This window comes from Drosophila willistoni, chromosome 3R, assembly GCF_018902025.1.
Source record: "Drosophila willistoni isolate 14030-0811.24 chromosome 3R, UCI_dwil_1.1, whole genome shotgun sequence".
Lineage (NCBI taxonomy): Eukaryota > Metazoa > Arthropoda > Insecta > Diptera > Drosophilidae > Drosophila > Drosophila willistoni.
This window is the reverse complement of record NC_061086.1, coordinates 19,309,706-19,433,123: the sequence shown is the minus strand read 5'-3', so window position 1 is coordinate 19,433,123 and position 123,418 is coordinate 19,309,706. Positions and strand designations below refer to the sequence as shown.

The following is a 123,418-nucleotide window of genomic DNA, read 5'->3' as shown; positions in this document are numbered from 1 at the left end:
GCTAATTAAAAATGCGACAAGACGCAACAACAACAACAACAACAGCGACGCATATTTATTTGTTTAAAATGGCGTTTAATTATACAAATATTTTGTTGAATGTGCTAGCTGTGGGCTCATATACCTACACACATACATATACGTATGTGATCTATGTGAGTGTGATTTTTTTTGACTGCAAACGACCTTGACCATTAAAACAAAATTTCTGCTCACTAAGCAGCAGCCACGACCACAAAACAAAATAAGCAATAAATCGAAGAGAAGAAAGAAATAAAAGCAGAAAAATAAAACAAACGCAGTCAAACTGGCAAACAGGCAGAGGGAGAGAGAGAGAGAGAGAGAGAGAGACTAACAACCATCAACCATCATCATCATCATCATCACAATGACAATGAAAGAAGTCATACATACAGTAGTAGATAGATATATTTGTATATCTGTATGCATATATATATTGACAATCCAAATGCGTACTATAAGATACTTTTGCAAGTGTATGTTATGTTATTGCATTCCTCTGTTTCTGCCTTCGTCTGCTGGTCTCTAGATATTTTATGGCACCTGTCACGATTTCAGCAACTTTAGCAACAACAAAAAATAATATAAAATTTGCATTCACTTAAGAAATTAGTAAACAACAAATACAAGCATATACACACTCTCAGACACACACACACACACACACATACACGTAGTTAAAGTTATATAAATCGTATTAAACGAAAATATAAAACTAAATATAAATTTTAGCAGCAGATGCTGTTGTAGAACGAGTTTGAAAGCTTTGAGAACCAGTTGCTTTTGCGCGCTTGGCATTTTGAGTTTTTCAATTAATTAATTTAATGATATTTTGTAGAAGAATATTATATACCTCTACACAACAATACACAACATGTATAGGAAACTGAAAAACCAAAATGGCGTTAAAGCCAAGTTAAAAAAACCCCTCAATAAAAACAAAAAAAAAACACTATAAGTGCATTAGAAACAAAACTTGGCAAAAAAAAAACTGCACTTTAGAACTATTCAAAAACTATGCCCCCAGAAAAGTAGAAAACGGAGAAGGAGGAGAAACAGCCAAATGCTGCCATGCCACGCCTTCTTCACATCACGCAAAGTGCTCGACATTTATTCTGGCTGTGTGTGTCCTTGAAATTGCATTGAAACGAAAAACAAGAAAATTACAATGTAGAAAAGAAAAAGGAAAGAACCAAACAAAAAACCACAAATATATATAGTGGAAAATATATATTTATTTTTTAGATTAGAAAATAGGCGACACTAGATGATGATGATGACGAAGCAACAGCCAAGACCACGACGACATGAACGTCATTGATGCACTCAAGCCGAAAATGTGTTAATGATGATGAATGCACAAACAGCTGCAACGAAGGCTTCTCTATAATGAATTTAAATGTGCTTTCCAATCAGAACAAGGACTTTCTATCAGAATCACCAAAAATAAATGACATGATATGCTAACAACATACAATTGCACTAATCAAAACTATGTATATATAGAATTTTATTTTGGCATCTTAAACATTTATAATTCCACGTTAGATCTTGCTATTTTTAAATTATCAATTGAATTGGTCTTTAATTTAGATAGAACCTACTTTCAAGAATATAAAAGAATCAATTAATATTCTGAACCAGATATTCTGAAGTCCTTTACAATAACATTATTCTTCTTTCGTTTAAGATTTACAAATCTTGCTAGATCAAAGTTTAGTTTTAGGTTTAGTTTGATTGATCAATCAGAAAAAGATATTTTTCTGCCGAATTGCGATCACCAAAAAAGAAAAACTTTAAAGTCTTAGAAGTGCATAGTTTACTAGATAGTTCAGTTTGTATAAACATATATCTATGTAAATATGTATACAATAAATTCTTTAAAATATTGAATTGTTTGATTTTAAAACTCTAACTGTTAATAAATCTAACTGTGTAGAGTATTAAATCTTAATAAACTATGTACATTTGATAATAGTTTTGAATAAATCACTTAAATTAAATGATATTTTATTATAAACGAACGTCTTGAATAGAAAACTCTTTCGACTAATAAATTCTTTGAGTATTGAACCATTTTATGAATTATGGAAAATATAGATATGTAATTACATAATTCTGGATATTATTGCTATTGCAAAATATGAAAGGCTTATGGAATTACCAAGAAAGTTCTATAAATAAAACTAGATTATAACAATGTAATAACTTGCTTTCCCTTTGAAACCCTTTACAAATGGAAACGAAGGCAATCGACAAACTTTTTGAGCTAATGACTTTACTAAACTAAACTATTAAATTACATTAGACTAAGTCATTGTATACTTGAATGTGAAGTGATTTTAGTCGCTGTCTTGTAGAATATCACCTCATCATTTCTGTAGTCGACTTTACTCAGCAAAATTCATTGCATATTCAACACCTTTCCGGCATATACTACCTCTATATATATATATACATATTTATATATGTAGTATTCTTCATTATCAAACAAGTTCCAGACATCAGCAAGCAAACAACGAACCAAAAATATTCCATATACTTGGAAAATACATATATGTTTATGTATAACTTTAAAAACTAAATGAAATACTTCATTGTATATAAGCGAAACTTATCTCCTTGTCAGCGGGGCACTTATCACTCGAACGGAGACGACAAATGCGATAAGGTTTCTGTGTTGTTGTTGGTTTTCTTTCCTTTTTTTTTCTCTCCCCTCGATAAGGCTGGGAAACAACAAATAATAATGAAAGGGCAAACCAAAAAATTGAATGTGAAAAGTGAGGAAATGTGGTTGAAACAATTATTTTAGAAGTGATTTTTAACATATGGCAAAGGCAGTACATTTGGTTTTTCTGCGGGCTGGTGACACGCGACTTTTTGAAAAGCCCGCACTTAACAAAGAGGGAGGAAAAGGGGCGGAGAGTTTGTAGATTGGTTGGGGAATAGAAGAGGTTGAATGTCAATTCAAAAGATTTATATAAGTATATTTTGTTGCTGCTCAATTGAAAAGCTTGTTTGTTGCTTGATCAGCATTACTGATATATGTTTATATGTACATATACTTATAGCATTTAAATTCCCCGGGCGCCACAATATAACACATAAACACAAGCGCACACACACACACGAAATACACTCACTCACACACAACAAATAAGTCAAGTGCAGGGCTCTAATAAACCACTTGGCAAGCTCCAAAAACTTCTCATATAACGCACTCACATTTATTTTTTATTTTCTCATATAGAAACTCATATATCATATATATATGTATATGTATATATATATACGCAGAGATTTATGTGTTCAATTTCAACTTTTAAGTTTTAACAATTCTTTGCCAGCGTTTTGCCGAGCAGCAACAGCAACAGAAACGACATCAGTGCGCGAGTATGTGAAAATCAAAAACAACTAAATTCAAAAACTGAAAACAATTAAAAACGAAACGAATTTCGGGCCAAGAAACAAAAAAAAAACAGAATCTACGAGTTTCAAACACTTGCCAGCCACAATCAGAGAGGGAGCGAAAAAGAGAGACAAAAAGAGAGAGAGAGCGAACACTAAATGAAAGAGAGCGCAAGAGAAACAAACTGGCTCTCAAAGACAGAGCCAGAGCAATTGTATCTTGTAGATACTTTATCTACAAACAGGCGAGTGGCCGTCGTTTTTGAGTTTGCAAGTGTTTGCTCAGCCGTTCTGAGGCTCTACCCAACTCACTCTCTTAATCTCTCTCTCTCTCACTCAGTGTGAGTGTTTATATACTGTGTGTGTTATCAGTAAATAGTTTATGTTATATGTACATACACATATACACTACACTTTGCCGCCCATTCGTAATGATTTCTGTATTTCATATTTTTCATTTCACATTCAGACGTTTTGTCGCTGATATGAAAAGCATATAAATATATATATGTACACATATATAGGAAAATCGACAAGAATTGGAGCTACAAGTGTGGACAAGCTATTATTAATAACCCATCATACTCACACACAAAGTGACTTTTGCTTAAAGTCAAGATTCTAGAGTCATTTGTTAGGACATTGTTGGGATATTGTTTGTTTGCTCATTTCTGGCTCAGCTCAGCTGTAACAAATCTGCTGACAAGGGCCTAATGTAAGTATCTCTCTGTGTGTGTGTGTGTGTGTGTTTGTGTCTATCTTTATCTCAACATTTCAACAAATATCATGTGCGATAAATCTTACACATACAGGGACCCAATGACTGACTGACTGACTGGCTGACAGACTGATTGTTAGACATACATACATACATTTATGTAGGCATCCCCTTAAATTGCTGATGACAAAGGCTGATGGCAATTTATCCGCATTGACATTTTGCCTAGTCTCATTAGATTTTGTTTGGCTTGAGAAAAGAAAATACAAACACACACACACACACACACACACTTACTCGTACACACTCTCATATACACTTATAGAATCTCAACTCTCCATGACTAATGTCATTAAATGTTAATATGTAAACAAGGAGTAACTATTTGTATGACTCAGAATCAGTAGGTAGATACTGCACTTGATGATGATGATGATGATGATGATGGAAACAATGATGACTGAATGCACAATGCCAATGATCTAAGTAATCTCACGATGATCCAATGCATTTTGTTTTTTAACTTGCTAAACCAGTCACGAGATTTCAAACGATTATATAGAGGGAACTCTTCTACTGCCCACCATTCCTCCGTCTCTAACCTAGATAGCAGTTCATTTGTCATATAGATAATGCTTTATCGTTCGAAATACAACTGAGAAAAAAAAAACAAACCTGTCAGATATGACAAAACTTGTTTCTGATAAAGTCAATTTCAAGCATTTTGATTTTTAGTTTTGTGACAAGCAAGGGAAACTTTATTCAAATGAAGAGTTTAACAAGAATTACAAGTTTAAAAAATAATAAAATTAAGTTTCAGGGTTTTATTTTTAACTTAAGATTATACTTAATGAAACGATTTTAATAACATTTTATGAATTGAAAAAGAAATGGGAAACTAGAATTGATAAATTTAAGGCATTCTTTTAGTTGTTAGAATGCTTTGTAAGATTTGGCCCAAGTACAAATGGTTTTAACCACATCCTAACTTGGCTTTTTACCATCTTTTTCCACTGGTCTGATTCTTTCCGCAGCTTAAATTTGTATAATTATATTTGTTTACTATTTATAGAACTGGTATACAAAGTCAATTGGAGAATTTAAGCAATTGCCCCAAATGTCTAATTGCAGGATGGTAAATGGTTAATATAACAACAACAATTTGAAAAGGGAATTACAAAAAGAGAGAGAGCAAGAGAGTTGAAATACATAACAACAGCTGGAAATGGGGCAACGCACATATATATGTATATGTACATATATATAGTTAGATTAACAATGAATGGCGCAGAAAATGTGCGCATAACTCGGACAAAAAAGTGTGGGTCAGCAGCAGCAGCAGCACCATTTGATGATAACTAACTGCCCGGGGCAGTAGTAACACAGTGGCCCAAAGTCAGTGAGTTTTATGAAAGCGGAAGGAAGTCAACAACAAAAAAAAAAAAAAACGAAGAAAAAAGCAAAATGAAGGAACAATCGACACACGAAATGCAAATAACACAAAAAAAGGGCACAAATGTCATAAGACTAGAAAGAGAGAGAAGCAGAGATAGAGAGAGAGGGCGAGAGAAAGAGGAGCTTGGTGGAAGGTCTTGGGTTCAAACCTGGCCCCAGGATATAACGCTTTGTTTTCTTCTTTGTTGTGTGTTTTTATGAGCATTAAACGAGTAAAAGGCGAGAAGGTTTTAAAGCAAGGACATGGCATGCAAAATAAACGAAATGAATGTATGAGAAAATGTAAACACTGCGCATACTTAACACAAGTGGCAAGAAACATGAATAAGGATAATGCGAAAAGAAAAAGGCAACGAAATAAGGATAAGCTGCGACCTCATTGACTTTGGCAGCACGTTTCCGGATGAGTTGCTTCGAGTTCATGTGTGTTGCCCTCTCTGTGTGTGTGTGTGTGTCTGTGAGGTTTTGAGTGTCTCCTGACAAATGAATTTCCATCGTGTCCAGCCCCAAAAACCAGGCAAAAAAAAAATATTAAAAAAACACACACACCAAAAAATGAGAAAACTTTAGTCCTTCAATTATTGGTTGAGGTTGTTGTTGTTGTTGTAATTCTTGTTTTTGCTGCCTCGCATGTTACATGAAAAATGAAAGCGAAAATCAATAAACAAGGCACGCGATATGAAAATGCCTGACCCCAAAATAAGGGATGGACGGGGGCTTAGGTCCGTTGGGGGGACAAAACGGAGGTAAAGGGTTTTGTATGCCTCATCCACATCCAAAGATATATACCTATATACATATATATATGTACATATATCTACATAGTATGTAGCTGCATACTTAGCACAAATATTTACATTAGCTGCAAAAGCATCTATGACGAAGTCTGTCTGCTATTTACGGTGGATAAGTGCCAGCCCGTAAGCCAAAAGTGCCCATGAATACGGTTCTATGTGTGTGTGTATGGGTGGATGGGTGGGTGAGCTTGTGGCGCCTGGCTCCCACTTCTCATCCATGTCTCCGCCCATTCTCTAACTTCCTCTTCCGTGGCTCCTCGTGGCGGTTTGCCTTAGTGCGCATAATTTATGCTCATTGCGAGCCACCACCACAGTCATTAAGCATTTGCCATATTTTCAACGGTTATACGTTTTTCTTTTCCTTTTTTTGTAATGCAATCTACGGATATTATAAACTTCCCAGACATCATGTAACTCAAATTTCTTATATTCCAAAATGACAAATTAGTGTAATCCATGTCATGGTTGAGTGTAATTTAACTGATGGATTGATATATAGATCAATTGTAAAAGAAAATTGAAAATTCATCAATTCTAAGTAACTGCAATAAAGTTCTTAAGATTTCGCTTTAATTGTTGTCGAATAGAGTCGACTGATAAGTTCTATATTACCGTTGCTCTCGAGTTGCTTTTTCCCTCTGATGATAAGTCGGGGATAATGAAAAGGCAAATAATGTTTTCAATAAAGGCAATGAAGACTGTATTCTCCGAAACCAAATTTAAGAATTTCCAACGTCTATAGTGGTCCTTAGGGAAATATAAACTATACAACACTATAAACAGCCTTATTAGCTATAATTAAAACTACTTTTACGTTATTAACAAGTTCTATTCCTAGATTTTATGTAGTTTAATGTGATTATTTTTTTTTTCTTATTCAAAACGTTTCGAAAACTTAGTTGCTGGCATCCGAATCTGCTGAGTCTGAAAACAAGAGGGATTAGGTGTTTTAGGAAAACGAACTACTTAAATTTGACCTTAGCACAGGGTATTCAACTAGTCACTCTTTTGAGGTTTGTTAAATCCCACTGTAGCTAGTTAATTTTGCCAACATTGCTACAAGTATTTTGTGTACGCTCCTCCTTTGACATGTTGGCTTGAGAGTTGAGTTAAGTCGAGTAAGCTGCTTTTTTCACCCATTTCCCCCGACCTCACAGTACCAGAGATTTTGGCTTTCATTCTGGTTTCATTGACTCGTCGTTGGGTCTTTTGTTTTTCGTAACACAATGTGTGCAGTGTTGCTGTTGTTTTTGCTTGTTTGTTGTATATATTAGACAAGTATCCACCTAAATTCTGTCAAGTCAACACAACCCACTCACAAACAGTGTGTGTGTTTGTGTGTTGGGAAGAAAGGAGTTCAGGTGGAGCAAGTGCTGAAGGAGGAGAAGGAAGTGTTCGGTTGGTTGTGGAAGCACAGCTGTTCTTTATGTGTTTGCCGCTGTGGTTTGGCTGGCAGCTAAATTATAATTATTAATGAGCACATCATAAAATTATATGAAATTAAATTAGAATTTGTTATTAACGCTGATTATGTGTTGCATAATGGAAAAGATTTTTCATGTTGCGTATACGCAATGTGTGACCAAAAACGAAAAAGAAAAAAAAACGTGTCTAACTATAAAGCCAGAGCCAAAGTGGGCGTAAATATCTATAAATATGAAAGTATATATAGACATTTATATGTACATATAACATATATAGAGGTACATGTGGGTAGGTATCCAACAGAATTCCCAACGCTGCGCTTTTTCTGTTTTTTTTTTTTGATGGAAGTCGAAATGTCTTTTTGTTCTGTTTGGTTCTTACTTCTTTTTTCTGTTGGTTTAGTTCGCTTGTCCATAAATGGGTGAAGGTTAAACCGACGTAATATGGCCAAAAATAAATACAATAACAACAACTATAGAACAACTATGCATCAGCAGCAAAAGCCCAACATTGCCATGAAAAATTGTGCGGTTGGAAAAATTTTTGAAAGAAAAACACAAAATGCGGAAAAGAGAGAGAGAGAGAGAGGGAGAATGAGCGAGAAAAAGAAGAGAATGAATGAAAGATATTCAAGGTAGGAGAAATGTGCAACCAAGAACCAAATGCTGAGCTAAGCTGTGCCAAAAGAGAAACAGAGACAGAGGAAGAGTATTGAATTGAGAGAGCGCAGCATTAAATAAAAGTAGGAGAAGAAACCAAAGGAGAAGGAGAGAGAGGACACCTTATGAAAACAAAATCAAAAGCTCACAATTAGGCCAAACGAAAGAAGAGAAGAGAAGAGCAGAGACATGAGGCAGTCAGCCCAGCAACATCGTCGTCGTCGTCGTCGCCAGGGCAGACAGCCCCAGACCTATGCAAAAGTGTGGGTGGTAACTCTGAAAGAGGGTGTGCGAGTGTGTGTGTGTGTGTTAGTATGCAAATTACTTTGGGGCCAACGAAGCCAAACTGTAGAAACTATGTCGCTGGGTCGTCGCCGCCAACGGTGGGCAGGCATTCGGTTGCTTGACTTGCTGCCAGTATTCAATATGCGTATAAAAGGGGGCGGTGGCGGTGGCGGCGGGCGGTCTGGTTAGGAACAACAAATCGAATTGACATTGTGTTGTGCTGCAGGTGCTCTGACTTACCCAACAGATGGATAGACGGGTGGATGGACTGATGGATGGAGGTGCGTCTATAAATTATCCATAAATGAAACAACAAATAACTTCAGGCAAAGTTAAGGTAAACAAGTGGGCAGGCCCGTCTTGCTTTCCACCTCTTTTGCACTCTGTTAAGGGAAAAACCACAACCTAGCCTAAAACAATAAACTGGGCGTCAGTCAACATTAGTTCTTTTCGCAATGAGGTAGGTACACAAGAAAAACTGGTGAAATTTGGATCATTTCTAAAACAATTTCATTATATTCTTTTTACATTATCAACACACTTTTATTAAACGCAACCCCATCGTCTGTTCATGGCCCATTTTTTTGCGAAATTCAATCTAATCTAATCACATACAACTAAAGCATTTACCTTAATATTTAATAATCAACATGATATAATCAAGTGAACATCAGATAGTATTTATGAAGTAAATAGAAAGCAACCTTTGGATTCCATTTTTAAAGACAATACAATAAACGAATACACTTAAATAGATCACTCGGAGAGTACAAATCCCTTACAAATTTAAGGATAACCAAATAAGAACTCAGACTTTTCAACTGCCCATCGTTACGAGAAAGAAAAAATTATTATTTTTGGTATGATGATATAATGGGTATGAAGATTACTTACTTTACTTCTTCAACTATGAATAAGTCTCCGAAGAATAATTATATAATAACTTCCTATTCTCTTAATGTTTAAGCTACTGAATAGTAAATTCTCAGAGTTTATTCTCTTAATGTGAATAGCATTTCTTTTTGTAAAAATCTCTGCCTTAAAATGTTAGCGTACACAAATTTGTGGCAATTTCCGATTATTACCTTGAAAATTAAATTACATTTACTTTGGCCAAGCGACAATGAAATAAATATTAGCTGGCACATTTTTGCAGAGATTTTAATTAACAAATATATAAGGTATGAGAGTTTAGTGTAAAGACTACAAAGATACTCTGTAATCGTACGGTTTTTATAATAAACTAAATGGTTTAATGGTCTAAACAGAGGACAGTTATTGGCTACTTGGAATGAAAGGATGCTTTGGATTGCACCCAGATTTCTGCTCTATGGGGTCAAATATTAGATGATCTCAATGTACCCTTCCTATCGGTCTATGGGTGCATGGTAGCAAACAAGAAAATTGCCCTAGTTGTCAAAGGCAGGCGCAAGTCGAAGTGGCAGTGGTTGCACTTTGCCAGAGAAACCCCAGAGAGGGAGAGAGACAGAGACAGAAAGCAAGCAAAGCTAGCAATTGCAGGAGAAAGAAGGCAGAAGTGCTGATTGTGTGTTTAGGGGGGGAAGCAGGAAAGTCCAATTTGGCTAGAATCGATGCTGTTGGCTGCCTGGCGACACTGTAATGCAATTTCATTCACATGCCCCTCTGGTTGTCGTTGTCGTTGCCGTTGTCGGCCTCAGGGCATGGCACCCAAAACCAATTGCAAATTTTCTACAGTAGCACATGCAGCCCACCTGACGACTCCCTCCTTACCACTCGCTCTCGTTCTCTCTCTCTCACTCATTCTGCTCATTATTGTTATTATTTTGCTTCTTCTATGTAACCATTTGATTGCTTTTTGCTGTTTCTTTTAAATATTGTTATATGTCTTTACTTACGTATGTATATATTCTTTGTTTCCGTCATAAATATGTACATACATAGATATTCCATTAACAAAAATTCAATTACATAGCAAACCAAAAAAAAGAATCAATAATTAAAAATGCAAGTGAACTTGATTGGAGGCGACTCAAAGTCGATGTGCAATTGTTTTTGTAGCTGCAGCTTACCTCGAATAAAATTCAATTGATGTAGCCAATTAACTGTAAAAAAAACACACACACACAGTAAAAAACTAGAAAACAAGAAGCACTTATTGAATGTGTACTGTGACGAGCGAACACGAACGCGAAGGTCACAATTCAGGGCTTCATCGGCTGATCAGCTGATCGTAAGTTTACCAGGGTTGCACACAAAATGTCTGTTTACCCCGTGGGAAGTTCCACATTCTTATATAATATGTATTTACATGGTTGTGTGTGTGTTTTTTCTCCACCAAAAATTAATTAAGAATATTTAAACTTTGGGTTTTTCTAATTTTTGTTTTTATTTCTCAACGGGTTAAAACTGAAATTGGAGTCGGTTGGCTCTCTCCCATTTCCATTCCCCCGTAACGAAACATCCATAAATGGCAAATAGGTTAACAGCCGTTTCGTGCCTTTTGCACGAAAAAATTTCAGATTTGTGTAGCTTGTTTACATAAAACCTTTTTATTTTTCGCTGGTCTTTACTGCAGTTTGGCACCCAGACTAGTCGACTGGCTGGTGGACCCGGTGGGAACACAAATTTTGTGGGGCAGCAGGCAGGAGGGTTGGCCACTTGACTAAAGATACTTTGTGTATAGCACCCACCCAATTCAGGGTTTTGTTTGCGGTCGCTCGGTGCAGCAGCCGCCGCTGCCACCATCGTACGTAGTTCAGGTACAGTTTAAGTTTAACCCACATACGAAATTGCGCAATTGGTAGGTGAGCAGGGGGGGTTAAGGGGTTGAAGGGGTGGAGCAGAGGTACTCAGTCTGTCATTCAGTCGGTGAATGCAAATGAAACGAAACGACAGACAACTGGACAATTTAATGCCCATTTGCATTTAACAACGAACAGCAACGACAAAAAAAAACTAGAATCAAGTGTCGGGGTTTAGTTTTTTTTTTTTTTTTTTGCAAAATGGATGAACACGAAGGCAACACACAAACAGTAGAGGATGTGGGAGAGAACAACGAGGGGTAAGTAACAGGGACATATAGGGGGCAAAAACAATATTAATATTAACAACAACAAGAATATTGTGCCTGATTTTGATTAGCAAAAGGGGGCCAGAGGGCTAGAAAGAGTGAGAGAGAGAGAGACAGAGAGAGAAAAAGATCGGTGGAATTGATTCCAGTCATTCCATTCAAACACACATACATACATACATACATATGCATAGACTATTTCATTAGATTGTTAAATAGAATTCAGTGGAAATCATTATAGATGCAATTGCACTTTGATTCCCCTATTTCGAATCGTATTGAATTTGAAAACAAAAACAAAAAATTTAACGCAATACTTATTTCTAGTTTAAATTAATATTCACCTTTCTGCAAGGAGTCGTGCATACAGCTGCAATTATTAATTTGAGTGTGGATAGATTATATAGATAAGATCAAGTAACCAACTACATACATATATGTATCTATATACATACATACATATTAATATCAGTATATGTATGTATGTATGTATGTATATAGTGTGATATATGTAAGTTTGGTCTCGTTTAATTAAATTAATTTGTTTTATTTTTTGTTTGTTGATTTTGTAAATTGGATTTTGTTCTTCTATTTTGTTGTTGTTGAACACTTTTGCCAATGTTGCTATTGTTGCAATTGTTGTTGTTGTTGTCACTTGTTATATAAAATATACACACACACACACACACACGTACACATAAACATATACAGAAATTTTTGTTAAATTTCTCGTTTATCTATTTCTTTTGCTTTGCTTATTGCTTTTTATTCTGATTAATTTTATTATTTGAATTTTCTTTACTTTCTTGCTATTTATTTTTTGCTTTTTATTACTTTTTGTTAAATTCGCGTCACGCGCTGCGTCTTAGTGTGCTCGACTCACGTTTGAAAATGTTTTTTTTTTTTAAATTAGCAGCAGCAGCTGAGTCAAAGCTCTCAAAGCTCACCAAATATCTCTGTGTGCCTCTCTCTCTCGCTCTCTGATCAGCCTGCGTGGGAGAGAGATAGAGTGAGAGAGAGTCGTCCTCAAAACTGTGTAAGAGTGTGAGTGTATTCAATTGGCGCGCATTTTGTTTAAATTAATATTAAATTATTCCTTTCAATTATTTTTTTACAAAAACGAAAACTTGGCACAGTTTTGATAATTGTTTCTAAAATTTAATTTCAATTTTCATAAATTGTTCAACACTTTAGCTTTAACATTCTTGCACCCAAACTCCCTCTCTCTTTCAATCTCTTTCGCGCGCGTTCTCTTTTATTCTGTATGTGTCTGTGAGGTCGTATGCGCCCTCTCAAATTGGTGTATTCTCTCGCATTGCTGTGGCTCTATGCATGTATGTGTAGTGGAGGTCTTTTTCTTATTAGGGCACTAGGTTTTCCGATTTTCCGTTACGTTTTTATCAGCTTGCTCTAGGCACTAGGTTTTCCTAACGTTGGAAAATTGCTGCACGTCTCTGTAAACACACACACACACACACGCATTTACACATGGGCAATATGGGAAGAGCGACAGTTTTGGGCCAACATTTCTTGCATTTCCTGTGCAATTGCCAAATAACGAACAAAAAGCTTGGAAAAACGAGGGCTGCAAAATTTACTTGACGACAAATTTGAAAAAAATAATTTGTGACATAATACGAGCATATAGGCCACTGTACCTACAACTTGGAGGAAGTTATGATTTTAAGTAATAATTCTCTACGCCCAAAGTTTGCCTCAAAAGAATTCTTTTAATAATCCTACATTTTCATTTTCTTAAAAAAATTTTTGGAATTTATGGATTCTAAACAAAATAAACTAGTTTTCAAATATCAAATCAATTGGTAAACAACGTCGATTTCAGATTCGACTTACACCAGAATACTAAAAGGTTTACAAATTTAAATTGCAGCCAAAGCACGAATGTATCTAGGACACAACGGAAAATAATTTTCTACAAATCCTTGAAATCATAAAGGAAATCTTTGTACCAACAAACATCTAATCTCGGCACCGGAGCATAATTCAAATGAACACCATTAACTAACCGCTCCAATAATAATATTAAAAATACAAGAACCCAGAATGTAGAAGATGATTTCTGTAGTATGTTCGCCATATGTTTGAGTCACGTTGAATGTGAGATAGAAAGAAAATAACGAAACGAAAGCAGAGAATGAGAAAAATATTTAAATAATATGCAAACAAGCATACATATATGTATTTATGCATGTATGTGTGTAGAAACATATATGTATGTAGATATTTCAATATGTATGTATACAGAGCGTATACGTTATGTGCGTTACGTTTTTATCAGCTTGCACGCTGCTAATCGAATCCAAAGGCAAGAGAGAGAAACAATAGGAAAGAGAGAACCAAGAGTGGGGGAGAGAGTGAGAGAGAGAGAAAAAGCTTTGCTGTTATGTATGTGTGTTAGGTATTGCTGCTGCTGCTTTGACACAGTTTTACATATATGACGTCGTTGATTTTAATTTTTTTTTTTTGATTTTTTTGTTCATTCAAATTCTTTCTTTTTTTACATACATATGTATACGTTATGTATTGTGTGTGTGAGTGTATCTGTGTGTGGTGTTCTTATTCTCGTTCTGTTTATGGATGACATTTGACCATTTGAATGGGATAAGCCAAGTTAAAAAGAAATCATAAAAGAAATATGTTTGTTGATAGCATCTATATCTATACATACATATGTATGTATGCATGTATGTATGTATCTAAATATTTTGTATTTCTATCTCTACCTTTGCCCATGTGCTCAATTCCAATCAGATTTTTGTAACTCTGTTTGATTGATTCCAGTTTGTTGGGATATCTCAATTTGCTGTGTTTTAGCAATTATCTAGCTGGTGTTAATTTAATTTGCTTTTCTTAATTGTTAATTTGTTTGCGTGCATGTTTGTCTGTGTGTGTGTGTTTGTGTAAATGAGTGAATATTTATGTAACCAGCTTGAAGGAAAAAAACGAGCTAGCTACAAAATGAGCGAGTGAACAAAGCACATGCCAAAGGCATAGATACTTTTTGGCATTGAAACAAACGCGTAGTTCACAAAAAAAAAAAACTTAGAAGAACGTAGAACGAAAGAACGTAGAAAAGAAACTAACGCGCAACACACACACACACACACACACACACATATATATATTCACGTAAGCTTAGAGAGAGAGAGGGTGTGAGATACACACACATACGTGCATACTTTCAAAGAATACAGATACAGATACTTGGCCACACTTTAGAATTATTCTTCTGCTACTCCTCCCCCCCAGTATCCCCTGCTCAGCTCTCATCTATGGCAAACGCATGTGTGCTTTTTTTATTTAATTTAATTTAATTTTCCTTTTCTTCTTCAGCCACAACATTAGCAACATTTGACTTTAAAACACTTTTGTTATTTATTCAATTACACTTTGCTTTTGTTTTATAATAATAGTTTAATTTGCTTTACTTTTATTTCTTTTAACAGATTTAACAGATTGTTATTGTTGTTCTTCTTGTTGTTGTTCTTGGTGCTGTTGTTGTTGTTGTTTTTTTTTTTTTTGATTTTATTATTATTATTATTATTGTTGTTGTTGCTGCTGCTGCATAACTCTTTTGCTCCACATAAATGTGGGGGCTAGGAATTGGTTATATATGTATCTCTTTGTATTTACCATAAACATTTAAACGAAACTCACTTGCGACACCGCTTTGACTTGAACTGAACTGAAACTGAACTAAACAAAAAAAAGTATCTGAAACGGAATCTGTGAATCTTGGCCCAGCAGTGAGTGGGTTGTCGCAGCGGCCTCGGCATGCTCTTTGTCTCTTTGGCGCTCTCTTGTGCTCACAGTGGAAGAAAAACAACAAATTCCGATGGTTAGTCAGTGGTTGCACACTCATACACATATACATAAACTGTGTCCATGTTAGTATCTGTGTGAGCGTATCAATGTATCTCAATCTCATTGCGTATTTCAATTTTGCTTTCGTTGCGCATTTCAAATTGGAATTCCAAAAGAGAGGGAGAGATAGAGAGAGAGAGAGAGAGAGGAAATGGTAGAGTGAGCCACACACACAATCCCGCTCTCTCTCTCTCAGAAAGAAAAACAACCACTTTACGCTCAATTTGGATTGAAATGTTGAATTTCCTTTCCATTGTGCATTTTCCAAGCAGCACGCTTCTTCTTAATGGTCAATCCTGGACACGAAATGGCTGAGAAAATTTCAATAGGTCACAAACTATACAAGCTCAAAGCGGCGCTTTGAAAATTATAATTATAACTTATGGAACAAATAAACATAGACAGCTAATGACACTGATAAGCCAATCGAGCATGCAATTTTGTATTCACATTCAAAATCAGTGAATTGTTAGATGATGCATGACAATGCCAATACGGTCAATTAGGATATTCACCACAGAGTTCTAAAACGGAACTTTCGTAATGTATAAGATGTAGGCAAAAAAAACCCATTAATCTGATCATTAAATAATTTCTAAAAATTTTAACCTGTCTTACATTTTTATACCCTTGCAGAGGGTATTATAAAATTGGTCAGATGTTTGTAACGCACAGAAGGAGACGTTTCCGACCCCATAAAGTATATATAGGGTGGTCCATTTAAAAATTGTTATAAAAAAAAAACCGGCGAATATTTTTTAAAGGTTAAACATTTATTTGAAAGGTATATTTATGTCATTTATTTATGAAAAATAATTTCGGTCAAAAGTCCACCACGACTGGCTTGGCAATAGTCCATTCGATTAACCCAATTTTTGAGTACATTTTCGATTGTGTGAGGCTCTATTTCAGCAATAGCTGCATGAATTTCGGTCTTGAGGTCTTGAATTGTTTCTGGATTGTTTGCATAACATTTATCTTTCACTGCTCCCCACAGAAAATAGTCCAATGGCGTCAAATCGCAGCTTCACGAATTGATCCACCAATTGAGTTGTAGGCACATTTTTTTTACCAAACTTTTTTTTTAAAAATTTCGCACTGTTTGAGTAGAAGACTCACCACTTTGGAAATAAGTTTTTAATATTTCCCAACTTTCTTCAAGCGAATAGCGTCCCATTTCGTAAATATCAAACATATAACTAACTATTTATGCCGTCACGGATGACATTTGACGTTTGACTGTCATACAATCCGTGATTCAAATTCCAAACACTAGATGGACCACCCTATATATTCTTGATCAGCATGAGAAGCTGAGTCGATATAGCCATGTCCGTCTGTCCGTCCGTCTGTGCGTATGCGTTTTACTCAGCCGTCTTAAGAGCTATCGGGCTGAAATTTTTTTTCGGGGTTTTTTATTACCCGGGAAATAATAATAGAATAAAGTATGAAATTCATAAGGATCGGACCACTATATCGTATAGGTCTAGAAGAACTATAAGAAACATTTTCATAAAAATCGGAGTATGCTATGAAATTTACATATGTGATAATTGGATAAATATAACACACACGAGGATCCGGGTTCGAATCCCAGGCTAGTGTATGGATGTAGTTTTCGTCTAAGCCGAAAGCCTTAGTTGCCAGTGCTTGTAAAATATAGTTAGGTTGATAGTTTACAACTATATCCTATACTTTAATACAATACAATACAATAACAATAACTGTATTTGTATGCGTGCGTTGCTTTGCTTTGGGAATAAGGGAAGAAAAAGAACAAAACAAAATAGAGAGTAAAATTGTTTTGTTTGTATATTGATGAATTGAGTTGCAGAAAACAAATTTTGAACATGTAAAATTATTATTACCAAGGACTGCAAGGGTATATAAACTTCGGCATAGCCGATGTTAGCTTCTTTGATATTTTTTTTTTCTCAAAAACAAACTTTTATAGTATAGCAATTTTTTAATTTAATTTTAAAAGTTTTTAATGTGGTCTGTGCTTTTTATTATATTGATGGGATTCATTTTTTTAATTCGACTTGATAACATAAAATTCATTATTTACTAACTTTGACATACAGCCGAGTTTAGTTATGTATGCATTATATTAATATCATTTCAAGAAATTCGATTGCGTTTTGCATTTCGTCATTATCTCTAAAGACAGTAAACATAGGTATGTATATATTTATAATTATCATGATATTTAGTTGTATATTGCATTTAAAACTCAAGATTCGGGGAATATCACATACATGATTTGATCAAATAAAATCAAAGGTTGACAAAAATTCAGTTAAGAAGACAAAACTACATATACATACATACATATGTGATTCACATCTTGTCAGGGAAAGTAAAGTGCTTAGTTAATAAAATAAAGTGAGTAAGTCGTCTCGCCGACTTTGGTATACCATGCACCAGATGAAACAAATATTTAAAATTTCGAAGACCAAATGTATATTATCTTCATATCATATGCTATCTCGCTTTCTCCACTAGCCAAAGGCCAACTCCAGCCTTTTGGACCGCCTAATAAAACACTTTTATACATACGTATATTTGGCGTGTTTCCCGTTTTAAATTTGGTAGATCGGTAGAAATCAAATAAGATTTGATGGCTCTAGCTCTTATAGTCTCCGAGATCTATGTGTTTTTACGGACGGACGGATGAACATGGCTAGAGCATCTCGGCTGTTGATGCTGATCAAGAATATATATACTTTAAATGCTCGGAAAAGCTTCCTTCTATCTGTTACATACAATTTGGTAACTTTAATATACCATTTCACCCTATGGGTGCATGGTATAATTATTAAATTAAAATTATTCAAGTCAAGAGATTCATACGTTTCTAATTGTTCCTGCTATTTTTATACGCGTTATTTGCCCAATCAGCTCGACTGATTGTTGGTATTGGCATTGGTAGTTGCCACATAGGCTTCAGTGTCCATGGGACACAGTGCTGGTGCCATCTTAGACTCAATTAGTCCCAGTGTGTCCAGGAAAGTAATAGTGGATCGCTCACAACGAGCTGTGTGAGCCAGCACGAGGCATACATTAAACTAAAAGAAAAATGGTTAAATTAATTTTAAATGGTTTTGTCTAACTTACCTTTTCCGCTTGAGACTCGGAACTGCATTGCACTAGACTTGTGCGATGAAGCACAAAGCCCACTCGTTGCGCCTTGGCCTTGCTCTTACTGAGACGGCGCATCACAACAACATCGAGATCATCGTTAGCAGACATATGATCACTTCCGAATTGACCCTGTGCCCCAGTCCATTCGTTTTCCGCATATATGAATTTATCCAATGGATCCAACAGTGACTGAGATTCCCGATGCGCAGCTTTTGTTAAATAACCCGAGGGATGTGTTTCGGGTAAACGTCCACAAGTATTTGTCTTTTCGAGAACCAAACTATAAATATGTAGCACTGGTTTGTTGTCCAACACTCCTTCCCCCAAGCCGCGTGCGTCATCACTGGCCAGACGTCGATCCTGCATTATTTCCATTTCACCAGACGCTAGCGACGATCCGCCCAGCGGTTGACCCGTTAGTAATGTTAACCGCATATTAGCGTCCTCAATAAACATGGCCGATGGCACCGGATAATAGTTGGCCTGCAGTGGTAGCTTCTCAAAGCGCCGGCGCTTTATCAACTGCAATCCATTAAGATCCGTGTAGAACACATCACCGCTATCGATATGCGTCTGTATTCGCATCACAATTTCCGTATTGTCTAATTCGGCAATGTCTACCAAGTTGCGAATCTCAGGAGCTACACTGCCAGCTCGTAGAATGGTCTGATGTACCACTTGGGGTAAGCCCACACTAACCGACGATTCCAATTTACCCTCGCTCACAAGGACGACGGGGCCAAAAGTCAATAAAGGCGAAGCTGGGCCATTGGGCAGGAATAGATATGCACCAGAATGGTCACCATGTTGTCGAGTTCCGTATTTCAGGAACTTTAGATGTACCGGCACATGCGGACTATCCGGAGTTAGCTGCATTGACTTGAGCACTCCCATCTCGGAGAAAGCCAATGTGGGGCCCCCATTCCCCATTCGGAGAGAGATTTCACGGTGATCAGCGAATTTCACATCGTCCGGATACTGACCCAAACGTATGGATATCGGACTAGTGCGCAGTAAGAGATTCGATGCGTATGACGTGTGCCTATAAAAGAGAAAAATTATTAATTTCAAGCAAGAAACTTGATTTAATTATGATCTTACTCTGGTTTGGAATCAGCCATAGTTAGCAGATAAGTACTCAGACCCATGGGTGGCACGCGGGCCTGAAATATTAAGCGATATTTCGTTGTTGAGCCTTGCGGATGGATTGTCTTGGTAAGTGTATCATGATGCCAGCTCCAAACAGGAGATACTTGAGCTTCAATAGGATTTCCACTCAAATCACTGACGCTAACAAAAGGACTCGATACATAAAAGTCTACCATTTGCTCTCTCCAACGGGGCAGAGTGTTATGAATAACGACATGCTTAGTGGGCAGCTCCTCCCCAAGTATAATGGTAGTTCGACTGTCTTCCACACCTGATCCAGGCCAGCGAGAGTCATCTATGCTAAAGTAGGCAAAGTTATAGTCTGGACTGTAGATGGAGGGCTTAGTTAGTAGCCGATAGACGGCTTGCTGCATCACAAATTGGCAACCTCTAAGAGCCTCAATCAAGCGTTGCTCATAGTCGATTACCACATGGGACTTGGCTGTCCCAGTTATGCCATCATGATGTTGGAATAACGATAAGTCCCGTCGAGCCTGTTGCAACTTTTGATCAAAAACTCCAGAGGCAATCTCATCCCAATGATGCCAGGAATGCAGCATTTCAGCCGAGCGCACATAATGCATAAGCACTCGATCCATTCGCTTATGATATGGTCTAGATGTGAAATAACCACTCCAATAGTTGTCCGTCTTATCAGCATAGGTGAAGAAATCGCCGCTTAGAGAAGGAAATGATTGGTCCTCTTCATGCACTGCCTTAAAGTATTCCTGCAGAGTACTGAACTGGGCTTTGACATGAAAATCTGGATGGGAATTGATGTGCTCAAACAGCTTCTCATAGTTAATGCGCTGAACATCCCATTCGGTGCTCTGTTTGTAGCGAAAATCATCGCCAAGCGGTACCAGCAACATATTGGTACGATAGAGTTCCGCCTTTTTCTTCCACTGATCAACAATCAATTCGGAACGAGAGGCCACATTGTTCTCATCGATAGCACGAGGCGGCACACGCCACGGGCAGTTAAGACCGAAGGCTCCCATACGCTTGAAATCAAATTGACAGCACACTTTGGGATCTGGTCCGCATGTATGTGGTATATCATAAGAGTAGAAAGGCATCATGTGAGTGAAGAGTTCCGTTTGACCAGTGGTGTCCCACAATTGCCTCCAGTGGAATTCCAACTGCTTTGTTTGGGCCAGCTGCTTCTTTACGGAGTAATGTGTACGTTGAATAAGCAAATCCTTTAAGCCGCTCTTTTGTAGTATATATGGCAAACTAGGACTGTGTCCAAATGGATCAATTGCCCAGGAAGATGTGGGTGTGACATTTAAATGTTGACGCAGCCATGTTTGTCCCTCAGTCAGTTGCAGTAATACATTACGCCAATGCGAATTCGCCTCATCGGGCATTACCCAGCCACCAGTGACAAATTCCAATTGGCGATTCTTCACAATTCTGTAGCAAACAAAAAAAGCAAGTGGTATATTAGGTAATTAATTTAAGGATTATGTTAAGGATTATCACTCACGCCTTCATCTGCTCTTTATTATGCTCTCCAAGATCTTCATAGAAACGAGCAAAATATGAAATTTCAGCCCAAATAAATTTCATATCCTGATTCTCGTGCAAATGACGCAAAGCATTGGACAGAATATGCTTGGTATCGTGCTGATAGTAGTCTTCAAACGTCTGTATCCATCCGGGATCGTTGTGTGAATGCGGTACCACGAATACCTGGAGCTGATGATGTGAATTATACTTTAGCGGATCGTATTTGATATTCCAACCCTGCTTCCAAACGCCGCCATCGACATCTTTAAAGGACATTTGGTCGTAAAGCTCAAGCATTTGCACATCCACCTCGGGAACTTGTTGTACCAAATCGATGCATTCTCCAGCATTTAGTGGCGGTTGTTGCCTCTTTGCCTGTTCCTCTGAACCTTTGGCAAGGCGTGCACGTAATCTGCGCATCTCCTGGCCATGTTCCTGCAGATCGTTTTCAAGTTCATGCAATTTATTTTCAAGTGCCGAATAACTTGGTAGCTGAAAAAGCACACAATTTCCATTTATTTATAATTTGTTATGTTCCCCCCCACCCTATTGTCGTGGTTGCTAATTAGTTTACCTTTTTCTGATTTATCGCCGGCACTGCAAAGTTCAGAAACACATAGAGGCTGAGAAACACCAGCAAGCATCCCGAGCTAATTACCAGCGCAAAACGTCGACGTACGCGCAGCATTTCTATTTCAATTGGTCATGGATATGGCGGCTTTAATATAATGTTTTACACCCAAAATCCGATCCTCCGCCGTACGTGTACTTTTTGCATGAAAACAAAATACAGAAATACACCGAAGCAGTGTGACCAGATGCGTGTAGTGCCACAAATGGCAAAACGCGTCTTTTTTTGGCGCGACTGAGTCGAACCAAAGCGCAGCAACGTCGAACCGACTAATCGAACAAATTGGACAACGACGAACCGTTGGGTCTCAGAGGGTAGGGTATTCGTGAGGAGTTTAGACTTTTTGAGGCTTTTTGCTCAAACCAATGTAACGGCAATTCATTTGTTTAAATAGAAAACCAAAGTGATAATAAAAAAAAAATGATTACAGAATATGAGAAGCCTTTAAGTTTCAAACCTGGACATCAGTGCTTATAAGCTACTTGGATGCTGTATACTTGTTTTTATTATTCCTTGTTCGCTAACTTTATCGATTTTACGCCAGCAGCTGAGTCCTTGAGAAGAGTGCGAAAAGCATTGACCACCCACAAGCCCTTTTTGGACAAATACACAGATTAGAAGAGAAAATTGAAAAAGTGCCACATCGTAATAGATGCTAATTGAATCCTATCGGGATACAGTCTTTGAATTTGTTGCTCATTGTGCCATGAAGCGCCAAAACGTTCGGACCCTGTCGCTAGTTGTTTGTACCTTCACTTATCTTCTAATCGGAGCAGCTGTCTTCGATTCTTTGGAATCCACGACAGAAGCCAAGCGATGGGATTTCTTACAAGGTAACGCAAATTACCTTCTCCATAGTCAAAAATTAAAATGGTTAATATTCTTAATTCTAATAGCCGTGAAGAACAACTTCGTAAAGAAATACAATGTTACCGCTGAGGATTTCCGTGTAATGGAGATTGTGATTATTGAAAATAAGCCACATAAAGCTGGACCACAATGGAAATTTGCAGGAGCCTTCTATTTCAGTACAGTAGTGCTGGCTATGATAGGTAAACTAAATACGGAACATCCATAGTTCGTTATTGTTATGGAAATTTGATCACTTATTTTCTCCAGGTTATGGTCACTCCACTCCGGTTACGATACCCGGCAAAGCGTTTTGCATGGGTTATGCCATGGTAGGATTCGTCCTCTTTATATGTGATTTACTTAATTAATCTCTGGCTTTTACTTAGGTGGGTATACCTCTAGGCCTGGTCATGTTCCAGTCGATTGGTGAACGTTTAAATAAATTCGCCTCGGTTATTATACGGCGCGCCAAAAGAGCAAGTGGCGCCCGATGCACTGATGCCACGGAAATGAATCTCATGTTGGCCACTGGAATGTTATCATCGATTATAATAACAACGGGAGCAGCTGTATTCTCGCGCTATGAGGGCTGGAGCTATTTTGATAGTTTCTATTATTGTTTTGTCACATTGACCACCATTGGCTTTGGTGATTATGTGGCCCTGCAAAACGACCAAGCCTTGACTAACAAACCAGGCTATGTGGCGCTCAGTTTGGTCTTCATTCTCTTTGGACTGGCTGTGGTGGCTGCCAGCATTAATTTGCTAGTGCTGCGTTTCATGACCATGTGAGTAGCCACCTGGCTAGCCCTACCATCATTTTGGCTAGACTAAATATTCTCTTTATTATTGCAGGCAAGCCGAGGATGCCAAACGAGATGAGCAGGATGCCCAGAATTTGGCAGGAAATGTTCAACCGGTTACCTTTGATGATGAGTCCACATATAATATGCATGGCAAGCTTCTCGAGAATAACTATACCAATGAGAATGATGAGACGGCATCGTTATGCTCTTGCACCTGCATGGGTGGCACCCGTTGCCTAAACCATGAACAATTTGTCGATCCCGATTTTCAACCCACAGACATAATTGAGAGCACACTTTGCCTAAAGCGTGCATCTGTCTGATATAACGCCTTCTGGTAGTAAGGTGAAATTTTGTATGGACAGCTCAACAAACTAAAAACCAGTAAATTATAAATAACAATCTGTAATCCTGTAGAGAATCAACCACCAGAAGAACTACTCTTTGGTTGTTAGAACAAATTCTTCTTCCCACACTTATACACATACGATATGTAGATTACATATACAATATTTTTTTCTAACTATTTAGAGTCTCCTACAAAAAAAAACCTCATGGGTTCTATATTGAAAATATGTACTAATAATAGTAGAATTGAATAAAAGGACTTTGATTCGCTTTTATGAATTCGGTTAATAATATTTTCAATATTTCTTGAACCAATAGTCGGGTTAAAATCGCCAAAAACCTTTTATGTTAAACATGACTGTTTATTATACTTATCTAAATCAGATATTTACAATTCAATTGTGTATGAATGCTTTTTAACTTACTCTTAAATGATTTCCTTAAACCTAAGAATTGTATAATTAACTGATGTCTATAGTTATCGAAGAATATTAAAGATTATTTGAACATTAAACAATCGACAATGTTAGCCCGCCCTATCTGTCATTTGTTTTTGACTTTAACGAATTGTAAGTTTTTTTTTTCCAAATATTATCAAATCCTAGTAGCCTGGTTTGAAAACTTCCTGAGCTGCCGTTTTCATAGTAGTCAGTCAATCGTCCATATCCAGCTAGTCTACTCCCATATGTATATACGGCAGGTAACGAAAAACTAAAATTATTCGTACAAAAATCAGTAGATTGTTCGGTTGTGCCTCCTAAAAAAAAATAAAAAATAAAAAAAAAAATAAAAAATTTTATCAACAAAAACTATACAAAAAAAAGTTAAAAAAAAACCACTCGAAATTTAACCAGTCCTTGACGGTCCTTAAGCCTTAAACAAAACAAACATGCGCGAAATCGTCCACATTCAGGCTGGCCAGTGCGGAAACCAGATTGGAGGTAAGTTCTGGGAGGTCATCTCGGACGAGCACTGCATCGATGCCACGGGTACGTATTATGGCGACAGTGACTTGCAATTGGAAAGGATCAACGTCTACTACAATGAGGCCACCGGAGCGAAGTATGTGCCACGAGCTATTCTGGTAGATCTGGAACCCGGCACCATGGACTCTGTGCGCTCTGGGGCATTCGGTCAGATCTTCAGGCCCGATAACTTTGTGTTTGGCCAGTCAGGAGCTGGTAACAACTGGGCCAAGGGACATTACACCGAAGGTGCTGAGCTGGTCGACTCTGTGCTGGATGTCGTGCGAAAGGAATCTGAGGGCTGCGATTGCCTGCAGGTATGTTTAAGAGGTGATTCCTTAAAAGGGATTTGCCTCATGTTTCAAATATTTCGCAGGGTTTCCAGCTGACTCACTCGCTGGGAGGCGGTACCGGCTCTGGAATGGGTACTCTGCTGATCTCCAAGATCCGCGAAGAGTATCCCGACCGCATTATGAACACATTCTCTGTGGTCCCTTCACCCAAGGTGTCGGATACCGTGGTCGAGCCCTACAATGCCACATTGAGCGTCCATCAGTTGGTGGAGAATACAGATGAGACGTACTGCATTGACAATGAGGCCCTGTATGACATCTGTTTCCGCACCCTGAAGTTGACCACACCCACGTACGGTGATCTGAACCATTTGGTCTCTGCCACCATGTCGGGAGTGACTACTTGCCTGCGTTTCCCTGGTCAATTGAATGCCGATTTGCGAAAATTGGCCGTCAACATGGTGCCTTTCCCCCGTTTGCATTTCTTTATGCCCGGTTTTGCCCCACTAACATCCCGTGGATCCCAGCAATATCGCGCTCTAACCGTGCCCGAGCTGACCCAACAAATGTTCGATGCCAAGAACATGATGGCCGCCTGTGATCCCCGCCATGGACGTTATCTGACAGTTGCCGCCATTTTCCGTGGCCGCATGTCCATGAAGGAGGTTGACGAACAGATGCTGAACATTCAGAACAAGAATAGCAGTTTCTTTGTGGAATGGATTCCGAATAACTGCAAGACAGCCGTTTGCGATATCCCGCCCAGAGGTTTGAAGATGTCGGCCACCTTCATTGGCAACTCGACGGCCATTCAGGAGCTGTTCAAGCGTGTGTCCGAGCAATTCACTGCCATGTTCCGGCGCAAGGCTTTCTTGCATTGGTACACTGGTGAGGGTATGGATGAAATGGAGTTCACTGAGGCTGAGAGCAACATGAACGATTTGGTATCCGAGTATCAACAATACCAGGAGGCCACCGCCGACGAGGAGGGTGAATTCGATGAAGATGAAGAGGGTGGTGGCGATGAATAATCCCAATACATGACCAACATACACTGACCAAAAATAAGAAAAAAAAAATGGTACAGAGACTACACTGAACATAAAAAGGGATGCATTAGAGGCATCGTCAGAAGAAGAAGAAACGCAACGATCGCACAAATTTTTCGAAATTTGTGAATCATTTTTCAAACACTTGACACAAAGGAGATTTTCTTTTCAATTACAATTTTACTGTCAAAATAAACAAACGTTATTATAGCTGTCAAAAGGTTCAACTGTCAACATTTTTCATAGTCAGATTTTTAGTCAAGCGAGAGAATTCAACGTGACCAGTATGTCCCATCCGACAACTCCTGTAACTTCACGCGGTGTTCATGTGCGTGGACGCAAACGCATAAATTCTCATCCCATTCAAGTATTGCGCATGGAGGATCCTTGGCCTCATTTAATGGAAATGGTGAAAACCGACGGCAGCTCTGCAGACATAGAAGAGATGGAGAAAAAGAACCCAAATATTGGACAAGCTGTGAATGCCAATAACTCTATTGAGAAGCCAACGCAAACTGACTACTCCAAAGGAAGCTCATAGGCAAAGGACTACTACATTCATTTAGTTTATTCTAATTTATTGTGAACGACGCCAAAGAGTACTAGACATTGAGATATAATATTATATATGATGGGGTGGCAAGGGCGGGTAATAAATTGCAATAAATTTCGAGACTAAACATCATCAAAGAGTCCTCTGGGTGGCGGCCCAACAATGCGACGTTCGTGTTCCATTTCATAATCTTGATCAAGTTCATTTGTGCCACGGAATCCTACTTGCATTTGGGTACTCCTGCCAAAGCGTTCGTTTATCTCCTCGGACAGGGAACGAGGCACACCCAGGGCCGATGCAGAAGAGGCCACCGCGGCATAATCATAACCACTTTCGCCATCTCGTAGTAATCCATCGGCTGGTGTCCGACTACTCGTTACGCCACCAGCTCCACTTGTGCGATATTTATTTAAAAAATCATTGCCGCCAGGTGGAATTAAATCCAGGGGTCGTCCGAGATCCCTACGCCTAGCCATGGATTCTTCGGCACGCTGACGTCGACGCTTCTCACGTGCAATCAAATCCTTGCCCTCCTGCACCAATTCGGTGGCAATGGTTTCGTTCTGCAAAAATTGCTGAAAACCCAAGGCATTCAGAGCACGACTACCCAGGCTAAACCAAGTGGCCAAGCAAAAGGCCAGCATGCACATAGGAAAATAGATGTTGAATCCATTGGAAATGATGCCAATAACATCCATATGGCCCATAATTTGGGTGTAATATGTTTCCATAATCCGCTGCAAAGAGATGAACAGACAACATATGAGTTTTCTTGCTAAAGATCGTGCCCATTCATTCAATTGTTCCTACCTTCTGTATTATATGCGAATCCATGTGTATGAGACCCAAGAAATTGAGACACATGGGTGGGGTAAGACGGCACAGCAACATGCCACTAAAGATCAGGCTGTGTTCGTTCGTCTGGTGATGTGGAGCCAAGTAGTAGAGGTTGAGGAAACGTATGCGCAATATCGTCGAATAGGTGCAATAGAAGAAGTAACACAGCACAATCATGGAGAACACTTCGATGGTGAAGAAGTCATAGCTTTCCTTGGCCACATAAATTACATTGGCGAACACAGAGAGCACGGGATGACGGCTAAAGAAGGTCAGCTCGCTCCACACAACCATGGCGGACATGGTTGCCGTTATGACGCACAGCGTCTTAAGGAATGGTGGCTTCAGTAAGCATTCCCAATACCATTCCAAAGTCGGACTATAACAAATCCTCTCCATTGGCGAACGCTGTCGTGTGAATTCCGATTTAAAGCGCCGCTCGGAGGAGTGAATATTTCTAGCTACATCCTCCAAATGGAGTACACGATTCACCTGCACACTCCACAATGCCTCGGTGCGCTGTAGAGTTTGCAACGATTTGATCACTTGCTTGTGTATACGGACCAAAGCCTTTTCCGATGGCAGTATGGTGGAAGTGGTTGAACCCGATCCCATGCCGCTGCCACCAGTACGGGCAAAATTTCGACTTGCACGCTCCTGAAGCTCAATTGGAACTTTACGCAATATTGTCTCCAGACAGGGACGCAACTCATGATTATTGGGCACTGTCCGGCTAATGCACTGAAGCGATTCCAGTATATCATCGACATGCTCCTCGGCCTCAGCTTTGTCTGTACTCAGTTTGGCTGCCTTGAAGTAGGCATACTGCAGTGTGAATCCCGGTTTTGCATTGTTCCACAGCGAACGTGGGACCTCGACCAGAGCATAGCCCAACAATAGGATAAGCAGGAATAGGCCCCAGGTATTTGATGCTGATGACGCAATTGCCTTCAATTTTGGTCCATCCAGGGACTCACCCTTGGCGGCTATATAGATCAAGAGGACACCGCAAATGAAAAGATACGAGCCATAGTATATGGCATTCTCGATTAGTGCGGATTTCAGTTTGCCCTTCACTGTAAAATCTCCGGCCTTTAGATACGATTGCATTAGAGGCATAATCAACCAGGTGAGAAACTGGGAACTCCAGTAAATAATGCGCCACAAATCGGGAAAGACCGATTCAGGTACCATTCCCCATGGCTCCTGACATGGCGCAGGCCTAGGAGGAGCAGGTGTGGCCAATGCAGCACCTTGTGTATTGCTGGTAATGTTATCCACTGCCGGCGCCGGTTTATGTTCTGCCAGGCATTGTCGATATAATGTCTGGAAAGGGAAAAACGGTTACATAAGGTCTTCATGATTTGTGGAATATACTCACCGAGGTGACATCCAGAGGAATGGTGAATACAATCAAAAAGGAGAAACACCAGGCCGTCAGAACGGAAAGTGTCACTAAAATGTGCTGACGTGGTATGTTGCCATAGCGATATAAGGACACGCTGGCAAGGATTAGGGCGGTAATAATGCCAAATGTTAGCAAATACGCCATGGCTACTAATGCTAATCTGTTTTGTGCTTGTGCGTTGTGTTAATTAATACTCTATATATATATATATGTAAAAGCTTAATTTATAACTTTTCTCATACTAAGGACGCCTATGTGGAGGGGGAGGAAGCCTGTTGTTCCTGGCTTGTCGACTTTTCCGGATTATTACGTTTCTTTTGCAACTGGCGCGCTGTCTCACGATGCATTTCCTCCAAACGCTCCAATGCCTGGGTTTTTAACGGCATCAAATGCGGCTTACAGAATATTAGCTCCGTCTTGTGCTCGAAAAACAGTTTTCCCGTTGTGGGTTCAATCAAATCAATTTTCTCATTCACTTTTTTTAACAACTCTCGCTCCACTGTCGTCATTGCATCTGCCACCAGCCACTCGGAATATTCTGCATATGGTTCTCTACGTCGAGTTCTTTGCTTTTTGTTCTTCTTATCCAATTTCAATCGATTCGGCGAGCTTCGTTTGGGGGTGGAGTTGGAGGCGGGTGCAGGGAACTAGCAGCAGAAGGCAGGCCGCCCACACCAAGCGTAAAGTCGAGTAACTATGCGTCACCCGTCACTGGAGTCGACTTGCGATAACGTTTGCTATCACCATAAAATTTTTCAACAAGAGGTTTTTCCAATTATTTACAATTTTTTTTTTTCAAATATTTTGGTCAGTGTGACCAACGCACGACATTAGATAATCGCCAAAATGATTCGATAACTGTTCAACACTGAAAACAGTTTGTGTTTGTGTTTATGTTCTGTTTGGGCTTGAACACTTAATAACTTTCTATTTCCGTAGTTTACAAAATCTATAGCAAAGGCAAAGCCAAATATTGCTTAACAATGGATGTGGATAAAACCCGAAGCTGCGGTGACGGCATGGAACAGCCAGAGCATACGACTCTAAAACAAATAGAGCAAGTCGAACAGGAACAAGAACAGGGTCAGGGTCAGAATAGTGATGTTGTGGCTACAAAGCGACCACAATTGCCACGTAAAGATAGTACAATTATCCAAGAGACCGTCATAACGACTAGAAAGACATCATCCTCATCCCTACCCTTACCTGGTCTGCATACTTTGTACAGGCGTCCGGAAATTGTGGGACGCAGCCTTGCTCCAGTCTTGCCCAAGGGAGAACTAATACAACTTAAACCCAGATTAGTCCCGTCACTACATCAGGAAACCCTACCTGAGCACAAGAAAACGAAACCGCCAAAATTTGTGCCTTACGAACCATACCCGGGAGCTGTTAACCCCATGGATGCATCCTCAGAACATAAATCCATGGCAATGGGACACCATAAAGTGCGAATAAACAAAAACAATCTGGATATAGCTGTGCTGGCGGATCAGGTCTCAACGCTACGCACTCAAGAACTGGACCCAGACTCAACGGACACCAATCAGGAGACAAACAATGAGGAACTGCAGCAGATGCGTCTGGAATTGGAGAATGTACGCAAAGAACGCGATCATTTTCAGGCCCAGTACAAGTTTCAAACCCAAGTCAATAGTGAATTAAAGAGCCTACTTGTCGCATCAGTGGGTGAGGATTTGCAAACACGGGTCAATGTCCTAACCGAGGATAAATTGCAACTGGCCCGTGCTCTGCTCGATACGGCCAACAATCTGACCACCCATACAGAGCAAATAGAATTCCTGGCAGGGCAATGTGAGGTGTGGCGTTCGAAATTTTTGGCCAGCAGTGTTATGGTCGAAGAGCTGGCCCGCTGGAAGGCCGATCTTACCCAAAAGAATCAAATGCTTAACGAGTCCACCAAACAATTGATGCACGCTACGCATCAAATTCGTGAAATTCAACTTGATATGCTAAAGCAATTGAAATTTTTGGCCAAAATACGTTATCTCAATTTGCCAGCTACCGATGTGATTAGTTTAAGTGCAGAAAATCTGAACATATTGCAACGCATGGTACTACACACGGGCGTGGCTGGCATCCCCGAGGAGACGCTTAAATTGTCCAGCGCCAGTACAAGTCCATTATGCGAGGCTGAGAAATACGCTGTGCAGGTGAGAAAGGGAATGACATTAGCAAACATATATCGTAAACATCTTCTTTAACTTTTAGGCCTTGGAATTTATCAGTCAACCGTTAATGGCCACCGATGAAGCTATACGAGCTCTATTTGGTCAAGCCCAGCGGCCTCACTATCATCACCAGCCAATTGAAACTGAGCGACAACTAAATGAGGAATCACAATCGAATTAATGTTAAGAAAAATCCAAGCCAGCAATATTATTTCTTTAAGGACACATTATATAGGACAATTTTTGATATATATATATCTCTGTGAAATACATGTATAAATGCAATATATATTTCAGTTGGATTTTCTCTCAGTGCTATAAAGATCGAGACGCCGTTGACTAAAGACTGGGATCTGTTGACGCACTTGTTTCACCAAATCAAAATCTATGTCAGCGGCCAAAGTCTCTTCAGCTTCGCTGGCACTTTTTAGAACTTTGGCCCAGGGATCAACAATCATGGAATGGCCATAAGCAACATATTCGGCACTGGGATCCCTTGCCGGTGAAGTGGTGACCACATATAACTGATTGTCGTTGGCACGAGATCGTTGCAGCAGCTCCCAGTGCAAGGGTCCTGTGGTCATATTAAACGCAGCCGGATATATAATCATTTCACAGCCCTCGTTCCGATAGAGGCGAGCCATCTCTTCAAAGCGTATGTCATAGCAAATTCCAATGCCAATCCTGTGTCCATCCACATTAATGATGGTAAAGTCATTGCCAGCCGAAAGTGTTTCGGATTCCTTGAAACGGATTCCGCCCTTCACATCAATATCAAATAAATGCATTTTTCGATGTTTTGCCAGCAAATCGCCTGTGGGTGACCAGACAGTGCAGGTGTTATAGATGGCATTGTTCTCACCCAGTTCGGGGATTGTGCCGCCTACAATGTAAATTTGATGTTTCTTGGCCAAACTGGACAATTGTTGGGATGTATAGCCATTTGGAATACTCTCTGAGTACTCGCGAAAGTATTTAGTCCCATAAGGGCAATTGAAGCATTCGGGCAAGGTCACTAGACGGGGCTTATGTTCGGCCACAGCAGCCTCCAGTTTTCCCACAGCATTTTGGACATTTGCAATTTTATCCTTGGATCCTTTCAATTGCAATAAAACCAGACGCATGACTGGAATAAAAACCAAACAATGTATTACGGAACAATATCAAGTTTACCATGAAATATACTATTTGTTCTGCTCATGTCTGTAGTGTAATATAATTTCTTATCTTCAGCTGTTTCAAGTTTTTGTTTGTGGTTTGATAACAATTCGCAACATGGACATCAGAACAAAAGGTAGCGCAAGTTTTGCTCCCCATCTGCGTCATTAAATTGATAAATAAAAGCGAAAAGTTTTTTTTCCTATATAATAAAGAAGAATTCTCAAAAATGGCATGTAATGAATAATCTAGTTTTTAATCCTTTATTTATTTTTTAACCTGTCAACAGGTGTTTTATAATTGTAAATATATATAGGGTCGCTTCTCTTAAATATGGGTAGACTCTCTTAAATATGTTTAACTTTTCCAACAGTCTGGTAAACTTTTGTAGCGCAGCCAACTTCACCCCGCTCTAGAGCAGCGTTGCCACCTTTCTTTTCAATTTTCTCTCCCAAAAGGTGCGCACGTGTTCGTTTAATAAAATTTACCATTTATGCCATAAATAACTGCAATTTGCACTTAAATTTTTCATTAAATTGTTAAACAATGCCGGAGTTATTGACTGAATTGAATTTTTCGACTTTTGCAGCAGCAGCAACACACGAAAATGGTGCAACGTTTGACGCTGAGAAGACGTTTGTCGTACAACACACGCTCCAATAAGAGACGCATGTAAATTATTACCCCCGGTGAAATACTTGGCAGTTTCTTTATCTTTCGCTTTATATTCGCAGTGTACGCACTCCTGGCGGTCGTCTGGTCTACCAGTATGTGAAGAAAAACAAAACTGTGCCCCGTTGCGGTCAGTGCAAGGAGAAGCTAAAGGGCATCACTCCCAGCCGCCCTAGCGAGCGTCCCCGTTTGTCTAAGCGCCACAAGACCGTGTCTCGTACATATGGTGGTGTTTTGTGTCATGGTTGCCTGCGGGAGCGCATTGTTCGCGCCTTCCTCATTGAGGAGCAGAAGATCGTCAAGGCTCTGAAGAGCCAGCGTGAGGCCCTGGTGAAGCCGGTAAAGGCCCCCAAGCCCAAGGTTGAGCCAAAGAAGAAGCCAGTCTCAAAAACCACAAAGCCCGGCGCTGGTGGTAAGGGAGCAGGCAAATCGGCTGGCGGTAAAGGACCAGGTGTAGGTGGCAAGAAACCCGGACAGAAGCCCACAGGTGGAGCCGGCAAACCCAGGAAGTAAACGCTAAACGCATTGCGAATATGAGTTCAAGTTCTAACAAATGATGCAAAAGAATTCAAATAAAACTGTTTTTCCCAAAGGGACTTCGGCTGAATTTATTTTCAATGTGATTTGTTATTATTTGTTCATAGACCATTTAAGGTGGCAACACTATCAGCTGTTTGAGAAATTCTGATTTGCTCCAGTTCCTTAATTGGAACCAGTCATGGATAAACTTTTGCCAGTATTTCAAAATCAAATCACATTTTCTAATTTAAAAAATGACAAAATTCAGATAAAGAAGTCGTACGAATAGTATTTCATTATTTAACTGCAAATATTTATAATTTAAATGTTGACAAACGGTTTCCAGCATTTCAGTCAATGACCGGTTCCGCTTTTTGGAACTAGTCAATTATTGTGTGAAGGGCCGTTTTGCTGCCTTTTGTTTATTATTTATATTATTGTTTATTTTACTTATTAAAAATGTCTCACCACTGCCGCACCTGCAGCGAGATGATCCACAGTAAAACCGCCAAACATCTATTCCAAGAGACGCACAGCATAATGCTACACAGAATTCAAGCCCTAACAGGCCTTTGGGTAACTTTTAACAAGGAGCGACAATTGTCTTAAGGAAGCTGTGACCCATTCCGTTTTATGTTTCTAGATTAGCGAGAATCCAGAGTTCTCAAATCACATTTGCGGGCCGTGTGAAGTGGCACTGCGGGAAGCTATAGATTTTCGGGAGCTCATCATTGAGACGCAAAAGAAGCTACTTACCCAAAGAAAAGAAGTGCACGTCTTTGATGAGGAAGAGCTGGATCCGGAAGACATTGTCGTACACGAAGAAGAGTGTACGATTAGTGAAGATAAACAACCTGTCGTGGAAGCAACCAGCACTTTCTCCCCGTCCACAGACGGCTCTTTAAACTTTGACAATAGCCAGAGCCAGAAAATGCCTCGAATTCAATGGAGTAAGCTTACCGAGAATGAGGTGGTGGCATTTAAGCGAGAACGTCGCAAACGTGATTGCATTTGTGATATGTGTGGTCGGCATTTTTCCTGCCTAAGTAATTTTAAAGTCCATCTTCTACGGCATACTGGAATTAAGAACCATCATTGCTCTCAATGCTCCCAGACATTTTATACTGCCCATTTGTTACGTCGTCACGAAAGGGTCCATGTCTCTGCGAGACCATATCAATGTCATTACTGTAATCTCTCGTTCACCAATACCGGTGGACGTATTCAGCATGAGCGGACGTAAGTAATTCAAAATATTCAACATACCGACAATGAATGTAAGTGCCTTTTTTTTAGTCGTCATACCTTTATTAAGCCCTTCAAGTGCAAGGAATGCGAAAAATCCTTTGTGACCGGCGGCAAACTAAGCACCCACATGCTCAGTCATACGGGAGTTCGATCGTTTCAGTAAGTAACAATTGTTTGGTTTAGTTTTCCGTGACTAAAATCCACTTTTCTCTTGCAGCTGCGACTCTTGCAAAGTGTCCTTTTTGCGACGCTCACATTTAAATGCTCACTATCGCTCAAAAAGTCATACCCAGTGTATAGATAAGCAGGCACTGTTCAATCTGAATGTTGATACTGAGCTGACTACATCATAGTCGTTCTGGACATTAATGCTTTTCCTGGGCATATCTATTTCTAAGCTCCTACAAAATGGCAATTGAGAATATTTTGGGGTTTCCAGATGAGTGCCTGATGATGGTTTTTCGGCATCTTAATATGCGCGATCAATGCAATTTTGCGTATACTTGTTGGCGCTTTCAATGCATCTATCAGATGATCCATAAGAATCATTATCGTCATTTTGTTTGGTATGAGCGTACAAATCGTTGGTCCGAACTGGAGATTCAGTCATTCTTTAAGTTAAATGGTTATAAAATGCAAATGTTATCTCTAACTGACTTTCGGGACCATAATATGGAAAGACTACTAACAGAAGGAACAGAGCAGGGGAAGGCAGAACATGGAGATCAAGAAGAAGGAACGGAGGCGAAATCACAGAACGTGATAAAACCAAGCAAGACCATCTATGTGGCTCACATTTGTGGGTATCTAAAGAATTTGCGCTCGCTTATTTTAACCATTGATCACAATTCGAGGGAAATTATTATTGAGATCTGTCGTCATATGCGTCAATTGCAGGACTTAACCATTTCCATTATAAAGCATCCAAACTATGAGCTTTTAGCCCTCTTGCCTAATCTACGAAATCTAGATATTGAATATTTTGAAATGGAATCCGATGACAAGATTTTTAAGACTCTATCCAAGTTGCGTCCGCATACAATGCAAACTTTGCGTATTGGTACTGAATTGAAGACAAAACAATTGCGATATATTTGCCAATTGAGTAACATAAACATGCTAAACATCTACAATGCCAATAGTGTTGCCCTCGAATATTTGCTAAAAATGAAAAATTTAACCATTTTAAGTCTAACTGATTCCATTCGATTGGACAACATAGATTTCATGCGTCTGCTTTGTGGCCTTAAGACTCTGAGTACCCTGTATGTCAGCTACTGCCAGTGTCTATCCAATGAGTTTGTCTTCTTTGCCATTAAATATCTTGAACAAGAGATGTGCAGCCTGCGGCGTTTACCATTCTGCTTGGAATGCCATCGTTGTGGTGTAGTCGCGGACATAAACCAGTATCCATTGGTTAAATCTGCTCTATCCATCATTCATATCAATTTCGTAAGTTGTAGTAGCAATTTGATATAAATACTAATGTAAATGATAATGATATCTCTTCCCTAAGAAAAACAAACCTTATGACTAGGATTAACTTAATTAATTTACCAGATATATATTTTTAATAAAGACTTGTTGCTATTTAAATTGATAAGAAAAACTTGTGAAAACTATGTAAATAAATTCTTTGTGCAAATATTTTTTAAAAATAGGATTTTCAAAATTATACATAATCCTTTTGTTGCTAACTTGCCTCTTTAGTTTTTCCTTTAAACATTCAATGTCCTAATGTCCTTTTGTTTTAAGCTAATCCCGCACAGCGATGCCAGATTAGAGACCAAATAGAGAAAACTTTTAAAAGGACATCGCAACACATTTCTCCACAATTTCCTTTGTTTTGAATTCACATTTTTTTGGATATTCTGTTTTGTATATATTGAGTTTAGACCAAGCAACAGTTGGAAAGGACATTCCAAGTAGAAAACGAGTGTGTGTCAAATCGAAGCTTTTCGCTTCGAGAGCTTTTTACTAATGTGAGTGTCCTGAGAGTGAATTGGGGTTAGAGGAGGATTAAGCTTCCATGTTTCATTTGATGTATGTAGTTTAGTTTTCCTACCGATTGCGAATACGCAATGGAGTCCAGTCCATTTGATCGAACTAAGTTGTTGGCTTTATTTATAAAAGAATTATAATCCCAGCTAATTTCACACAACAACAACTCAACTTAAAAAGGCCATCAAGAAATCCACGAAAAAAAAGTGATAATTACAATTTAAATTAATTTTAATAATTTGTTCAAAGTAAATGTGCAGCTGTTAGTGTAATTGATATTAAAAAAAAAATTTATAACATTTGTTTAAAAAAAATTAAAGTTGTTAATCAGAAAGAGAGTGAAAGTAAACGCCAAAACTTGGTCAACAATATATTTATTGTCCTGTGAAAAATCGATTTTATTTATCCTGTGCCGTACTGTCATATCCTGAGCTTTCGCTGGTCATTGTCATTGTCGTCGTTTTCGCTTTCAGTGTAACGGTAAAAATAAAGCCCAAAAAAAACCAAACGAATATTTCACCGATATAGTTAATTTTTCTATATAAAAGGAAAGGAAAACAAAAATCAAAGATCTTACGCATGAACAAAGATGATTGTTACCTCTGCTTCTGGCGTGGATAGCACTCCTACATTGGGTATGTATATAGATTATATATATACATATATGTATATAGTAGTTGCTTTCACTTTCAATTTATTGTTTACTGCGTGTTTAGTTGGGGTAGGCGATGAAGGAAGACGAGGAGAAGGAGTTGTAGGGAGTAGGGAGTGAGAATGGGGAGGAGTTGAGAATGGGTGATTGGGTTTTTCCCTATAATTTTCCCCAATTATATTAGACATTTGTCCTTACGTTTAGGTACTGTTGAGGTCACCACTCTATTGGGCGCATTCTTTGGTGTACTTGTCCTACTCTTGCTACTATTCCTGTATATAAGTCGAAAATGTTGTTTCCATCATCGACATGGCATTAATTGTTGTGATGAACGTCATCTGGCTGCAAAATGTGTTCAGAAGATCAGTAAGTACTCACAAGTAGCCATGATCCACCATTGAACTCTAACAAATATATATATTTTCTTCAACTGCAGCAAGAAAACGTCGCTATGAGAACACAAGTTCCGATTCGGAGGAGGATATATTGCGACGTTTACGATGGCATCAGCAGAGCCAACAAAATGACAAATTGGCCGGTTACGGCATGAATAGCAATCAAATCAATCCGTTGACAGCTCACAGTTTCAATTATCATCAACCTGATGCCGACCTGCAAAGAGTCACGGTGACGCGTGACCCTTTGGCCATTGCCGAAAGGGGCAAGGTCGGCATACCGTCATCGCATAGTGAGTGCAGCTCGAATGATTCCATGGAGGCATCTGTCGACAGTCATACAGGTATTCTGACGGGGGAAAGGGAAACCAAAGGTAAATTCAATTTGCTCAATCAACAAACGATACTATATAATATCTATGTTTACTTACATGTAGGTTTTCCCATCACAGCGTTAAGGCAATCATCTTATCCATCTTATCATCGTTCTAAAATTCTTCATACGCAACGTTATCAACAGCATAAGGTTGAGGTTTTGGCGCCAAAACAGGATAAAATACAGGACAACAGGGATCGTGATAATGTAGTAGTTGTGCCAATAACTAATACCCTCAGTAATAACAACAACAACAACAACAACAACAATAACACCTCTACTATAAACAACAACAACAACAACAACACTAATGACGACGTAAGATCATAATGATCCTGTTTATTATCCCCCTTTCGTTTTCACATTTCTTTGTTGTTGTAGGAACCCCTCTTTGATACCAGCGATCTACGCTCCATTAAGTCAGATGATATGCTGGTTAATGATGCCAAGGGTACACCACCCAGAGGACCCATCGAATTGGAGATGTCACTACTGTATGATGCTCCCATGCGAAAGATGACGATTCATGTGATGCAGGCACGCTGCTTACCACCATTGGCCACTGGACAGCAGACGCACACCCAAGTCCGTATGCTGATGCTGCCCAACAAGAAGCAGAAGCATAAAACCAAAATACGCAGCGGTGAGAATCCTCAATATATGGAAAGCTTTCTCCTGCATCGCGTCAATCCGGAGGATGTCAACAACATGGGACTGCGTGTGCGTCTCTATGGTTGTGAGCGACTGCGGAAGGAACGTCTGATAGGCGAGGCATATGTGAGTTTTGCCACAGTTGATCTGGAACTGGAGACCAATCTGTGGCTGCCCCTCGAGCCTCGCAATACTTCATCGGTTTTGGGATCAACCAGCGATTTACTAAGTTTGGCCAGATCAGACAGTGCCGGCTCCACATCCTCCATGCAGCACGGCGGTGTGTCCGAACTGCTGCTGGGACTGAGCTACAACGGAGTCACTGGTCGTCTGAGCGTCGAGATCATCAAGGGCAGTCAATTTCGAAGTCTGTCGCTGAACAAGGCGCCCGATACATATGTGAAATTGTGTATGGTCAGCAGTATTGGCCAGGAGATATCACGGGCAAAGACTTCGATTCGCCGTGGACAGCCCAATCCGCTTTTCAAGGAGACATTCGCCTTTCAGGTGGCCTTGTTCCAGCTTAACGATGTCACTCTAATGATCTCTGTGTATGCCAAAAGGCATATGAAGAAGAACGAGATGGTCGGTTGGTTTAGTTTGGGCCTCAATTCATCGGGGCCAGAGGAAGTGGCCCATTGGGCGGATGTTTGTGAGATGCCGAAAGGTGAGATGTTGGCGCGATGGCATGTCCTGGTGGATTCTTGATTCGAGCAGTTAGGACAGTCTTCTGGACGCAGCAGTAAAGCCCTCAAGAAATTGGGTTTCGCTGCTTCAGCGTTCAAGGACAGGTCCAAAGAGAAGGTTGCCAAAGAGAAGCATTGCTCCGATGACGAAGCCGATCAGTTTCCAGCTGACAATGCGGTGGCAGTCGACATTGAGCCGGGCTTGGAGTTAGACTTTGTCTAAAACTGATAGCCAGCATTTGATGGCTATCTTTGGCCAGTGGTAATTTTGTGATTTGTTTTTTTCTATGGAGCTGCCCCTCTGACTCCGGGGTTATAAATATAAAGAAACAAAAAAAAAAAAAAAGTATTGTAATTTTTCAAAAGATCCGTCACTCATTGCGAGTCCGGACCCTAACCCCCCCTCCCTTATGAAAGGTCTGCGCGGGGGGGTTTGGATAAACAAAATTTGTAATTGGAAAACAATTTGGCACACATTTTTTGTATAAAATGTGAAAAAGAAACACAAAAAAAAAACACGTAACAAAAAAGAACTACTGAAAAATTATTGTAATACTAATTATTATCTTAGAATATCGAAATTTTATACGCAATGGATACAAAGTAACATACTAAACATAAAATACTTATTACTCGAAATTTGAACTTTATAATTGTTTGTGATAATGCATAACTATATATACATACATATATGGTAGAATCGGTGGATCAGGATCAACCAGCAGTTGAGAGAATATCGCAGTGAGTCTCAATGTCGGAATTTTTTGTAAAAAACCTAAAATTTCTGCATCTTATCTATAAACATATATATATATATACTTAACCTAAATGGTTCCAAAACAACAACAACAACAACAACAAAACCAAAACAAAATGTGTCTTCTAAGACAAATTAGCACTTTTTTTATTACAAAATAATTCTTAAATCCAATCCCAAGTGAATAGCAACAATTGTAGCAAATAACTATAAATACTTACATAAATTACATACATACATTAAACGAACGATTGATACACTTGATTAAATATTTTTGATCAAGAGCCATACGCATTGTTCCAGTTTTTGATATGCAGTTAAACGGTAAAGCTATATATATAAACCAGTACCTTAGAATTCAAAACGCACAAAGATCTATTGTACAAGTGACAGACAGACAGAAGAGTTGATATTGATAAAGAATCTGCAGAGAGAACACATGAATCTCTCTAAAGAATAACAAATATTGGATTTGGGTTTGTTAATGTTAAGAATAATACAAACATATAGATATATCTATATATATATATATATATATATATATCAGAACTAGAGCCAGCAAAGGGATTTAGATATGAGGTGAAATGATAAAAGAGAATATCTGGCATTGAATCTAAATAAGTTCAACTTATATACAGAAAAGCTTTAATAAATGTCGGTATTAGTTTTATTTTTTTTTAATTGTACATTCCAATAAAAAATTCAATTTTATTATCAAATACCCCAAAAACAAAAAAAAAAAAAAAAAATGAAAACTATTCAACTATTTGCAATGCTCATGCAAGGACAAAAAACCCTTAAAATTCATTTATATTTATATGTAAATGCGTAGTATTTGTATCTTTTAACAATCTATATGTTTTTTAATATCAAAATATTTTATATTATATATTCACAATTCAAATTGAATGTGTGTGTTTGTTGTTAACGAAAAACAAGAGTCGAAGAAAGAAATTTTAATGAGAAATGAGATGAGATGAAATGGAAGAAACAGAAAAATGAAAAACAAACTGAAGGATACATTACATAATGCATATTTGTCAAGTCGATTTTGTAAGACAACATACTATATTTAGGTATGGAAACTAATTACACACAATTATAATTATTATGATTATTATTCAAAAGCTTCTAAATGTGCGTAAGTGTCTGTGCGTGTGTGTGTCAAGCAAAAAAAAAAAAAACAAGAACAAAAGAAAGTAATATTAATACAATTCAAACAAACAAAACAAAACATTTAACGACACAACACACAGCGAGACGAAGAAAGACTTGCAAATAAATTGCAATGTTTATTTGACAAGTTCTTGTAGAAAAGTAAAACTCCCTCCATTCGATATTTGAGAATTGTGTGCAGTGATTGATTTTTTCCTGGAATACAACTTACAAAACATATTTCTACTTTTCAATTTAAAAACAATTAAATTGTCATTGTTGATTATCAGAATAATAATTTTAATATTACATAATTGCGACTTAAATGAATAAAACGATAATATTAAAAACTAACAATTTACAATAAGATCTCTAACAACTTTTGTTATTTACACTATTATTTTTCCATTGTTGTTTTGGGGTTTTTTAAAACTATTTCTTGCGCTTTCTTCTCATCTTCTTGTAGTTACCCCCATTGTCTTCATCGTCACTATCTTGATATTCCTGAGTTTCTTTGGAGTTATTGCTGTGGCTGGTAATAGCTTGGGCATTCCATTCTTTACGCAACTCACTCAGCATGCCCGGCGTCAAGAGTCCTTGGGCTAGGAGTCTTTCGGTAAGGCGTCCACGTGAGCCACTTGGCAGACGTGGCTCTTTTACGTGAGTGACACGACGCATGCCATAGTTTGGCACTGTGTCACCATCCTGATCGGCCTCTGTGTTCTTAAGTAGACGTGTTATTTGAAATACACCTTGCTGGATGATCTCATCGAGTTCCTTCTGTGCCTCTCGCACGCTGGCTGCCTCTGGGAACAAGTCCATAAAGCGATAGCTTAACCATAGATACAAATCCATTACATCGAATATCGCCTCCAAATGAACCAAATCCAATATGGTTTTTGGCAATTTGAAAGGCCAGCCGCAATTCCTTTTGATGAAATCAAATGTTATTGGCTCATTTCTACTATATTGGCGGGCAATCTTAAGGAACATTGAGCAAACGAAAGGCATCTTTCGGTTAATCGGCGCACAGCAGAAGACATAACGCGCACGGAGAGGCAAAGGCACATGTTGTATCATCTCGGCTAGGAATTTAAAATCATCAATGTTGCACATAAAGTATAAAGAGTCGTCCACTGTGCAAAGGTTGACGAAAATGTCCATTAGATTGCTTAGCGAGGAGTTGGGCAGGTGATAGGCATATAATTCAATTTGATCGGCAGTTGGATGTAAACCAGCTTGTTTCAGGGGTTCTGGTGTTTGGCCTAAAATCCTCTGCAGTGTCGACAGATCATCCGCCTTGAAGGCAGTGACATAGCCATGCTCCCACTGTGTGCGAAAACGGCCAGCACGTCCGGCTATTTGAAGTGCTGCCGACACAGAAATTGTATCAATTTCCCTCTCGCCACGTTCATTTAGTGTCGGCTTGACTAGGGAGTAAAAGATAATTCGGCGTATGCTCCTGCAAAGATTAATAAATTCCATTATTTCACATGCAAGGAATAATCAGAGTCCACTTACAGATTCAAGCCCATACCGATAGCATCGGTGGCTACCATTACTTTGCAGCTATTTTCCGGATCATTAAATTTAGCTGCTTGTGCGAGTTTAGTTCCCGGTGGTAGACCACCATAGATGACAGCCACCTCTTTACCGCTGCAATTGAATTTGAATATTTATTGAGGAAGAGAAGGGGTGGTTAATTGCTGGCTTGACTTACCGTGCCTCGATCTCTCGCGATACAGTATAAATATCGTGTTTACTAAAGCAGACAATGCAATCTCCAGGCCTTACATTATCAAGTGATCCCAATGCAGTGTTCTCAACGGTGAGCTCTGTAAGACGATCATAGCGACGCACTTCGACTGTTTCGCCAGTAGTTTCGCAGATCTTCTCCAGCAATTCTAAGGAGCCAGCCTCGCCACATACATGCACCTCATCGGCAATTAGTCCCAGAAATGCCCGAGTCCAGGCCCAACCACGTTGTGGATCTCGTATCTGTTGTATTTCATCGATGACGGCCACCTCATCTAGGAGAAGCAAAGTTGTAGGTATTTAAAGCCATCAAAAAGGAGAAAAATGCACATACAGGGTGTGTTTACAGATGTCATCTCGACAGTGCAGGCCACATGGCTGGCTGGTGAGTTCTCGCTGATGCCGAATTTACGCTCTTCACCTGTGACTAGATCACATGGTGTACCACGCTCATTCGCTTTGTTGTAAACTTCTGTGGCCAGCAGCTTGAGGGGTCCACAATAGACGCCACTTTTGGCACTTAAATACCGCTCCATGGCATGATACGTCTTGCCAGAGTTTGTGGGTCCAGCGTGGAACACAATTTTGCGGGTAATGGCGCGAGCATTGGTATACCAATTGGCAGGCTGCCGGAGATCTGAGATCTTTTTCAAATCATCCATGCAGTCGAGGTGGGGAAAGACGGTTTTAGCATGCCGCAGGAAGTATGGGAATATATCATCAATGTGACCGGCTCCTTGCATAATGTCGCTAAAGATTATATGCAGATCCACAGGTAGATTCTCAGCCTCAATGCAATAACGACGAAATGACCCAAACGCCTGTTGCTGCAAATAGGCTGCAAAGGTCAGAGGAAATGTTTAAGGGGAAGTTGGCTACCAGAAGTCTATATTTAACTCACAGTCCAATCCATTCTCGCTACACAATGATTTGATCTCACGCCGCTGGGTGAACTTATTTAGAATCTTTAGGATTTCGGACTTCTCCAGCTTGCCTACCAGCTCGGAGCCTACGTCTTCGGAATCGGCGGGGTTAACGTCCACCTGGACGGGCTTAAACAGTGTGGAAACATTGACAACATTCGACTCATGTTTCTTTCGAGAGAGGTGAAACGCCGACCGGTGCAATGCACGCACGTCCGTAATTGTGCCCAATCCCAGCCGTAGACGATGCCAATGCCATTGCTGCACAGTATAGATCAGGCTGATGGATCGCCGCGTGTTTTGCATTGCATTTTAATTGAACAAATTGAAATTAAAAGAAAAACGTGTGTCCTCCGACTCTCTGATATAACAATCCACATTAGAGCTGGCACTATCGATAATTTGCAATGCGACCACTAGCGATAGTTTGCTCAGCACTATTCTACATATGTAAAATGTTACTATCTATCGATACGTTTAATTCGATAATCGATAATTATCGACAATTTGCAAACGAAAACAAAAATGACTCACATCTCAACTACGAATTCGGATCGTTAAACAATATACAAAAATACAAGTTTGTGTACAATTAATTAAAGAGAATCACCCCCACGACATTCACAACAATGGGCTTGTTCGGCAAAACTCCCAGCAAAGATCCGAAAGAACAGGTAATGTAACGGTAACATCGCAGATGTTTTTGCCAGCGCCACAAAATATAAATTATTGTTGTGCTGTTTGTTCTAAATGATGTCACCTCATTTCAACCCGAAAATTAATACGCTTTTGTTTCTCTCTTTCTCTCGTCGTCAACGTTGTCATCATGGTTGTGTAGGTGCAAGAGTGGACGCACAAGATTCGAAAGGAGGGTAACCAGCTTGATAGACAAATACGCAGCATACAACGGGAGGAGGAGAAAGTTAAGAGATCGCTTAAACAGGCGGCTCAGAAAAGTGATCGCGACACCTGCGTCATTCTAGCCAAGGAGATAGTTAATGCCCGCAAGGCCGTCAATCGCATTTACACGACTAAGGCGCACCTCAATTCCGTACAGATGCAAATGAAGAATCAGTTGTGTAAGTGAGAACCCAAGGTAGACTTAATTCCTATTGTCACACAATATTTATCTTTTTAGCTACCTTGCGTGTGGCTGGATCACTGCAAAAGTCCACAGAGGTAATGCAGGCCATGCAGAATCTTGTTAGATATCCAGAATTGGCGGGCATAATGCGGGATATGTCCAAGGAAATGATGAAGGCGGGTATAATCGAAGAGATGTTGGACGAGACAATGGATTCGATTGAGGAGACCGAGGAATTGGAAGAGGAGGCTGCCAAGGAGGTGGACAAAGTGTTATGGGAAATTACGGACGGCAAGTTGGGAGAGGCTCCATTGCCACCAGAGGCTACACCAGCAACTGCATCCACATTGACACCGGCGCGCGTTCCAGTTGCCGAGGCTGTGGCTGACGACGATGATGAGGATGAAGGAGAGGATCTCAAGGAGATGCAAAGTCGACTGGCCTCATTGCGCTCATAAGTATCATGGGATCAAATGGGTGACCCAGTTGTGAAAAGTAAATTTAGGCATGTGATTGTATTCGTAGCACCTAGACCACCCACACCTTTTTCATCAGTTGAAAATTCCCAAAATTCTAAAGCCACCCACACACTCTGCCCTCGATAATTACAAAAAAAAACCAAAATGATCGTCAAAAATCGAATTGGTTCACTTTTCCGCTATTTTTTTTTTGTTTTTCTAGTGTATAAAGTGTTCCAGTTCAAATTGTTTTGAGCTGTGCAGTTGTCTTAACATTAATTTTACAAAAAGTTACATTTTATTTATTGTATAGTTTACTTTGTATATTAAAGTTCGATTTGAGTTACAAAAAAAAGGCATACAAAATAGATCTGGGATCTAAGGTCTGACATTGCGTTCAATGAAATCAAGATAGGCAGCAACTCTTGTATAAACTCCAGGGAAATCCTTAAGGCCACATTGAGTTGGCCCATAGGAAACGATTCCCGTTAAATAATAGTTGGCATAACCGTCATAGTTCTCTTCCAGCACCAAGGGGCCGCCGGAATCACCGCGACAGGAATCAATACCCTCCACACCGCCGGCACAGATTTGAGAGCTTGTCACTATGCGACGCTGACTATTATAGACACGATTACATTCGTTCAATGTCACCGCCTCGATTTCAGCTTTCAATTTAAACTGGGCTGTGGCATTCGTCTCGGTACGACCCCAACCGGCCACCACCATTTTGCGTCCCAAGAAGATTTCATCACGTTGCTTTGCTTGGGTGGGCAGGCACACGGGTGATATGAAATCTGTATAGGTCACAGGATCTCTCAGACGCAGCAAGGCAATATCATTCAATTGATCTCGTGAACTTGCTGAATACTCTGGATGGACTATTTTCTCAATGACTGGATTATCCACATACGGATCATTACAATCATCTCGGCCATTCTTCTCTTTAGTGCAATCGGGATTTGTGCTTGTGTCCCATTCACCAAGACGAACTCCAGTTAGTCGCCAATCCCTGGGGATGGCATTCACACAATGGGCAGCAGTGATTACATAACGATTATTGATCAAGGAACCACCACAATTGTGACCAATTACATTGCCAGCTGATATAAGGGAAACACTCGATTACAATATATGTGTATATATGTGTGTTTGAGGAAAATCCCAATGGAATTTACTTACGCTTTGTGTATTCGATCAAAACCAGCCAGGGGAATTCTCTTTTGCGTGTTGTGACGCCACCAACAATACGATCTCCAAAGTTATCGCCACAATTTGGGGCCTGTGGCAATAGTTTGGAATTAAATGGTTTTGGTCTGGGTGTGGTGGGTGAGGGTGCAGGTGGTTGACCCTGATTGCCCCACACAGGCCCAGACTGAGGCAGCCTCCGACTATTGGCACAGCAAATCTGTAGAATTATTTTGAGTTAGGATCTAAAAGGAATATTTATTATATGTACATACCAGAACTTGACCATTTCTATAGCCACATTGACTATTTTGAAGTAGGGCGCGATTGCTGTTCGAGATTGGCTGCATTTGTACTAGTTCAAAGAGATAATCACATTCCCTTAGATAAATGCATGAACCACTCTGCTCCCCGGGTGTGGTACAATAACCAAAGATTTCTGCATTTGGAATTAGATAAAAGCAAAGATTAGATTTAGACCACAATCAGAGCAGAGTACAGCGACCTTTGTTGCTGCATCCCATTCCACTCCTCTTCACTTCTCCATTAAACAAACAAAACACATACATAGATAGCAAAGCGTTTGGGTCAAGTTCAGTGCTGATAACCCAATTGTTTTGCCTCCCTACCTACCTTGGGCATTATACAGCCATATGTTTTGCACCACTATCAAAATAAAACCAAATTGAAGCTTTAGCTCCATTGTATATACATATATATATATATATATGTGGATGTGTATATACAATATAATTTATTTGTTTGAATTAATTAAGCGCTTGGTCGTGCGCCTGCGTTCGCAAGTCAGAATACAACTGATTGGGAGAGTCGAATATACAACTTGAAAAAAAATAATCGATCGAACTGGACGTTGTCTGGGCTTATCAGCCTCACTGAACCTAACCAGAAGCTGCTCTTTCAAGCTCGTATGCTGTAGAAGAGAGTGAGAGAGAGAGAGAGAGAGAGACTTGATTGCAGGCTAAATAACTAGAAGTTCTTCTTGCCGGTTTTCTTCATCCACATCTACATCTACATGTACATCATTGGCATCGTCAGCATCATCAACGCAATTTCCGCTTGAATGGACCGATGATTTCATTTCTCTTCTACACTTGAGGCTGACAGGTCTTGGCCCGTTTTAATAGCCATCCACTTGAACAGTGCCTGCTGCTGTTGCTGCTGCTGCAACAGACAAGTCGATTGAGTTCAATTTTTTTTCTCTACCCCCCCACCATGTTCGCTCTTTTCGTATATACAAACATACATATAGTCATATATCCGACTCCAATACCCAATAACATATAAATATTTCGGCCCCTAAAAATCATAACGTAAACAATTGTCCCCCTCAAAACCAAAGCGTATGAACGCTAATCCATAAAAATTAACATAAACAATCGAACACTTGAAGTAATAATTGTCCCCCTCAAAACCAAAGCGTATGAACGCTAATCCATAAAAACTAACATAAACAATTGAACACTTGAAATAATAATTGTCCCCCTAACAACCAAAGGCGTGAGAACGCTAACTCAGCACTTAAAATCGGACCAATCAAATCGTCGAAATATCAACCACGCCACCAAAGGGCTCCCAAATTTAGCTATAAATATAACCATAAGACATTTTTGTAGTTAGTTCTAAGTTTTCTTTCAAATAATAAAGTACGTTACTTAACTCACGAAAAATATCTTTTTTTTCCTTATCGAGAAAATCGAATATTTAATTGGCGCAGTCGGTAGGATTGGAAAAAAAAAGTTATTCTATCCGTGTTACATATAGAATCGTTATCCGTGTGTTACATAGAACTGGTGAATAACTATTGTAGTGAACTGTTATTCTATCCGTGCGACGTGTAGAACTGTTATCTGTGCGTTACATAGAATTAGTGAATAATCACTACAAAATAAATTTCCGATCCGACATCAAGAATTTACGGGTAGTGCTCAACAGTGAAAAATATTTTCTGCCAACTGTGCGCGGAAGTATCAACTGTGCGTTGCAACCAAAGAGAAAAATATTTACGCCAACTGTGCGCGAAAATATTAACTGTGTGTTACAACTATTAAATCCAATTGAGGAACAAAAACCGCCAACTTGTGTGCGAACAAAAAACCAAAATCCAAAATAAAACATAACCAAAACCCAGAAAATTAACAAAACAAAACACCACAAAAAACCCAGAAGATCAACAAAACAACACATCACTAAAACCCAGAAAAAAAAAAAACAAAACAACACATCACTAAAACCCAAAAAAAAAAAAAAAACCAAAACAAACCATCACTAAAACACAAAAAAAAAAAAACAAAACAAACCATCACTAAAATCCAGAAAAATCAAAAAATTTAAAAGATATAAAATGGCTGTAGAACTCACAGAAGCCCACCTCAACCAAGCACTGTCTTCATTAAGACAGGTGGCAAATTACGATGGAGCTCCAGAAAATCTGACGTCGTTTATAAGGAGGATCGATTTTATTATGCACCTATATCCAACCAACGATATAAGGCAGCACAACATACTGTTCAGTGCTATTGAGATGCAGCTTACCGGAGAAGCACAACGACTCTCACAAATTGGACAATCTAACACCTGGCCGGAGCTAAGGACACTCCTTATCAACGAACTAAAAACGCAGACCCCCTGTGAGGAACTTTTGCGACGCCTCTACAACACCAGCTACGCAGGAAATCTTCGTAAGTTCGTCACCGAATTAGAAGATAAGTCTTACATTATAACAAACAAATTAAGTCTAGAAAACGACGCGAATAACACCGCGCTCTATACAAACGCGTTAAATAACACCATCAAAGACGTAATAAATAAAAAATTACCCGATAGACTATTCATGACATTAGCTAGATACGATATAACCACAGTCAGTAAATTGAAGCAAGTAGCTCAAAGAGAAGGGTTATACGAAAATAGTATAACAGAAATAAGAAAGTCAAATCAAAGCCAAAATCAGAATCAAAAAGGTGGAAAAACTTTTGTACCCAATAGTACAATTCCGTCTCAAACAAAGCAATCAGATACAATACCAAACCAAAAACTATTCCAAGAATTTCAACAGAAATTAAATATTGACAGGGCTCAAAATCCAATGAATAATCAACAGCAAAACAACTATTCAAAGAATAATGTAGCAAACCAGCCTACAAAAAGGCAAAGAGAAAGTAATAGTGGAATTAGCAAAATGGATACATCCGAAAATTTTCATCAGAATGCCTCGGATCAATCGGAAGAAGAGATAGAGACAAGTCCTTCATCAGAATAATGATGAACAATAAACCTTTGAGATGTGTAGTCGATTCAGGCTCTTCAATCAATATAATGTCCGAAAACTTTTTTAATTTCAAAACCTATTTAGGAGATTCCAAAATTCACATGATTGAAGGAGCAGTAGAACTAAAAGAAATTATTTTCCTTGCACCCAGCAAACTTTGTCCGACAGAACAAAAATTTTATATCCATAAATTTTCAAATAAATACGACATGTTGATAGGCAGAACTTTCCTAAAAGCCTGCAAAGCACAAATAAATTATGAAGAAGAATACGCAAAATTAGGAAACTATACATTTTACTTTAGAGATGTTGAAGAAATAGAAGAAGAACAAAACATAGAAGTTTTGGACCCACCCACAGAAAGGGACCCGGAAACAAATTTTGCGATTGAAAACGAAATAATAGAAAGTAATGAGTATAGACTCGACCATTTAAACAACGAAGAAACTCAAAAATTAAAAAAGGTCTTGTACGAATTCAGTGACATTCAGTATCGCGAAGGTGAAAATTTGACTTTCACGAGTACAATAAAGCACTCTATTCATACAAAACATGAGGACCCAATCTATAAACGACCATACAAATATCCCCAAACATTTGATATGGAAGTCAACAAACAAATAAATGAAATGATTGAACAGGGTATCATTCGTAAATCGAATTCCCCCTACTGTTCACCCATTTGGATCGTCCCAAAAAAGGGAGATGCTTCCAAGAAACAAAAATTCAGATTAGTCATTGACTATCGAAATCTAAATGAAGTCACAATAGACGACAAATTTCCAATTCCAGTCATGGACGAAATTCTCGACAAACTAGGAAAATGCCAATACTTTACCACCATTGATTTAGCTAAGGGATTTCATCAAATTCAAATGGATCCTGAATCTATTGCAAAAACAGCTTTCTCAACTAAACATGGCCATTACGAATACACACGTATGCCATTTGGTCTTAAAAATGCCCCGGCAACATTCCAAAGATGCATGAATAATCTTTTGGAAGACCTTATTTATAAGGATTGCCTTGTTTATCTGGATGACATCATTGTGTACTCCACTTCATTGGAGGAACACATACTATCACTCAGAAAGGTATTTAACAAACTAAGGGAAGCTAATCTTAAACTCCAACTTGACAAATGCGAATTTATGAAAAAGGAAACTGCATTCCTTGGTCATATAATAACAACAGAAGGTATAAAACCTAACCCAGATAAAGTCAAAGCAATTCAAAATTTTCCGATACCCAAAACTCCAAAAGAAATTAAATCATTCTTAGGATTATGCGGATTCTTCAGGAAATTTATACCCAACTTTGCACATATTGCAAAACCTTTAACTCTAGGATTAAAGAAAGGAGCTAAAATAAATATAAACGACCCAAATTATATTTCATCCTTTGAAAAATTAAAATATCTCCTTATGAATGATCCTATACTTGCATATCCCGATTTCAAAAAACCATTTTTCCTAACCACAGATGCCAGCAACATAGCTTTAGGTGCGTTCCTTTCACAGGACCATAGACCTATTTCTTATGGTAGTAGAACACTTAACGAACACGAACTAAATTATTCAGCCATAGAAAAGGAATTACTATCTATTGTATGGGCAACTAAATATTTTAGGCCATACCTTTTCGGTAGAAAGTTCGAGATTCTAAGCGACCATAAGCCTTTAGTATGGCTCAACAATATAAAAGAACCAAATATGAAACTTCAAAGATGGAAAGTAAGACTAAATGAGTTTGATTACAAAATTAAATATTTACCTGGCAAAGAAAATCATGTAGCAGATGCCCTTTCCAGAGTTAAAATAGATGAAAACTTTTTAGGATCAACAGAAAGCACAGCAGCTACAATACATAGTGCTCACGAGGATAATGAAAACTACATTCCAATAGTAGAAAGACCCATTAATTATTACAACAGACAAATAGAATTCATTAGAGGTTCAGAAGACAAAGCAGAAACAACAACTTACTTTTACAAAACAAACATAAAAATAACATACAAAGAAATGACCAATGCTTACGCAAGGGATATAATCATAAGATATCTTTGCAGTAAGAACACTGTACTATATTTTCATAATGAACAAGATTTTCCCATATTCCAACAAGCTTTTATCGAAATAATACAACCAAACGCAAATACAAAAACCTCGAAATCTAGCATTAAGTTAGAGGACCTTCAAACGTTTGCACAATTTAAAGAAATAATCCTAAAACAACATAAAGAACTATTACATCCAGGAATTGAAAAAACGATTAATTTGTTTAAAGAAAAATATTATTTTCCCGATTTTCAAAACCTAATTCAAAACATTATTAATGAATGCTCAGTATGCAATATCGCAAAGACAGAAAATAGAAATACAAAACTAACTTTTGAAATAACACCAGAACTTTTTAATATCAGAGAAAAATACGTCATGGACTTTTACATGATCGACAATTTACAATTCCTCTCATGCATTGACATTTACTCGAAATTTGCAACACTTGTAGAAGTAAAGTCTAGAGATTGGTTAGAAGCCAAGAGAGCAATTATGAAAGTATTTACTGAAATGGGCAAACCGATAGAAATAAAATCAGACAAAGATTCAGCATTTCTGTGTATAGCACTAAAAAATTGGCTACAAGAAGAAAATGTAAAGTTAGAAATCACATCAAGTAAAAACGGCATCTCAGATGTAGAAAGATTCCATAAAACAGTAAATGAAAAACTCAGAATTATAAATAGTGAAAATGACATCGAAGATAAATTACTTAAATTTGAAAAAATTCTCTACGTATACAACCATAAGACGAGACATAAAACAACTAACCGAACACCAGCGGACATTTTTATCTATGCAGGATCCCCCGACTATAATACCCAAACAAGAAAAATACATCAAATAAACAATTTAAACGAAGATAGACACGACTTCGAAATCGACACTAGATTTAAACAAGCACCACTAGTAAAGTCAAAAACGACAAATCCATTCAAAAAGACAGGAGAAATAAATCAGTTAGACGAGAAACATTTTGAAGAAAGAAATAGAGGACAAAAAGTTACACACTACAAATCAAAATTCAAGAAGAAAAAGAAAGTTAATAAAAGCAAATACGACAATTAATTAATTACAGGTCAACAACTCAAGATGACTTTTTTATACATCATGCTATTCTTAACATTAAAATCAACATGCAGTCAATCCATTGACATAAACCCAGTAAAAGCACCAAACGGTTACTTAATATTTAAAACAGGAACCATGGATTTACCGACAAACTTTGAATATCATTATTTAAAAGTGAATTTAACTCTAATAGACATTACATATAATAATTTAATGCAACAAGCACAAGAATTTAAAAACCTAATCCATATTCAATACTTAACAGAAAAACTAAGTAGGGAAATTAATGGAATACACATTGTAAAACGTAACAAACGAGGACTAATTAACGGAATTGGTTCAATATACAAATATCTTTTTGGTACTCTTGATCAGGAAGATAAAGATGAATTAGAAGAAAAAATAAATAATCTTGAAAGCAATAGCGTACAAGCAAACGAACTAAATTACGTAATAGACACTGTTAATAAAGGTTTAGAAGTAATAAACAGCCTCAGGGAAGAAAAAGAAAAAGAAGTAAGATTAGAAGTTCTAATCTTTAATTTTGAGCATTTCACAGAATACATTGAAGACATAGAAATGGGCATGCAGCTCACTAGATTAGGAATTTTTAACCCAAAACTTTTAAAACATAATCACTTAAGTCATGTTAATTCGGAAAAACTATTGAATACAAAAACTTCCACCTGGCTTAAACCAAGTTCAAACGAGATATTTATCATTTCAAACATTCCTCAAGAAGTAATAAAAACCCCTATCTTTGAGATACTTCCTTATCCAGACGAGAATAAAAATATTTTGACAGAAAATTCATACGATAAATACTATTTTAATAACAACACTTTGTTCAATAAAAACACAAAACAAATAGAAACTAACGAATGTATAATAGGCATTTTAAATCAAATCCCAACCACTTGTAAATACACTAAGACATATAAGAATTTTCAAACTAATTACATTGAACCAAACATAATTGTAACATGGAATCTACCAAAAACTAAACTTAATCAAAATTGCGTAAACAACGAATTAATAATAGAAGGCAATAACATAATAAAAATTTACGATTGTGCCTTACAACTAAACGAAATATCAATAATAAACTCATTACTTGACTATAGCCAAAGCATTTATGTAACAAACAATATCACCAGGCTAGAACCTATTTCCTTTATCCAAACAAAAGAGATAATTAATGAACATACGAAATATTATACTGCATTTCAAACTATTACATTAACCACTTTTATACTTACTATAATAAGTTTGATTACATACTTAATCTATAAGTTTAAGGCAATGCCACAAAAATTAATTATTAAGCATTTCCGATCAAATAACAATCGTGGTCCCACAGACATAACCGAAACCCCAATTGTTGAAAAAATCGAGTCCCAAATTATAAACAAAATTGATACTCCAATATTTACAGCTGAGAAAAACCCCTCGCTATATCCCAATGTATCCGCCTGAGGACAGGCTATTTTCTTTAGGATGGGGGAGTCATATATCCGACTCCAATACCCAATAACATATAAATATTTCGGCCCCTAAAAATCATAACGTAAACAATTGTCCCCCTCAAAACCAAAGCGTATGAACGCTAATCCATAAAAATTAACATAAACAATCGAACACTTGAAGTAATAATTGTCCCCCTCAAAACCAAAGCGTATGAACGCTAATCCATAAAAACTAACATAAACAATTGAACACTTGAAATAATAATTGTCCCCCTAACAACCAAAGGCGTGAGAACGCTAACTCAGCACTTAAAATCGGACCAATCAAATCGTCGAAATATCAACCACGCCACCAAAGGGCTCCCAAATTTAGCTATAAATATAACCATAAGACATTTTTGTAGTTAGTTCTAAGTTTTCTTTCAAATAATAAAGTACGTTACTTAACTCACGAAAAATATCTTTTTTTTCCTTATCGAGAAAATCGAATATTTAATTATATGTACCTACTTATTTTCAATTTATTTGATGTACTTGCAGATGCTGTACATACATACATACACACATATATACGTATGCTGTACTTATGTATGTATGTTAATTAAATACATATATATCAGTCTATTTATTATGCACATGTACAAGTGGTTGAATTTATTTAGGATGGCCTGCTGAATGATGACCAGGTTAGAAGTGGGAGTCAGTGCTTGAGTAGTGCTTCAGACCCACCCCATAACCCACCCCACCCACCACCACCAACTTCAGTGGGTATAGAACAAACTTTATTTGTATGTATATTAGTCCCCCTTCTCCACCACTACGCAATGTATGTATGTACCGGAAATAAAATGTTTAATTAAAGTCAACAGGAAACTATGTGCAGTTTTTGTAATTTATATTTAATCCTGATTTCTATGATTACCTTAGTCATTCTGATTTCTTTCTTTAAAAAAAAAAATAATAAGCATTTATATTATGACTCTTTGTATTCTTAAATATAAGAGTCTCTGTTATATACTTGTGATATCAGAGAAAACTCGTTTTATTTTATTAATTCTCTTACAATGAGAATCTACAATGAATCTCAACCGAACATCTCTTTGTATCTCAGGCTAAAAAGCTTATCTCATCTTATTATTTCATCTGTTGTCAAACAAAGTTTCTTGCTTCCTTTAATGACCCAAGCTATCTATTTCATTTTATTGCCAATTTTTAAAACATTGCCATTGGAAACTATATTATTTAATAGTTTATATAGCCAGAAAAATTAAAACTACTTTGTTTCCAGCGTGATTTAAATATCACAAAGTGCAAATTTTAAACTAAACATTTTTGGAATTTATTATGTCAAAGGAAATGTAATGCAAAATTATATATGTACATACATTCATCTTCTTTCAGCTTTTTTTCTTATATTCGGCTTTAATTAAATTATTAAGCATTTAAAAATAAATGCATATAAGTTTTAAACATTTTTAAAAATTTTATACTTTGAAATTTGTAAAAATAAAATTGCGAGTAGAAACTTTGTAAAATTATAGGTAAAAACTAAGTTCCCACATAAGAAATAAGTCCGTCTTTATTATAAATAAGCAAATGGTATAGTCTATACTTTTATATATAATTAAAAAATTAAAACTTACATTCGGCACTTATGTAAGTAAAATAGTTTTTAACTGAAAAAAAGTTAAATATTTTAGTATAAATTTTCTTTAAACGTACATATAATATAGTTTTTTCTTCTATATAAACTATATCCTTACAATAATTAATAAAATAAAGTATTAAAGAAATTGTAATCTCCATACTAACGCTATGCGATGACCAGGAAAATAGAGATTTATTTTTTATAAAATTTATATACTTACTAAAAAAAATCTATAAACAATTGCAATATGTATCCAATAATCATAACTTCAAGGAGACTGCCGCGTACCTCGATATACTCATCCTTTAAAACTAAATTAAAGATAACTCACTATTCTATAATACATATACCGAAATTTCAATAGAAATAATGACTCACCTGTTTAAACTTCTCTATGTTACAGCTCTCAGTACGTTAATGAAGTTTTTATTATAATAACTAAGGTATTCGATTTTTAGGGACTTTTAATTTGCTAATTAAAATATTTATTTTATCTTAAATGCTTTTAATTTGAATTTAAACTGGCTTGGATTTTAATTATTTACATAACAATTATTAGGCAACTATGATAAATATTTTAAGGGGTTCTGTTACTCATAGTAAGAATCTATTCAACATTAAATACTACTTTGTATGAATTAATAGTAAAGAGTTACTTATAGTAACATTTATGTGTTTGTATGGGGATATCCCCAATAACGGTTGGCACTCATTCATTTGGGGCTTTCATCTATGGCCATGTAAACATAATTATTTGGGAATTTCCCCGAAACTTGAACATGGAATACCCCAAAATAAATAAAAATTCAACTCAAATGCTACGATTGTAGCTTGACCAGTCCAAGTCAATGAGGATGGAAGGAAAGAGGGGGGGGGGACTCTGTGAGGTGGTGACTTGGGAACGGTTGTAAGCGGGTGTAAATGAATGCGTAAAGTAAGATGAATGATTTCAATTTGTTACAAGTGCTTTTAACTTTAGATTCAGCAGACGAGAGAATAAGAGAATGGATAAGGATAAGGATGCTTCGAGGGATGCTTCTTGCTGTGGGTTAACTGTATCTCTGTGTGTGTGTGTGTATTTGTGTCTGTGTCTGTGAGTGTGTTTCAGTTTATTTAGTGGCAGTTAGTTTGCTGATTTAATGCCTTTGGCCACTTCAGGAAAGAGTGAACGTCGTCAATTTTACCATTTCATTTGACAATGCATTTCATTAGGGTTTACCTTTAGCTTATACTCGTATTGCTCCGGTCAACATATATTACATTAAAGTGGAATCTTATGTGTGTGAAGGCAAAGAATTGCTCCGCATAACACGTATACGCAATGGTATCCTCCACATTTCTCAGTTACGATGTGGGCATTTGTTTTGGGTTAATAAACACGACTCTTTACACTTGGCTGATTGCAAAGTGCTTTTTGGTGATAATCGAGAACGAGTGTGGCAATGCAAAAAGTAAATCCAACTTGGATGTGAAGGATTCTTGGGGTGGTGATGGTGCGTTTGTATAATTAAAAGCATTCATTGCATTATTTATAAGCCAATGGGCTAAAGGGGTGTGTCTTACCTTTATGAGATGTATCTGTGTGAGTGTGTGCTAAGGTCATGCCGATTAAGCTCCCTTTGGACCTTTGATTGTGGTCGATATACAACTTCGAGGCGATGCTCGCTCTCTCTCTCTTTTACTCTAATCTAAGTGACAGGCGAAAATGAACGCATTAAAATGTCAACGATGTCAATTTAGGAATCAATTGTTCCGAAACACACAGCGATGAACTTTTTTAATTAAACGAAATATGCCAGATACGACTAAGTAGTAAGTACTTTTTGTATTGATTTGCCGGGGCGTGCGTGCCCCGTGACAAGTAAGTTTTTGTGCCATCCCGCATCCCATGGAGTTGAGATGTTTGTGGGGGTTGGGGCACCTTTTAACTTTATTGATATGACGACTGCGTCTTTCTTTTGCAATGCCAACAACAACAACAATAACAACAGCAACAACAATGTCAAGAGAAAAATACACAACCATAGCATAAGGATCACACATCCCATCCCATCCCATTTCATCTCATGACGTTTTGCTATCGCCATCACCATTGCCCCGTAAAGTCCTTAAATTCCAAACACTTTGGAATTTTATCTCTAAACAATGCGGACTGGCAAAATGACAGGCAGCATGAAATGTCAAGGAAGAGTTTTACCAAATTCCAATAAAATCATCACAGCAAAGCCATTGTCTGGTTACGCCTCAGTTGTGTATGTGTGTGTGTGTGTGTCTGTTTGGGTGTAACCAGGATTACATCTAGGTGGAATAAAAGAATTTGTTTGCCATCCTCAAAATATGTAATTTTCAATTTTTCATGTCTTTCTGATCTGTCTCTGTGTGCGTGTGTGTGTGTGTGTGTGTTTTGTCATAAAAATAAAATAAAAAGAAGTAACAAAGTGAAATTGGTTTAGGCATTCTATAAACATAATTTTTATGAAAGACAAAATATTGAATATTTGCCATACTTACTTACTTACTTTCTCTCTTGTTTGTGAACATAAATCTAAATAAATAAATAATGCGCTCTTTTTGTTTTGTCTTTCATAATGCTTTTAAAAACTCTTTATTGGAAATTAACTCGTTTTTTCTATATTAAAATACAATCCAACAGTAAATACAATACAACATATTACAATGCAATACAATAATACAATCCGCAATCCATCATCAATTCGTATTCGACTATGAGTAGTTTTGCGATACTTTTTAGCAGTATTCGAATTCGATAGAACAAGTTTTCATACATAATAAGCTACTATCCTCATTATCGTCTGCATCATCATCGTCGTCAAATGCACGAATATATATATATATATATGTATATATATAATTTAGATGTAATATAACTCGCTAGGTTAATAGTAACCATTACTTCTCTTTATTTTATTATGTCTTTGGATCATTTTTTTTTGTAATTATTAAGATTTTGTTTTTTTATTTTTTTGCTATTATTTCTTTGTCTAGAATTTATTACGGAATAGTCTTGGGTTGCATTTGATTTCGACTTTGTATGTATGTATATATATATATATATATCTGATACATCTGATATATGATATATCAGATAAATACACCTACAATATGAAAAACAAAATGCATTTACTATGCATTTTATAAAAGTAAATAACACTTTTGTTTTTGTTTAAATTTTTCCAAGCTATTGTTCAATTTTTTTTTCGTTTTTATTTAATTGTATATATTGTATAACTAGATTTTATTCGGCTTATGATTTCGTTATTTTTATTTTTTTAAATTTAGATTTCGCTCAACTATCATTAGATTGTGATGTATGTATGTATATTTTTGGTTTGGATGTACATATGTATGTATATATATTTTTGAATCGCAAATTTATGATTGATTAAAGTATAGAAACTTTTAATATATATATAATTTTTTTAATATTTTTTTTTGTTTTTTCATTTTTGGTTTGAATTTTGTTTGTATATATATTTGTTTTCATTTTTGTTTTTTGTTTTTATTTTCTTTATTTTAACCTTTTACTTGATCATATCAATATATGTATATATGCAAGTATAGTTCATAAAACTTTTAACAATAATTTCAGTCGGTCATTTTGGTATGTAAATTATATATACTTAGACTATAAGTTTTTACTTTTTTCTTTCGGTTTTTTTCTTTCTTACGTTTTCACTTTTCAATTTGATGTATTTTTTTTTGTTTTAGTTTCTTCTTTCTTAGGGTTTTATTTCTCATATATTTCATTTTTAGTGTAAAATCATTTAATATTTAAAATTAAGACACGAAATCGTTTTTTAGGTGTAGAGATACATATATGATTGTTTTACTTTTTGGAATGATTGAAGTGAATAATGCTTAAATATATAAGTGTGTATATATATTATACATATACTTTTCAAAATCATTAAACTAATATACAGCTTGAAGGGGGATTGTGAGGAGGGTGAAATTATGCAAATGCAAAATGGTTTTATTTTTGTTTTTTGTTTTTTTTTTTTTTTTGGGTACTGACATACACAATTTGGCGGATGTTCTGAAACCTCACTATCATCTATAAATATTAAAAAGTTAATAGTCAATTAAAGACTCTTACATATCCGCCCGATACGAATCGGACTGGGAAATGGGAAAAATCCATTTATATATATATATATAATATTTCTTGAAAAGGATATGTATACTCGGCTAGCCGTAGGAGAAAAAACAGATTGAATATCCTTTTCTAGGATATTTGAAAGAATTGTTTGAAAGTACAAAAGACTAAAGAACATTTGAGCAGTTTGCTAATAATTCAATATGCAGAAATTTTCTAAACTCAGCAATATGTGTGTGTGTATTAAGGACCTTAAATCTACTATATATTAGACTTCATTTAGAGTCATATTTTTTCATTTGGAATTTCAGGTACTTTTGGAAAATCTTATGAATTATTTTTATTTTGGCAAATAATGAAAACATTTTAAATAATCCTCATTCTACTTGTCCTAAAAACTCCTTTTCCACTACAAATGAATGTATTCGAATGAATCCTATTGCCTGTTTTATGGTTTGGTAGCTGGGTGGGGATAGGTGGTGGGTGGGTGGATGAATGAATGACTTTTTGGTATGCTGGCAAATTGCTATTTATGCTATTCTAATTGCTTTAAACTAATCTCGTTGTCATATTGATCATAAATTTCACACATTTTCTTTTTTTTTGTGATGCATAGATGCTATCATTAAATCGTTGTACATATTAGAGATAAGTAAAGTATATAAAAGTAATCGTAAACCGTATTCATAATTCGTAAGTCGTAAATGTAATTGTAATCGCAAGCGTATTACATGCTTTTATCATGTTTTGTATTTATGTATGTATGTATGTATATATCGGTATGTAACTGTCTTGAGTACAAAAACAAACTAAGTACACATAGTTGCATAATGTGCTCAACTAAATTTGTCTATTATCTTTCATATATTAACTATAAAAGGAAAATATGTATGTACTTATTACTTGTTACATATGTTTGTGTGTGTTTGTGTCTAAGTTTTTTTTATTTTGGGGAAGTTCATGTTCTATAAAGTATATATAATAAGCTAAGTACTCAAGTACAATATATATTTTATGTCCCATTTGAACTAGATTAGAAGACACCTAATAAAAATTGTTATGGATCGTTTGCTTGGGCTGCTAATGTTGCATAATGCAATGTATTTAAGTTTGTTTTTTTTTAAAGGGCACGTTGTAGGATTTTCACTTTATCATATCATATCATATCATATATGTATGTATATATGTATGTATCAATTACAATTTGTTGTGAGGGCAATATTTAATATTTTTTTTTGGTTTTAAACGCATGTAAACCTAGTTCAGACAAAAGTTTTATAGTCACCATAGTCTCGAATTGAACAAGAGAGCTGGCAGATAATGCACATTTTGAAGTTACATGGCACGGCTTCTCGAATCTCGTTCCCCCCGATGCCAGCCATGGAATCGATCCAATCATCCATTTATTCATCTTGTTCCTTATCCATACGGTAAGCACATACATATGTATGTATGTACATACATATATGCAATTATTGATGTACGCTGAAACCGAAACCGAATCATTTTTGTATGGATGGGGATTTCTAAAACTCTCCATCATTTAGATATTTCAAGGTTTTATTCGGTCATCTTGTTTAGAACAAGTTTCTCAATGAGCAATTCTTAAAAGCATCACTGAGACGTTTTTTCAATTTGGCTGAAAATACAAGACAAGAAACAATCAGTTAATATGCACACAACGAACCAAAGAAGAGTTAAAAGAAGAATACAAAAATGAAGAAGAAAATCCTATTAAAAAACTTGCCTACAAAACATGACAAAACTCAAAAAGAAATTAAATTGAAAGATTATAGTTAGAGTTTGGAGTAAAAGTGAAGTTGAGTTAGAGTAGAGAAGTTTGATTAGATGTGTTTTTTTTTCTTTGTCCTTTATCTATACTCAATGACAGGACAAATTCTCCCTAAGGGACTGTTATTTTGCAATTTGCTGTGGTCTCTCTGAAGTAACTCGTTAACTTTTTTCATCCTGTGGCTACGTTTGGTTATGTTGTTGTTGTGGTGTGTGATGAGAGTTATGGACTGAAGTGGATTGAAATAGTTTAGACCATTTACCACCTACCTTTCCTCTTTGGGTAAGTTGATTGGTTTGTTGTAGATTAAAGAAGGTACACACACTGCTTAGAAATAACCTTAATATTCCTTTAAACAGAATATATGTAGTTTATTGTGTATATACTTACAAAATTTACATAAGTTGTCCAAATATGCTGATACACATACACATATACATATATATATGGATAACACTCACCTTTTTAACCTCTTTTTTTTCTTTTGGAAGGCTTAATACTTAGGTTTAGGGGGTGTATGCAAGTAGTTGAGTTAACGTAGCACATTCCATTACACAATTATCATTTTCATTGTAAACACAGTGTATTTAGCAGTAGAAAAAGGAGTAGATTTAGTAGTAGTAGTAGTAGTAGGTATAGAGAGACAGCGTTTAAGTTAGCATCTGGGCCTATATAAAACACACACATATATATCTATGTATATGTCTGGAGAAAGGTAATTTCTTGTGTTGAAGTTTAAGATAAAGAGATGGAAAAAGAGATAGACTTAGGAGGAAAAGACGTAGAAAGAGAGAGATAGAGACAGAGGGAGTTACACATACACACACATATATACATATACATATACGAAAGATAGGTTAGAAAATACATTTAGACTAACAGTCATGCCAAATTAAATTCGCTATATGTATTAGTTAGTTAACAGGCACAGAGACAGACACAGAGAGAGAGATAGAGTTAGAGTTAGAGGGAGATAGAGTCACAGTGTAGCTGAAAGAATGGGATTAGAGGCTGAGCTTTTGAGATTGAATGTGTAAGGGTTTTTGTTTAACAATTAACGGTAATGTTAATGCCAGTTAATTGCTTGCCACCTAAGAATTAAAACCCAATGTATTTGTTGTGTTTTTTCATATATATTTATACATATATATATTGTTTTTTATTATTTTCTTTTTTTTTTTTTTTTGGTTTTGTATTTCTTTTTAATTAAATGTTCAAAGTAACAATATAATTAATCAACTATTAACGCTTTTTCTTTATGGTTTACTTCTTCATCTTTTTCATCATTGTTTTCGTATTTTTTTTTTCTTTTTATTTTTGTTTTTTGTCGTGTATAGAATTGCTTTCACATCTAATAATGACTTGAATGGTTTCATCGTTTTTTTTTTATTCAACATTATTATTTTGTTTTTATTTTTATATATATTTATATATATATATATATATATTGTATATATAATTTGTTCTGTTTTTTTTTTTTTATTTACTTTTGTTTAAATTCATTTCCCTATTAAGTTACACACACATATGTATATGTATATATATACATATACATACATATGTATATGCAGCATATGTATCAATATATATATTTCAAGATAATTCATATTTCATGATCTCCTTTTCTGTATGTGGTGTTCTTTTCGTTTCTGTGATCTCTTTTATCTTTTTTTGTTTCTTTTCTTTTGTAACTTGCTGATATACATATACATACATTATCATAACTACAATATTAACGACAAAAAATATATGTATATATATAATATATATATAAAACGGAAACAAAACAAAAAATCGGCTGAACCAGAAGTTGTAACATTTCTTTAAACATTTATGATTACGTTAAAATCTTTCGTTATGATTGAATAATATGTTTCATTTTTTCTTTTCAAATATTTTTATTCTCATGTTTTTTTATTTTTTTTTATTTAATATAAGTTTTCCTTTTGTTAAACAATTAAAGTGATCTTCAACATCATCGTAATAATAATAATAATAATAAATATATGTTTGTCTTGTCGTGAGAAAAACGCAATAGAGAGAGATTTACTTATATTGGTTTTGAATCTAGTTAAACTTTCGCTATATTGTATAGAAAGCATTGTTTCTTTAGTTGTTTTTTTTTGTTTTCTTTTTTGTTTTGTAGTTACCTTTCAAAAGCTAAAAGTTTCATAGATTTGAATAAGATTCAGTATAGAGAGTAGAATTTAGGAATGTTTGAGTTGTTTTTTTTTCTTCTTTGTAGTACATGTTTCATTTGTTTTTTATTAAGGGGAAATTTAAGGGAAATAAAAGCTAGCTCTATTATGTAGTTTAGTTATATAGATAGAATATAATAGTTGAAGTTCAAGATTGTTGGTTGTCCTTCCATAACGTTCATATATCATCATCACCATCATCATCATCATCATTATCATTATCATAAAAGTCATCATAATTATCGTCTTTCAACATCATTTTCATTCGCTTTTCATATGCGAGCCAAATTAAGGCATTCAATTCGTTCAATCGTTCCAACACTTTGTATGGATCGAAGGAGTATCAAGGAGAGGGCACTAAAGGATTGCTTTGTTAGATTGACAGAGAGAGGCGTGCAAACAAAAAAAAAAAATAGAAAAAGAATCGCCGCCGATAATCGTTTCAAAAAAAAAACAATTTAAACTAATTCACTAACATTTTGAAAAAGTTCAGCGAAGAGTCGAAAAGTGTTTGGGAAAGTTGATTTGATCTGATCTTAAACTGTTGAGAATTATTCGTCTCTCGGGATATATTATTATTACTATATCGATTATCTATCCACACAGTGATTACTGATCTCATAAGATATAGCATTTGTTTTTTAAATATGTGTTTCTTTTTTTTAAACTGTACAAAGAAGGATTTGCATTTGCGTTTTTATTTCTTTTAACATTTACAACACCGTATTGTATTATTTTTGGAATGTGTATCTATGTGTGTGTGTTGATGTGTATTGTATGTGTGTGTTTGTGTGAATGTTAGTTTATAAGCTGTGGTTTAGCCATATACAAATGAATACCACAACGTTTAGAAATTATATAGATGTTTGTTTTTCATGTACGTATATACATAAGTATGTTTTGTTTATATATTTTTTTTTTGTATTCTAGCAATTGTTCTTGTTATTGTTGTTGTAATGTTGTCATGTTTCATTCAAAGAATAGTTTATATATATATATATATATTATACATAGTACATATTGTTTTGTTTTTTGTTGTTGGTAACTCTTTTGTTGTAGATGTAGTTGATGTTGTTCTTGTTCTGGTTGTTGTTGTTGTTGTTAAACTTGTACTGGTTGTTGTTGTTTTCTTGTGCTGTTGTTCTTGTTGATGTTGTAGTTGTTGTTGTTGTTGGTATTGTTGATGATGATATATCTTATAAATCACCGAGAGTTCATGTCTGAGATAGAGATAGAGAAATATATAGAGAGAGATAGAGAGACAGAGAGAGAGAGAGAGCGAGAGACATAGACGACAAACAAAGAGGAGACCAGCAAGTCGTAGTAGTTGTTGTTGATGTTTCGTGTTGTTGTTGTTGTTGTTGTAGTTTATATATATATATATATATTAGTAGTAGTAGTAGTTGTGGCGCAGATTAAAGATTCAAAAAAGTGTTTTCAAATCAAAAGAAGAAAGAGAAAGACACCAGAGAAAGAGAGAGATATAGAGAATGCAGTGTGATTAAAACATTTATTAATATATATATATATATTGATATATATAGAGATATAGGAATAGGTATAGGTATTGTTTTGTTTGTATATATCGAAGTTAGACAGAAATAATTGAAATAAAAAAATAAGGGAAAAGTTTATCTTCGTTGCAAACGAAGTCCAATAATGTCCTTTTCAATTCTGAAATATTACGTATACGTATTAAGTATACGTGCATATATAGAGGCGAGGATAGCAATAGGCAGACAGATAAATATGGTACATCATTATAATTTAATAGACACACGCACACACATATAGACACACACACACACACACACAATACGTGCGATTTATGAGCCGTTCATGTACAAATGGAAATGGAGATCAATTAGTTTTTAAGATTACAATTGAGAAACCTATTAGTTAGTAAATTTGTGTAACTCCTAACACGTTTCAATACAAGCACGGCTCATGCATTGGCATTTTAGAGAATATTGTTGAAAGTTATATACAATTATATATAGGAATATTTATAGACAGAAAGTAGTTGAAAAAACCTTAAGAAATTATATCACTTTTCCTGTTCAAATCAGCGGACAACGAAAGGGTATTAGTAATAGTTTTAGTTGAATTTGGAAAGGGCATTCAATATATTTTTTGTGTTCGTTTATGTATCCGCAATTGGCTTTTTTTTTATTCATGTTTCTGTTTTGCTTTATTTTGCATGCATGTGATCAATATATTTATATATGTATATTATAGATTGAAAGAGTGTATTTCGATTCTGTATTCAATTTTTCATAAATTTTTATTTTATGTGCGCTTATCGGTGAAAAAAATGTATGCTAAATGTATCACAGCAATATGCTCTCGAACTGCCTAGCGTTTCTTATGAACTATTGTCCTTGTCTAAAATGACTATAGCTAAATTTTTAAATATTCTTTGTGTTGTTTGTTTTCGTTTTTGATATCATTTTGTTTAATATTTAATATATATATCTATATAAAAATTGCCCACAGAGTGTAAAACCGTCGCTCATTCAATAACCACAAAACAAAACAAAACAAAAAAAGAGAAGATAAAAGAAGAAACCAAAAAATAAATGAAACTCAAGTATTTGGGCCATGTTTGTGTGTTGTATGTAATATGGGTAAGAAGTTTTGTTCATAGTTTTTGTGTAGTTAGAGGGGGTAAGGTAATATAGGTAGATATAGTAGTATTACTTACATTTCGGAAGCATCGATCAGTGATTTCGCATAGATAAGAATAGAATCTCAATTGTTGTGTGTAAGTGAATTTTGATTGTTGTTCTTGTTGTTGAAGAAGTTTTCATAATTGTTTGTTCGTATTTTTGTTGGTTTTTTTTTTGGCTCAATTAAAAAGTTTAGTTAGTTAGTTTAGTATATATATATATAGAGAAAGAAACAAAATGTAATAGCTGTTAAAGAACATATTGTTATCTTGAGTTTCATAACAATTATAAATTAACTGTGACGAGAGAATGTTTTTTGTTTTGTTTTTTCTTTGTTATCGAGTACCCAGCATTTTTTTTTTTGTATGTATATCAACGGTTATCTGCAGTCAATTTGATTTTCATTTGAGAATATACAATATATAATACGTTTTCTGAACCAAAAACTAAACAAATTTTGTCATCGAAATTACAATATATGTATATGCGCCGATTTAATTCATTATCTCATACCATATCGGTGTATGGGATATTTCAAGTCCAAAAAAGTGATTTCAGCAACATTTTTCTCGACGGTTTGACATGAATCAGGAACCTCCTCCTCTGTCGTACCATTCGCTTGTGGTTAGTTAGTTTTTTTTTGGTTTTTGTTTTTTGGGGTGGGGAGAGGGGGTTTTGAATTAAATGTTATTCAACTAAACAACGTTTATGTATTTTTGTATATTTTTTTTTTTGTGTTTTTTTGTTTTTTTTTTCGTTTTGAGTATATTACATTACCATCGAAGCAAAAGTGATTTGAATATTATTTTTTTGTTTTTTAAAGGCGTTTACTATATTTCGTTTATACATAATTTGGTTTATGTTTTAACTACTTTATTTTAAAATTCAATAGGATTTCACCGTCCTGCTCGCATTTTGTTTTTTCTTTTTGTCAAATATGGGCATTTCATTTTGGATTAGAATTGTTATAATCGAATTTATTGATATAGGATAATGCTCCATATATGTATATATATATTTATTCGATTGATATCGGCCGTAGTTTAACATTTTATCCATAAATTTATTGCTGCCGAATTATGCCGAGTTATATACTGTGTGTGTTACTTTTAATATGGCATGTGGCATATATTATTATGCACTTTTGTATTTAGTTTTAGATCATTATTAGTATTATGTGATTTCTTCTCCGGTATTTCGGTTCCGTGGCATTAACTTAACAGGTCTCAATACTCATATCAACAAATTCAATTTAGAGATGATTGAAATCAGTTGAATATGGGCATAGATTATTATTATAGTATTATTATTTGCATTGATTTAATCTCATTTGCGTTTTGCGTATTATTATTGTTATTATTTTTGGTTGTTGCTGTATTTATTTTTAGTTAGTATTATGATGACTGACTGACTGACATATCACTGCATGACACATTTTCCCTCTATTTGGGTTTTTAGCTCATTTACTTGCGTTTCTATTTGATTTTTCAGTTCTGTAAAAAGAAATTGAGTATGGAAACAGCAATAAATAAGCATATTTTGTAGAGTAGACTACAAATGTTTTATGTATGTCAACTGGTTATGTATATGTATTTATTTGAAAATCAAAATAAAAACCAATAAATGTTAAATAATTTTCTCATGTACAGTCAGTTCAACTGTGGCCATGATTTCAAAATGTGCAATTTGGTGTGTTAGGATCGCGATGTGAACGAATGCATGTGAGTTTCAAGTACAGTAGTAGTTAAGTAGTTAGCATTCGATGCAGTGTAAAGAGTAATTAAGTATTATTCTGTTTTTTCTAAAAATCAAATTCGAACTCAAGCTTACTTTAGAGAACCTAAAATAAAATAAATTAAATGTATTCAAATAGAAACGTTTTTTGTTTTTAATTATCTGGAATTGTTTAAAGTAGAAGTAGAAATAGCAGTAAGAGAGAGAAAGAATATTGTTTGTCAACAATATGGAGAAGTAAGTTAATAGTAGCAGTAGTTAGTGCGAGGGCTGTATTATGTTTAAATTAGCATGGTAATAATAGAGAATTTTATAGGTAAGTGACTCTATGAAATGTAGGATAATCTTTCTGGTAAGAACTATTAAAGTTAATAAAAAAAAACGTTCATAATTTGTTATACCATCTATCTATATAGCGCTCCATATAGAGCTAAGAGCTAAATATTTGGAATGTCTTAAAAAATTTAGAAAAAATACTGCATTTAAGATTTAAGAAAATCATTAATGCTTGTAAAATATAGTTAGGTTGAGAGTTTAGAACTATATCCTACAATTTGATAATAATAAAGAAAATCATTTAGTTTAGATTGGTTTAAAATACACACTGAGTTAGGAACAGACTTAAAGACCTGTTAAAATATAATTCTGTGATTTAGTTCAACTTTATATGGCAAGAAAATTGCTATTTTTTGGTTTTTGGCATATTTCTATATGGTATAGCAACGATTTAATAGGTACGTTTGACAGTTTCAAATTTTAAAAAATTTTTTATAAAAAAAAGTGGTAAAACTGTATTTACTACACACACAGAATTCGGAATATTTTTTTAACAAAAATCACCTTGATGAGTCTGTTTTGAGACTTACTTACTAACTTGATTACTACTTGAAAATGAGTTGCGTATAATTCAAAATAGTTTAATCGTTTTGGATAGAAATATGACTCACAATGATGTCGAAAAAGATTAATAAATCGGGTTGAAAGCAACTCATCAGGAGTCGTGAGTAGGTTACTACTTCATCTCGACAGAGAATTCATTTGATCACAAGCAGGATTCAAAAACGATTCGTAACCGATCATAACTTTTAAAAAATGCTGGGTAGATAGTATCAAATGACAGGAAATGGTTGAAATATTCCTCGTAAAGTATGCCAACTAAATATATAACGTTTGATCTATGATCTATGCTATCAACGATACAACTACGTATCTAATTATAGTTAGATATTTATCATTCAGCCCTCGCTAGCGTAAGTAGAATGAAAGTTAGAAGTCACAGTCACATAGTAAAGTAGGCGTCAACGACAGATGATAGATAGATAGATAAATAGATGATATTCGGTGCAAGAAAAGGAAATACACATACATATGCAGAATATATGCACTATATATATTTTACATACGCTTTCACATAGTGTAAAATACATATACCACATACACACTATTTATTTGAGGAAGAGGAAAGAGTTAGACAAGAGGGAAAAAGTTGTTATATTTGTTTATATTCTGTTTTTGAGGTTTTTTTTTTGGTTTCATATATATTTTTTTGGTTTGTTTGTTTTATGTATTGTTTTTTATTTCAACTGCTTATTAAGTTGAAGTAAATGCAGTTTCTTTTTTTTTGTGTTTTTAAACGTTTTTTTGATGTTGATGTTTTTTTTGTTTACGTTTAAATTAATTTTAATTTTAGGCGTGTTTAGTTTCCAAAATGCAAGCCATAAAATATTCAAATTATAAATGCATAAATAAATGAATATAGCTAATCAATTAGTTGGTGCAGTTGGGTGAGTTGTAATAATGTAAAATTAAATATTAAATTCTTAAAACTAAACTAAAATAAACCCTCCCATTTCTATTACTTTTAAAGAGTCTTTCTTTAGTCGATATTTCGTTTGAGTCTTGAGTGTTTTATTTGAAAGTTTTGTTTAACCAACTTTTATTGGATATTTCTTGATGTTGTTTTGTTTTCTGAATAAGTAAAGATAGTAGTAGTAGAAGGAGAAAGCAGAGATAGTAATTGGAAAATTGTTGTGGTTTGTATTGGTTTCGGTTTGATTAGTTAGTTGGTTGCTTTGTTGTGGTGGAGTTTACATGAATACAAAATGTATTACAATTAGATAACCACACACACACACACACACACTAACGCACACACGCGCACACACAGCAAAGAAGGTAAAACATATTAACGGAATGGACTCACTTACCTTAGTCTAAGCATTTAAAACATACATAATTGGACTTTCGGTTTTCATTTTTGTGTAATTTGTTGTGTGTGTGTGTATGAAACCTAAGTACAATGCGACGATATTTAAATCGTCTTAACAGTTAGTTAGTTACTAAACTAGGTATTTGTACTAACATCAATTATTTCAACTTTAGAAGTAGTAACCCAGACTCAAATACATAAAGGAAATATATATTTACTATATGAAAGTTTGATTTCATCAAAAATATATTAAAAACATAATTAAAGGTGAAAAAATATATACACAAACACACACACACACAATGATATGCATGTGTGCCCATATATATATATATAGAAATTAGATTAAGTAAAATAAATATAAGTTAAGCACTTCTATCACAACTCATACCATAACATAGAAGCCATAGACCCAAGTCCGTCAACACATGCCCATTAACCGCATGCCCATTGGCCAACCCTATTTCATCATCACATGCAATACCCATTGGTCAACCCCACTCAATCGTCACATGCCCATTTGTCGCATGATCGCCAATCTCAAGTAACAGTCCGATCGCTAGGATAAACAATAAGCCTGCACCCCATTTTCCCAGGCCTTAGAAGAATGGTGTCGGGTTCGGTGCATACGCAGAATCACGCCACAAATTTCGGCAATAAACAAAGAATGGTCCTGAACACTTGTGTAAACAAAGAATGGTCCCACGCACTTAAAGTGGACTATTGGACTCAGCCAACGCCGCCGCCTGCGACGACGTCGATTACCCAAGCCTTCATCCAACATAATTGAACCATAGCAAATCAGTCTTGAGCCTAAGTACAAACCAACCGGTAACTTCGCTTAAACTCCGCCGAATTCGCTCACCAAAGTCAGCATCTTTCAGTTATAATATTAACATATTGTATTGTAATAAAAGTGACTTTATAAATAAAAATTCATTTTTTTAACCCGTGAGTGAAGGAAGTGTTTAATTGGCGCCCGAGCAGGGACCCTGCTAAATACAACGTGATCGTGAGTTAGTGAAAGATACCAGTGATTCGTGACCAAAAAACGCGTTAAAGGCCTTTAGAGTCAGTGAAACAAAAACACTATATCGAACTATACCACGAATCAGACAGGGTCATTTTAATCGCTGCGAATTCCTCTAAGACTAGTTCGGAGGAAAACTGAAAACCCAAAAGTGTTTGCCCAGGAGCGTTAGTACCTTCGACGTTGGAAAAGCGAGACCTCCTACAAACCGATCAGTAAAAAGCACCGAGGATGATAGCATTAACGTAAGTTAAGTAAAATAAACTTAAGCAGAAGAAAACCGAAATAAAATTTTTATTGTGAAAACACAGTGGGTGAAAAAATTTTGTGAATCAATATCAAGAAGCTAAAAAAATTTTTTTTATATAAAATCCTTAATTAAATTTTTTTTCCCACTCGAAAAAGAAAAACAAAATAATGAAAAATTAAGAAAGAAAATAATTAATAAGTAATATAAAAAAAAAAAAGTAGAGAAAATAATTTTGAAATTTTGGAAAAAATATTTTTATAAAAGATAACCACATAATATTGAAAATTTTGTATAATACCACAAGCCATTTCCATCCACGATTAGCGGACATACCGCTATATTTCTATCAATCCAAGATTAGCGGACATACCGCTATATTTTTATCAATATAAGCAAAAAATTTAATTTTCGCGGATTATATTTTTCGTATTCGCGATACCGTAACACCTTGAATTAATTTTTATCAATATAAACAAAAAATTTAATTTTCGCGGATTATATTTTTCGTATTCGCGATACCGTAACACCTTGAATTAACCCTAATTAAAAAAACAATCCATTTCCAAAATGACTAAAGACAACTGGGTTAAAGCCGCAGTCCTTCAGCAGGGTGGTATTCATGCAGCAGGCTCTGATGCTCCGACAGCATCCACCTCAAGTGCATCAACCGCAAATAGAATCGAGGCACTGTCAATTCAGGGACTAGATGTAGCTATCCAGACAATTTTGTCGTCTCAGTTACAGGAAATAGTGAAACAATTAAATCATTCTCAGTCAGGACATATACCCTTTAGGGACCAGGCAGCTGGCGTTCAGGATGATTGGCATGAACTAGATAAAGTGCCAGACATCGTAAAGAATCTTGACAAATTCTCAGGTAGCCGTGAGGATTTCTCAACATGGTTTACTACCGCCACAAAATTGATGGAATTGTATGCCCCCATTCAGGGAACACCCAAATACTATGCAATTCTTATGACCATTCGAGGAAAAATTACAGGCCATGCCAATACATTGTTGAAAGTCTATCGCACCGCATTACATTGGGGCGCAATCTCGCAGTGTTTGTTAACTGAGTATACGGACAGACGAGATTTAAGCACTTTAGAATATCAGCTGTTTACCATGACCCAGAAGGGCACCTCCATTCATGACTTCTACTTCGCAGTTCACACACAGATGTCGCTAATACTAGACCAAATCGAAACGATGGGTTATTCTCCCGAGACTATGGAAGCCATGGCTAAACAGGTCAGAGATAGGGCTCTAGATACCTTCATCAGAGGTCTGAACGGAGATCTCTCAGACAGAATGAGCTTAGCTGAACCTAAAGATCTGAGGCATGCATTGCAATTGTGCAATATGTTGGATAATAAGAGGGCTAGAAACATTATCGGCCATCGTGACATTCGTCCACCTGTAGGACCAAAACCCCAACAGTATGCTAAAATTAACGTGCAACCTCAACAATCGTTCATACCAGCAATTCCACCCAAACCTTACAACAACAACTTTTATAATCAGAAACCCATGCAAAACGTGTTCATTAAACCGAATGTTAATTTACCACAACAATTTGCTCCCAAGAGAGTCAACCAGTCTACCGTAAATTTTCCCAATAAAGTGCAGAGGCAATTCCATATAGAAACCGGTCCGTCAGGTGAACAATATATCACCATACCGCCTCAAGAAGAGCATTACTCCGATATGTCCGATTATCAGGCTGCTTATCAGGGCCAAGAAGACCCTTTTGAATCAGTCCCATATTCTGAGGTTCAACAATATCAACAGCAGCAGCAATATTTTACCTCACAAGGAGACAACTCAGAGTTAGTCCCACAGAACAAAGAGGAAACCAGACCACAATCGCAGGAGCCTCAACAACCACAAATCGAGGACACCGTTAATTTTTTAGGTTAAAGTGTTCCTCTTTGCCGTACTTTGTTGTCCGGGACAAAGACGGAACCTCATACAACTTCTTGATAGATACCGGCTCGAACAAGAACTATGTCCAACCAGAAATAGCAAAAAATGTAAAAACGAATGAACACAAGTTTTACGCGAACACCGTAAGCGGTCGCATTTTAATAACCAGCCATATCCATTTGGGTTTATTTAACGAACCCAATAAACCAATAACATTCTTCCTATTACCTAATCTGAATCCGTTCCACGGAATTCTAGGTAATGACTCACTAAGAGAGTTAAACGCTATCATTGATGTAGGGAAAGATCTACTATACGTCAACAACTCTCATGTTGTTAAAGTGAAGCAGATGCGAGCCCATCAGGTCCATACCCTCAAATCAGATGAGCTCACTAATCAGCAGAAATTAGGATTAAAGGCGCTCCAAGAGGAGTACAAATCGCTATTCGCGGACCCAAATAAAAAATTGACTTATGCTACTAATGTCCAAGGAGAAATCCGAACGACAACAGACACTCCAGTCTACACCAAGCATTACCCATATCCAGCCTCTCTAAGAGAAGTAGTAGAAGACCAGCTACAAGAATTATTACGAGATGGTATAATACGACCCTCACGGTCGCCCTATAATTCCCCTGTGTGGATAGTCCCTAAAAAGAGTGACAGCCTTGGGAATAAGCAATATAGGATGGTCATAGATTATAGAAAGCTCAATGCAGTTACAGTTTCGGATAGGTATCCTATCCCCGAAATCGGAGAAATGGTTGCGCAGTTGGGCAACAATAAGTATTTCTCTGTTCTTGATCTAAAGAGCGGATTTCATCAGATTTCCCTTAAGGAATCTGATATTGAAAAAACGGCATTCGCCGTGAATGGAGGGAAATACGAGTTCACGAGACTCCCCTTCGGCCTAAAGAATTCCCCATCAATATTCCAAAGAGCTCTCGATGATATTTTGAGAGATCTCATTGGAAAGATCTGTTACGTCTACATCGACGACATAATAATATTCAGTAAATCAGAGGAAGAGCATTTCCGACATCTAGCTTTGGTATTTTCTACCTTGTCCAAGGCAAATATGAAGGTCCAAGTAGATAAATGCAAATTCCTAAGACATAGCGTTGACTTCCTAGGCGTAGTAATTTCAAGGGAAGGAGTTAAAACCAATCCAGAGAAAATCCAAGCCATTAAAAAGTTCCCTATACCAAAGAACCTAAAACAACTAAGGTCCTTCCTGGGATTAGCTAGTTATTACAGAAGATTTATCAAAGATTTTGCTAAATTAGCTAGACCCTTGACTGCGTTATTGAGAGGAGAACATGGCAGAGCCAAGAAAAATGTCTCAAGTAAGATCGAAATCCGATTCGGTGAAGCCGAAACCGATGCCTTTGAGAAAGTGAAAAATGCATTAGTGTCACAAGACGTTATGCTAGCATACCCTGACTTTAAACAAGAGTTCCATCTAACCACCGATGCCTCAAACATCGCACTAGGAGCTTCTCTAGAACAGAATGGGAGACCCATTACATTTCTTTCCCGTGCGTTATCCAAAGCTGAAGAAAACTATGCCACAAATGAAAGAGAAATGCTAGCAATAGTATGGGCATTGGATAAGCTAAGAATGTATGTATACGGCAAGTCCAAGGTGATCATTTACACCGACCACCAGACTCTCACTTATGCTCTCAGCCCAAAAAATAACAACATAAAGCTGAAGAAATGGAAAAGTTACCTGGAGGAATACAACTACGAGTTGAAATATAAACCGGGTAGCTCAAATGTCGTAGCAGACGCACTCTCTAGGAACCCTACTAACATAAATGCTAGTAGTACGTCAGCTACAGTCCACAGTGATGAAAGCTCAGGGCATGAACTCATTCCAGCAATGGAAGTACCCATCAATGTCTTTAAAAACCAATTGTTTATCCTCACTGGTGATAACGAATCCACCACTTTCGAAATACCATTCCCCACATACCACAGACATACAATAGTGAGAAGTAATTATTCTGAAAACGATCTTGTAACTATTCTAAAAGAAAAGATGGATCCGAGAATAGTAAATGGTATTTTCACTTCTGAAAGTATCATGGGTAAAATTCAACAAATTTTTCCGGAGCATTTTAGGAATTACAAGGCAAGATTCACCCAAATTCAAACTGTAGATGTCCATGATCAGACCCAAGAACAAGAAATCATAATTAAAGAACACCTTAGAGCACATAGAAATTCCATCGAAAATAAAAAGCAAATTTTATCTGAGTATTTTTTCCCAGGTATGAAGAAAAAAGTAGAAGCAATAGTAAACTCTTGCCAAACATGTAAACTCTCAAAGTATCAACGACACCCTCCGAATCAAGAAATACAACCAACCCCTATTCCGACATATCCAGGCGAAATAATTCATATAGATTTATATTCCACCCAAAATAAGATCATTCTAACAGCCATAGACAAATTTTCTAAGTATGCGCAAGTTAAACTCGTAAACTCAAAAGCAGCAGAACATCTTAAAGTGCCCTTACGTGAGTTATTGATAGCCTTCGGTATGACGAAAACCGTGGTAATGGATAACGAAAAAGCTTTAAATTCTGCATCAATAAAATTTCTTTTAAATAATCAGTTAGGGATACAAGTCCACACTACCCCACCTTATACTTCATCCAGCAACGGCCAAATAGAAAGATTTCATTCCACATATACGGAAATAATGAGATGCTTGAAGCTAGAGCACCCCGAAATGGAATTTGAGGATTTAATATTCAAGGCTGTGGATGAATACAATAAAACAATCCATAGTACAACCAATAAAAAGCCAATAGAAGCATTTTTCGCAACAAATTTAATCCATACACCAGAAAAATTAGCACTCGAAAGGGAAAAGATTTCGGAAAACATCTTAAAGAAACAAAACAAAGACCTAGGGTACCATAACAAAACAAAAAAACCCATAAAAATTTACGATCCAGGTGAAACCATCTACGTTAGGATTAATAAACGATTAGGTTCGAAACTAACGTCTAGATACAAAAAAGAAATAGTAGCCGAAGATCTTAATACCAAAATTAAAACCAGGTCAGGCAGGATAGTTTATAAAAACCACTTGAAATATTGATAAACATCCTCTTCCGACAGATTGCTTATGTTACCACTTTGCTGGGGTCACACAACCATATTAGACTACACTAAGTCAAGAGTGGTCATGTTGGAAACCGGGTTAGCCGCGCGCCAGAACGGAACCTTTAAAATCGTCCATGTCATCGAACTAGAAAAATATCAAATGTCCATATCCGTTTTAAAAGAAGTCGTCAAAAATTCGACAAACCTAAGTCCGTATCAGCCTTTTTTGGCCTATGAGATAACGCGGATACAGAATGAACTGAGGAGGCTTCAGCCGATGCAGTTAAGAAACAAAAGATCGCTTGATATACTTGGCACGGCGTGGAAATGGTTAGCGGGCACACCTGATCATGAAGATCATATGATTGTGGTAAATAAGATCAATGAACAATTGGTAAACAATAATCGGCAGGTCGTAATTAATAATCTAATAGAAAATAAGATAAATGATTTAATTAAAATAACTAATACCATATTAATTAGAGGTAAACCCGAATCTAACAATAAGTCAAAAGAAATTGAAATAACCAAATTTAAATTGAGTCTTCTAAGAGAAGAAATAACAAATATTATCTATGCAATCGATTGGGCCAAGGCCAATACAGTAAATTCACTAATATTATCCTCTACCGAAATAGATTTTATCGAAACAATTAAAGAAGAAAGTTTAACATTTATAAACATTGAAGAATTAATAGAGTTTGCTGAGGTCAGTGTAGCCTCAGATGGTAAATCACTCCTTTATATTGTTAGCCTTCCCAGAGTAATTAATGAAATTTGTAAACAAATCCTAGCAATACCAATTAAATATCAAAAATTTATAGAAGAAATAGATTATGAAAACATCATGAAATGTAACAAGAAATATTTCGGGTTAACCAATAAGAGTAATTGTAAAATTCATAATGGTAAGACAATTTGTAAACTGGAAGATCTGACTAATTTAGAAAACAGTAAATGTATAGGAGCCTACTTGCAAAGAAGGAATCCCCAATGTAAGGTCATCAACAATCAGCACGTAAAATCTCATTCAGAAATAATGCCCGGTACCTTGCTGCTGAACCAATTCCAAGGGGACATCAGCATCAATGGAGAAAACATCACCCTAGAAGGCACCTTCATAATCCAAGCGGAAAACGCGACAGTCATAATAGAAGACTCCTGGTATATTGTGAAGACACGCTTTGAAGCCGAGGTTCAACCACCGCTGTTACAGTTACTATCAAATAAGCAGCAGAGAGGTGAAAAGCTATCGCTGGAAATGATCAAGGAGTTACACATCAATAATACTAATAATCTGGAGCGTATCCAAAGAAACAACTTGATTATGTCTTCGTCAAACTGGATTATTCTAACTCTTCTAGCAGCTGCGATGATAACATATTGCATCATTAAAAAATACTGCAGCCACGGAACAGGCAACCATGGTCCACCAATGGAAGTCTCAATCGGGCCCGTCCAATATGTTGTTGCGACCGAGGACGTCCGCACTTAAAGGGGGAGGAGTTAAGCACTTCTATCACAACTCATACCATAACATAGAAGCCATAGACCCAAGTCCGTCAACACATGCCCATTAACCGCATGCCCATTGGCCAACCCTATTTCATCATCACATGCAATACCCATTGGTCAACCCCACTCAATCGTCACATGCCCATTTGTCGCATGATCGCCAATCTCAAGTAACAGTCCGATCGCTAGGATAAACAATAAGCCTGCACCCCATTTTCCCAGGCCTTAGAAGAATGGTGTCGGGTTCGGTGCATACGCAGAATCACGCCACAAATTTCGGCAATAAACAAAGAATGGTCCTGAACACTTGTGTAAACAAAGAATGGTCCCACGCACTTAAAGTGGACTATTGGACTCAGCCAACGCCGCCGCCTGCGACGACGTCGATTACCCAAGCCTTCATCCAACATAATTGAACCATAGCAAATCAGTCTTGAGCCTAAGTACAAACCAACCGGTAACTTCGCTTAAACTCCGCCGAATTCGCTCACCAAAGTCAGCATCTTTCAGTTATAATATTAACATATTGTATTGTAATAAAAGTGACTTTATAAATAAAAATTCATTTTTTTAACCCGTGAGTGAAGGAAGTGTTTAATTTATATAATGAGTGCAATTTACACTTGAGTTTAATAGATTAGACGCAGTTCATATTCACATTCGTTGCATTGAAATGAAAGTTTATAGATTTTCTTTATTCTTCGCATTTGTTTTTTTTCTCTTGATAGTTAGTTGAAGTATTAGAGAGTTAGATAGTTATAGGAGAGTTCGAGTTAGATTTAGTGTATAGTTGGTAAAGATTTGATATACGCACAGGAAACAGATTATAGATAGAGATAGGTAGATAGATAGCATTAGAGTTTTAGATAGTTTAGTTGCACTTAAGTAGATGTAGTAGATAGATACGAGACAGTTACGCACACACACACAGAGATAATTCTAATAGTTTGCTACTTTCAAGCGTCGCATAGTTTATAGCTGTTTAGTTTTAGTTTTTGATTAGTAGATGTCGTTTGTTGTTTTTTTATTTTGGTTTGGTTTTAAGTTGTTTTAAAGGTTTAAAAATAATAATATAATGGAAATAATCTGAGAGATTCTCATAAACAGACACATATTTAATTAGCTTGGTGAGTTATAGTAGATAATACACACATAATATATAAGTATAATAGATAGGTTAGCAGTAGAGTAGGTAGTCAGATGCCATTTTTGTGATAGAAGAGACGTCGACACACACAAAGAGGTAGAAGACAGAGAGGGGAATCAACAACAATAACTTACTTGTAAAATCGTCGAGCTCCTCCTGCTCTGCCTCGGCGGCCAACTCTTCGGGCGTCTTCTTTTTCCTCATCAATGGGTTAGGCTCTTCCTGTGGTGCCGCTTCAACGATTTCCTCTTTCTTCTTGATATTGTACTGTGGGTGTTTGTAAGGTGTGTTTATGTGTGTAAGGGTGTGGGTATAGAAAATTGGTTAGGTTGGATATTGGCTCGAAGGTATTTTCTTTAGGTCTAACACTTTGGTGGGTCGTGGCTTTTTGTTGTTGTTGTTCCTTTGTAATTCAATCTGACTCCGTTAGGGAGTCGCTTATATAAAGGACTCCCTACTAGAGTCAATTTGAACTGCCGCAGGAAGTTCTCAAGCCACTTTAGATTATGCTTATGCACTTATAACAAAAAAAAAATGAGAAGCAAAATAAAGAGAACAAAGGTGAAATCCTTTTTGCTTACCTTATCGCGTATGTCCTGTCTCATCTTTTCACGCTCTTCCTCCATTTTCCGGTGCTTCTCCTTGCGTCGCTCTTCAGCCTCACGTATGGCCTCCTGACGCTCTCTCTCCTCCTCCTCTGCCTTTTCCTTGTCATCGCCATCATCACCGCCATCACCTCCTACAGCGCCTACAGCGATTAACGATTGAAAAGGTTTTGAATATATTATTAGTATTTTTGTATTTGTTTTGTCTTTTTCAGCTTGAATGCATCTCTTATCTCCTCTAGTTCGTTTTGGCTTCGATTAAATACTAAAATCTACATTTAACTCGAAACAAAAATCGGCCATGACCAATTTTATAGAGGCTTTTGACATTTTGACACATTTGATTACATTTGAATTTTTTTCCCCCAAGATGACTAGCAAACGAATTGAGTAGATTTGGCTACATATGTATTTTTGTTTGTTTTTCTTTGGTTTGGCTTTAGGTTATCGCTAGCCATGCCAGTGACACTGGCAACGCGATTAGTTGGTTAGTTGGCCCCAAAAAGCGTTTAACTCAGTGTGGAAACATAAGCGAAACGAGGCACAGACTAGACGGAAGTGAATTAGACATAGTATAAGCTGCGATTTTGTTTTCTTTTCCGACCTTCCTCTACGCGTCTACGGTCAGAGTGGTGGAAAAAGTGATAGTGGAAAAAACTGTTCATTCCGTATTGGTATGCCAAAGAATGTATTTGGTAGTGATTTTAGTCTTGGCCGCAACGCGTGCCTCACAAAGTACCTCAATTAGTGTGGAAAATGATCTTTTGCATTTCTCCTACGAGCTGGAACAGCAGTTGGACACCAGTTTTAAGCCTTGTGATGATTTTTATGGCTATGTCTGCACACGGAATGCAAATCTCAATCAGACGGTGCAACAGCAACGTTTTCAGCATTTTCTCAAAGTGGCCAACGATGAGCAATTATTGGATGTGGAATTGCAATTGATAAATTTCTACAAGTCCTGCGAATCGAATCGTGGCATAGATGCCCTAAAGATATCACAATTGTATAGACAGAGTGGCGGTTGGCCAGCTCTTGAAGCTGGTGCCAAATCTCAGAACCGAAGTCAAGAGCTGGCCAAAAATAATCAGACATTGACTTGGCTTACATTACTGGGTCATTTCCATGAGATGGGATCGCCATATTTCTTTGAAACAGTCGTCACCATGAAGTCCAATAAGCGTCTAGTGACCATTCAACCGGACACAAGTCGTCGCCAAACAATGCGTAAATTTGAGCAACGTGTAAGCGAACTACTCCAAGAATTTGGTATTGAACAAAGTCGGGCCCATGTGGCGGCCCTTGAAGTGCTTAGCTTTGAGCGAAGTCGACGTGAGATTATCAAGAGCGAGTATATAGACGACCAGGTGCAGTTTAACTATGGCAATTTTAAGCGTGGTCCTTTGTCAAATGTTACGCTCGGACGACTTGACTGGGATGGCTATTTCAGGAGACTTTTGGGCGGCAAAGTGCCTCAATCGAATGATATAATTGTGATTAAGCAACTGCCCAGATTGATGGACTATTTTCTATTGCTGCAGAATACTACTATGCATAGATTACTCAACTGGATGTGGACAGATTATCTAATGGGTGAGTAGAATCATGGGATAGCAGAAGAATGTCGCTAAATTCTTATACTTTTCTGTCCCATGCAGATATAACTTCATCCAATTGCCAGGAACTGGCTGAAACCTACATGGGCGATGTCTATGCGCATGTGGTGCAACGTGTGAGTGCCGATCGCGTAGAGTTGGCTGAAATGTATTCGGCCATTGGTAAATCTTACAGAGGACACTTTTCTGGTACCAACAATGGTACCGTGTGGATTGATGAGCTATCCCAGCAATGCTCTCAGCAGTTTCTTGGACGTGTAATGCATTTGACCTTGGATGGAGATGAGGGTCTGGACGCAGCCTATAGGGAACTTATATTGGGACGTCGCAGTTTCTATCGTAATTTGGAGAAACTGAAGCGATTTCAACGCAAACGTCAGCCTCCACCTCAACCGGCCACAGAGCAATTGCGACAATATGCCCAGGTCTTTGATGCCGTCAATGCTGTTCTGGGGAAACAGAACTTGAGTACTCCGCTCAACTATTTGCTGGTGGGAGAGTATTTTGCCCGCAATCTGGTGGCCGCCGGCAGTAGCAGTCGTACTCCAGGTGCCTGGCGTAGCATGGATACAGACAAAGAGTTTACTCTCTTTAAGGATTGCAGTGGAATCACAAGTGCTAGTCAAGTGAATTCGAATGATTTACTACTCGGCCTATTGGCACATCGTGAAAGTTGGTCTAGCTACATGAAATGGCTAAGTCAACCTATGGGATCTCAACTGCAAAGACGTCTGGATTCGTTGCTTAATGTGGGACGGCTTAAGTTGTCGCTTAAACGTCTTTACTTCATTGGAAATCAATTGATCGACTGTCGCTATAGACTTAGTGCAGTGCAGCAAGAACGCCGAAGGCAACTAAGTCATGCCATTCTAAGGCATACGCCGGAATTTAGTGAAATATTCAATTGCCGTGCCGGAGATGCTCTCTACGGACATGCAACACAGAATTGTAATGTATTCTAAGGGTTAAAGGAGAGAATAAACTAAAATTAGATTTCAGTTAATTGGCAAAGAGTAAAGTTCTTTTTGGCTAAATCTACTTAAGACCAACACACACACACACACACGTACATATATAAATTGGACCTTGAACTTTTAGTTTGCCTTACAAAAACAAACATAAAAAAATCAATAAGTTTGGCATAAGATAGACAGCTCAGTTGGCCGTCGCCTAAAAGTTGAGCGTTTAATTGATTGATTTTTCTTCTCGTCTCGGATTTTTCTTTAGTTGTTTTCAAGCATATGTTTACAGTTGGCACGATTACGTGTTGTACAATATATGTATGTATGTATATATTCTGTGTGTCTATGTAATTGTGTTGAACGTTTGTTTGCTTATATGTGTGTGTGTGTAGTAAGGTAAAATAACGAAAGTTACTCATAAAAAAACTTACATTGAAGAGAGTTTTCGTTTTACAGTTTACAGCGTTTGGTTTTTGTGTGTAATAAGAGAGAGAGAGAGAGAAAGAGAGAAAGAGCGAATGAGAGAGTGAGTAAGTAAGTAAGAGAGATAGAGACAGAGAGAGAGAATGAAATAGTGATGAAGAGATTTACGTTTCGTATTTGTTTAACAAAATGCACTTTGCACAAACATTGATTTAAACAGAAACTGTTTCGTTTCTTTTTTTGTTGTTTTGCAAAAGTTCTTTTTTTCGTTTCATTTTGTTCTCATACCAATGAAATTCATGATTTCTAGGCGCCTTTAGCCAATGCTATCTCTCCGTATTTGTGCCTTTTGTTAATCACGTTGCGAAAGGAGCGAAAGTTAAATGCAACCGATGCCTTAGCCGATGCTGGCACTACTGTGCGCCTCAATGCGCCGCTTTCTTCTCGCACACGGGGCAGGAGTCGCTGCTGTCGCTGCTGCTGCTGCTACTGCTACTGCTACAACAACTGCTGCAGTTGTGACACACTGACGCCGTAGTGTCCAACGATAGCTGCCTCGTGGTTGTGGTCGTCGTTGCTGTTGTCGTTGGCGTTGTCGTTGTTGTTGCCATGACTCTAGCGATCCAATCGATTGTAACATTTTACAAAAGCGCAAGACGAAGTAGTGCGAACGCGTCAACGAGCTCACACGAACTGAACACTGAACTGAACTTGATTGTTGCCTACTTTTTGGGGCCACTGCGAAAGGATGCGATGGATGCTTATTGCTGAAGATTGCTGCAGCTGGCAGCAGCAGAATGGAGTCAACTTTAGCCACAGAAGTGCAAACGTGGAGTAGGAGTATTTGCAGCATTTGACTGGCTTTTTATGTCCTGTCGCCAGCAAATAAAGGCTGCAGCGCGTCAGCAACAGCGACAGCGACAGCGAAGTTGTCGCCGGCATCGCTGGACCGCGTCGTGATTTGAGCTTAGGCATTGATGATGATGATGATGATGACCTAACCAGCAAAACTGGGGGATGACTTTGGACTTGATGGCCAAAGCGCTTGCGCAGTTCTCATTAAGCTCTAGAGGAATAAGGGACTTTGAGTTTGAGCATCTCGATGATAACAGCAGCAGAGACAGAGACCTAGGCAGAGACCGAGACTGAGGCAGAAGCAGAAATATCGGCAGTAGCAGCAGCAGCAGCAGCAGCAACTGCGACGACATCATCAACATTTTTACCCGCTCCAATTATTGTTGTTAGCAACATATAGGCTGTTCAGTTCAGTTGACGTCAGCTGCGACGTTGACATCGGCATCGGCGTGAAATAGCGCAAACGCACAAAAAATTCCCACGAGTTGTGCTCTTGAGCGTTTTTTTCCAGAGCATGCTCAGCAATTGGAGGGTGTTTACGGGTGAGTGTGCGTTTGTGTGTGTGTGGGGGGAAGACATACTTTGTTTAAGCCCGTTTAACTTGCACCCAACCCCACATTGTTCCCATTGCTCATGCTGTGCGGGCGCTCTCTCTCTCTCTCTCTCTCTCGCTCTTTCTCTCTCTGTGAGTGTTGGAGGAAAAGGCAACGCACATTAAATTGAATTTATAGTCATCAATTTGCTGAATAGCTTTGTGAATGAACTTTTTAGGGTGACTGTGACTTGATTTGCAGACGTATTTATTGTTTTCATAAATTAGTCAAAGTATTTTATAATAAAAAGAATTGATTTCTACAGAAATGGTGTCAAATGGCTTTGACTACCTCCCCACCCCTCCTCCACTGCACGTTCGGCCATTCTATTCGATTCCCCCTTGCTACTACGCTCATGAATACTGGCAAATATTGCGCTTTTATGAGACTTTTGTAATTTGCTTTATGAACTTTATGAACTTGCCCATTTTAACAACTTCCCCACTCGCAAGAATAGGGAGTGCACTGGAGATAGAGAGTAGCGGGAAGAGAATTTCATTTCTATGAGTGTATGTGCGTTGAATTTCCTGCAAAAGTCTTTAAGCTACTTGGAGTCCGGAACGAACGATGGAGTAGGAGCCCCTCACTCTTCTTCTGCTTCGTTGTCGACTGCTGCATGGAGTGCACAATTCAATTAAAAACTAATCAAGCCTATTGTAATATAATTATCATGCCAACATAATTAACACTGCTTCTGCATGGTCTTTTAGCTCTTACAGCTTCTTCATTCTAGCCACCCAAGCCCCACAGAGACCACTTTGTCTTTTTCTGTTGCCTGCTTTGCATTCTTCATTTATCTTGTTTTTTTTTCTCCTCTTTTTTTTTTTTTGCTTTTTGCTTTTGGGTCTAATGGAAATGGACAACCCGTTAGCGTTGACCATTGATGTTCCTTTAAGGCCTGCGGAAGCCTTCAATTTGCATGAGAAATGCTTCTGACAGGCCCAAAAAAAAAAGAAAAAAAAATGACAAGAAAGATAACAGAAAATAAGGAAAATCAGTCTGTCTATACAAATTGGTTGTTGGTTCTTGGGGTTTTTTGCTTTCATTCTTTTCCATTTCTTTTTTTTTTTTTGCTGTTAAAAGCTTTACTTTTCGCTGCGTGTCATGGGCATAATGAGGGTACTTAATACCTAGTCCATGTGAGTGAGAGCTAAGAAGTAGGAGTGGGGGAGTGAAATGGGAAAGTGAGAATGCGATTGGGGTTGGGGTTTGGGTAGGTGATGATACATATAAATATATATCCACAAAGTGTTTTCTGGCCAAAGTCATAAGTCTGATATACGAGCTACTATCTGGGGCTTGGGATAAGTCTAGGTCTTAGAGATAGAGAGAGAGAGAGGTGGAGAGTGCGTTTTATTGCTTCGACTGCTATTTTGAATACCAACACGTCAGCGGCTGTTCATGGGATAAGGAAGGATGGGCCAAGGATGCCAAGGCGCAAATGGAACGTGGCTAAAGTCAAAGTGAAACTATGGAGCTACGTAATTGTCTTATATGCATGGGCATAGCATCATCATCATCATCATCATCCGTATGGATGTGGTTGTGTGAATGCGGATGCGGATGCGGATGCGGATGGTTCGTTGGTGACATTTATGCGACTTAATACGCGCACGCTAAGGGAATAAAACATTAGAGTTCAGTTCAGTTGAGTTCCGTTTTTCTTCTCATTGGGATGTGGTTGTGTCTCACAAGGCACAAAAAAACAAAAAAAAAAAAAATAAAAGGAGAGGAAAGGAAAGGAACAACACCAAGACCAAAATGGAAATGGGAATGGAAATGAAAATGGAAATGGCATGGGGAAGTTTTAGCCATTTGTGCCGAGTGTTTTATGCCTTAGCCTCTCTCTCACTTTTTCTCTCCTCCCGCCCTCCTTAAGATCCCAGTTCAACTTTAGCAATTCTCCCGCCCCCCCGCTTGGGTTGGGCCACTCCCCTGCAGGATGCTGCGTAATTTTGCTCCTTGGCCTTCGTTTGTTCATTGTAAGGAGTTGGTGAAAAGGCACGAACGGCAAATTATTTTCTTGCTTAATCCGGTTCAAGCCCGCTGAGCTTTGTTAGACTCCAAGAATCTACGCACGTACTGGGTCAAAGAGATGGTGCGTACAAATGACAGGAAGGCAAGCGGAAGGCTCTACGATCCTGTGTGTCCGTGTGTGTGTGTGTCTTCTAAGGGAAATGTTGGCTTAATATGTACGTTAAGCCGATGCCGGTGCCACTGACACCCCTCGCTAATGTTTTCATTGTCATAGTCGCTAATAGCAACAACCATATTCCCGCTGTAATTACATTTTAACAGGCTCAAAGAGCCTGATATTTACTTATGGCCGCACTCGCCTTCACACTGCTGCCACTTGGTAGAATTGTACCAAGAGTATATGTCGGCCCCCTCCCCCCACATATCTCTGTATCTATTCAGTCTCTCAGTCTCCCAGTGTGTGTGTGTGGGCATAAGTAAGTAGCGGGCGGTCTTTGAGTGCGTGTGCAAGTGTTGAAATGATGTCGGCTGAGGCATTGCTTTTTCCTCTTTCTTTCTCTGTGTATGTGTGTATGTATGTGTTGACTTGTGGCTGCTTATGACTCTTCATAATGACGCAAGACCGAGTAAATCTCATTGCCATTTCGCTGGCTGCACACAATTCTTTTCTTTTAGCGCCAGCAATTAGTTGTACGTAAGTCTCATCACAACTCAACTACCCCCAACCCTTGTCCTTTTTGGGCCTCATCAGTATCCGCACTCGCCGCCACCCTTCACTGGTCACCCTTAAAGCCCCCCATTCCATCACTCATCCAGCAGCCCATTGTGGCATGTTTGGAATGCGTCTTCATGTCGTGGCAAAAAGGCAAAATTTGACAAAAACAAAAAAAAAGGACCAAAAAATAAAATGCTGCACAGCTGCTGATGTTGCTGCTGCTGTCTGACAGCTGGTAAACTGCATGCAAATATTTTGGTGCCTGCTCTTGCTTATTCCGAAATATTTGAAGAATTTTTAATATACATAATTTATGCCATTCCACTGTGTTTGCCCCCCACTTGCTGTTGCCCCTTCTCTTTGCACAATACCGACACCTTATTCATCATACATATATCTATATATATGTAGATTTTTGTCTGTGTTGGTGTGTATATGTGTGTGTGTGATTTTGCGCCAACTTTCAGCCATCCGCAATGTGTGATAAATTAATGCGTCATTGTCATCCTGTGGCTTGTTGCCCGTGAGTTTACATGGCCATTGGGAATTAACTATGACAACTATGAAGAGGACACAACAGGCCACAGAACAGAACAGAACAGTGCAAAATGTTGAAAAAAGAGAATTTCATATAAACTAATGGAAATATATATATACAATTTATTGTCATTTTGTGTGAATAATTCATTCTATTTTTGCTCAAAATCGAATAACCATCATCCGGCTTAAGTGTAAAGGTAAAGGGTTTCCCCCACATTTGGTTTGGGTAAAATACAAGAGAAAGAATTGAATTTCACAATTTATTTGGCTTTTTGTCTCTACACATTTCCCGTTTTTTTTTATTATTCCCATTTGTGTATTGTTATTTGATTAATTGAACGGCTGTGATAGATTAAAAAATATCAATCAAATGAAATAGTCCTTGACTTGTAATACATATTTGAAGTGGATGAATTGCATCCCAGGTGTGTCATTATTTAATTGTATTTTGGTCTATGTGAAGGTAAAGTAAAAAAAAAAAACTGTGGAATCAAGTTTCTTATGTGAAACGAATAACATTTGAGCGGATTTAATTACAATATATAAAAGATAGAATCAGTTGCCTTTTTATCTGTTTGTTTCAAAAACAATTTCTAACTAACTCTTTAATTAAATCAACAATGGATAAATATCGTAGGTAAGTACTTTACTAATTACATCTACAGCCATAAGAAAGTCAAAAGGAATTGAATAAATTTGCTGGCAAATGGAAATACATATTAATTTTAATTCTAAACAGATCAGACTTCAATCCTTAGGGGTTTTTATTTGCTTTCCCTATAACATAGTCAAAACAGTTTAATTTAACGATTTTTTGACAAAGTTTAAGCTCTGAATAAATTATGATTTGAGATTATGAGCAGGCAAATAAATTATATAAAGATTCAATTTGCTTTGGCTCAAATTGCTCTTCTGTAAATAACGAATTTGTAAGAATTAAGTAAACATTGCATAAATCTAGGCGCAACATTTTCTGAGAAACAAATGCGAAGGAACAACTTTGCACTCTTTAAACGTTTTTATTTATTTAAATAATGCTTATACAAAGCACTGACAAATATAAGCCTAAAACAGACATGGCTCATATAATTTGATATATAAATTTTATGTTCAAAATTCATTTCAATGCTTAAATTGACATGAATACGAGATGACACACAGTAAACCTATCATCAATGGCATTATATTATTGTACAATATGCTGACATATTCAACAATATCAATCAGAATTTAATACTTTACATCATATATTCATTGTTCATACATCAGTTAACAGGGAGTATAAGCAGGTTAGCAAAATGTTGGTTCAATTTCTTTTAAATTCAACTCTCATTAAGCACAAAAAACCAAAAGCCAAAATCTATTCAATTCACAAAAATTCTATCATGTTCCGTTGGAGAGGCATATGACAATATGTGTCAAACAATTGAAAATATGCAGACAACAGCAACATTTGTTTGCTTTACAAGTTAGACGAGTACACGAGAAAACACCGAGCAGACCAGCAATGGCACCTAAATAAAAGTATTGTGCTATCTAAACATATACACCAACACACATACATACACAACTGTAGCATGTAACATATGCGAAAGAGAGATATAGTTGTAACCATCTATGGCAGCTAGCATGTGTCCCCTTTTTTTTTGTTTCGTTTTTGTTTTTTTTTCTGTTGCCTTAGACTGGAATGACGGCAAAGGATGTGTGTCGCATGTGTCAAAATGTTTGCTCATCAAAATGAAAATAATTCCGGGGCGCACACGGAATTTTTTTTCTCTTTTGCTTTTCTATTTTTTTTTTCTCCTTTTTCTCATGGTTTTTTTTTTCTTTTTTATTGAGGGCTTAACACCCCTTGCAGCACTTGTGCCATTGACAGACTTAACTTAACGTATGGGTTAGATTTAGATTTGGTATTTTTCTTTTAGGGTTTAGGTTACGGGGGCAATAGTAAATAGAATATATATGTAGATATAGGAGATTTCGTAAGACAATAAAATACTTTACTTATACTTTACCTCATTGTAAATACGCGTTGTATATTAGGTTGTAGTAGTTATAGTAGAAGTAGAATAGTAGAAGATGTAAGTTGTTTTGTAGTTAGTATTGGGTATGGTTCCGTAGTACGATAGTAGAGAGTAATAGTAGTAAGTAGTAGTAGTAGTAGTAGTAGTAGTAGAAGTAGTAGAGTAGAAGAAGTAGTAGTAGAAGAAGAAGTAGAAGTAGATAAAAAAGCATTTTAACAAAACATTTTTTTTGGCAGAAAGTAATAAATTGAATATTTAATAGAAATATATTTGAGTATTTTTTTGTTGTATATTGCGGAAAAATAAATTTTGTATTAGTATTTTTAGTTTTTCTATGATTTTGAAACCGAAAACAAAAGAAAACGCAACAAAATGCTAATAAAATATTATGTATATTTGCAAAAATTTCTAGATTAATTTCTTTGTGGTTATTCAATTCCATATTAATGAGAAATAAGAAGAAAAAAATTTGTTTTAGAAAACAAAAAACTTGTTCTTTGCACAAAACTAAAACGAAATTAAGTTAAACAAAAAGTCGTAAACAATTTTGTTTCAAGTATTTTTCTATTCAAATAAAAATTAAGAATGACTGTTGCGTTGGCGTGTAAAGTTTTTTGAGGCGGGCCCGGTGGGGTTTTTGGTGGTTTGGGGGAGGGAGGGGTGAAAACTTTTTATTTTTTTGTTGTTTGGAAATTTTAAGCATAATCAAATTGATTTCGATTAAGGCAAAAGTTTATTGCATTTGTGCTGCACTTTGGCTAGCCGAAAGTTTCGTTTAGTTATGCATAATTAACAAAACTGAAAAGCTCTTGGGTGCAACACTATGCCAGACAAAGGATTCATTTTCGGGATGTTGTGTGTTTGGTTTTTGTTTTTGTTTGTTGTTGTTTTTTGTTGGTGCATTAGTATACATAATTGGCGTGGTCGAAATGAAAAATCAAGACAAAGGCAACTTCCCAATTAGGTTACACGGATGCTGAATGAGAGATTGAATAAAGATTTGCTGTTTTTTTTTTTTTGTTTTTTATTTCATGTTGGTTTAGGTGGAATCTAATTTGGAATTTCTGCTAGTATGCTAAATCGATTGAAATTGAATCAAAAAAGTATGCTATAGATTTTTGTTTTTGGTGTGAGGATGTTATTATTGTTATTTTTGGAATGGCATCAACATCAAATGCATACGAATTTAGTTAGTTAGTACAATTAGAATGCATATATGTATATATATATTAAAAAAAAAAAATATTTGCATATATTTATAGGTATGATAAATTGAGCAAAATTTACCGCCTGCAGCATCTGTTGAGCGTGTAGTTGTCGAGAAAGGAAAGTTAAAGTAGTTTCATTAATACTTCGCTCTCTGTTGGGATTAGTTGCTACGCTTTATGAATGTTGCAGAGGGTCGGATGGAGGGGGGTTTGGGGCGGTGTATATCGGTGTGGTTAAGTAATATGTTTTGTATATATAGTAACTGTATAAATATATATTTATTCATGTTGTATCTATGTAATATAAAAAGTTGTATGGTTTATCTCACATAAGTAAGTACATATCATAATCAAAGTAGAGCTTGAATATATAAATAGTAAGAGGGAGGAAAAAAAGCAGAAATTGTTCTTGTTGCTGTTGTTGTGACTTGTTGTGAGTTGTCTGTATATATGTAGAGTATATAAAATGATGGTATGGGATATTATCAAGAGAATGAAGTTGAAGGAAATTTGCTATCGTTGGTCCGCTGAATTAAATTGAAAATTGCACAAAAAAAGAGGAGCAGAACGAGCGAACGATTGACAAACTGCCAACTGGGCGAAAGTACCATGACAACCAGGATAACTAGACTAGAGATACGACAGCAGGAGCAGCATCAGCAGCAGCTAGAAGCTGGCTGACTGCTCCTGTATTCTGAAGCTTGGTACTTTTGCCATCCATTTTATGGCATGTTCGAGGTTAAATTTCCGTTTTGTATTTCAAAATGTGGGCATGGGGACAAGACGCGTGGACTAAACGTAGGAAGGGACTGGGTGGCATGAGGGGGACATGGGCATGGGGGCATATGGGCGTGGCATTCATGTTAATAATGTAAGAAAGTGGAAGAAAATAAGAAGCGTAAAAAGAGACGAGGGTTGTTTGTAGGTTTTAGATGGTATATACAGTGGTGGTCAGCGGGTTAGCCCCTTTTTTTTTGTTTGATTTTAAATTTGATTTTCTCGGCTCCTAAGAAAGTTAATGAAGAAATTTTTTCAGTAGTTTGTTGGTTATTGTATTTAGATGATGACACGTAATTATTGTCATGCCAGCTTTCGGCGTTTTTTTTACAGGTGCGTTTGAAAAAAAATAGGCCCCCAAATGCTGGCCATTAGTTTAGCCCGTTCTTTCCAAAATCTTTAATATTATAGTTAGACATGTGTATTCTTTGAAGAAGTTGTAGATCTAGGTAATCTAAGATAAACTGCATACCAAAAATTTTCATTTTAGCCCCAGTATTTGATTTGGGGCCAATCGAAATTTCGGGTTTTTGTATGTAATTCTTGAGGTCTCTTTGTTTGATGACGTTTTACGATACCAATTTAAACTAAAGTAATATTTTCTTATTCTAAGTATTAAAGTGAATTGAATTTCCCGTCAAATGATACATGTTTCATTGAAATCCGATAAAAATTAGATTGATTTCATCGCCCATACTTTCAAAAAACTAGGTAAGCAAAATTTCCCACACATCCTCCATCTCTTTCTTTGCACGCATGTATGGGAAATTTTTTTAATTTATTTTACCTGGTTATTTTTTAAAGTATGGGCGATGAAATCAATCTAATTTTTGTCGGATTTTTATGAAACATGTATCATTTGACGGGAAATTCAATTCACTTTAATACTTAGAATAAGAAAATATTACTTTAGTTTAAATTGGTATCGTAAAACGTCATCAAACAAAGAGACCTCAAGAATTACATACAAAAACCCGAAATTTCGATTGGCCCCAAATCAAATACTGGGGCTAAAATGAAAATTTTTGGTATGCAGTTTATCTTAGATTACCTAGATCTACAACTTCTTCAAAGAATACACATGTCTAACTATAATATTAAAGATTTTGGAAAGAACGGGCTAAACTAATGGCCAGCATTTGGGGGCCTATTTTTTTTCAAACGCACCTGTAAAAAAAACGCCGAAAGCTGGCATGACAATAATTACGTGTCATCATCTAAATACAATAACCAACAAACTACTGAAAAAATTTCTTCATTAACTTTCTTAGGAGCCGAGAAAATCAAATTTAAAATCAAACAAAAAAAAAGGGGCTAACCCGCTGACCACCACTGTAGGTGAGGGAAGTAGGCAAGGAAGAAATTGTAATAGAAGAAATTGAATTGTGTGTTCTGTGTGTAAGTGTGTGTGTGTGTGTGTGTGTTTGTGCTTTTTGTTGTTTCTGTTGTTCTGTGTTGTTGTTGTTGTTGATTTTGTTGTTCATTCTTTGTGTATTCGTGCAGTGGCAGCTGTGTTCATTGTTGGCTTTTCTTTTTGCTGATGTTGTTCTTGTTGTTGTTGGTGTTCATTGTGTCGTGTTGTTGTTGTTGTTGTTGGGTCATGTAGTGCATGATGGACTTGAGTTTGATTTTGAGTTTTAGGATTGCTGTGCACTTGCGTGTCCTTCTAGGTGTTTGTGTTACTCGCTTTACTTTTTTTTTTCATTTTTCTATTTTTTTTTTTTTACTTGGTTTGTTTGTCAAGCTATTGAGTTGTGTGTAGGTGTGCGTGTGTGTGTTTTTGTGATTGCGTGTGTGTGTGTGTGTGTGTGTTTTACAATGAGGTAAAGTTCGGCTATGAAGAAGGCATTGAAGGAGCGCATACAATTACATTGTCCTTTTTTTCGTTTCTTTTCGATTTCTTTAATTTGAAGGATATCGGGTCAAATGATTCGTGAGTGTACTTAGCTTAGATACAATTACAATTACAATATAAATATATACGTAGTTTTCCATATATACGGGAACTATATTGATATAATTGGCTTAATTTTTGGGGATGTGGGGATATAGATGGGAATAGGGATATTTCTTGGATTTGGCAGATCCACTGCCAATTCTGATCATCTTTCTGATCGACTTTTTATGAAAGTTCTCAACATAAATATTGTATTTGTAATTATGGCTGAATGTTTAGTGTCTTAAAGTGTTTGGCTATTAATTTTTTGGTGTGTCTAATTGGTTGTGTGTGTCTGTGTATCTTGTGTTTGGTTGTGCAACGCTAAGCTTGATTTTGTTAATATATATTATATATATATATATACGTAATAGATATATTAAAGATGTTCACATCTTAAATAATCTTAATATTGTTTCAATTTTGAACGGTTCTATATTTATTATTAATTTTTTGTTTGTTTTTTTGTACATATATTTTCTCATGCTATTTGCCAATCAACAAAACCTGAGTGGGTTTCCATTCAAAACTGAAACCAAAGCGTTAAAAACCAAAAACTGAACGATTTGTGCTATACCAAATAATGTTTTTATTTTTTTGTTTATACTAGTTTAAAAATATATAAGTATATATAGAAATATAATGAAGGATATTATTGTGTTAGTGTATGCTTTAATTAATTAACTTAATTGAATATCATTTCGCTTGTTATGCAATTAGGTTTTTTGGGGGAGATATTTTTAACGTTTGTAATTATAAAACTTACAGACTTTAATAGTATCAAATGTACAAAGATATGAAGATGCTCTTCAAAACGCTTACCTGAAATGAAAGAAATTTATAAAGTTGTCATTAGAAAGTTTTTTAATTAACAACAATTATGTATTGTTAAGTAGCAAAATAATTGTTTCTTATTTGTCATGTCGTTAGCCATGGAGGAGAAACAAAAAACACTTAAGTTCTTTCCACAACTGAAATGGCAGATGAAGTCTCTAATGGTTTCTATAGCCACCAAAAAGTGAATTCAAACCACCGTCTATCATTTGGTAGTGAAACTGAGGCTAACTTCCTACCGAAATCAGCTACAGGAAATGCAGGCCGCACAGGATGTGGCGGAAACATTGTTAGCAACAATTCCCTTCTCTGTTGGCAAATGCCACATCATCTCATCGGGTCGTTAAGGCAGGTAAATGGCTACAAATCTCACATCGAATTATGTTTAATATTTGTATGGTAGTAGAATTTTGTTAAAGATTCAATTCTAAAGCGTTTCGAAAGAAATCTGAAGCACATTTTTGTAAAAGAGACAACAAATATTTTGAGATAATGCAGAAAAGAAGGGTACTTGTATTATTATACTAATTGTATGTTTGTTTTTTGGCATTTTAAAGGTAATTTATGTAGACCAGTCTAATACAAATCCAATTTAGGCATAATACCACACATTATTAGTTAATCATGCTGTGGAGTCAAATGATATAGTTGAGTGAACTGAACTAGTTGACATGTTTATTGGGGAAATTCTATATTCAGACTATTTACAAACATTTTGTCGGTATAATACAAAAAAAAATTAAATAGGAACTGCTTACTAATAACCAACTTAACTGCTATCCTAATTTAACTATAATATTCATCTTTCAAAAGAAGGTCTAAGTTGGTAGCTCTGAGTTGAAGTATTTGGCAATATAAATAAAGCACTGGAAAAGGTTTCAAAGCGATGGCTAAATCCCAAAGAAGATTTCAAAAGATTTTCCCAAAGATTTCAAAAATTCAATTTAATAACTTAATTAAATATGCATATGTAAAATGAAGCTTAATTAAAAAACGTTCTATTATACATACATTATTTTGATTTTAGCTACAAGAGAAGGGCAAAAAACTTTTCTTATCCTTTTTTAGAAAACTAATGAAATTTTGAATAAAGCTATAATTAAATACTGAAGATTAATCGCTGAGGAGAAAGGAGATAAAACCTTTTTTTATGGGAAAAGAACAACAAATCGGTTTTATTTAAGTTTCCTTTTGCCGAAATACATGTGATATACGGATATAAATGTAGATAGAATAAGTAACTAGAGCAATAATTCATTGATAAGCTTTTTTAGCTTTCACCCCTTTTTGTTTTTTTTGCTCGTATTTTCTTAGAAATTCTCGCAGCATTATTGTGCAGTAGTACAGTAGCAAATCTAAGTAAGTGCAAATACAACAAATCCATAACTTATCCTTACATAAGACAGGCAATAGTAATAAAGGCTAACTCGTCGCAAGCTCAAATAAATTGTCTGATTGTGAGCACAATGGTTGACAAAGGAAACGCATTAGCTCGTTGCCTCCTCCAACCCACATATCCAACCAAATGCCAGACCCAGCTCCAAAAGCTTTGGCACTTCGGAACCAGGGGAAAAAAATGAAATGATGTTCTAGCAAAACCCGGCAACGACATTGATGTGTCAAATTGTTAAGCCAAGTTTCTATGTATCCACTATATATACATATGTATATATATTTCCCATTTGACATTCTATGAAAGAAAAGTTTTACTGCCATTTGCTCAATATATGTATATACATATGTATGCTTAAATGGTGGATTTGTTAAACAATTTCTCTGTGTTTCTTTTTTTTTTTTTTATATGCTCTTGCAAATAAAATTTGTAGTCGTAGGTATACTGATAGAGAGTGGGGAGAGACAGAGAGAGGAAGAATATTGGCCATGCACTCCTTATGAGTGGCACTTTTATATCGTTTTCATCAATTTTGCCGCATTTTTATGTTGAACTTTAAGTGGTTGGCTTGCTGCATCATTGAACGCTGGTTTCCTTGTCAGAAAGTGGCGGCAAGTGAGGTGAGGAGAGGCTAGGCGAGGTTTTTCTCACGATTTTAACGTTTCGAAAATGGCTCACGAACTGGCTGGGTCTCTGGCACATGCACAGATTGCCATTGTTCCAGTATCTGCAACTTAGTATCTTAGTAATTGACATACACATTTAAGTATGTATCAGAGAATATAGGTACATATATGTTATTGTGGGTGTAAGTTTGTTCGTGTGGTCTATGTGAATTGGTTATTTCGATTTTTATGACCATGCTAATAGCGTTTTCATGTTCTATGGACATGCTAAGGCCACGTCATTGCCAGAACTGCCAGTCCTTCTAATGGAACAGGCAACGCACTAACCGCAATCTCGAATTCAACCGCAGTTGACAGCCCTTGACAAGTCAAAAACTTGAATGGAAATGGGCCGGGAAATGATTGAGTCGCTTCTCAAATACATATATACACTCCATCACACACAAACCCAGAGAAATATATATGTATACAAAAGTATATATGTATGTATATAGCTCTGGTCCCTGGACACCCTGACAAAGGAGTGTTGCAAATTTAACATCAATCTACGCAATTAAGTGTATCAATTTGTCGGAACCACTTGCCAGAGCATTCGTGCAGAATGCGCTCCGTTACGATAAGAGAGACTTGGCAACTGTGCACAGCAAACTCTAGGAAAATAACTACATACACAAGAAGGAGTAGATTGCCGCCCCACCCTCCCCCCTCCACCATAACCCCCATTTCTATCTACCTATCAACCATTCTCTTCAGTTTTTTGCCCTTCTCTCCTTTGTGTTAAAGTGAAGCTTGCAAATTGTATGGGCCTGGGCACAGTTGGTGTAGCTTCTGCCTGTTTTACGTTTTCTAGAGATAGAGATTGGTACACACACACACACACATACACATAAATAGGTACTACATCTACTGCATTATATCACCAAGGAGGCTGGTTCTTATGTAAATGCTTCTAGGCAAGTGCCTTATGGTTTGCTTCGCATGTTCACCAGTTGATAAGCATTTTAAGTTAAATATTCTCGCATTTGTACACCACTCGAATACACGCTTTAACCCCCACATCCATATCCCCCCTTGACCATGGCATTTTTTGAAAGCATTCAATGATTTTCCAAGCGATTGCACAACCACCGATTAAACAAGGAGCAAGGAGGAGAACTCAATGACATTACCCCCCGGTCCAATGGTTGGGATGGGGAAGGGTATCTAAAAGCGTTAGCCACTTTCATGTATGGCCATTTTCTTTTTCTAGTCACTGTGCAGCAGCTTGAAAATGAATTATGTATGTATGTATGGTAGAAGGGGTCTTAAATGTGTAGTTAGGTATATAAAATTATATTGATTGAATGCCAAAAATATCCAATCCCCCCAACAACCCAAATGGAAGATATATGTATATATGTATGTGTGTATCTATGAGTAGAAAGTTAAGTTGACTGTATTTGACTTACCTTTAACGGCACTTAATTGGTTTCCAACCATTTGTTTCGCTATAAAAGCCGCCATTTTTTTTTGTTGTTTTGTTGGTGTTTTTGGGCTACTCTTGCTCCTTTATGGGCGTGGCTTCTTTTGCTATTTACTGAATGAAAATGCACTTGCGGTCCCGCTGTTTGTTCTTAACAATATTCCTGAAAGTAAGCAGAGTAAAGAGAAATGAGCAAATTAAATTCTGATATGACAGAGCAGCACCACATTGTCCTTCCAGCATTCCCAAAATCCCCAATCCCCAAAGCTCAAAGTGCTCCTTGTTTTTCGTTCATGTGGCAAATGCGGACAGTCCGCCAAGTTGCCTTGTCACCTGAGCCTCTCCGACTATCTGCCTATCTGTCTGTCTGTCTGTCTGTCCAGGTCCTTTGCCATTGGGATGGCTCGCTGCCGGTCTGACTGGCTGACTCGCTGGATGGCTCCTGTGTCATCCTGATACTTTAAGCCGCTTAGCTTAAATGCCTCTGGTTGGATGCCTTTGGTACTGTTGCTGCTGCTGCTTCTACTTCTACTGCCACAGTCATTCACAGTTCTTTTGAAAATGAAAAAAGAAACCTCTCTCTCCTTTTTTTTTAACCATTGTGTGGGCACAAACACAAACACTTTGGCCAAGTTATGAGTGGCAGCTCTTGGTTCCCCTACTTTTGCTACAATTTCAGCAGTAACAGTTTTCAGCGTTCAACATTCAGTTCTTGAGCTTCATCAATTGCAGCTGCTTCATGGCATTGCCAACTCTTACTCCAACTTTTCTGACACTAATTTGATGAAATCTAATATCTCTGCTCGAGCACAATAATGTCGTAATGAATGTGGTGGGCACCCAAATTTACAGAAAAAAAAAATGAGAGAAGAGAAAAAAAAAGAAGACAAAATGAGAAGAAAATTTTCAATTTTATTAACGCCGCCGGGCACAAAAATGAAAATGGAATGAGTCAGTGGGTAGAGAGGATGCCTGCTCTGTACCAACACTGTGTCTTTGTAACCATGTATTAATATTTGTGCAAATTGGGCTAACGAACTTAAGCCGAAGGCGGCAACTTGCTTGCTGGCTTGAGCAAATTAAAACAACACCAACAAACGAGCAACGAAATTAGTTTGACATAAAAAACATTCGCCTGGCAGGCACACACAGACACACATACAGTTACAGTCAACAGCATCAGGACCACGACCAGGATAAGGAGGAGAGGCATCATCAACAGTCGAGTTGGTATCCGTCTCTGTCTCTGTTGCCGTTGCCGTTGCCTTCTGTCTTTTCCTGTCTGAGCTAATGAATTAAGCTGTCGTTGCAAAAAATTTTCAGTTTTTCCAGTTACCCCAAGGGTCCAAGTCAGCAGAATTGTTTATTGGCCAAAAACAAGCAAGCCAGCGAGGAAAAAATGAGCCAACATTTGCAGTTTTTGGCCAAATTCGCTTTAATCTCCAGCTGGCCAGAAATTCTAACTAACTAAAAGATAAAGGGGTATAGTATGCTATGCCCTGGCACCCGACTTAATATATGTAAATAAAAGCGAAAATTTATGGCATTCGTGCTTAGAATTTTATGGGCAACCGGCAGGTAGCGACTTGAGGTGTGGCAGCAAAGGAGCAGGCACCAAAAAAAAAAAATATATATCTACATTTATATATAAAAACGAAACAAAGCCCATTTCTTGCCCCCTCTCTATTACTCGCTGTCTCTTTCTTGCCCTCTGATATAAATAAACAACCCAAGGTAAGGTCCGTCCCGACCTGGCGCTATCCAATTACGTTTGAAGTTTTGTGTTATGAAAAGCCGAAAGCCAAAGCCAAAGCCAATAAACACGCAAATAAGCTGAGTTTGAGTTTTGCTCTATTTAGGGGTTTTCATGAGGGTCTTGGTTACTATGGCAACCAAAACCATAGCCCAATAGCCAAATAGCCGAGCTAACACTTTAGTCCATAGATTTCTAGGGTTAGCCAGAATGATATCAAGTATGCGCCAAGTTAGCCAGTAAGCCAAAGTTGACCTTTTCGAAGCTTTTAGCCAAGGGTTTATAGGCAAATGAAATGAAATCAAATCCAAGTCCTTTTTAACAGAACCTTTCAGCACTCAGCAAGTTGTTGGGTCATTTATTTTTTTTCTTTAAATTAATCGTTTAAGCATTTCCAACTAAATGTAGTTTTCTTTTAGAATTTACATTTATCAAGTAAGCGACAAGTTGGCAGCTGATTTAAGTGTTTATATTTATTGCGTATACGACAAGTGGAAGCTTAAGTTGCCTTACATTTTTTCTGATTGGAATATTATTTTTCCTGTTGAAATGTTTTAAAATCAGGTGGACATCTATTAATTAGGAACATTCTATAAATATTCTATGCTACATATTTGTTACTTTCTCTTCATTTAATTTATGGCATATGAAAAATATTATTTATTTAAATTTTTCATGAATATTTCATTGATTATTTGTCATTCTTTACAATTTCAAATACTTTTTGTAACAAGTTAAATTATCCTGCGACTGTCTGTACTAAAAATCCATTTGGCCAGGAATGAAATTTATGATATCAAACTTATCTTATTGTTAGAGTGATATATGTATGTACCTATATATATACCTTTCTAATATGCCTCATATATCATTCTGATAAATAGTTCTATTTATCATTTGGATAATTGATTTATGAATTTGTCAATTTGTTCGACGTCCAATAAAGTGCATCTATCACCTTAGTCTATGATTTATTTGCTATGTACATATATAGTATATGGACCAAAATTTAAGTTAAGTTTTTCAAACTCGTTTCTTTTTGCAGACAAGTGATTATATAATGAGGCTCTGTTTTTTTTTTTCCTTGATTGAAGAGTGTTGGCCACTTTACGCGTGAAAATGCGCAAAAAAGTTTAAACAAACATTTTCGGTTTGGTGAAAATGTGAAATGCTTGCAAGTTTTTCGAGCATACTTTTCCACATACTTTGGATTTCTTTTCCTCACAAGAAGTAGAATGAGTTGGAGAAGTATTAGAGGAAAAAGGATGGGGGGAAATGAAGGCAACTTACCTGTGATTGAGTTCAGTAAATATTCCGTTGAGATTGCCACTGGGGAAATTCTTTGGGTATGTGTGTTTTTGTTAGAGTAGGCTTTTGCTGTTGAGATGTGGTCGTTGTTGTTGCTATCAATGTTCTTGTTGTTGCTGTTGTTGTTTGTAGTTGTTGTTGTTGTTAAAGAAGCAAAAGTTTTGGAAATTGTTTGTGTTTGAAGTGTTTTTGTTTCAAAGAAATCCGCAAAGAAGAGCGAGCATCAGACAGATAGGGTTTCTGTAAGCAAAAAACAAAAAGAAAAACGGGGAGAAAGAAGAAAACAGAAAGAAAAGAATGAGTTGACTTGAGTTAGTGGGAAAGAGTTAAAAAAAATATGAGAAATGTGTGTGATAGATAAATGAATTGAAAATATGTTTATTTTTCAGCTGATGATGATGATAATGATGATGAAGAGATACTCTTCTATTGACCTCCGTTGAACGACAACCTATTGACATTGCATCTAATTTAAAAATAACCCATACACACACGTTGGCACACACACGAGGCACAAACACACACACGGCGACACTTATGACCCCAAGAGACACATTGTTGTTGTTGTTATTATTTTTTGTTTTGTTGTTTTATTCTGTTGTTGTTGTTGTTTTTTATCGATATTTCTTTATTAGGGTTTCTTTTATGTGAACGTCATGCACGTAAGTGCCCATTATAGCCGCTGGTTGGAGCAGCTAAAGACGTTACGTGGCTCTGGACGGCCAGGCGGACGGGATGTGTGTGTGTGTTTGTGTGTAGTGGAAAAACGGCAATTTGGGAAACAACAGAGGAAACAGCATTTCGCTTCTTTTCTTTCTTTATTTTGGCTATATATTTTTTTTATTTTTTGCTCTTTTTGTGTTTTATTTTTTATTTTTTTTTTTTTGGTTTTACGTAACACACGGTGTCAAGTGATTTAATCAAAGAACAGAAATTTTTACAGAATATGTCACACATAAGAATAAGGTAGAAGAAGCAAATGTCTTTTTCCTTTTCACTTTACATACATTTTATTCCCTTTTTTTGTTGTGTCCCATTTGCATGGCATTATCTTTGGCTGATTACATAAAGCTAGAGTTCACAGTTCACTTGCCTTTTTGCAATTGAATTAGCTTACAATGAATTTATTGTTTATAATTGAATAAGTTTTTCATTACATTTGCCAAATTGTTAGATGGTGTTGGGTAAGACACTGGTTAATGTGGGGTGGGAGGGAGGCCGAAACGTTGACGGGGATGTCGCCAGTTTGTCTCATGTGCGTGTAAGTAAAGTGTGTAGTGTGTGTATGTGTCTTTGTTTTATTGTATTATTAAGAGTGAGCACACATACACTCGCATACAAATTGTACGCACTCATGCATATGTGTTAAATGTATCTGTGTCTGGATGTATGTATGTATGTTCCCTTTTTTTTATTTATTTCTTTTTTCTTTAATACTTTGGGTTTTCCACTTTACGCTTAGGCTCTATAGGCTACACATAGAGATATATATGTATATATATATATATATATATATAAATATATATATCTGTAGATATATATGAAAAATTTTTTTATTTCGGCGCTTCTTACTTCATGCTATGTTCGCACTCTTCTGTATCGCACTGCCGACTTCCCTACATGGAAAACTCGGCTCATGCGACGGCAGAGGCGACCATAGACAGCAGCTGTGTAGGCTGCTGCGGCGCCAACGCTGGCGTCTGGCGTCCCCTAAAATCCAATAAAGGCAACAAACGAGACTCGAGACAAAATGGTCAAAGCTTTTCCCCTCCAAAATGTCACAATGAGTGAGTGCAATTGACTCTCACTCAACCCAAAGGGGCAGATTGAGTGAGTGAGAGAGTATAGTGAGTGGAGAGAGACAGACAAGAAGGGAATGTTTGAAAGAGAAGGCACACATTGAAATTTGAATTTAACGAATTTGCTGCACTGCTCTTGCTTATATAAAATATACATTAAACTCATATTCAAAAAGGTAAAAAAAAAAAAACAGAAACATTATCAGCAGCAGAGCTCAAGGCGCTAGGCCCTTGTTATTATTGTTGTTGTTGTTGTTGTTGTTGCTGCTGCTGCTGCTGCTCTAATTGTTGTTGTTGTAGCTGTAGCTGATGATGATGTTGATTTGTTCTTTTATATAATGGCTCTTGGTTTTTTGCTTTTTAGTCTTTCTTTTTTTTTTATTTTTGCTAATAATATATTTATCTACTGGCTGCCTTTAGTCTATTACATAATTTTTTGCCATGCACTCTCTCACTCGTTCTCTCTGTCTCTGTTTCACTCTTTATTTCTATCTTATTCACTCCATTTGCTCTCTCCTTCTCTCTTTCTCTTGCTCACTCTCTTGACTTTTTGACTTTGAAAAAAAAAACGTTGCCTACTTATGTGCGCTAGCGCCTGCGCCTCGCATTGGGCTTCGAGATGCGATATTGATTTGTATTTGTTTGTCCTGCATGTGTGAGTGTGCGTGTGTGTGTGTGTGTGTGTGGTATGAGTGTGAGTTTGATTTTGACAAAAAGCCAAAACGTTGCTCACTGATAATGTGCTCTTGGTTTATTTTTATTTTTGTTATTTTTCTTTGTCTTCTCTGTTTCTGCTGACTGCTACCATATGGCGCATATGCTAACGAGTTATGTTAGACAAGACAATCGCAACGCATCTTTGGCATTTGTTTGCCTGTCAGTTCAGTGCGGTTGCAGGGAGGGGGTAACTTTTTTTGTGTGGCGGAAGCCGAGAGCTTGATAGTAGGAAATTGCAAAGTTCTTGCCACATCCGTTCCAGCTCGTTGTGTTCTCCAATGTGGATGATGGTCAACATTTTGAGACATGACAAGAGTGCATCAAATAGCCCAGGGCGGTATTAAACGTTATCCCCAAGAATTCTAATTAACTTTGGACTACCCTCCTGTCCCCCTAGCCCACTCTTCCGTTGGACCAATTGTTGGTTGGTTGAGGTTTATTGTTTTGCACTCAATCAATTATAGTTTCTTAACATTTGAAGGGTATTGCTGACTATGTGCCTTCTGGCTCTGCTGTGCTTTCTTCTGATTTGCTCCTCTTGGATTTGCTTGCTTTGCCTTGGTTTTTCTTTTCTGCTTTATATATGTACCAATCAATTATATTTTTTCCTTCAAGCGTTGAGCGATTTTAACTTTTTCTCTTTTTGTTTTGTGCCACAAATTGCTTATTACTACTGGCTTTGACTCTAGCTTCTTCTGTCTTATGGTCGGATGGACGCAATGCTGCTTAGGAATGAACGTCACGTAGCTGGCCATCAGGGCATTGCTGTGTCGCCTGGGATAGACGGGAATAACGTGCAGAGAAGGGCGTAGGAGTTGTTATGGGGGTGGCGTGTGGAACGCGAAATAACATTCACAGTTACACTACACTACACACTACACACACCAACACCCACACTCGCACACACACACACACACACACACACACAGACGCTGTAGACATTGTAGTCGTTTCTCTCGTTTCTTTTATTTTCTTTTTTGGTGTGATTATAGAAAATTTCATCTACTTAACGCTACTTGATTATGCCTCTACCGCTCTGGCTTACCTACAACCGTCAAAGGCACCGTAAAACTACAAATAAGTTTTATCAAATGTTACTCTTACTGGGCAACAACAACGTCATACTCATATGTAAGTATGTACAATACTAACAGAGTGACGTCGACGCCAACGTATACATACCATAAAAGCGGAGCAGTAAAAAAGAAGGAAATATATATATATACATATGTATTTGTAGCGTATTAAGTTTGCTCGGGTAAAACTACATGAAACTGCCGAAAATGTCGAGTGAAAATACCAAACTGTTATCCTGTGTGTAAAATTTTAAGTAACAACATGCAAAAATCCAAGAGAGACGGAGAGAGAGAACGAGAAAGAGAGAGCAGAAACCAAAAACGATACACAGAGAAGGAATGAGAAACAGGATTCACATGGAAAGAGACGTAACAAAGAGAGAGAGAGAGAGAGTGAGAGAGAAATTGGCTGCCCACTGTTGTCAGTTTTGACACTTGACCCCGCTAAACCCCCTTCGACGGACCCCCGTCTCTTAAACAAAAGCTTGCTGGCCAAAAAGCTTACCACCAAATTGCGGGCTAATAGCAAAGTTTATTTTGGTTTTTTTTTTTTTTTGGGCATTAGTAGATACGATAGTAAATGTATCTTCATGAGTCAAATGTAGCTGTTAGATACGCGAGCGACATGCAGGCTAATACACATACAAACACACACACACACACACACGATGTATGGCTTAGGCTTACATAAGCCTCCAACTAGCAGCAGGAACAACAAGCGTGTGGCCTGATAAACAAATTGCTTTATGCGTTAAGTGTATCTCACGGATACACACACTTCCCAGCACACACACACACACACACACATGTAACCCACCCAGAGACAGGAACAGGACAGGCGTTAGCTAATTTTTGCACGTTGTCACATCAGATGAATATATACGATGCTTTTTATAGGTATGTTCCGCTTATAAAATTCGCTTCCACCAAAAACCGGATGATATCGAGCATATACGAGCATTGATAATACAAACTGAGGCAACAACAAACAACAACAAATTAACAGACAGCCGAAAAGTGGCAAACGTCAACGTTGCTCACCTATTGCCAACACTTATATATATGTGTATGCGAATCCCCTAAAAGCTAAGAGAAAGAGTGCGAGTAAAGTGTGACAGTATGTGTGTTCATACATGTAGGAGGCGTATACGTAATTTATATAAATTATTTAATTAAGCCATACACGTCAGCATGCGGTAGAGAGACCATTATTTTGATTAAAATCAAACCCATTTCGTTTTATGCCACCTGTTTTTGTGGGCTTCCTTCCATTTAACCCCCTTCCCCTCCCAAAAAAAAAAAGAAAAAAGTGATGAGCCACAGACACTACCAACTCACAGTAAGAGAGGCATATGGATGGATGTGGTTGTGTGTGTGTGTGTGTTTGTTTGGGCTGCTTTTTCTTCTTCGGTGGTTTCTATTGGTTTTTGTTATGATTATTCTTGGGTATTTGCCTTTATTTTGCCTCTCTCTCTCACTCTCTGTGTCTTTTGTTGGACCGCTGTCAAGCAAATTGGCCACATTTGGCGCGTGGCAGCCGTTTTCAGATTAGTTTGGGACGCTTTAATGACTGCCAGGAGACGCATTCGCTTGGAGATTTTTACTTTTTTTGCTTTCTATGGCATCCCAAAATAAGTTAACAATAGACAACAAGGAATATAATCTTTAGAGCATCGAAACTCGAATGCCCTTAGAGACCAATTTGATGAGTAATTAGCATGCCATAACAAAAGCTGATCAGCTGGCATAACCGACTTGTCCATACCAGATTTGTGGTAATTAAAACATCCTTTAGCTAAGCATTTAAAGATGTTAACTTTAATTGAAGTATTCTAGGAATATGCTAATTTTTATGTTATTGCCAAATTATTCCAACATTAATTAGACGCAACAGTTTGTTTTCCAATTCAATTGCAGGTAGATTCCTATTTTCTTTTCTTGCATTTTCCTTAATTTCAACCTGCTTAGTTTTTCAATTGTGATCAAGTTGAACTGATTGCCATTTAAGCATACCATGTAAACCATTTTATCTACTATTATGCAAATTATGCTAAATATGGCATTAGTTTCTATTACAGCTGCCCAAGGATACCAAAGGATGTACTTCAACAGAAACTAAAAATGGAAATTGTCAGAGACACTCGTATAATGCACTTTTCCTTGGCTTAACGAAAACCTACAATGCGACTCAAAGGACTTGATTCTAATATTGATTATTTCTAAGATGATGAAATTTGTTAATTTGTTAATTTTATCAAGTTCTATATACTCTAAATGCAGAAACTTGATTGATTTTTACATATTATTACCATCTTGCAAATTGCAGTTTTTATTTAGACTCAAGTTGGTGATGAAATCGACAAAATGATGTGGAAATATTAAGAATTTCTGAATACTTAAGATTGATATACTTGAAATAAATATGGACTGTGATTTACCTAACCGATCACAAAAGGCAGACCGATGTCCATCTTAATTTAAATTAAGGCTCAGATAAAGTAGACTGACTTGAGTTAACTAATGAGTTTATTCTAATTTTAGATAAGTGTTTTTGAAATAGTATAAGGAGAAGGACTATCTCATTAGTCCTTAATTAAGGAGATATAATCAAGACAGGTTATCATATAAATTCGATATCATATGTTTCATCACTTGAATACAAATAAATTTAACCAATTTAATGCCATAGAAACAAGAATCTATTGCTGTGAAGCCAGCGATTTAATTATTTTCAAACAAATCGATTCCTATGATGCTTTTGCATTGTCAGCTGTTGTAATGTTGGTAATATGCCCTCCATCATTCGAATAATGATGTAAAATACTTATCCTTCTGCTTTCTTTACCATTCCCACTCTCCCTCTATCTCTCATTTAATACCCCATGCTCCATGGTTATCCCAAGTTCCTGTCCTGTTCCCCTGGGAAACTCTTGCGGTCGTTTTCAATCAATGAGAATTCAACGGCAGGAACAGAGGCAGCAGCAGCCGTTGCCGCCACTGCCACCACAAAGATGACAACTGAACTTCACTTCACCCGCAGACAATGGCATTTTTAAGGCCCGGCAAAAGCACAAGCCAGCCATGATGATGTCGTGCAAGATGAGTAAGTGAGTGACTAAGTGGAGTGAAGGTACGGGGTTTTGGATTCCCGGATGCTGGATCTGGATGGGTGCAAAATGAGAATGATTTTGGCATGGAGATGGGGGTCGTGTATGACTGGCAGAGTGGCTTAATTTAAAACGGTTTCATGTTGTGATTTTGACAAATGATAATTTTTGTGCATGTGTATGTATGTGTCAGTCCTCTGTGCGATAGCTTTTGTGTTTGGCATTGTCAGTTCAGCTCCGACTATGGGCACCACCTTCAACTCCAACTCCAAGCACCAACTCTGGCTATGAGTTTGATACTCGTATCTCTTCACTCATTTTGCTGCGTCTCTCTGTGTGTAGTTGTAGTGGTCGATGAGTTTGCACAATGTACAAGGCAGATAAATGCCTCAAACCAAAAAAAAAAAAAAAGGGAAAGAAGAAAAAAAGGAACCCAACCCAAATATCCGGAACCGGAGTATGTCAAAGGCTCGTTAAGTAAGTAAGCTGCCACATACACACACCCACAGATAGACACCCAGACTCATACACTCAGATGAACACAAAAGTTTCAGTTTCAGTACATCAAAAACTACGTATCCGTATCATGGTCCCCCCCTCTCTTTACTCTGTACTCTATTCACGATTTCCTCCACCCATTCGCTCATTCCACGCCTTCATAATAGGCAGCAATATCAACACATCAGTCCCACACCCATCGCAAAAAAAACAAGGAAGAATTGTCCTGCAGTAGACAGGCAAAAGCGAACGGGCCCCGGATCAGGCAATCAACAGCCAACAGCCAACAACATGCGACATTGCAACAAAAAAATTTATTGATTTAACAAAAAAATAGAGAGAAAGACAAAGACCAAAAAGAAATGGAATAAGGCAAAGCCAAAGCCATTGCCATGGACATCGAATGGTTGTTGCCAATTTCTCGTTGCCAGGAAGAACCAAATCATGGCTTAGCCAGCTCAGTCGGCATGTGGTCAAAACCAATAAAGTCGGCAAATTGGCTAAATCTGTATAAACGGCTTGCAGCATGTTCCAAAATATAAACAACAATCACGAGCAGGATACGGAGACGGAGAAGCAGCAACCAGAGAGCCAAATTCAAAATCAGTGTGACAATAAAATTGACAACCAATCGGAAAGAGATTCAAATCCCAACCAAACCAACTGGGCCAACTTTGAGTCACAAGTTTTTGGCCAAACTGTGTATGGTGTTAGCCTGGAATGGTCGCCATACGACAATGCCTGTGTCTATAGCATTGAGAGGTATCACAAGCGTCATGGTTGGCAACAATTGGTATGGAGCAGCACTTCACCTGTGGATATCCCTAACCTTGAGGAGAACTTTGCCCACAGATTGCGCATAAAGGCTCTGCAACAGGCCAAGGATGGCAGCTGTTACCTGACGCTGGCCATTTCACCGGATGTCATTGTAAATATGTTCACAGATTATATATCCCAATTCAAACGAGAAAAAAAAAGATGACTAAACACACACACACACACACAGACAGAAACACGGTGAACTTTCATACCCGGATATATATATATATTTGAATGTACATACTACAATTGTATTGTTCCGGATGTTAATCCTCTGTATTTCAATTATCCTTTCCCACGAAACGGAAATCGAGAAGAGCAAACAAACCCAAAACTAATTGAACTTGAAATCGAGCAAATACACTATATACACACGACATTCAGTTGCCTTTTGAAAAACAGAAAAAACACACGACCCAAAAAAAAGGAAGAAAATAAAAACAATTGGATTGAAATTGTCCGATTATCCGGTTATACAGTCGAACTTTCCTTTAGTGAACTTTAATGCTAATGAATTCCTTCGTGAATGACAAGAATCTCCTAAAGCTTTTATCAGTGCTTTGTTATCGTCTTATAATAAGTTAATTATCAAATTCAATATTCAGGCACATCCTAACAGACTAATTGGAACACATTTCTTTATCTCTTGATCTTGAATCTATTTGTAAGTCTCAGAATGTATTTTAAGGATTTTGTTGATAAATATCCATCAGGATATCTATTTGTGTAACAAAGCTTAATCAAAAATTCAGTTTAAATCTTTATATGCAACTTCAACTGTATAACAGGATTTATTTTTAAAATGTTTTCATTTATTATGTATGAATCCCAGTGAAAATTTTAGAATAATTGTCATGGGCAATTCTCTAGATGAATTTAAAATGTTTCAACATTTTGCAATCCAAAGGCATGCACTGAGGCAGCTCTCCCATCCACAAGTTGTTTAAATCGCGCCATACGCAAGGGTCAACAATTTCTGGTCAAACGAATGCTACGACGTCGACCAAGCCTAATCGAGTATCCGGCTCCAAATGGTTACCTCCCATTGGCCAATGCAATCGTTCAGGGTGAAATGTGCATTTTTGATGTTCTACTTTCGGCTGGCTGCAGTGTCCAGCTGGGCAATCCCGGCAATGGCCGCACACCGCTTCATGTGGGTGCACCTGGCAATCTAATCCCCAGAGACTGAACCAACTAAGCCAATCAATTTCATACGCTTCACAGATCGCTTTCTATTACGGACATTTGCCCATTTCCCGAATACTTCTCAACAAGAAGGCTCAACTAGAGGCAGTTGACAGCAATGGCATGACTCCAGCACATTGTGCGGCCGATGCTGATCAACTGGAGATGATGAAATTTGCACTCGAATCTGGTGCAAATTTGGAGGCTCGAGATGCCTGCGGTTGGACCCTTTTAATGCGAGCAGGTTTGGGGGTTGGAGGGGGATTGGATGCAGTTTGTGGGTAAATTAAATTTTAACTTTGGTTTTGGTTTCCACAGTGGTTATGGACGCCAGTCTGGAGCTCATCAAGCTTCTGGTTACACACGGTGCTGATTTGGCTGCCGTCGATGGCGTTGGCAAAAACTGCAGAGACTTGGCCAAACTTTATCGAAGAGACCAAGCACTCGACTACTTCGACAAGGTGCAAAAGTTTAGGCTGGAAAAGGCTGCGGCAACCGCAGACGCTGAGGCAAGGGAGGCACAGAAACAAGATCCAGACACGAATTAGTTGGCTTACAAGTTAGTTGTTTGCATCTCCAACCAAGAAAAGATTTTAATAAAACTCATGTAACCAAGCTAAAGTCATGCTGAAACTTGAGTTTTTCTAACATAAGCCAAACATTTTTTGCCTTTCTTATTTATATGCATATTTCTTTAGAATCACTTATCTTGCCAATTGAAAATTATTTTTATCTAATAATAGTTTAAACTTGTTGATATTATTTTGGCAGCTTTGTGGCTAAAAGTTGAAAAGTGGAAAAAAACTTTACATCTAAAAAATATTGTCTAAAATTCGTAAATCCTTAAAAAATTTACCAATTTTTGTTGAATTTTGGGTCGTAAAAGTTATGTTTATATAAATTATATAAATTACTATAAAACAAATGAATGAAAGTTATGTAGGTACCTCAACTAAAGTAAAGACTAACTAATATTAATAAAAACAATTATTATTAATTAAACAAACCAAAATTAAAATGAAATCTCCCTTAACATCATAATAAAATTTGCTTAAAATTTACAAGTTAATTAAATGGGAAAACAAATAACTTAACTAGCAACTTTTCAAACAAAATCTGCCCATTCTAATTAAGCACAAGTAAATATTATAAACATTTAAAAAGTCCGATAAGAATTGCAAGTTGATTAAATGAAATTACTAAACAATCTCATTATCTTTACTGTAGAGTGATAATTATCTAGTTTAACAGCTTGCCTTGTAGATGAACAGCTTTCACCTGTAGATGAAAATAGAATGACGCATTTCCTGGACTAAGTTAAAGAGCAAAAAAAAGCAAAACCAACTGCCTATAGCCTCATCGAATAGCTGGCCTCGTTCGGATTGCATTCGTCTTGGGTAGAAGCATCGTGATGATGAGCTTTATTATGCCCATTAAGTGCAGAGTTCAATTGAATTCCAACAATCTCACCCATTTTGCAGTAGATACGTGCCAGTTGCTCGAAATGCCTGCCATGGCATATGTCGATGTATATGTATATGTATTTGTATGTATGTACCTAAAGCTGTGCTATCTCCATCATGGTCAGCTAAAATCCCATACTGTGATGCAGCAGCAGCTGCCTTCACCGCCATTAGCCGGCTTAATGTTCATCTCTGAAGAGATGAATATGCCACTAGTGGCCAAGGGTCACTCGATGAGCTGCTTAATTATTTGCGTTTCCTTACCTTGTCCGATGTCTGTCACTTAGCTGCACAGTGGTTGCCCCGTCGCAACACGGTGACCAGATAGGAGCCCCAGCTTTTTTTTTAATAACGCTTACAGCAATTATACCCAGTTGGAGAGCAGATTTCAAGTGTTTCCCGAAAATTCCCTTGATGCTCCATATGGTGGCACAGCTTTTTAATCCACACACACACACACACACCCCACGTTGCACATTCGGTTCTGTAAAAATGCCAAAGGGGTTAATTAGGGTCTCAGCGTATTAATGTCAACTGCTGCTGCTCACTGTTGGACCAATTCCAGGCTGCTTAAGGCTAAAAGGGGAGTTGTTATTGGTGCTTGGTCAGATGCAATTCTAATTGTTGGTTGCCAAGTGATAAGCGGATTGCATTGCTCAGTTGTAGCTTGGAGCCAGTAGGAATTCATCCATAAATTCCATTTCAACATTACTAACTTCTCAAGGATATTAATTATCCTTATAAGTCTTTTACACAGAGCGACATATTAAAGTTATTTGCCTTTAAAAATAGATAGAGTAAGCCCAGCCTGAGCTCCACCGGATTAATTACAATGGCCTAAATTATGTAATACAGAAAGTCTCAACTCTAAATGAAAGATTTAGTTAATAAATTGATATTTTAAATCAATTATTACCAAAAATTTGAATCAGCTTTTAGAATTTAAAATTAAATTTTTGAGATTTAAATGCAAATGCGACTCATTCCATTACTAAAATCATTAAGGCTAAGTGGTTTACCTAAATTTAAACCAATCTATAACTAGAATTATATGCCTAAAATTTTAAATTATGCGGCAACATCAAGAAACTAATAGACAATAGAGATAATTATCATTTAAAAGACACTGATTACTTTAAAGTAGATCCATCATAATCACTCTAAATTAATCATTGTGAAAGCTACTAAGCATAAGTAACTCGTGGGAAAACAATTTTCATCAATTTAATATATGGAAAAGCATTTCAAAGGTTTGTTTTCACATTTTTGCCATTCATTTACTTATTTGTATTATTTCTGTTATCGTTTCAGCTTCGCAGAAACCCAAAAATTGTTAGAATAACAACCGAATTTGTTTTCCAATTGAAGTACTGACAGTTACACATATGAATGTATGTATATATGTAAGGGTAGGGGTAAGGGTAAGGTTGGTATGTTCATAGGAGTTCACCGGAAATACTTGAAATGTTACTCAATCTGTCTAGGTAGCCAGATGGTGTTTTCCCTTCTGCTCATCAAAAGTTTGACGTTTCATTACAAAATAACTTATGCATAAATTACTAGAATAGCTAATTTGCATTGCAGATAGATTCGCCCGAAGCTTCATCTAACTTTCCAAAGACATTCTATAGTTGTGAAAGTCGACAGTTAGACAGGTTGTAATTATTTGCAATTATATAGTACATGGAACACTAAAGGAATTCACAGGCATGTTGTCGAATGGCCGCTTAGGGTAGGGCAAAAAGAGAAGGGGTAGGGGGAGGGAGTCAACCTGTCATAAGCATTGATGTCGGAATTGTGGTTTTGACCCATCACTTAGCCAAATAACAAAGGATTAACACAAGCTGACATTTCAAATGATTGACCAAATTTTAATTGTTGGCACTGTTATTTAATTAATTGACCATTTGAATATTGTGGTAAATTTTAAAGACTTGTTTTAAATATTAGGCAATTATGATTGACTCAAACTGACTCAAAAATGACTAAATTTTTGTTTCTTATCAAAATGGCTCATAAAACTCTATAGGAAAATCTAGAAAAAACAATATTTAAGCCTAATTGTGTAAATTTATTTAATATATATTTTTTATATATATGTTTTTAATAATAGTAATAATGACTGCTGCTATATAAAATAACTATATTAACTTCCTCCAGAAGTTCTAGACCAGAAATCTTCAAATTTTCAATTATAATCAATACAAAAAACTAAAATTTTTTGAAAAGTAAACGAAATTAAGAAAATTGTTGATAAATCTTATTGTTAGCAAAATATTAAAAGTCAAAAATGACAACAAAGCAAAATTATGTCAATGTTTTGAAAATACAGAAAACTAAATTTAAAATAAATTCAACTTGCGCGTGAATGACAACGTGATTATTAGTCACCGCGCTCATCTCTAACAGACAACCCCGAGAGACACGGTCACACTGGGCGAATGTTTACACATTAATGGGCGAGGGGGACTGAGGGGCAGAACGACGTGTTCTTGGCGTAAAATTTATCACTGGGCGAAAAATTCCATAAAATTGTTTTGCGATAGCAAAGCGCACAAACAATAACAACAGTGACGAGAGCATTTCGGAGTGCAGTACTACGAATAAACGGAAATCAAGTGACACGCTGCCAGTTTATATAAATTAAGCAGAAGATACAGAAGCAGCAGCCAAGCCGACGCCGACCGTGCTAAAGTTGACGTGGACACAGCAAAGCTAAAAAGTTCTGTATTAATCAGTTAAAGGATTGCGGATCAAAATGTGCGGAATTTTCGCTTACCTTAATTACTTAACGCCCAAGACGCGTCAGCAGGTGCTTGACCTGTTGCTGCAGGGACTGAAGCGTTTGGAGTATCGTGGCTATGACTCAACTGGCGTGGCTATTGATGCGCCACCAGCGGGAAATGATGGTGATGGCGACTCCATTATTTTGGTGAAGCGAACGGGCAAGGTTAAGATACTGGAGGATGCCATAACGGAGCTATGTCAGGGAGCAGAAGCTGAATTTGGACAGCCTCTCGATATTCATATCGGGATTGCCCATACACGTTGGGCAACTCATGGTGTGCCCTCGGAGGTTAACTCTCATCCTCAGCGCTCGGATGCGGCCAATAGTTTTGTTGTCGTCCACAATGGCATAATAACCAACTACAAGGATGTGAAAACATTTCTGGAGAAGCGCGGCTATGTCTTTGAATCGGACACGGACACAGAGGTGATAGCTAAGCTGGTGCATCATTTATGGCAGACACATCCGGGCTATACTTTTGGCCAGCTGGTCGAGCAGGCAATTCAACAATTGGAGGGTGCCTTTGCCATTGCCTTTAAGTCGAAGCATTTTCCTGGGGAGTGTGTCGCCTCCAGGCGAGGATCTCCCCTGTTGGTTGGCATAAAGGCTAAAACTAAATTGGCCACAGATCATGTGCCCATATTGTATGCCAAGGCCCATCGTCCGCATAGCCAGAAGCAGTTCCAACTGCTGCCACCTGGAGACTGCAGCGGCGCTGAATATCAACCACTGGAGGACAAACAAGTGGAATATTTCTTTGCCTCGGATGCCTCGGCGGTGATTGAGCATACGAATCGTGTCATTTATCTGGAGGATGATGATGTGGCGGCCGTCAAAAGCGATGGCTCTTTGAGCATACATCGTTTGAACAAATCATCCTCGGATGATCCCCATGCCCGTGAGATAATCACCCTGAAAATGGAGATTCAGCAGATTATGAAGGGCAACTATGATTATTTCATGTTAAAGGAGATATTCGAACAACCTGAATCGGTGGTAAACACAATGCGAGGACGAGTCCGTTTCGATACCCAAACCGTGGTGCTGGGCGGTATCAAGGAGTATATACCAGAGATTAAACGCTGCCGTCGTCTCATGTTGATTGCCTGTGGAACCTCGTATCACAGCGCGGTGGCCACACGTCAATTGCTTGAGGAATTGACCGAACTGCCGGTGATGGTAGAACTGGCTTCCGATTTTCTAGATCGCAATACTCCAATTTTCCGTGATGATGTCTGTTTCTTCATCTCCCAATCGGGTGAGACGGCCGACACCCTAATGGCTCTGCGTTATTGCAAACAGCGAGGAGCTCTCATTGTCGGGATCACAAACACTGTGGGCAGCAGCATTTGCCGCGAATCCCATTGCGGAGTCCACATTAATGCTGGGCCAGAGATTGGAGTGGCCTCCACCAAGGCATATACCTCACAGTTCATTTCCCTGGTAATGTTTGCTTTGGTCATGTCCGAGGATCGTCTATCGTTGCAGCAACGCCGCTTGGAGATCATCGATGGACTGTCGCAGCTGGACGAGCACATTCGCTCGGTTCTGCAACTCAATAGTCAAGTCCAGGAATTGGCCAGAGAGTTGTATCAGCATAAATCTCTGCTGATTATGGGAAGAGGATTTAATTTCGCCACATGCCTCGAGGGAGCCTTGAAGGTGAAAGAGCTGACGTATATGCACAGTGAGGGAATTCTAGCAGGAGAGCTAAAGCACGGCCCACTCGCCTTGGTTGACGATGAGATGCCTGTGTTGATGATTGTCCTACGTGATCCAGTCTACACCAAATGCATGAATGCCCTGCAACAGGTCACCTCCCGCCGGGGACGACCCATACTTATTTGCGAGGCTGGTGACAACGAGACGATGGCCCATTCGACACGTTCGCTACAAATTCCCCGTACCGTTGATTGTCTTCAGGGTGTTCTCACTGTGATTCCCCTGCAATTGCTATCCTATCACATTGCCGTTTTACGCGGCTGTGACGTGGATTGCCCTCGTAATCTGGCCAAATCGGTCACCGTTGAATAAACCAACCAACCCAACCACTCCATAGCATCAAGGATTCCATTTTGACGAGTATTTGCCAACGGCTAGATGGTTAGCTTTAAGTTACAATGAAAAAGTTGCACTTTAATCCCTGCCCCTGTCTATCACAACAGGCCCTTTTCTTGCATTTTATAGTTTTAATTACCTTGTTGACTTTTAATTTGTATTGTTAAACAAAAAACCCCTTTTTGAATGTGCAATGGAAATAAACGTAGTTATAGTTCTATATGGAATTTTTTCTTCACATTCAAAATGTCGATAAATAGTTATTATCGACAATCGAAAAATACCACTCTAATATTTATCGACAATCGAAAAATACCACTCTAATATTTATCGACAACCGAAAAAATACCATAAAAAGATTAATTTATCGCACTCCGTCGACACTATCGATGGAGCTCCCATCACTAACAAATTCGACAGCAGAAAAAAAAGAACAACAAAAAGTGTGGGTGTAAATGTGCAGTAATAACGTTGCTGTTATAAAATAAAGATGACGGTCAATAAGCGGGACGCGAGTGAAACGCGTCCGCGTTGCTTTTTCGATATAACCCTCGGTGGGCTCGCTATGGGCCGCATAGTTTTCGAATTGTATAGTGATGTGGCTCCGAAAACTGTTGAAAACTTCCGCGTTTTATGTACGGGTGAGAAGAGCAAGAGACTCCACTATAAAGGTGTTATATTCCATCGCGTGGTCAAGGATTTTATGGTGCAGTCGGGTGATTTTGGTGCTGGCAATGGGACCGGCGGCGAGTCAATATATGGTGGCCAATTCGAGGGTGAGTGCGAAAGAGACGAAGATACCTCTGTGTGTGTGTGTGTGTGTGTGTGTGTGTGCGTATGGAGGGAAAATCAATAATTAATTCTCTGTTGTTTTTTCCCCGTTTTTTTTTTTTTAGATGAATGCTTTGACAAGAAGCATGATAAACCATTCCTGCTATCAATGGCCAATCGAGGCAAAAATACCAACGGCTCGCAATTCTTTATGTAAGTGAGGTCGATCTTCAGTTGAAAATAATTGTCTCTCACCTTTTTATCTAATCCCAATCTTGGCGAATGTTAAGTTTCTCTTGCAGCCCACCATCAAACAAACCAACCGAAACATTTTATTTCTCTTTTTTAAAAAAATCTGTTGTTGTTCATTTAACTATTGTCCCAATATAGCTGAGAGAGAAAGAGAGAGAGAGTGCCGAGTCCACCTTCACCTACAATACCTCTGACCCCCCTTCCAAACCAAAAAACAAAATGGCGCAAGGCTTAGGTACGCATGCGCCTTGCTTTGGTCTCCTTGGCAACGGGCAAAAGGCACCGGCTCTGACAGAGGCAACAAGAGCAGCTACTCTTAACTCCATTGGTGGTGCAGTTGGGCATTCGTCTCGGGATCAACATTGGGGCTTAACACTCCTGCCAAATGGTCTCCAAGGTCGGCCAAAACGCAGCGCAAAGGTTCATCCGTGCGTCTATCCCCAAATATCAACTGGGATAATAAGGCTGCTGCTTGGACAATCCTGACCGAATCCTGATGCAACGTGACCCACCCGCTATGGCCTGCATCCGAATTGTTGCTTGTAGTAGTTGTCCAAAAAACCTTCTGCTTCGTCTTTCCAAAATCAAAACTTTTACTTTGTTGCACATTAACGACCACTACAACAAGAACAACAACAACAACAATGTGCAACAAATCACAACAACAACAACAACAGCATCTGCTACTACTACAACCAACAACAACAACAACCAACAAAATTTGCAATATGTAAAGCATATTTTTCTCTTCTTCTGTTTTTCATTGTAGTACAACACAGCCAGCGCCTCATTTGGACAAGTAAGTATCCGGATGAGATCCTTTTGTATTAAATTTCATTAACTATATGGATATAATGTCTTCCTTGCAGTATCCATGTTGTATTTGGACAAGTTATTTCCGGTCAGGAGTTGGTACGACAATTGGAAGATCTGCCTGTCGATAGGAATTCGCGACCATTACAGGACGCAGCCATAGCCAATTGCGGCGAGCTGATTAAACAAACCAAGGGTGAGAAAAGAAAAGAAAACAACATAGAAATCTTCAACAAAAATAAAAGCGGTCAGCTTAATAGAATACCCATTAGGCAACGAATAACTTTTAATATAATTTTAATTTTAATATAATTTGGCTAAGATAAGCCATTTAATGATTTTTATTCCAATCCTCGCGCTCCTCGCGCTCTTGGATGACTTCGTTCAGATAGGGTTCCAAGTATTTCACATCCTCCTCGTATTTAGTCCATTGCTCCTTGGGTAGAATCGTTTTGGTCATGGACAAATGCAGAGCACGCATAATACGGTAGTTGCGCTCATCGTACAACTTACGGGGCAGACGACGGATGGCCTCCTTCACATCTTCGTTCTCGTGAAGGCAATCGTCGCGGTGCAGACCGTATTGGTTGAAACCCGATAAATTGTAGGCCCACTTGCCCAGGCTGGAGAATACCAATGGACCCTTTCTGGCAATGTAGCTCGACATGATAAGCAAACAATTCAAGAACTTTTTAAAATTAGTTTCTTGATTTGTTTTTAGGTTTTCACAGTTGGAAAACGCCTGCCTTTATGTATAGTATAGTCTAATTTTCAATCTATGACTATGTGATTAGTTTTAAAATCAACCTCAGTTTTTTTTTTAATTTGAACCTAGTTTTGTAGGCAACTGTACCATTATTTTACCCCTGAAAACCCAAACAATTTACAGTTATGTTTGTTTTTATTTTTCCATAGCAAAAAAGGAGAAAAAGCGAAGGAAGCGATCCACAGCAACAGATGACACCAACAGCGAGGATAGCGAGGTGGAGCAAACCAAAAAAAAGAAGGAGAAAAAGAAGAAGCACTCCTCCCGCAAGGAGTCCAAGACAAGTGACAGCGAAAAGTGAGTTGCACGAACAAATTAATTGTGAATTTAATTAATATGTGTACCCAATTCAGCGAAGTGGAACGGGGAAATGGACGTCATCAGAGCGACGAAGATGAACCGGAGGAGGGAGAACTTCATCCCCTGGTGACTTTAACCAAAATAGATCCCAATGAAATACCAGAGGTTGGCAAAAATAAGCAAAACAACATTTAAATGTGTTAAATTACAAATTATTTCTTTGATTCGACCAGGTATCAAACAAATATCTTATGCGTGCCGAAAAATCTCGGTCGAAGGAACGTGAAACTGGTCGTGGACGAGATCATGATCGTGATCGTGATCGCCAAAGAGATCAAGACAGGGATCGTGGAGGTAGAGGTGGCGGTGGATTCGATCGTGATCGCAATCGAAATACCTTCGGTTGGTCCAAGAAGCAGGCTCAGCAGTCCACATCACGCAGCGGACGCATTGTTAAGGGACGTGGCGTATTTGTAAGTTTTTTTTGATCGGCATAAAAGGACCAACAATTACAGCTTTTTATTTTATTTCATGCAGCGGTTCCGCACTCCTTCCCGCAGCCGTTCGAGAAGCACTACCCCCCCACATTGGAAGCATGCTCAGAAACGCACTATTAAGTTGTCCGATTTAGAGCGCATCGAGGAGGAGTCTAAAATGCGAGAAGATGAGATCAAACGGCGTGAGCTGGAACGCAAGAAGCGACACGAGGAGGCAACCAAAGATCCGAAAAAATCCTTTTTCGAGCTTTCCCACGCCAGTACCTATGGAGCTGGAGGGAAGCCATCACCCGAGGATAAGTCGCCGGGAAGGCAAAAGAGCAGCAGCAAACGCAGTGGAGAAGGAGATCGTAGCAACAAGCCCAAGGAAACGCGTGAACGTGAAAGGGAAAAGTCAAAGGACAAGGTTGTACCAAAGCAACGCAAATCGGTGGATATGAATGCTCTAGACTATGAGCAGCAAACCGAAAGTGAGTCGGAGCCAGAGCCTCCCAAGCAGCCAGAGAAATCGAAAGCTGCTCCGCCACCAAGGGAACGCGAACGTGAGCGTGAGCGTAAGCCCGATGACAAGGTAAAAGAACGGGAACGCTCTAAACGGAGTCGTAGCCGTCAGAAGAGTCGCTCGAGATCGCCTCAACGTCGACGGTCTCCGGCTCGTCGGCCTCAAATGCCCCAGCGTCGTCCAGGTGGCAATCAAGGTGGAAATCAGATGAATAACAACCGCCGGAATCCTTTCGCGGACCGCCGTCGACGCTCCCGATCACCGGATAATGAATATCGGAATCGTTTTCCGCTTTCACCCATTCGACCGCGCAGTTCGCCGGTGGATCGTCGCCGTTCTAAAGAGCGTCAGCAGCAGCGTTCCCGCAGCCGAGGACGGCGTCAGGATTCGCCAGCTCACCGACGACAAGATTCACCAGCTCGTCGACGACAAGACTCGCCAGGTCGTCGACGTCAAGATTCACCAGCTCGACGACGTCAAGATTCGCCGGATTCACGCCGTCGACAAGACTCGCCGGATTCACGCCGTCGACAAGACTCGCCGGAATCACGCCGTCGACAGGACTCGCCGGGACCTCGTCGAGGTCGCAGCCGTGGTCGTCGCCACAGCACTTCCCGGAGCTCCAGCCGACCCCGAAGACATAGTAATCGCTCACGCAGTCCGCTGCCGAAGCTAACGTCGGCTCTACCGGCACCGGAGCCAGAGGATAAGGACAAGGCTGCACGCGAAAAGATGCAAAAACGCGCAGAAGCAGCTCTGCTGCTTAAGGAACATATGCGCAAGGAAATAGCCAAAGCGGAGGAAGAACGCCGTGCTGAAAAGCAAAGACTGGATGATATCGAAAAGGAACGTACGGCACGGGAATTAAATGAACTGGAACGCCTCAAGGCCGAAACTCTAAAGAAGCTCCAAGAGGAGGAAGGCAAGCGGGAGGAGCCCGAGGAGACGGCCGCAAAGCGAATCAGGCGTGAGAGTCGGGCGAGCAGTCACGAAGATCGGGATCGGCATCGTGACAAGAAGCGCAAGCATAAAAAATCAAAGAAACAATCGACGCGATCGCCACGATCGGATTCAGAGTAAAATGTAATTGAAATCCCCTTACAAGCATATAACACTATATGCCAGTAATTCATTTAAATTTATTTGCAATTGTAAAAATCGCCCAATAATTCATTACAAAAAAGAGTTCAATAAAAGAAAATTTGAACATGTATTGTTTAAATTACAATAAAAAACAATGATAATATTGTAAAGGTAACGAATGTCTTGAGTTTAAATATTTTTGTACCGCCAAACCAAAATTGTATTGACCAACACTTTCATACAAGTGTTGGAAATCTTTGCTTAATATGGGCATTCCATTTGAAAATCTTTTATTATTGTTATATTTTAAATTGTACAACAATTAATTAGGCTGCACATTTAACAGTAAGTCATAATAATTATTTGGGCGGTGTTTTTACCAACACTGACTACGTTTGGTCTGTTTTGTGCCCTTCTTTTTAAACTCAACTTCGCCAGCCCTTCTCCCCCTCCCACAATTTCCATTCATGAGCGAAAGCGAGCTTCGACGCTGCCATTGAAAATTTTTTTACCTTCTTTTTTGCGGCGCAAACAAAAACAAAAGTCGTACGTCGCCGGCAAAAAGCTCAGTGCTCGACAGCGAACATCGAGCAAAAGCGAGCTTTCGACGCCGTGGTTCGATGTTCTTCGGGTGGTTGCATGTGGTTCGATGTGCTTTACGGCGAGAGGACAAGAATTTACGGCGAATAGTATATTTCGAGCGAATTCGGCCATATGGTTGTTGTTGCATTTGTGAGTCGAGCGAATTGGCGGCGAATTCTGTTATTATTGTTATTTCAGCAGCGTCGTTAGCAGCGGCGTCGGCAGCGGCATTGTTGTTCCACAAGTGAGAGAGACCGCAGCGGTCCACTGAGCGGAGAAATGTTAAATGTTTTTACTTTTGGCTTTGGCGTTGCGCTTTTGTTTTTTCGGTTCGGCGTGTTTGGATGTGTTTGGCAAAGTGCTGTGTGTTTG

At 37.4% G+C, this 123,418-nt stretch overlaps 21 protein-coding genes across 25 annotated transcripts; 13 read left to right on the top strand and 8 right to left on the bottom strand.

The window, feature by feature from the left end:
- Positions 1 to 18,543: 18,543 nt before the first annotated feature.
- Positions 18,544 to 22,312, bottom strand: LOC6647583 (alpha-mannosidase 2). Its single transcript, XM_002070537.4, has 5 exons — positions 22,085 to 22,312; positions 21,488 to 22,002; positions 19,951 to 21,414; positions 18,823 to 19,891; positions 18,544 to 18,773 (listed from the first exon to the last, which is right to left on the bottom strand). The coding sequence occupies exons 1-5, from the start codon at positions 22,196 to 22,198 to the stop codon at positions 18,603 to 18,605; spliced, it is 3,333 nt and encodes a 1,110-aa protein (XP_002070573.1). The 5' UTR covers positions 22,199 to 22,312; the 3' UTR covers positions 18,544 to 18,602.
- Positions 22,313 to 22,424: 112 nt separating this feature from the next.
- On the top strand, positions 22,425 to 24,878 carry LOC6647584 (two pore potassium channel protein sup-9). The gene is made up of 5 exons (XM_002070538.4): positions 22,425 to 22,974; positions 23,038 to 23,193; positions 23,261 to 23,322; positions 23,380 to 23,780; positions 23,848 to 24,878. The coding sequence occupies exons 1-5, from the start codon at positions 22,794 to 22,796 to the stop codon at positions 24,119 to 24,121; spliced, it is 1,074 nt and encodes a 357-aa protein (XP_002070574.2). The 5' UTR covers positions 22,425 to 22,793; the 3' UTR covers positions 24,122 to 24,878.
- Positions 24,879 to 24,948: 70 nt separating this feature from the next.
- On the top strand, positions 24,949 to 26,673 carry LOC6647585 (tubulin beta-2 chain). Its single transcript, XM_002070539.4, has 2 exons — positions 24,949 to 25,428; positions 25,488 to 26,673. Exons 1-2 carry the CDS (start codon positions 25,036 to 25,038, stop codon positions 26,433 to 26,435), a joined length of 1,341 nt encoding a protein of 446 aa, XP_002070575.1. The 5' UTR covers positions 24,949 to 25,035; the 3' UTR covers positions 26,436 to 26,673.
- A 66-nt stretch (positions 26,674 to 26,739) lies between these two features.
- LOC111519167 lies at positions 26,740 to 27,012 on the top strand. The gene has a single exon (XM_023178459.2). The coding sequence runs from the start codon at positions 26,740 to 26,742 to the stop codon at positions 26,992 to 26,994; it is 255 nt and encodes an 84-aa protein (XP_023034227.1). The 3' UTR covers positions 26,995 to 27,012.
- A 2-nt stretch (positions 27,013 to 27,014) lies between these two features.
- Positions 27,015 to 29,397, bottom strand: LOC6647587 (LMBR1 domain-containing protein 2 homolog). The gene is made up of 3 exons (XM_002070541.4): positions 29,225 to 29,397; positions 27,817 to 29,169; positions 27,015 to 27,743 (listed from the first exon to the last, which is right to left on the bottom strand). Exons 1-3 carry the CDS (start codon positions 29,393 to 29,395, stop codon positions 27,129 to 27,131), a joined length of 2,139 nt encoding a protein of 712 aa, XP_002070577.1. The 5' UTR covers positions 29,396 to 29,397; the 3' UTR covers positions 27,015 to 27,128.
- A 100-nt stretch (positions 29,398 to 29,497) lies between these two features.
- On the bottom strand, positions 29,498 to 30,059 carry LOC6647588 (BBSome-interacting protein 1). The gene has a single exon (XM_002070542.4). It carries the CDS (start codon positions 29,758 to 29,760, stop codon positions 29,503 to 29,505), a length of 258 nt encoding a protein of 85 aa, XP_002070578.1. The 5' UTR covers positions 29,761 to 30,059; the 3' UTR covers positions 29,498 to 29,502.
- Positions 30,060 to 30,123: 64 nt separating this feature from the next.
- Positions 30,124 to 31,732, top strand: LOC6647589 (golgin-45). The gene is made up of 2 exons (XM_002070543.4): positions 30,124 to 31,425; positions 31,484 to 31,732. The coding sequence occupies exons 1-2, from the start codon at positions 30,235 to 30,237 to the stop codon at positions 31,622 to 31,624; spliced, it is 1,332 nt and encodes a 443-aa protein (XP_002070579.1). The 5' UTR covers positions 30,124 to 30,234; the 3' UTR covers positions 31,625 to 31,732.
- Positions 31,621 to 32,718, bottom strand: LOC6647590 (omega-amidase NIT2). Its single transcript, XM_002070544.4, has 2 exons — positions 32,629 to 32,718; positions 31,621 to 32,569 (listed from the first exon to the last, which is right to left on the bottom strand). The coding sequence occupies exons 1-2, from the start codon at positions 32,642 to 32,644 to the stop codon at positions 31,737 to 31,739; spliced, it is 849 nt and encodes a 282-aa protein (XP_002070580.3). The 5' UTR covers positions 32,645 to 32,718; the 3' UTR covers positions 31,621 to 31,736.
- A 308-nt stretch (positions 32,719 to 33,026) lies between these two features.
- On the top strand, positions 33,027 to 33,865 carry LOC6647261 (60S ribosomal protein L34). Its single transcript, XM_002070545.4, has 3 exons — positions 33,027 to 33,059; positions 33,191 to 33,273; positions 33,336 to 33,865. The coding sequence occupies exons 2-3, from the start codon at positions 33,209 to 33,211 to the stop codon at positions 33,784 to 33,786; spliced, it is 516 nt and encodes a 171-aa protein (XP_002070581.1). The 5' UTR covers positions 33,027 to 33,059; positions 33,191 to 33,208; the 3' UTR covers positions 33,787 to 33,865.
- A 25-nt stretch (positions 33,866 to 33,890) lies between these two features.
- On the top strand, positions 33,891 to 36,492 carry LOC6647262 (transcription factor Ouib). The gene is made up of 5 exons (XM_002070546.3): positions 33,891 to 34,071; positions 34,278 to 34,368; positions 34,436 to 35,031; positions 35,089 to 35,199; positions 35,258 to 36,492. Exons 1-5 carry the CDS (start codon positions 33,992 to 33,994, stop codon positions 35,391 to 35,393), a joined length of 1,014 nt encoding a protein of 337 aa, XP_002070582.2. The 5' UTR covers positions 33,891 to 33,991; the 3' UTR covers positions 35,394 to 36,492.
- LOC111519166 lies at positions 35,449 to 36,624 on the top strand. Its single transcript, XM_023178458.1, has 2 exons — positions 35,449 to 36,492; positions 36,557 to 36,624. The coding sequence occupies exons 1-2, from the start codon at positions 35,449 to 35,451 to the stop codon at positions 36,575 to 36,577; spliced, it is 1,065 nt and encodes a 354-aa protein (XP_023034226.1). The 3' UTR covers positions 36,578 to 36,624.
- A 797-nt stretch (positions 36,625 to 37,421) lies between these two features.
- LOC6647263 (synaptotagmin-14) lies at positions 37,422 to 41,229 on the top strand. Its single transcript, XM_002070547.4, has 5 exons — positions 37,422 to 37,521; positions 37,590 to 37,676; positions 37,898 to 38,059; positions 38,130 to 38,782; positions 38,846 to 41,229. The coding sequence occupies exons 2-5, from the start codon at positions 37,631 to 37,633 to the stop codon at positions 39,821 to 39,823; spliced, it is 1,839 nt and encodes a 612-aa protein (XP_002070583.3). The 5' UTR covers positions 37,422 to 37,521; positions 37,590 to 37,630; the 3' UTR covers positions 39,824 to 41,229.
- A 754-nt stretch (positions 41,230 to 41,983) lies between these two features.
- LOC6647264 (ATP-dependent RNA helicase SUV3 homolog, mitochondrial) lies at positions 41,984 to 44,785 on the bottom strand. Its single transcript, XM_002070548.4, has 5 exons — positions 44,370 to 44,785; positions 43,803 to 44,306; positions 43,434 to 43,743; positions 43,235 to 43,369; positions 41,984 to 43,175 (listed from the first exon to the last, which is right to left on the bottom strand). The coding sequence occupies exons 1-5, from the start codon at positions 44,695 to 44,697 to the stop codon at positions 42,146 to 42,148; spliced, it is 2,307 nt and encodes a 768-aa protein (XP_002070584.1). The 5' UTR covers positions 44,698 to 44,785; the 3' UTR covers positions 41,984 to 42,145.
- Positions 44,786 to 44,910: 125 nt separating this feature from the next.
- On the top strand, positions 44,911 to 46,136 carry LOC6647265 (charged multivesicular body protein 3). Its single transcript, XM_002070549.4, has 3 exons — positions 44,911 to 45,065; positions 45,230 to 45,470; positions 45,530 to 46,136. Exons 1-3 carry the CDS (start codon positions 45,021 to 45,023, stop codon positions 45,931 to 45,933), a joined length of 690 nt encoding a protein of 229 aa, XP_002070585.1. The 5' UTR covers positions 44,911 to 45,020; the 3' UTR covers positions 45,934 to 46,136.
- A 72-nt stretch (positions 46,137 to 46,208) lies between these two features.
- On the bottom strand, positions 46,209 to 48,062 carry LOC6647266 (melanization protease 1). Its single transcript, XM_002070550.4, has 4 exons — positions 47,755 to 48,062; positions 47,397 to 47,560; positions 47,116 to 47,341; positions 46,209 to 47,036 (listed from the first exon to the last, which is right to left on the bottom strand). Exons 1-4 carry the CDS (start codon positions 47,822 to 47,824, stop codon positions 46,312 to 46,314), a joined length of 1,185 nt encoding a protein of 394 aa, XP_002070586.2. The 5' UTR covers positions 47,825 to 48,062; the 3' UTR covers positions 46,209 to 46,311.
- A 19,491-nt stretch (positions 48,063 to 67,553) lies between these two features.
- LOC6647267 (complexin) lies at positions 67,554 to 103,588 on the bottom strand. 5 transcript variants are annotated; one of them, XM_002070551.4, is made up of 7 exons: positions 103,543 to 103,588; positions 101,953 to 102,210; positions 98,896 to 99,072; positions 91,961 to 91,972; positions 80,945 to 81,102; positions 80,498 to 80,630; positions 67,554 to 68,924 (listed from the first exon to the last, which is right to left on the bottom strand). In XM_002070551.4, the coding sequence occupies exons 3-7, from the start codon at positions 98,948 to 98,950 to the stop codon at positions 68,851 to 68,853; spliced, it is 432 nt and encodes a 143-aa protein (XP_002070587.2). In that variant the 5' UTR covers positions 98,951 to 99,072; positions 101,953 to 102,210; positions 103,543 to 103,588; the 3' UTR covers positions 67,554 to 68,850. The 5 variants fall into 5 exon arrangements, with proteins under 5 accessions (XP_002070587.2, XP_023034112.1, XP_015032781.1 ...); XM_023178344.2 differs by lacking the exon at positions 91,961 to 91,972 and having other exon boundaries at positions 80,945 to 81,111; positions 103,543 to 103,587; XM_015177295.3 differs by lacking the exon at positions 91,961 to 91,972 and having other exon boundaries at positions 103,543 to 103,587.
- Positions 81,518 to 83,587, top strand: LOC6647268. The gene is made up of 2 exons (XM_002070552.3): positions 81,518 to 82,561; positions 82,627 to 83,587. Exons 1-2 carry the CDS (start codon positions 81,655 to 81,657, stop codon positions 83,544 to 83,546), a joined length of 1,827 nt encoding a protein of 608 aa, XP_002070588.1. The 5' UTR covers positions 81,518 to 81,654; the 3' UTR covers positions 83,547 to 83,587.
- Positions 103,589 to 109,653: 6,065 nt separating the features above from the next.
- On the top strand, positions 109,654 to 111,750 carry LOC6646905 (ankyrin repeat and protein kinase domain-containing protein 1). The gene is made up of 4 exons (XM_002070553.3): positions 109,654 to 110,095; positions 110,894 to 111,139; positions 111,211 to 111,415; positions 111,490 to 111,750. Exons 1-4 carry the CDS (start codon positions 109,694 to 109,696, stop codon positions 111,717 to 111,719), a joined length of 1,083 nt encoding a protein of 360 aa, XP_002070589.1. The 5' UTR covers positions 109,654 to 109,693; the 3' UTR covers positions 111,720 to 111,750.
- Positions 111,751 to 114,986: 3,236 nt separating this feature from the next.
- LOC6646906 (glutamine--fructose-6-phosphate aminotransferase [isomerizing] 2) lies at positions 114,987 to 117,700 on the top strand. The gene has a single exon (XM_002070554.4). The coding sequence runs from the start codon at positions 115,393 to 115,395 to the stop codon at positions 117,454 to 117,456; it is 2,064 nt and encodes a 687-aa protein (XP_002070590.1). The 5' UTR covers positions 114,987 to 115,392; the 3' UTR covers positions 117,457 to 117,700.
- A 184-nt stretch (positions 117,701 to 117,884) lies between these two features.
- LOC6646907 (peptidyl-prolyl cis-trans isomerase G) lies at positions 117,885 to 122,643 on the top strand. The gene is made up of 8 exons (XM_002070555.4): positions 117,885 to 118,256; positions 118,377 to 118,464; positions 119,273 to 119,302; positions 119,373 to 119,512; positions 120,232 to 120,379; positions 120,436 to 120,547; positions 120,616 to 120,855; positions 120,920 to 122,643. The coding sequence occupies exons 1-8, from the start codon at positions 117,971 to 117,973 to the stop codon at positions 122,459 to 122,461; spliced, it is 2,586 nt and encodes an 861-aa protein (XP_002070591.2). The 5' UTR covers positions 117,885 to 117,970; the 3' UTR covers positions 122,462 to 122,643.
- On the bottom strand, positions 119,629 to 120,083 carry LOC6646908 (cytochrome b-c1 complex subunit 7). Its single transcript, XM_002070556.4, has one exon. The coding sequence runs from the start codon at positions 119,981 to 119,983 to the stop codon at positions 119,648 to 119,650; it is 336 nt and encodes a 111-aa protein (XP_002070592.1). The 5' UTR covers positions 119,984 to 120,083; the 3' UTR covers positions 119,629 to 119,647.
- Positions 122,644 to 123,418: the final 775 nt, after the last annotated feature.

What these genes read in the sequence shown, in the direction of transcription:
- LOC6646906 (XM_002070554.4), top strand. Translation starts at nt 115,393, where the DNA reads ATGTGCGGAATTTTCGCTTACCTTAATTACTTAACGCCCAAGACGCGT.
- LOC6647267 (XM_002070551.4), bottom strand. Translation starts at nt 98,950, where the DNA reads ATGGCGGCTTTTATAGCGAAACAAATGGTTGGAAACCAATTAAGTGCC. An exon ending in GACAGGACATACGCGATAAG is followed by an intron (nt 80,631 to 80,944) that starts GTAAGCAAAAAG and finishes AAACACCCACAG; the next exon opens with TACAATATCAAGAAGAAAGA. An exon ending in GGAGCTCGACGATTTTACAA is followed by an intron (nt 68,925 to 80,497) that starts GTAAGTTATTGT and finishes TTCTTTTTACAG; the next exon opens with AACTGAAAAATCAAATAGAA.
- LOC6647263 (XM_002070547.4), top strand. Translation starts at nt 37,631, where the DNA reads ATGATTGTTACCTCTGCTTCTGGCGTGGATAGCACTCCTACATTGG. An exon ending in GGATAGCACTCCTACATTGG is followed by an intron (nt 37,677 to 37,897) that starts GTATGTATATAG and finishes CCTTACGTTTAG; the next exon opens with GTACTGTTGAGGTCACCACT. An exon ending in ACAACAACACTAATGACGAC is followed by an intron (nt 38,783 to 38,845) that starts GTAAGATCATAA and finishes TTGTTGTTGTAG; the next exon opens with GAACCCCTCTTTGATACCAG.
- LOC6647262 (XM_002070546.3), top strand. Translation starts at nt 33,992, where the DNA reads ATGGATAAACTTTTGCCAGTATTTCAAAATCAAATCACATTTTCTAAT. An exon ending in CGTATTCAGCATGAGCGGAC is followed by an intron (nt 35,032 to 35,088) that starts GTAAGTAATTCA and finishes CCTTTTTTTTAG; the next exon opens with TCGTCATACCTTTATTAAGC. An exon ending in ACGGGAGTTCGATCGTTTCA is followed by an intron (nt 35,200 to 35,257) that starts GTAAGTAACAAT and finishes TTTCTCTTGCAG; the next exon opens with CTGCGACTCTTGCAAAGTGT.
- LOC6646908 (XM_002070556.4), bottom strand. Translation starts at nt 119,983, where the DNA reads ATGTCGAGCTACATTGCCAGAAAGGGTCCATTGGTATTCTCCAGCCTG.
- LOC6647266 (XM_002070550.4), bottom strand. Translation starts at nt 47,824, where the DNA reads ATGGAGCTAAAGCTTCAATTTGGTTTTATTTTGATAGTGGTGCAAAAC. An exon ending in ATAGAAATGGTCAAGTTCTG is followed by an intron (nt 47,342 to 47,396) that starts GTATGTACATAT and finishes ATAATTCTACAG; the next exon opens with ATTTGCTGTGCCAATAGTCG. An exon ending in TTTGATCGAATACACAAAGC is followed by an intron (nt 47,037 to 47,115) that starts GTAAGTAAATTC and finishes CCCTTATATCAG; the next exon opens with CTGGCAATGTAATTGGTCAC.
- LOC6647587 (XM_002070541.4), bottom strand. Translation starts at nt 29,395, where the DNA reads ATGGCGTATTTGCTAACATTTGGCATTATTACCGCCCTAATCCTTGCC. An exon ending in TTCCTCTGGATGTCACCTCG is followed by an intron (nt 29,170 to 29,224) that starts GTGAGTATATTC and finishes TTCCCTTTCCAG; the next exon opens with ACATTATATCGACAATGCCT. An exon ending in ATTCGCATATAATACAGAAG is followed by an intron (nt 27,744 to 27,816) that starts GTAGGAACAATT and finishes ATCTCTTTGCAG; the next exon opens with CGGATTATGGAAACATATTA.
- LOC111519166 (XM_023178458.1), top strand. Translation starts at nt 35,449, where the DNA reads ATGGCAATTGAGAATATTTTGGGGTTTCCAGATGAGTGCCTGATGATG. An exon ending in CCATCATTCATATCAATTTC is followed by an intron (nt 36,493 to 36,556) that starts GTAAGTTGTAGT and finishes CTCTTCCCTAAG; the next exon opens with AAAAACAAACCTTATGACTA.
- LOC6646907 (XM_002070555.4), top strand. Translation starts at nt 117,971, where the DNA reads ATGACGGTCAATAAGCGGGACGCGAGTGAAACGCGTCCGCGTTGCTTT. An exon ending in ATATGGTGGCCAATTCGAGG is followed by an intron (nt 118,257 to 118,376) that starts GTGAGTGCGAAA and finishes TTTTTTTTTTAG; the next exon opens with ATGAATGCTTTGACAAGAAG. An exon ending in CCAGCGCCTCATTTGGACAA is followed by an intron (nt 119,303 to 119,372) that starts GTAAGTATCCGG and finishes TCTTCCTTGCAG; the next exon opens with TATCCATGTTGTATTTGGAC.
- LOC6647584 (XM_002070538.4), top strand. Translation starts at nt 22,794, where the DNA reads ATGCTAATTGAATCCTATCGGGATACAGTCTTTGAATTTGTTGCTCAT. An exon ending in AGTAGTGCTGGCTATGATAG is followed by an intron (nt 23,194 to 23,260) that starts GTAAACTAAATA and finishes TATTTTCTCCAG; the next exon opens with GTTATGGTCACTCCACTCCG. An exon ending in GTGCTGCGTTTCATGACCAT is followed by an intron (nt 23,781 to 23,847) that starts GTGAGTAGCCAC and finishes TTATTATTGCAG; the next exon opens with GCAAGCCGAGGATGCCAAAC.
- LOC6647588 (XM_002070542.4), bottom strand. Translation starts at nt 29,760, where the DNA reads ATGACGACAGTGGAGCGAGAGTTGTTAAAAAAAGTGAATGAGAAAATT.
- LOC6647264 (XM_002070548.4), bottom strand. Translation starts at nt 44,697, where the DNA reads ATGCAAAACACGCGGCGATCCATCAGCCTGATCTATACTGTGCAGCAA. An exon ending in TAGCGAGAATGGATTGGACT is followed by an intron (nt 44,307 to 44,369) that starts GTGAGTTAAATA and finishes TGACCTTTGCAG; the next exon opens with CCTATTTGCAGCAACAGGCG. An exon ending in ATCGGTATGGGCTTGAATCT is followed by an intron (nt 43,176 to 43,234) that starts GTAAGTGGACTC and finishes TAATCTTTGCAG; the next exon opens with GAGCATACGCCGAATTATCT.
- LOC6647589 (XM_002070543.4), top strand. Translation starts at nt 30,235, where the DNA reads ATGGATGTGGATAAAACCCGAAGCTGCGGTGACGGCATGGAACAGCCA. An exon ending in CTGAGAAATACGCTGTGCAG is followed by an intron (nt 31,426 to 31,483) that starts GTGAGAAAGGGA and finishes TTTAACTTTTAG; the next exon opens with GCCTTGGAATTTATCAGTCA.
- LOC6647268 (XM_002070552.3), top strand. Translation starts at nt 81,655, where the DNA reads ATGTATTTGGTAGTGATTTTAGTCTTGGCCGCAACGCGTGCCTCACAA. An exon ending in GTGGACAGATTATCTAATGG is followed by an intron (nt 82,562 to 82,626) that starts GTGAGTAGAATC and finishes TGTCCCATGCAG; the next exon opens with ATATAACTTCATCCAATTGC.
- LOC6647261 (XM_002070545.4), top strand. Translation starts at nt 33,209, where the DNA reads ATGGTGCAACGTTTGACGCTGAGAAGACGTTTGTCGTACAACACACGC. An exon ending in CGCTCCAATAAGAGACGCAT is followed by an intron (nt 33,274 to 33,335) that starts GTAAATTATTAC and finishes TTATATTCGCAG; the next exon opens with TGTACGCACTCCTGGCGGTC.
- LOC6646905 (XM_002070553.3), top strand. Translation starts at nt 109,694, where the DNA reads ATGTTCCAAAATATAAACAACAATCACGAGCAGGATACGGAGACGGAG. An exon ending in CCATTTCACCGGATGTCATT is followed by an intron (nt 110,096 to 110,893) that starts GTAAATATGTTC and finishes TGCAATCCAAAG; the next exon opens with GCATGCACTGAGGCAGCTCT. An exon ending in GACCCTTTTAATGCGAGCAG is followed by an intron (nt 111,416 to 111,489) that starts GTTTGGGGGTTG and finishes TGGTTTCCACAG; the next exon opens with TGGTTATGGACGCCAGTCTG.
- LOC111519167 (XM_023178459.2), top strand. Translation starts at nt 26,740, where the DNA reads ATGTCCCATCCGACAACTCCTGTAACTTCACGCGGTGTTCATGTGCGT.
- LOC6647585 (XM_002070539.4), top strand. Translation starts at nt 25,036, where the DNA reads ATGCGCGAAATCGTCCACATTCAGGCTGGCCAGTGCGGAAACCAGATT. An exon ending in AGGGCTGCGATTGCCTGCAG is followed by an intron (nt 25,429 to 25,487) that starts GTATGTTTAAGA and finishes AATATTTCGCAG; the next exon opens with GGTTTCCAGCTGACTCACTC.
- LOC6647265 (XM_002070549.4), top strand. Translation starts at nt 45,021, where the DNA reads ATGGGCTTGTTCGGCAAAACTCCCAGCAAAGATCCGAAAGAACAG. An exon ending in GCAAAGATCCGAAAGAACAG is followed by an intron (nt 45,066 to 45,229) that starts GTAATGTAACGG and finishes ATGGTTGTGTAG; the next exon opens with GTGCAAGAGTGGACGCACAA. An exon ending in GCAAATGAAGAATCAGTTGT is followed by an intron (nt 45,471 to 45,529) that starts GTAAGTGAGAAC and finishes TTATCTTTTTAG; the next exon opens with CTACCTTGCGTGTGGCTGGA.
- LOC6647583 (XM_002070537.4), bottom strand. Translation starts at nt 22,198, where the DNA reads ATGCTGCGCGTACGTCGACGTTTTGCGCTGGTAATTAGCTCGGGATGC. An exon ending in CGGCGATAAATCAGAAAAAG is followed by an intron (nt 22,003 to 22,084) that starts GTAAACTAATTA and finishes GTGCTTTTTCAG; the next exon opens with CTACCAAGTTATTCGGCACT. An exon ending in ATGGCTGATTCCAAACCAGA is followed by an intron (nt 19,892 to 19,950) that starts GTAAGATCATAA and finishes TCTCTTTTATAG; the next exon opens with GCACACGTCATACGCATCGA.